The sequence below is a fragment of the Megalops cyprinoides genome, chromosome 22 (assembly GCF_013368585.1).
Source record: "Megalops cyprinoides isolate fMegCyp1 chromosome 22, fMegCyp1.pri, whole genome shotgun sequence".
NCBI lineage: Eukaryota > Metazoa > Chordata > Actinopteri > Elopiformes > Megalopidae > Megalops > Megalops cyprinoides.
The window spans coordinates 20,097,119-20,240,555 of record NC_050604.1 but is presented as its reverse complement, the minus strand read 5'-3'; the positions used below and the strand labels follow the sequence as shown (position 1 = coordinate 20,240,555).

Genomic DNA, 143,437 nt, shown 5'->3' with positions numbered 1-143,437 from the left:
GACAGAAATTCCTAACGCGGTGAATGAGGTGAGGGTTTTTTTTTCCCCAGTTATTATTTCATTGTTACTGTTGGGCAGGTTGTCATCACCGCCCCTTCCCAGAGGGACGTCTCACTGACTGAAGCGCAAAATGAGTGAATGGCATGAGCATTGTGTCACGTTTCAGAGGTTGAACGAAATGACTTGACTCTCTGTTGGCTTGTGCTGTCAGAAAAGATGTAAAATTTAAGAAAGGGAATTTTTCAAGCCCACTCATTTGCCCTCATTTTACCTTATACATTCTCCCAGCAAGGTCGGGATTTAGATGCTATCTATGTACAGGAGCTGTCCAGAAGAGACAAGGCAGTGGTATAATGAAGGAAGGGCGTAATGGTTAGCATGCTTATAAGTTAGAACAGGGTGGTTTGGATGCAGCTGACAGTAGGTTTAGACTATTAAATGTGAAACCTGTAAGAAATGTGAAACTGTGAAATCGGCTTCTAAAACCCTGAAATATCACCGGACACAAAATTTACAACAGCGCTGTTGTGGTTTATAGTGGAATTCCATCATAATTTTTCTTGTCACACACACACACACACACACACACACACACACACACACACACGCACAAAGGGAACATCAATGCATTAAAACGAGGAAAGATTTTCTCATTTTTCTTCCAAGCCCAAAAAACAATCGAGGTCGGCTTGCGGTCTCTGCCATTAGCCTGTGCTCGATTATGGTAGCCGTGTTCATGGCTTTTCTTTAGCAAGACGATTATGCCGGGAGTGAAGAAGACTGCGAGTGTATAGATTACTGTCAACACAGGCTTCAGCGTGCCAAGGAGGCTTTTTCCACGGTCCATAGAATGCTTAATGGGGAACATATGGCCATAAGTGAGTTGCCTTGCTCCTGTCATACTTTCTGCTGCCGTGGCCCCTGCCAGCAAGCCATTTAAAATTTTAAATTGTGGGGAAGAGTTTCTGAAATTGCCATCCCAGTGCCAAAGGATTAATCAAGCTCTGCCAGCCAGATATTTTGCTATTTAAAACCACTCCGTCTGCCAGCATCTTGTCACACTATAGCGTGATGCTGAAGGTGCCTTTCGAGTCATGTGACTTTTGTGCAAGTCCGAGTCTGCCCGCTACAGGAGCGGTGACGGGAATGCTTGGTTCAGCCATGCCTAGCATATCACACGCTGTCCAACAAACAAGAATAATTTAATGTCTTTTTTTAAAGATTTTTAAAGCTAAAAATGTCATTGTTTGAGAGTTCATGTATTCATTATTGGCATATACAATTGCATGCTGTAGTATGTTTGCTTGAGTAAGCTCTTTTTGGGACTGTTTCAGCTCATACTCAGCCCTTAGTCACAGTAAACTTTGTTCTTAATTTTAAGTAGAGACTTAAGCAGTAAGCAATAAGTAAGCAATAAGTTTTTTTTCTAGCAACCATCAGGCTTCTGTAAGTAAAAAAAAGAACCACTTGCTTAAAGTTGTTTCTCAGACTTAAGAGTAGAAGTCCATTCAGGTTACATTGAATCTGAAGTAGAGCGTAACTGTCGGTTGCCTGTTCACCGCCATCACCTAATGCATCTGTTCTGCTTTAAGCCGCCTCATAACACTAATGTTTTTTAAATGGATGGACTTCATCATGGATTCCATACCTCTAGTGCCTGCATCTCTTTTATGAGCAGTATGTCTTCAGTGCCACAGCTAATATGTGTGAATGTGTGATTTTATGAGTATTGAGAAGCTTGAGGTTGATGCACATGTGTTGCTAACAAACGTGAAATTGAATACAGGGCCTCACCCTTACAGATATATCTGTGCTATAAAAGCAATTTGAACAGGTCTGCATATCTCTGCTATAAAAGCAGTTTGAACAGGTCTGCATTTCTTTTTTGTTGGAATGCTCGATGCTTTATCTCCCTTTTCTTCCTGGTCTGGAATGCCCAGTTGTGTCCTTGAACATGGTGTCCCTATTGCTGCAGCCGTTGCTGTCAGTACGGGAGGTTGCGACAAACACGTGCCTTCCTCCGAAAAACATGTGATGCCAACCTCTTTACACACTGCAGCTCCCAGGCCAAGCTGGCGCAGACTTGATTCTGAGGAGGACACTTCATGGGCAGCCTTATGCAGGGAGAACTGCAGGTGCCCGATCGACCAGCAGGGGTCGCTGGTGAGCAGTGGGGCAGACGAAGCCTCTGGCCAACCTACCTTCCCTATATCCCTCAGCGGAACGAAGCCAGTTTGTTCCACTGCTGTGGACTGCCAGTCATCAGGACACAGCTTGTATGACACAGCTGTATTGCTCAAACTTACACTTGCGACAGTAAGGGCTCTTACTGGTTGAGCCACTCGGGAGCCTAGAGCTGCATTTAGAGCCTTAGATTGCTTTTATACCTCATGTGCTTACTAGTCATAACAAATTGATAAAGATTCCAGATGTGAAATACCCCATTGATTTTTCATAAATGATTTTAAGTAAACGCCTGAAGGCAGATTAACATGAGGTAATTGCTGAGTGATTGATAATACATAATCCATTCATATAGAAAATATACTGTACAACATCCAAAGCTGTAACGCATGGTACATACAACAGTGTACTTTCTTAGTTTTACATACTAGTTTTTAGATTGTTTAGATGGGTATATCAAAAATTCAGCATTGTCTTGCGCTTTGTTTTTCCTGCCTCAAAGTGAGCTGGACAAGTGTGCTATTGCTCAGGGATACAAACACCCCCCCCGAAGCAGTGCGCTGTTTACATTTTGATCACTGGGATGTTGTTTTCAGAGGCTGAGGGCTGGGGAGATGCATGCCTGATAAAGGCCCTGCAGCAGCGTCAGCGCTCTCTCCGCTCTTCGGGCCGATGGAGAGCCGGCTGCCGCTCCTGCCCGTTGCCTCCCGGTGCCATTTACACACCCCCCCGCCTCCCCCCAAACCCCCAACCCGGGGGCCCACATCTCCAGAATCCGCGTGGGGGAAGGGCGGCTAATATTCTTTCCACCCGCAGTGCTACACCAGCAGTAGACGTGTTATCATTGGAGGGAGACACGAGGTTTGCCTCTTCAACGACCTCACCCTCCCGGACACATACACACGCACAGATATGTGCGTGCTCACACATACCTGCACGCAAATTAACAGACATGCACACACACACACAAAGCAAGCAATCATATGTTTTAAAATGTAACGACTAAAATTGCAGCAGGGAATTGCAGCACAATCCTGCTCCATGCACGCTCTGTTCTGTGTTTGTGGGCCAGCGCGGCTCAGGGGTCACCTTGCGGCTCAGGGGTCACCTTGCACCCCTGTACAGCCAATGCCAAATATTAAGATTTGCACAGTAAATTATTTCAACAGTGTTCAGTAGTTATCAATGTTCTTTTGCCTTTATTGTGTAGAAAATGCTCCACCGAGCATTAACTGATTGCTAGACAATCCAGCAATTACCTGTTTTGTTCTTCACATCTTAGCAGCAGGTCATTGGTATTGGGGAGATGAGAGCAGACAGTGAAATCGCAGCCTGCTCCTCGAGTGGCCAGACACCTTTTACAGGGGATTTATTGGAGAATCACATCACAACTGCAGCTCGCCAGCAACCATGGAGAACACCGGCTGCAGAACTTCTTGTACAGAATGCTATTGCTAAAGAAACCTTTGCAAGTCCACCTCTTCGGGAGAGGGCAAAAATAGAGTCCCCAGAGTTTTAGAGTAGCCCCAATATATGCTTTCTGAGCACAAGCGGAGGTGCATCTGAATGCTGTGGGTATACCAAATGTGAAAGGTCTTTGGGTGGGAGGCCACCCTACAGAGTTCTCCCCACTATGGATCCAAGTGTTTGATTATTGGTATAGCTGACTGTGACCTCACCAGTGGGTTACCTGGCTCAGTCTTCAAACACTTGCTAATTTGTAATAATAAAAAAAATTCAATGCTTTAATCTTTTCTGTCAGTATTCATGAAAGAGAGCCCAAGAGCCCTGCATAAAGCAAGGTAATCAATTGATATTAGGCTTTTTCCTGTTTAAAGTATGAGTGAATACAAATCTCTGAGAAGCAAGTCATTATTTTCAACAGAAAAAAAAAAAATGCGAGTTTGTTGCAGTGCTTGGAGGAGGAAAAAACAGGGGCTTGATATTCAAACGCTCGATTGCAGGAGCCCTGAGACATTTGAATATCGCACTGTTTGAAATGCGCAGCCTTCCCCTGAACACGCAGTGCTTGTGCTGTGTGTGACGGTGCCGTGCTGACTGGGTGAGGTCCATGCTCCGCTGCATTAGAGGAGTGGGCGTAGCAGCAGCTCGGGATCCTGCAGGGTCCCTCCCTTATCTTTCACTGTTGTGCAGGCCATCTGAAATAAGCTTGACTTTCATACAGCAATGTCATTGCTTACAGTGCTATGTTTTTTTTTCTCTCTGTATGTACATTTATCAGTATATAGGATAGTTCTTGGAAACTGAAATTCTTGGAGGCCTTTTTCTAACCTTCTGCAGATGTCCATGTGATCACATGATTAGGCTGTTCCGTGACACAAGATGTGTGGCACTGGTCCCGACAGCGCGGCCTGTTGTTAACCCTTTTGATGCTGTTCTGGTCCGACGTCGCTCTGGTTTTAAATCCCTGCTGAATTTAAACCCTCCTGGGGTGGACATGGATCTGCAGACTTGGATCTGCAGTTAAAGAGGCATCCAGTACCAGTCAAAAATTTGGACACACTTTTCTTTCTTTATTTTTACCATTTTCCATATTTTACAGTAATATTAAAGACATCAAAACAACACCAATGGAATTATGCAGTAACCAAAAAAGTGTTATATACAAATCAAAACTATCTTATATTTGACATTCTTCAGAATAGCCAAAATATTTTTTAATTAAATTTTGTTTTTGGAAAGAAAGTTATACATATGCATCAACTTGACGATTTATATTTGTCTAAGAAAAAAAAACTCTTTTTCATTTAAGCACAAGTCTTAACATCAATATGTCTTTGAATGCATGTACTATATATGTCTATAAATGGAAGCCAGGCTTAAGGATTCTACCATCTCCTCGGCTCCAGCTTGTGTGTCTTTGTTGTTTTATTGACTGTCTTATACAGGCGAGGTATGTAACTATTCTCTGCCATTCTTTCCTCCAGTCCTTTGTCACGGCAGGCTTCCTCCTTCTGTAGAAGGCCTTTGAGAGATCACAGTGTGAAACAGTCTGTGGTAATCACAGTTATCATAATAATCACAGTTATAATAATCATAAACTGTATAAGAATTCCTCCTCTATTGTCTGTTTGGGGTGGTTTTGCATGGGAAATCCCATTTACATGAACAGAATGACTGAGCTGTGTTTCCACTGCATTAACAGTTCTCTTCAGTGAGGCGCTTATGAAGGCTGGGTTGTATTTTATGTCAATAGGATTTTAATCTCTGAGCAGGCTCGACTAAATCCCCCGCCGGAGAATAAGGTAACTTTATAAAAACCCCTGATAAGAGGCTCTGTTTGTGTCACACACTGCTTTCAGCGGCATATGTTTAAAACATGGCCTGGCTAGGGTTCGTTTTGGAAGCCTTCCTTCTTCTATGGACCTTGATGGTTTTTCGAAATGGGTTTATTGTGGTTTTAATCAAGCTGGGTGTCCAACTCTGGCTCGTCTTTCTTAAGACATAAAATTCTTTGCGCTCGTGCCAAAGCAACAGTAGAACGTCCAGTTCTGGCGTCCCGGTTGCGGAGCGTGGCTTTGGATGCGGGAGAATGGGACTTGGCACACTCGCATGGGAAAGGAAAGGGGCGCATTCTTGCCTGGATCAGCAGACCCTTAAATACGTGTGATTTTCGTGACCTCATGTTGCGAGGGAAAAGAAACGCAATCGCAGACTGCTCCAGCCCATTCCAGCCCATTCGGCTCGTTCGCCACTTACGCTGGGATAAATGGCTAACTCGGATGGCTTACCAGCAATGTGTTCTGTCTAATTACTTCCAGTTAATGGCTGAGATATTAAACTGCACAGGCTCGCCGAATCACCACACACGAGGGCGTCGTACATTGGAAAACACTCGAGGTTTTGGAGGCGGGGCTATCCTGACAAGTTTCTGACAACAATTTAGTGCTACCTAAGTTAATTATACTCCTCCTTCATCCGAGCCAGAATTACTCAGGTGCGGTCATGCGAACCCACAAGCCCCTGCCAACAGAGGGAATTAAACCGCCTGCGGTTCAGAATACTAAAGATAGGCTGTGGTTTGCACACTTCTAGTGCCGTTCCAAAAACAGCTCCCACCCTGCGGAGCCTGGAGCCGTGGGGCCGTGGCTCTCTCAAACCCGTCACCTTGCGGTTGTGTCTCCTTCCCAGACCGGGGCTCGCGAAAAAGCCCTCCGGACTTTGAGCTAGAGCTCACACTTGCGCGGTAGGGACACGGCTGCCACCTTGTACTGGGTGTGGAGATGTTTGATGCAGGAGCGCCTGTGGGGCCTCAGAGAATGCTGAAAGAAGGCTCGGCGCTTCTCTCCCTGCCAAAAAAAAACCCACCCCCGTGTTCTCATCATAAAGCAGACCGCAGAAGCAACTGAGTGAAATGGCCTCGGTTAAGCTGTTTTAATGATTTTTCAAGTTCTTGACCAAAGGCAGACAGACAGTGTCTTTTTGGGTACATCGCCGGCATTCAGAGTGAATTACAAAAGGCCACATTGGGGAAAAACTCTATACCGAGTCGGCGTACCTGTCGTGATGTCACGTCTCGGGTGAACACGGCCTTCTCGGTTGAACATCCAGCACATTGTCTGAGCATCTGTGCACCTGCATTCCTGTTAAATATATGTGTTTTGCTTTTTTTCTTGTCCAACAAGTGTCCTGCTCATGAGAGGGATTTTATTTGAAGCAAATTCCTTTATTTATGAGCGGCGGGGCTGGAAATTGCAGGTTTTGAATAACTCAAATTGCAGGGTTGGAGTTACTAGGACGCAGGCAGAGCCAGCTGATGAGCGGGGAGGCTGTGGCGCTTCCACTTGCTCCTGTGACCACATGAAAGGGGTGGAAGGCCAGTTTCGGGCACCCGTAATTACGGGGCACAGTGGCAGAGCAGGGGGAGGCACTGCTGCCTGGGCCAGGGGGTGCCACTGTGAGCGCTTTCGGTGGGTGCTCTCTCTCCTCGCAGGCCCCGACCTGATCTAAGCCGGGGCAGAATGGTGAGTCAGACTTTGAGCGCTTTGCGGTTTACCTCCTGGCCTTTGTCACAGTGCACCAGGAAGCCCCAAATTAACCTTTTTAATGGGAACCCATTGGCCTGGGGACTGTAGGCTGGGGAATAACTATAATTTGCAGCCTGATGATAAGACACAGCTCCCTTCTTGTTGGATCGGGTTTACTTCTCCCTCTTAGTTCCCTGTTCCTGGCAGGGGTTTAGATGACTCTTGTGGATCATGCTTTTTTTTTGTTCCTCTGCAGAGATTGGGTGCTCCCAGACTGTGGGTTTTTGGTAGACCCATTGCAAAGTGTGGCTTGGCACTCCTGTTTGTGTTCTTGCATTGCTGAATTTTTTCCATTCATCACGTTCTTAGTTTTGTATTCGTGGATGTGCTTTTTTTTTTGTACTGAACGTCAGCCGAGTGGGAATACAATCGAGAATTTGAAAGAAACAAAACAGCCAAACACGGACCGATAGCACAAAGACCCCATTTTGATATTAGCACAAAGACGAGTGGCTTTGATATTCTGCTCAGACGGTCTCCCAGGAGCGCGAGGGTCCGCGGTGAAAAAGGAACATTCAACCTGACTAACTTTCACGAGCGGGATGTCGGGATGATCGCCGTGTCCCACTGTTCGTGAAAGCTTTTTCCTTTGTGTGCGGTTTTAAGTTGCCTTTGACGGCAAGGGTGTCATTAACAATGAGCGACGTGAGCGGGGAAGAACAGCGCCGCTGAGAGAGTCCTCAGCCGCGCCGGCGTGGAGAGAATACCCATCTCTCCTCTCGCCGCTCTGTCGGCCGTACATCAATTTGCGGAGGCTGCGCGCGCGCGGGGAAGGGAGGGCGGCGATAATGTGTTTCTGATATTCCGGCGGGGTGGATATTATAGCGTGACACCGGGGCCAATGAAACGCTCATCGGGGGTGATTTATGGTTTCCGGGACGGCGAGAGTGGGACCCGGGGCTCACACGGGGGCGGGGGGTGGGGGTTGGGGGGGTTGAGCGGGGAGTTAATAAGGTGCGTCCTGATGGCACTGCTCCAGGGCTCCTGCTCCGCTCCTCGGCTCGCCCGCTGGCTTACGCTCTGATTCGGGGGGGGACGTATCCCAGGCTGCGGAGGGTGGCGAGCAGGTGGAGCTGAGGCATAAGCAAGGCTGCTGTGCAGGCCATAGTCACCCAATTTAGCGTGATGTTAGCGTTAGCCCTGAGCCGTGAATACGCATATCCAAGAGCAAAGCCCGAGGAAAGCTGCTCTCTGGTTACCAAAGCCGTTTTCTCATAGTCTGTGGAAGGCTTTGTAATATGAGATCAAACAAAATAAAGACAATGGCCATTCCAGAGCCGCCTTCCGTAATTGAGAACCAGAGCAATCTTCTCCCAGACATTAGCCTGTCTAAAAACTTAACTGATTGTTTTTCCTTTTGTTAACTCAGACACGCAGGTTTTTTTTTTTTGTCCGTCTACAGGTGTAGGTCTAGGTCATACAATATCAGAGTTAATATTAATTTGCATGTAATACTGGTTGATGTTTACGAGTTGTGTGAAACCAAAATAAATACAGATGCCACCCGTATCACCTTTCTCAGAGATGCACCCCTAAAAGGCGGCAGGGTGAGCCTCTCTTTAACGAGCTGTCAGTCACTTGCAGAACCCTTCACTACGGGGGCCCGGCTGACTCGTTTTTTTTTTTTTCCTGGTTTCAGGGAAAATGTCAGACGCCCGGGCGGTGAGGAAGCGGCAACAGTTGAACAACCTGGTTGCCATGGTGACGAGGCTGGCCCGACCTGGAGACAGGGTGGTGGATTTCTGCAGTGGCGGTGTAAGTTGGTCTCGTGAATGCGGGAGCATACCTCAGCGGATGCTGAATACCCCCCCACAGCCCCCCAGCGCAGCCCACTTCAGTCGGCTCTCTTGATATGCGGCGCGCAAACAAGTGCGGGTAGAAAAAAAAAGTCTTTCAAGTGAGAGGTTCTCATCCATAGAGGAGCGTGAGTAATGGGTCAATATTTTGAGAGAAAGCTTGAGTTGGAATCGGAACTGCTTTGATTTCTTCTTTGAAGGCCGTCTTTTGTTTTTTGTATGTGTGTGTGTGTGTGTGTGTGTGCGTGCGTGTGTGTGTATGTGTGTGTTTGTTTTTTCAGGGGCATGTTGGGATTGCTCTCGCTCACACCCTACCTGAGTGCCAGGTGAGGCCTTGGTCGAAACTCCTTCCCTTTGTGGCCTCCACCGGGCTGAGCACACTCATTCACCGCAAGTGACCGGAACCGTGAAAACAAGCCACCGTGTGACCGTTTCTTACCATAGACTCCCAGGCTGGTCTCCAGCAGCCACAGAAGCGGAGAGCTGTCACGCTGCATACCTTTCCAGAACATAACACGCTCCAGCTACATGTTCGCCTGCAGACAAACAACATATTTACACTGTGTCATTATTATACATTACTGCACGATTACACTCATCGTGAATACATTCTGGTGCTACCCGATGGGTTTATCATATTGTTATTTCTGCATTATTTTTCCAAGTATGTCCAACAGAAGCTGACGCTGTCAATGAAAGTTCATGAAAGAGTCTGCAGAGAGTCCCCCAGGTCATAACAGCGGGGCATTAGCTAAGGTCTGCGAGGCGATTACAGAGTTATGGATTGTCTTTTTTCTTGGTATTGATTTGAGGTGGTGCTGATTGAGAATAAAGAGGAGTCGCTGGTGCGGGCTCAGAGCAGAAGCGCGGAGCTGGGCCTCAGAAACGTCGGCTTCATCCAGGCGAATCTGGACAATTTCACTGGGCCCTTTAAAATAGGGGTGAGTAGAGCCGCTGCTGGAATCCCGGCTGCATGCATGTGGTCTGGCATGTGTACATTGCACAGTTTTGTGGAGCGTTTTTACATTCTGGGTTTTGTGTGAGTTTCTTGAATTCAGATTTGCAAGCTTAAGTCCACATACAGAAGCAGCCACCTACAGCACACGTGAAAGGAAGCTTTCAGATGGGATTATACTGTTCCTTTAGGGAGAGGGGGGGAAAAAAAAACGGTTTTGGCATGTGAGAAAACCGCTCCGTGACGAGACGTCGGATGTTATGGTCAATTTTTTCCCCTTATAGAACAGGTTGCTGGTGTCATGAGATGCTGTTGTCATAACTTTGATTGTACTCGGTGATAAAAACAAAACAAAAAAAAAAACGCAGTGATCTGAGGGCTCTCCCCAGCACCCCTGTCACTCTGATGCATGAGGCAGGAACAGAGCTGGCCGCACTCACCTCTGGTCAGGAAGGCAGGCGAACTCCCACACAGTGATACAACGCTCCCTCTCAGGACGTCCTCCAGACGTTCTACGGACGTTCTAGAGACATCAGCCCGTTTCATCGTCCCGGAGGACCTTGCATGAAAAGCCTTTCTGTTTGTGAGAGTGGTTTTACCTTGTGCCACCCTCCCCCAGGGTAGCTTACCTCGTGCTGCACCCCAACAGTGTGCAGGGGGTGTGTGGTGTCTGACCTCAACAGTAACAGCAGAGGACCTCTCCTCCTTGGTTATTGTTTTCTTTGGATATGGTCTCATGCCCGTGCTTCGGGAATTGTTTTTTTTTCCCACTTATTTTCAAAAGTTCAGTGTTTATTTTGAAAATATTTAAGTCCAGGCTGCCGTGCGGTTATTGTTATTCATGACTCCTGCGGCGGCGTCTCCGTTCCCGCTGTTTCTCTGTAGCGAGATGCGCCGCGACAGACGGTAGCTCTTGTTATGTGGATGCGCGGTGCACGCGCAGATCTCACGGGGGTCACTTTCATTTGAAATTGCCGAAAGAGGTGCGCCGGTACGAGAATATCTCTCAGAACGGCGATGGAGTCCCGGCTGCGGGAAACCTCAGCGGCAGACTGCAGACTCCAGCTGCGTCTCTGAAATTCTTCTCAGCCCGAGACTTGAATAGAACTGGCTCAGAAGTGAGGATCCAGACTCACGAAAGTGACGCCTAATTAGTGTGTAAGTGAGCTATATTAGTGACAAATTACATATGTTGTTTTATTACAGTGAATCAGATTTACGGTCGTGCATATGTTCAGAGCCAAAGCCTTAATAGGCTGAGATGAATTGAAATCCTTTTTGGCACGTTCACAGGTAGATTATGAAGTGGGTGTGCTCTTACCTGTGTACACATTTAGTTTCAGGGTAATGGAACCTTCCGTGACTGAACTCTGGGAATCAATGCAGGGAGCTGAGGAAAAAAAAGCTGTAGGTTTGTAGTTTGGTGGCTGAGACAAATAGGCATGTATTTGTACCTCCTTTAATTAGAAGTGCTCATTGTTCCAGTAAACATTCCTTGGAGACCTGCTCCACTTTTATGAAATCACACAACACTGGCTAAACCGAGGAGGTGTGTTTTGCGCATGAATCTTGCTTCCTGCGCTCGGCTATGCAATATGTAGGAAGGTCTTGTGGAATTATTTCCGATATTTCTCATGCATTCTGCGTGATGAGAATTTTTGACTTTAAAGCTTTCTCGTGTGCCTAGAAACACACCAGTATAGACACAGACAGAGGCATGAATGGGTCTTTGAGTCTTTGCTTTTTAAGCACACGGAATCGCTCTGATTGATATAGTTATGTATTATATATGGATTCATTTGTAGAGCCATTAGCTTAATGATGCTAAATATTGCCTCGGCTATATTTAGTGACTCTGTTCTCGTATTTGAATGGAGTGGGGCAGGTGTGCGTGGAATGGCAGGCGGGTGCTGGAGAGCATGTGTTCGTGCGTGGCAACGGCGGATGAGGCATACAGAGGTACAGACCGATGCAAGGTCAGCTTAACAGCCCAGTGCACTCTGGGATAGAAAAAGGCTTCAGTCAAAAGAGGACCGCTAACCCAGGCTCTACAGCTGGTGGAGCCACAGGCCGAACGGGCAAAAATATCTGCCTGACACGCGTGGGGCTGCTCCTTACAGAGGCCGAACTCATCAGTGGCACTTTTGATTACCTGGGAACACCTGATGAGAGCATGTGAATCACACTAATTTCAATCAGGCGTATTTGGAGCAAGGATAGATATGAAGATATGCAGGACAGTGGGCCTCCAGGAGTAGGATTGAGAAACACTGCCTGTATACAGCATGTATGCAAACAACACAAAGCAGTCTCTCTCTACCGCGGCCTGAAGACTTGACGCTGAGTTGATGCGCTAACACCCTTGTCTGCCAGAGCAGATCAGGGCTCGATTCTCATTACGGTCAAACCCCTAGAGGTGTTACGCAGTCTGAATGACCTGCTCGCTTCACAGCTGGGTGACTCTGGCGCCTCGTCGGTGGAAACACCGCCAGCTATCATGTGTTAATGATCGTTATGACAGGTGCATGAGGATTAAGGCCACTTTTATTGGCATGCTTGCTGTAACGCGTAAGACCGAGCTTGCAGCCTGAAATGGAAACAATACCTATATATTGCTTTAGCAGTAGTAAACCCGGGATGGGATGATCATAAGCCAGCGGTGATTTATTACCAAAATTCTATTGTTTGGGCACCAGCCTCTGAGAGGAGCACGTGGGTTCACTGTGTGGTGTTTCAGGGAAATACTGCTCTAACAGGGCAGGAGGAAGTGTGGTGTTTTTCATACGGAGCGGGAAATGAATGGCCATCGCTGCGTTCAGTAGCGCTGAAAAATGAACTCCGGTTTAGTTCCAGGGCTCTTATTCAAGGCCAGCGCTGTGTAGCTGTTCCAGTTAATTATGAGCTGTGAAAGTTTCATACTGGCAAACTTCTTTTTTCTTTTTTCTTTTTTTTCCCCCTTCTTCAGCAGGGGCAGAAAATTGTGTAAAAGACCGATGAGTCTAATAAGGAGAGCTGTTTTTGTAACACCGCTCAGTCCCGTAGAAGCTCTCATCATTCATTACAACCTTGGTAAAAATGAATTAATAAACGTTTCATTTTTCACGTTTCTCTGTGGAACGGCTGCCTTTTCCCTCCCGTGCTCAGACAGCCATATCGCAGCTTCTCAGGGCTCCTACCTCCGCTGTGCTGCTAACTTTCGCAAGAATGCAAACGCAAGGCTTCTTCGCGTGCTTTAAAAGGACAAACGGATCCTTTTTGGCTTTTTAAGGCTTCTGTAGCTTTGCAAAACTAATTCCTCAGACCTTTTGGCATAGTGGACTTCCATCTTTGCCTCATTATCGCAGCCTGCACTTAGTTTCAGAGATGGAAGAGGAATAAAGAATGTTTCAGACTGAGCATACGCAGCCAGTATGTGTGTGGTTTTTCTAATAAGCAAGTCTGAATCACCTCCTCTTTCATGTTTTTTTTTTTTCTTTTTTCATTCTATATGTTTTTTTTAGGTCTTTATTATCAGGACCTACAGGTGCTATGGCACCTGCTATGATTGTTATTATTGATGTGTGTGCTAGTTTATATTATAACACCATGATTTACATACTGTACATTGAAGAATTTGAGTATATTTTACTGGTGTTTAAGTAGGCTAAAAACTGATGAGCTGGAACCTCAGTGAGTTGGGAAAAAACCCATGAGTTGGAGCCAGAGCTATGTGAATGAATGTGAATAAATTAAATAATAAAAACGGTCAACAGTATTTTAAAGTTAGAGAAGCAAGTGATAGAGTAAATGTGAATTTTCATGATTAGCAGAATCAAATTACTTTCTCTGTGTTATCAAGGGGAGATTTTCACAAATCTCTTCATTTTTAATACCAATAAAACCGATGCATACTTTAAGCCCTGTGCCTACGCGCGAAGATTAGAGAGATTGCCGAGATGTCTCAGTTATAATGAACGTCTTCTCCACATTACGGTCCTGTATGATGCTGCAAGACTGGGATATGGGTACTGACTGAACTGGGACAGAAAGCTCTTAAGCATTTCTTTGTCCTGTGCAGGGAGAGCAGAATGAAATGTATAGCAGCTCGTAGATTTGGTGGCTGCTGATGTTTGGAAATGCAAATGTTTTTCTTTTTTCATACTGGGTTTACATGAAAATGATTTTAATTCCTAATACAGAGAATTTCATGATTCTTCCATTTGGGGCGTAAATTCTTCCATGTATTTGACATAATGTCACAACAGACACAATAGAAACATAGGTTTTGCAGATTGCTACAATCTGCAAAACCTACAGAAACCCATTTATTTATTAAACTCATTTACAGCAATAATATATATTTTATTTTTATTATTAAGGAAGGAAGACATAAGTCACTAACAGTGTTCAGTTTTTTTCATCATCTAGTAATTATCGCACTGCCTTTCCAGTGTTTACCCTGTGATGTGCGCTGATGTGCATTTTAAGCCTGTCCAATACACTTATCTCTGAAGGCACAAGAACGCCACAGTAAAAAGCAAACCACTCGGAGGATGTTTCTATTATGATGTAATAATCCGAGGTTCAGTGGGAGTTCTGTGACAGTCCGGCCCGTACTGCAAGGTTTGTGAGGTGAAACGCTGGAGTCCGGCGTCCCGCTGAGAGCGTGTGTGATGTGCGCCCGCAGGTGGCTCTGCACGCGTGCGGCGTGGCCACGGACATGGTGATGGAGCACTGCGTGCGGGCGAGAGCCTCCTTCATCATCAGCCCCTGCTGCTACGGCTTCATCCAGAACACAGTCCGCTTCACCTTCCCCAGGAGGTACGTCACTCCCTCTCACCGCAGCGCATGCAAAAACAAGCTCTCTGTGGGCTCCAAAGGATAACCACCCACCCCCATGTGCTCCTTCAGAGGGAAAACTGAGTTCTCTTGCTGACAGTGTGAACCGCTGAGGCTCGTCGTTAACAGAATAGCGGTAAACACTCTGTTAGAAACCCCCTGTTTACATGCCACTGGTTGTTCTCTGTCTCTTAGGCCTCCAAGCACATGTGATTACTATGAGTGCAGGTCAGAATTGGATGGCCTGATGTGTTTGTGGCAGTGTAGCATAGTGGTTAAGGAGCAAAAGTGACCAAAAGGTTGCTGGTTAGATTCCCCGCTGGGGCACTGCTGTTGTACCCTTGGGGAAGCTACTTAACCCCCAGTTGCCTCTGTAAATATCCAGCTGTATAAATGGGTAACTGTGTAACTGATGTAAGTCGCTCTGGGTAAGAGTGTCTGCTAAATGCCAATAATGTAATAATGTAAAAAAAAGTAATGTTTGGCTATAATGTTCATCTGTGGTCTAGCCATGTGCATCGAAATGTTTGTCCTTTTCAGCAGATGAGGTTCATGTGTTAACAGTAGTTGCGTAGTCTCTAACAGTAGCTTACTGCATGAACAATGTTTAACCAACTGACCGGATTGAAGTGATGCCGTTTGTCTTTTGAACTTCCTCAAGAGACTCCCCAAAATAGAATTTGGAGCTCTTTGGTTATGTTTTTGGGTGCAAAAGCGTAATGGCTGTTCATTGGTATTTGACTGGATTGTCCCTTGTTTATCATGGAAATGCGTTCTCATGAAGACATGCTTTGGTTTCACTTCTGCTGGAGGCCAAGTTAAACATTAGTAGCCAGTTTGGCATTGGCAGACCCCTCTGATCTTTGCCTGGTTCCATGCCATGTTGATCAGCAGTTTGCTCCAAGCCATGGAGTATTCCTGCTCCACTTGTTCGCTTCTTGACATCACGAACAAAGCTGTATTTCCCAGGCCTCACGAAAAGACCTTGCTATAAATGTACTGCACTTTCTGGGAGAGATTGGTAGATAGCAGTAACCTAGGCTTTGGTATGTTTTTTTTTTTTTTTTTTTGCATGCAGTCACTGAGTATATGTATGTGTATTTAGCTGTTTCCAGTCCTGTCACCCTTATTTTTCTGGTGTTCAACGTGACACAAAAATTAGTTTAATCATTTTCATGAAGTTACTGAGTGTGCTTTTTCAAGATATGTTGTAAACATCTAACATGTTCACACCTTCTGATTGCAGCAAGCGGTTCTTGGACACGTTGAGTTACAAGGTATGTTTATAGCAATGGCTGCTTTGGACAGAAGTTACCAGCATGCATTCAGTTTCCGCTATTCAAAACTGTCCTGCCCTAAGTGAAGTCTTACCTCAAACCTATTCATCAAGTTCATCCTGAATTTCTTTTGTCCAACAGCTTTTCTTAGTGTTAATGTTGACCTTGTTTCTAATCTGTCACATTCTCATTGTCACCTGCACTGTCTACTTTTGTTTGCAACTGCAAGGGCAAGTTCATGGTCAATAAAGGTTTCACCAGAAATTGTCAGGTCTCTGCTTAAAAGACCATGTGTATTGAGATTAAGACATTAAAACCATCTTAACAGCTAACTGTGCAGCTATGCTGATTAAGACTCCTGATTGCTGTAAAAAAGGGTACACAAGGTGTTAGCAAAACAAATCATTACTGCTCTATAAGTGTGTAACCATTACTCTTCAGTGTATGACTCACCCACGCTCTCACATTTACCGGACTTATTTTTTATTTGGTTGGGGCACATTCACATCTGATAATTATCTTTTGTGTCATTTCATAATAGGTATTTTTTGTTCTCAGCCTTGTGCCTAGTATATCTGCAGAAAAACTGTCTCACTTCTAAAATAGTGTTCTTCCTGGAAGTTCCTGGGAATCTAGCTTTCCCAGGAATCACAAGCTCACAGATTCGCAAGACTCTCAGGTCTCCTCTTTCCTTCCATTGACACTGCGTTGACCTTTGGGGGGGGAGTAAAAAAATAATCACTATATGCTCGCAGTCATAAAGTTTTCAGTGCAAGAGGTTGTAGAAAAAAAGGTCACATGTGGAATGTTACCATGACAATACTGTGCAAAAAGTTGATGTGGCACAAAGGGTATTTGGAGCTAACAGAAAAATTAATTGGAAAATGCGCAAAATATTTAAACACAAAAGTGCTCCCTGACCTCAATCAGCCTCTGTTAAGCAAATCAATTGCCATGCAATTTTTCCTGCAGAAGAGTACTGATTTTCCATTTTTCACCGATTCTCATTTCAAGGTTAGAGCCTATGTAAAACGCTTTTTTTGTTGTCAGTGATTTTTAAAGTTTCTTCCCAATCTGCTGACCTCAGAGAGGATTCATTGCTGTAACCACAGAAAGAAGTTAAGCTCCGTTTAAATGGAATGTGTCCATCTATTGAAATTATTCGTGTTTTTTTTTAGTCTCGTAGTTAAAGAGACTGACAGCATGCTGACGAATGGTGCAACACTGCAACAGATCATTAAGGGTGAAGTATTGATATTTACCGCCAAATCCAAATGGCTGCACATTACCGAGATGTTGATTCCTGACCTCAGAGTGAGAAATGGAATCCATTACAGACTTAATAGGCCTAAATGGCCGCTGTTCTCATGGGTTTGAGTTGCCGCTGGGAAGAGGAATGCAGTTCTGGAGTGAATCCCTCTGTCCTGCTGAGCTACCTTTAAGTCTGGTGATTTCTCAGCCTCGGTTAGGCCACAGCGCACAGCCGCCCACTCTTTCTGTTACATCGTGCGCTTGGCAAGGATTAGGAGTGACTGACACCACAAGGATCCAACCTCAAGCCGGGACACTGAAAGCACTCGCTTGCATTCTGTGGTACTGAGTGGAGAGCCCACCCTGCATGGCTTGACCGTAATTTGTGCAATGTGAACCCAAGGCTGAGTCGAGTAAAAGTCTCCTCTCCTGCCCCCTGTAGGAACACATGATTCTCTGCCGGTTTGCAGATCAGACGGCCGTCCAGTTGCCTCCGGACCGACGCTTAATAGGTATGAGCTGAACCTCCGCCGCACCTTTTCACCCCAGCGAAATGAGCCCAAGAGGTAAGGAGGTCAAAGGGAGGTATCAAAGGCAGGAATTCACCAAAGAGCTGCAAAGAGGATGCAAGGCTCTCGCTGTGGGTCTTCCTGAAACTGACTCTGGCTCTGATTGTCCGCACCTTGTAGCGGTTTATTCATGTGTCATTGGTGAGGGAAAGGTGATCGTGCACCATGCAAAGCTCAGTAATCCCTCAGATCATGCCTGCGAGCGCATATCCGCTCACCCCGGTAACTCTCACTCAGAATGAAGTTCTCTCAGTACGTTCCCAATTCCCCGCGGTCTCATCAATTTCAACTGCAGTCAAATAAATCCCCTGTCTCTGTCACACGTTTTCCGCTCTGCTCTTGGCGACCAGTGAAACGCCTCCCACAGCTTCCCAGCTGGCACATGCTGACCGGCTTTGATGGTGGCTTTGATGTCCGCCAGACTTGTGTTCTTACTCAAATTCGGTAGCGTCGCGGTTTTCGGGCCTCAAACAGGCCTCCTCAGCAGATGAAACAGATAAACTGTTCAGATTTCTCTAAGGCTCAGGAGGAATCAATTAGGAAAAATGAACTGAGCCGCAGATTTGAAGTGATCCGGTGAGCAGTCTGGTGAAGCGAGTTTCGCTTTCAGCTGCTTTCAGCACCCGTCACTGAAAAGCTCCTCTCGGTCCTGTCGCCCCTCCCAGGTAAGCAGTGCATGGGCCTGGTGGACTTGGATCGATCCTGGACAGCAGAGGCTCATGGGTACTGTGTCGAGGTGATGACCATGGAGCCCGACAGCTGCTCTCCGAAGAACAACATGCTGGTGGGGGTGCCAGAAGGTCTCAGCCTTGCCTAAACCTCATGAAGGTGGCTGGGGTCACATTGGTGACAGTCCCATGTGAAACACTTGTTGGACTTTGGCAAAAGGTTTGTGTTTCTTGAAGCACTGTAAGGTATGGTCTTGAAGATGCGTGTTCAAGGTAACACTGAAACCTCTAACATTTATAGCACATCTCCCAAAGGTACAGAAAATGAAATCAGAATCCAGATATGTGGGCAAAAAAAAAGGTTTTTATTTGGTTTTTTATATGGCTTTGCTGATTTCTCATCAAGCCAATGTCAGTTTATTTCCAACCTTTGTTTTCTCTCCAGCTGAGTATATACAATAATGGAAACCCCAGCATTCCAGCATATAGGTTGCTGTTGGCACTGGCATTGCGGGGTCTCTGGGGCTCGAGTCCCTTGCTAACTCAGGTATTTACTTGAATAAAAATAATTAAACACATAAATTAATACTTTGCCGTACCTGACCCACCTCAGAATGTTGCAGTCTCAGCACCCCTGCTCACAGTAAGTATTTGTCCTTGATTTGGCACCCTGAAACGGTGATTGGTTTAGCTACAGTCTAATTTAACTTTGCAGTATCGCTGACCTCCTGAGTGATTTTAATGGGTTTCTGCTCCTGGCAGTACCATTCTGAAAGCGCAGGCAGGTGCCTCGGACCTTCTTGGTCCAGTGAGCATCTGTAATCCCAGCCCTAGCCCTCCTGTTAATAGCGGGGCCTTTCCTGGGTGTTCTGTCTGGGTCTTCATGCATGGTGTAGCCTTTTGAACAATAACGAATGACAATTACATGGTTTTGCCACCTCTGGAACAGTAGTAGCGGTGGGGTCCCATACAACTATGTGTTCTGTGTACTACAAAAGGGGTCATTTCAAACATGCCATTGCTAATGTAGGCAGCTACATCATTTTTTTTTACAATGTGGGTTTTATCATTCAACAAATGTTGAATTTTGTGAGCAATGTATCTCTCAGTGAGAATGTTTTTGAGGACACAGTGGCCTTATGGACATTTGCATGTGGCCATGCAAAGCACAAAAACGTTGTGGTTTAAATGTAATCTCTACATATTATTAAATGTTGTTTTTGCTAATACTGTGTATTTTAATGTGTGAGAGTTTTTAAGTTCATTACTTAGGTATGAGGTATACGTCCGTAATTGTGTTTCAGTCCCTTGACATCTTATATTATTACAAATGTACAGAATTGTTACCCAGTGTGAAGTGGTATCCCTCGGTGGGAAATGCTAGGTACATTGTGAAATGTTTTTACTTGAGCGATTTAATTCTCGGTAGGTATTCAAGAGGAATGTCACATAACATTTACCCTTGTTCTGTGCTGTCAGCCAGTGAGAGAAGGACTACATGTTGAACAATTAAGGCTATAACCAGGTTTCGCGCACACACGCACACACATATTCTTTCAGTAGACTGTAGCATCAATGAATAATTCATAGACTCAAGGCTGAAGGAAAGGGCAGTATGCCTAATTGAATGCAGCACAGTGTTATGTCCATTTCAACCAAAGCGCATCACCCTCTGTGTACTCACTATGTAATCCACGGCATCACCTGAAAGGAACGGTTAGCTCTCACAAAACAACGAAACATTGTTTTGACTGTATGTAGTGTTGATATGTTCAATAAGGCCTATGTTCTCCATGGAGAATCTGCTTGCAGCCCCATTAGGGCAGAAGACTTGCTGCAGGAGCTGGAGAGTTGCTGTGGAGAAAGAGGCCTCCTTGTTGCACGGGTGGTGAACACTTCTATCACGAGTCTTATCTGAATTCTGCAAGCACAGGCAGTCTGTCAGAAGGTGAGTGGCTAGAGACATGTTTTCCAGCCCTGGAATTATTTCCAATGGCTCCTTTCTCCGTCTTGGTGTTTGGCTTTGCCCATGTCTGCTTGACAAAAGAACTGTATAGGCACGGAGGGAGAGCCCCCTGAAAAGCATCCGTTAAGAGACAATTATGGTGCAACATGGGCTTTAACTTCGTCTCCCATTCTGATGATAGGTGTGCTAGGTGAACTGACATACCCATCTGTGTGTGAATGGAGCCAAGGAAACCAATCCGTCAGTGCTGAAATGAAACGAACCTAGTTGGTTGTTTTTTTTTTTTTGTCCCAAACTTATGTACATATTTATGTATAGACTTATTTATTTCCATCCTACATTATTGTTGTCACATTTTCTACATCCCTCAGAGTGTGAACGCGTTCCCGTAGATGTGCACATCTTGTTGTTAGCATTTTGTTTTTGTCCGTGACAGAGACAGCTTTGTTTATGTATTTCGCTTTTGCTGATTTTCTCACGTCTCCCTTAATTGGATTTTCCTCCAAGTGCTCCTCTGTGTGTTCGGGCTCTCTCTGTCTGAAGAATGCACTGATGCACATCAATAGTAAAGCCCCCCTCTTGAAATGACGATGGTACCAATAATTCATGGTTGTTTAAAACCATAACTTCCTTTTTTCCTGACAGTGCTGAGATGAGTTTGATTTTTTTTTCTCAGATCTACAGATAAGAAAATGCACATAACCGAAAATATCTGTGAAAGACACGTCAAATACAGTTGTGTACTTTTCAGTGGTTGGACTCTTTATGTATTTGTATACTCTAAATATAATGTAGAAAATGTTAAAATGCACTTACATCGTTCTTTTTTTTTTTGAAAGGTTCTCCTTTTCTTAGATGCATTTAATGTGAAAGCGGATTGATGCCAGGGTCCAATATGGTGATGAGTCCATTAAGATGAGAGACTCTTCCCGGGAAAATGGGCAAATATCCCTTTTTTAATTATTTAAATGAAAAGCAAACATTCACACATCCATTACTCTTTACAAGTATGGGGGGGGGGGGGGGGGGGGTGTCTTAACTTGATACAGAGAACCAAAGAAGACTTTTATTGTCAACCCAGTGTCACATTTCATTAATCAGTGGTGTTCATAATAATGATCACCACTGATTATAATAATAATAATCAGTGTTCCATAAATAAATTGTCAAATCGTTAATGTTTAGGTATTCTGTTGTTTTTTTTTTTTCCATGTTCAAAATTTGTTGAGTAGTAAAAATCATTCTCTCAGCTCATTCTAAACCCAATAATAAATGTAAACAAGTAGTAAACATGATTGGCATTCACAGATTTTGATGGCAGTTTCAGATGTAACTTTTTAAGCAGCAATTAAATTTAAGATATTGAGGATCTCTCAATACACACATGTAACACATTTCTATGCTGAGCTTTTTAAATGGAAAAGGTCCCTGCAGTCACTTCTATAAGGTCCAATTCACCACTGAAGATCTGAAGATAAAACTAGAATGTTCCTTTCCCCTGGAAAAATAGGCAAATATTTCTTTTTTAAGGCAGGTTTCAAGATGCATGAACAAATTTATTAAGGCAATAAAAGCTCAGAGTGCTCCGTATTTCAAGAACTAGTTGCAAACATAAATGACGTATAAAGCAGATTGAACTCATCTGTCACTTCGCTCGGGTTTGGTGGCTGAAAGATTTACCACCAGCACACTGGGCTGTTGAAGATGTGGTGAAGTGGTCATGAGAAAGCAGAGCTCATTGGCCCAACACATTTCTGTTAGTGGGAATATGCCACACTGGTGGCATTCCAGCATACTGGTAAGGAGCAGAGCTTTGTAACTGAAAGGTTGCAAGTTTGGGGCACTGCTGCTGTACCCTTGTCCAAGGTACTTGATCCAGAATTGTCTCAGTAAATATCCAGTTGAATAAGTGGATAACTTAACCTGTGTAAGTCGCTCTGGATAAGTGTGTCTGTTGAAAGACAATAATTCAATGTCTCAGACTTTATTTCATCAGCTACCATTCAGCATCTGCTGCATGCATCAGAGTTCAAGGCACATGGCAAGATGCAAGAAACAGGCTTCTTCATAAATAGAAGTAATATGAGTTTGTCAGACTGGCACTTAAAGATACTGACAATCCATGGTTAAATGCAAAAAAAAAAAATCTGACCAGCATGCTCATCAGCAGTAGGGCTGGTGTGAAAAATGCAAAACTATATGAAGAGTGTCATCAGATTTGTCATCGGAGCTGTTTTTTTGCTTTGCTCTTTGTGTCATCTGGTCCAAGAGGATGGTGGATCCGAATTTAGGCTAAAGCAGGGCGTTTTTTGGTTTAACATCTGGTTTGCCATGCTAAGAAGTGTGTGCTTGAAAAGGCTAATTCCAATTATGATGACAATCCAAAGCATGCATCACAGTCCACGAAGAAATCATATACGAATGTTCTGCACTGGCCTCTTGGATCTGTAGATCCCCACCCGTTAGAGCATTCTGGGTTCAATTTAAGCAGCTCAAATGTGAAAAACAAGAAGCCTGAGCTGGTGAAATGAAGCCAGAACTGCTGAAAACCCCCTGCTGAGAAGCACCTGAACCTGCCAGAAACATCTCCTTCACTGAAGTCATAAGATAAAACACACAATATTGATTTCAGGGAGTCAATACGCCGCCAGTTCTATAATATGCAGCTCTTTGTATTGCACGTCTGCTCAGCACAAAGTTGATATTTTTTGTTTCACTTATTCATGCACAAACATTGTTTGCATTCCTGCACTTGCTCCTGTTAAATCGTCTTGTTTTATCCAAAAAGTTAATAAAAATATAACTACACGCAGGTTACCACGCCATGTATAATTTGTAATGACGTAGTGTTTATATGTCGCTAGTCATCTCCTAATTTTCATTGCTTCGCTCATTTGCCTTAGCCCTGTAGATAGACTGAAACAAGCGTTGTGTTGGAAACTCTCAGAGAAACAGTAACCTGTCTAATAGACACATGGGGGAAAAATTGAGTCAATATATTTTAATGCAAATTGGGGCTCAACTAATCCTGACTGAGATTTTTTGATGGAAATGCAGTGTAATTTGCTCAATGGTGGATTAGGCCATTGTTTTCTTGGTTAAGAAACCTCATGCTCTGTGTTGGCAAAGCTTTTCCAGCGAAATTAGTCTATAAAAAGACTTCTTTCATTTACACTGCAGTGTGTTGATTGAGAAGGATCCGTTATCTTCCGTACAAAGGAGTGTGGGTTTTCCAGAAAGCAGTTTAACTTCCTTTACAATGCCTAGATCAATTCACGTTATTACACATTTTCGTGGCTTGATAATAATTAGTAATTTGCCTTTTACTGGTAAAATCTAACTGCATGAAATTGTTAAATGTGTTGTATTATTCGTAATGGTACAATGCACCAGGTGATTCACTTAAGACTTTACTTCATTTAAGCTAATAGAGCTGGCGTGTGGGGTGTCAGACGACTCTGTTTCTTGCGGTCATTAACGGTACTAAGTGATATTCACCCAGAGCGTCAGTGTGCGTTCATCCACATGAACTTTCTGCATCGCAACCTGATGCGCAAGAAAGAAATACATAATATTTGAGGTGCGAGTACGCACGACCGTATTTATTATTTTTCGCAAAATTCTGAAACATTTATTGTCATTTTACTGTAGTTTTTGTGCCAGAGGTGCCATAGCCATCACCGAAATACTGTCTCAGCCGTGTAACTGTCAAAATCCAGAAGATAAACTGCGTGAGGGTTTTTTTTTTTTTTTTTTTTTGCAGCGTACAGAATAGCAGTTTTATTGGGCAGGGATGTTGCTGCGGAGGGGGGAACTGCGGGGACTCGCGAACGCCAGTAGAGTGCACTCCGCTCCTCACACACCGAATCGCTCCCAGAGGCGGCGGACTTTCTTCAGCACCTCAGAAGCGTCGTGGCTTCATGATCTGTTTCAAGGACACCAGCAAATCTTTAATGCAGCGGCGGCTGTAACGTTTCTGCGAAGCTCCGGGGCTCACTTTCGCCCTCGTCTCACTCGTTAAATATCTGAACGCTGTGGACTCCTTTTTGGCCATACTGTTGGATTTGAAGAGAGCCGTCACCGCGCGAAAATATTTATCTAAACATGGATTTATGGATAAAGTTAATGTTGTTGTGCAGTTGCTGTTTCGGAGCAAGTGCGGAGTTTGATGGCAGGTAGGAACACTCGTGTATGACTTGCGGTATCAGGTCCGCTGTAAATCGTGATTATTCTGCATTGACTTTTCTTGTGCTTAAGAGAAGGGTTTGCAACAATCAGCCTTTGTATGTAGACTTAATTAAAACAGATATGTCGTGCGTATGTTACATAAAATACGGGAAAATAAGCAAGTGGTACTTTGTTATCCTACCTTTTTGAAAAAGATGTGGCTGAAATGTGTTGGATATAGCAATTACCAGATATAACCGTTAATGAACTGCGTATTTAGTCTGATTTGCCTTTAGAAAAAACTGCTTCAATGTGAAACGGCTGCGACGAAACCAGGGGTCTCTGCCTAATGCAATAGAAAAAAAAGTGGATGGGGGGAAAAGTAGACCTGTGGTTTCGTTTTTGCCGCACAATAATCACTGCATTTGCTCATTAACGCACCCAATGATATTTACAATCCGAAGTGTCTCATCACAGCACTTTTTAACAAACTTCGCGCGTATAGAAAACGAAGGGCGACAATATTTAGCCACGTTCAACGTGATGTGAGCTTATTTACCGACATAAATATTTATGCAATGCATCCACGCACGCACTTTGGGAAATTTAGCCCAATTCGGAAGGAATTCCAGTTGTTGAAAGGACTTTTTTTTGGCATTTTCCCTATATAAGCTGAAATGGAAGTGACAGCCTTCACGATGCCGGAGTTTCAAGTCCAAACACGAATCAGGTGAAATATTTGAAGAACAAGGGAGAATCGTGCCAAAGCTGAGGAATGCGCTGAACGTTTGCGTCCGTCAAATTATACCGAGTTTAACTTGGTTCAAATTCTTCCTGGCAATTAATAATGTATGACAGAAACGAAAGATAAATATCATTTTGCTGAGTGAATTGTTCCTCACATTTTATGAATTACTTTATTGCTGTTGAACATATAATATACAACTTGCAGGGGTATTATTGCCTGCACTCATTGATGACATACATAGCCTACTCGATAAGAACTTTCTGTGATTGCATCGCGGTTGTATAATTCTTACACTAAAGGTGTTCAACTTTAAAGTCGAGACTTTGTGTGATTCTCTTGATACACGGTGTCGGTCGTCATGCAGGCAGTTAGCATTGAGAGACTGACCACCCAGCGACAGAGAATCTCGCAACTACACACCTCGCGAGGTGCAGATGTAATCAGATTCTTCCCAGTACGCCGACTGTGGATTAGTTGCATCTTTCCCCGCATGACGCCTCTCGTTTAGGATCTGGCCTGGGTGAATTGGATTGGGTACCAGCAAGCAGTGCTCCGGAGAACGTACCCAGAATTTCATACCTTACAAATTGAGTTCGAAATCGTTTACAGCCAGCAAGCGCGCGTGCAAGGCACATACAACAATGGTCTTATTTGTCTGTGTAAGCCCACCCCACATGGCTCTATAAATTTACGCAATAATCAAGTTTTCGCTGCGAAAAAAAGGCGATTAAACTTAAGTAGCGGCAGCGGTTCCACCGGCTGAACACAGAAATGCAGGAGGGCGTATGTGCGCGGTGCTGGAAATCCGGAGGGAACTTTTCCGATGATCCCGTTTGAGTCTACGACGTGTCTGAGTATCTTAAAGACCGCGGCCCACGGTCTGCTGAAGTGTAATGGTATTTCATCAAGTGTAGGGCCAACCGTAATGAGCATTCAGATTAACCCAGCGGCATACGTTATTAATGGCAGAACTGATGGAGCGAGGTTGTCACATGGGCCATTATTTGCCAATTTCCCTGGTTATAAACCTGCTTCACTGCCTCAATCTAAATTCATAGAAAGAATATCCTCTGAGAATACTCTGAGAGAAACCCATTTATTATAAACAGAGATTCAGCATGGCTGTGTGAGGTGAGGTGTTTAATGGGCCAATTTCTTGAGAGAAAGTTGGTCTGGAAAACCCAGTGCTGAAGATTTTTTGACAAGACTGCAATTTTAATGAATACTGAAAGTAATCACAATCGTATTATAATTATTAATCAATAACAATCTTAGCTTCAAATTCAGTTTTATGTCATATTGGATATTTCTGTGATGATTGTCAATGTGAATAACATGAAAAGTGGTAGTAGGCATCTTTGGACATGTAAGCACAGTGTATTGTTTGTGTAAGTCTTTTGACATTTCTCCAAAGAACAATACTCATCTGCAGCCTGAGAGTGGGTTACTAAAAATTAACATACCCCAGATGATGGAAATTACCTAGAGTTTTTAATTTCCTGATGATGTAATTGAATGTGTGACTGATCTCCTATTTCCAGTTGGTTCATGTTTGTCTTTCACATTGTGGATAAAAAAACTCCTGTTGGAAGCATAACTCTTTGACATTACACTCAGTGCTAATGCTGGCTTTCAGTGTCATCTCTAAGGACACAGTGTTTTTTTTTTATAAGTGCAGATCTTACCAAATGAAATCAGAGAGAATAAATCTTTGGCTTCTCTTGCGTTTTTCTTTTTTGCATTGTTCTCAAACATAGTTGAATGAGAGGAGCTTTTTGTCTTGTGTTTATTGAGAGATTAAGGGGGTAATGTCACCGAGATGCAATGCTAAACACCTGCTAGATCTTTCTCTCTCTCTCTCTCTCTCTCTCTCTCTCTCTCACTCACACACACACACACACACACACACACACGCACACACACACCTTAAGTGCAGGGTAGTCACTCTCCACCTGGCAACTGAAGCAATGACTGCTGTTACTGAGGAAATTTGCTCACTTCAGTTTTTTCGTGGTCAAACCAATTTTGCTGCTGTTATTGACAGGCAATGGGGGGCTCATCTTCAGCGTTTCATTGCCGTTCCCCTCATTTGAGCCATTAGGGACTGCAGGGAAGACTCTGTTTGCTGTTCTTCATAAAAGCTTTACAAAAGGCCCTAGAAGGCTGAGAATTTCTCTAGTTTGTACAAAGCCAGAGCCATCAGAGAGAAGGCTATAAATTTAGAAATGCAAATGAAACCCACATTTTATATAACATGCACACATGATGTTTGGTTAATGAATTCGGGCCTACATGTGTATGTGCTGAGCACAAATATTGTACAGCACAACACAGCATAATGGCTGATACATTATAATGAGAGAGTCACAAATTTATACAATATGCAAAGAGAGCATGTCAGAAAGTACGCCTTAGATATTAAACTACCGGTTTAACAGCCCTACAGAAATGATAGTGAAGAGCATAGGTGTTTCTGACAGCCATGTGGGTCCATACTTTGTCATCTGAGTCAGATTTATGAGGCTGCAGTGGAAGTGTGGCTCCCCGACTTCCCCATGGGCTGGTAGTACAACTTGCTGTGACAGTCTTGTTGCTGGATTAAACGAATCGGTCACTTTCACAGCCTGGCATCTGGCTTGTGCATGCACGCGCGAGTGTGCCAAGCGTGCCTCCGTACAGGTACGTGAGCGAGTGTCTCATTCATTGTTTATTTCGGTATCGGCGCGTCAGCGGATGCATTTTTGAGGCAGCAGACCGCTCCATCGGTACGTGATGATTCACTCCTGGCTGTTATAAGATACACTCCTGGCTCATTTGCATTGCCTGTTCCCGATGCCCAACCATCGGATCGTGTTGCAGCTTAGCCCCGAAATCGCTGCGGGTGATTGTATTACCATAAGTTTTCAGCTGGCAAGTTGACATTGTTATTAGACCTGAATGCTCATTCATTTTGTTGGCTCATGAAGAATCACCTCCGATTGCCATCCACACTGTTGTTTAATTATTAATACTGTGATGGAGCGTTTTCCTACATACACTTACTGCCAGGAGTCATACTCAAAGTATCGCTTGCAACAGCATAATTATATTATATTTATATTAACATTGTATTCCTAATGGGGCAGCAGTGTAGTGTAGTGTAGTGGTCAAGGAGCAGGACTCATACCCAAAAGGTTGCCAGTTCAATTCCCCACTGTTGCTGTGTCCTTGGGCAAGGTACCTAACCCACAATTGCCTCAGTAAATATCCAGCTGTATAAATACATACGTAAAAAAGTGTAACCAATGTAAGTCACTCTGGATAAGAGCATCTGCTAAATGCCAAAAATGTAATATTAATTACTATATAGGACCACACCACCGGGTGTACTGTATATTGAGTGTAATGTCATGTGGACAGTGTGTGTGCACAGTGACTGTGAGGTGCAGGCCGGCGTTACACGCTCAGCGTGTTTGCGGGTTGTTTGTCCCCCCCCCACCCCCCCAAGAGGCAGCAGACAAACAGTTTCTCATGGGGTGTCAGTCCCAGTTACAGCTTTCAGTCAGCGTTCCGGGGAATTGAGTGGCAGCAGGGAAGCATTAGCATTTCAGCGGCTGGCGATGGGCGGTGAGCGAGAGTGGAGGGACGCTTGAAGCGTGCGCTGAATGTGTGATGTCGCTCCGCTTCAGTTTCAGGAGTGCGGCGATGAAGTGGGCCTATGGGGTGGCAGTGCGGTTTAGTGGTTAAGGAGCAGGACTTGTAATTGAAAGGTTGCCGGTTCGATTCCCCATGGGGGCACTGCGGCTGTGTTCTTGGGCAAGGTAATTAACCCACAATTGCCTCAGTGAATATCCAGCTGTGTAAATAGATAACATTGTAAAAACCTGCAATTGATGTAAGTTGCTCTGGATAAGAGCATCTGCTAAATGCCAATAATGTAATGTAAGTACACAGGTGGTCACAATTGTGAACTACACTGGAATGTGACCTTGTTGTTCAGTTCAGATCCATTTTCTTTATATCGCTGCTGAATTCAGTGTGGTGTCATCATTGTCAAACTTTTGCCAAATTGTTGTTGTGTGTTTTCCCGTACTCCCTCAAAGCACATAATTTTGTCCCTCTTAATGATACAATAGTAAGACATCGATTGATGGATTAGTGACTGATGTATGGTAGTATACCTGGCTTCCCTTGTCAAGTAAACTTGTGGTAGGGCTTGAATAGTGTTATGCTCATACTCACTGGTCTGGGAGTGTTGTTATCCTATCTGGCAATGCTGCTCATTCAACTTGAATGAATACACTCATGTTCTGTTGTGGTGGCAGTCGCTCTGGATAAGAGCATCTGCTAAATGAATGTAATGTAATATAATGATTGACAGTTTGTAGAATGATGAGCAGTTACTGCTACTAGGCACAGAATTTGTTTGACTGGCATGATGCAATGCAAGGATATGGCTTCTATTTTGATCAGATGCCCCCCCCCCCCTAATTAATTTTGCTGTTGCTCCTTCCACCTTCAGATAAATTCATTTCCCCGTGCGACGGCGTTGCCACCTGGAGCAGCTGCGTGGGAGCTGTGTGAGATTACAGCGCGGCCCGCGCTAACATTCGTTCGGTCTCTATCCCTTTCACTCATCCGTTTCCCTCTGCCAATGACAGGTGCTCCAGGGACCGAGATAAAAGTGACACTGACCCAGCGACGGAGACGGGGACACGGTGTTCCCGTCTGATCGTATCGGCCCGCGGTACCTGCATAGACTCAGATCCTGACATCACAAAGCCATTAGACCGAATCAGCCCTCTGATACCATTTGGGGCGGGCGACATCTGGGGATGTCTGTTTTATCAGCTCGTTCATTACAGAGGAGGAGAGGGCTGCTTCTCCTGACTCAGTGTTTTCACAGGTCGTCCAAAATAACAAAGGAAGGGAGAGGGATTACGCCAGGGTCTCTCAGTTTCCTTGTTTGTTTATATGGCTGTGTTGTTGATTCAGACCTCCAAGTGCAGCCTGCTTTTGAACACCGTCCAGTGTATACATTTCTATTTATTGTGAAAATTAGGGGATTACAGGGAGTATTGGATGCATACTGGCAGCGTGAGAAAGGGCGCAGTGGGGGGAAAAAAAAAACAGCAACAAAAATCCTGCATTTACTGGATATGGCAGGCGAAAAAAAAAAAAAAAAAAACTCTTTTGTGAGTGTATTAAAGCCGGTGCTGATGGAGCTGGCGCGGTTGAGTGTTTTATTGGCTGTGAACCGACGGTGTCTCTGCCCAACAGGTGGCCCCGGCAGATGGCCTCGTCCAATGGACTGTGCCGTTACGGGGCGAGGATCGACTGCTGCTGGGGTTGGACGCGGCGCTCCTGGGGCCACTGCCAGCGTGAGTGCTGCTGCTTTCGGGGGGCGGCGAAAAACAATAAAAAAAAACGGGGCCTAGCTGGGGGGCTTCTACTCTCGACTGCTGCTTTTTTTACCTTACTGGCCTAGTCTAAACATCCACACATCTGTAACTTGGGGGCTTTCGGGTACATATTACACACACACACACGCTCACACAAGCGCACAGAAATGATACTTGGCTACAGTGGTGCGGGATTACCTTTGGGGAGCAATTGACTGGCATAGCACGCTGGTGTGTAAACAGACACAGTTGTGCTGTGATATAGCCTGGTTGTCATTTGAAAAATGAGGCAGAAATGCTTTCTTCTTTAATATCAGGCATAGTTATTAGCTTTGAAGCAATGTTAAGGGTTTCCTTTCATCCAGCCAACCTTCTCTCTGAAATAGTGATGATGTTAGAGGAGAATCTGAACACTTGAGCCATAAGACAGTAGGACTCAGATTACAGATAGACGTAACTCCACTGTAGCAACTAATAGGCATGGTTGTGTATAATAATCTTTGAGCACTGACTGCATTAAGATACTCATTGTTCAAAGGCTGTACAAGAGATCAGATCAAATCCAAAGAACAGTCGGTCATATCATAAGATTTGTGTTGGTTTTATGGTGGACTAGGATACAGAGGACGTGCAAAACTTGCTCAGATTCTTAGACAACAGGCCTTAGGAATATTTATACAATTCCCTTACATTCCCTTATGTCAAAGTTTTAACTTTTGTAGTTCAATGGGGCGTGAGTTGTTGTAACACCACCTATTTCAAAATACCAAGAAAGTGGTCACAGCTTGGCATAAGTATATTTCTTGATGTGTCTTGGCTTAAATGCAGGCCCAACCGGTAGAGCAGTGACTGTGGTGAGGGACTCTGCATGGCTGCCGCACATGATGTTTCAGGGACACTTGCTTGCTAGGGAAGTGTGTCACATTAGCTTATGCACACATTCGGAAAAGAGCCCACACTGCATGCTGCAATAATCGCTTAGGAGCCCTAACTAATCATCAGCGCTTTCTCAGACCATGTGACAGCCTGTGTCATGTGATACGCTCTTAAAGTCACGGTTCTGACGCACAAACTGCCGTGTCACCTGTTACGCGTTCATCTACATTTTCATGTGTTGTTAAATATGCTGCTGTTGATGCTGTGCTTTTCCCCCTGCTTCCTGTACTGCAGAATACGAACAAACGCCAGCACTGATCCCGTCAAAGGTGTTTAATTGTCTGGGAAATAAGTGTTTCTATGTAGCTTCAGACCAAACAATACAGGCCTTGTTCATCAAGTTATGGTTCAGTGTTCCACTGTCTTAGATGAAGGAAGACCATGCATTCCGATGTGTATATACAGTACAATGACCGGGCCCTTTGAGTCACTGGGTCACAAATCTGTCAAATTAGCTTGTAACCCCTTGCCAGCTGACCTCGCCCCCCTCCCTTGGCCGTCTTTCACCATACGCGAAAAACAAGTGGTGGTAATGACATTCCAGCATAAAGCCCGTTTGAGAGATGGATCCAAAGTGGAGCCGGTCACAAGTGGCCCGGGTCTCCATCATGTGACAGAGTACTGCACGCAGGCTGCCTGGCTGTCCCCCATGGCGTTGGCGGGTGCATGTCCACGCTTTTTGGGGTATGGAGTGGATCAGACCTGGTCGCACCTTCCCATGCTATAAATAGAGCTTATGCAGTCTCCATTGCAGAAGCCCACAATTTCACCACCCTGCCTTTTTCTGACTGTATAAAAGCCTTTTTTTTTGTCCAGTATAAAAGTGATTGCCAGTAACAGCTCTTTCTGTGCCTCTTGTATTATCTTGGTAATCCTCAGGAGTGCACTGCATTTTATACTGCACATTGGATACTGTATATAATAGCGTCTGTTATCTGTTTACCACCAGATGCTGTCCATATACACTTGCAGAATAGGCCTATGTACTGTGCTCAGCATAATGGCTGTGGAATTAGAAGATTTGCCCGTACACAAAAAAGAAATAATAAAAACAACAAGTTATTTCCCAGGTAGTGAAGTATTTTTGATGGGATCTGTGCTTTTTAGTGAACATCTGTGTTGGGTTTTGTAAATGATGTGCTGAAATGTTATGTGTTGCATGTTGAATGAGTGCATCTAAAACCACCCCCCCCCCCCATCCCCTCCACCTCTGTCACCCACCACTTGTTTTAAGGTAACAGTATCATTTCCCCTCACACGGAATTATGTGCTGAAAGAAGGCGTAGAGCGCTGTTTGTTTTCGAACCACTCAAAGTGTTCACAACGAAAAAACCTATGCAGATCCCATTGTCGGGACTCAATGGGCTCCCTCCTCGGGTTCCCAGCCCTGATTGGTCAGACCGAGGTCGCCCTGCATTGCGGAGGTCGTTTGCGGCGCAGATTAGATCACCGCTATCCGGTTGTGGCTGTCCTGGCCGTTGAGCTTGGTGATCAGTTTGGGCGGCCGCTCGTAAAGAATGGAGAACCTAATGAATCGTTCACAAGTTTCAAGCCTCAGTAACTGATGTGGTCCAGCTTTGGGGCTGATTACAGAGGGGGTCCATTTGTACCACCTTGACATGCTATATAGCGATCTAAATTGGAGCAGACTTTCTTGTGCCAAACTGAAATAGAAACCATGCCCACAGTTTTGTTTTCTTTGCTGAACAGCCAAGATATTGATACTTTCTTAAAAATCAATGAAAAAAAAGTATTTTTTCCAAATACGTCTTTTCTGCTCAAACTGCAGAGATCTGTTTAGTTACAAAAAGAGGAACTCATTCACATGGGGCTGTAAGTATGGCTGATCACAAGGTGTCAAATGCGACCCATAAAATGACGAAGTGCTGTGGAGAATGAACCGGACAGAATGCAGAACATTGCAGGGCAGAGTCAGAATCTAATCCCATAAGTGCCATAGAGAAGCTGAAGATCTTTCAAACACATCCTATTATGGCTGTCCTGGAGACATGATCTGGGTCTGAACTGGGAGATTAAGCCCCGTATAAACTCTTCCTGTTCTCGGCTTTGATCCCGCACGGAATGCGGAAATCCACCTTGGTTCTGGGACCGTTCACCACTGTGACAATCTAAATGACGCCATGAAGAATACACAAAACATCCCGAGTCAGGATAAAACTGCAGTCTAAATAAGGTAAAAAGTTAAGTTAAAAAAAAAAACAACAACAGATGGATGTAATTGAAGGACAAAAAACCAAAAGTCTGGTAGTTCTGGGGAAAAACGTGAAATGTGACTATAGACATTTTTGGGTCCTCTTCCACCTTTTTCGAAGATAAAATAACAGAAAAAAAGAACAGATACTGTGTCCTTAAAATGTGGTGGTCATAAGTTTTTTTAATTTTTCAGTGGTATAGGAAAATCTGGATATTAGTGAAAGTGCTTTCTTACAACAAAAGCGCATGAAAGAAGAAATCAGTCATTTGTTACCACAAAGCCTTTTAACTGCCAGGAGACAAGGCACTAATATTTCATGTTTAAATCTATACATATGCGCTAGGTAATGCCTTTGAAATGTAAGATGAAAGTAGGCCTGTGTGTGGTTTTTTATGCTGTGTATGTGTGTGCCTATGAGACTGTTGGTGTTTGTAAGGTTTTAGGAATGCTTGCTTGTCAGGAGACCAAGTACAGCCTCATTTCATGTTTTCTTTTTTTTTGTGAAGAAAAAGCCTGGAATTTCTTTTTTTGGACATTTGTTTTGCAGCTCTCTTCGTCTTAAGGCACAGGGTAGTCGGGATAAGGTGCCTGCCCCAAGGTTAGCTCAACATATTTCTTGAAATAATCTTGGCAAGTTGTGCCCTGAAGGCACGTCCTCTGGATCCTGGGTTAACCCATTATATTTAGCTCCCCTCCAGCAGTAAATACTTCTCCCTTCTCAATCCCCTGCAAACACGTTGCACTTTTCCAACACCACTGTTTGCGTCAACACGAATCAGAATGAAATGAATGTGAACCTTTGCAATGAATGTGCTTTTTAGTTGTAGTTTTCCTGCAGTTTTCCTAGCCATTTACTTCCTGCCAAATACGGTGCTCGCAAGAACAAGGCCCTGTTCACACAGTACCTACACTGTGCACATAGTGTGAACATAGAGCAGATGTATGGTGTGTAATGTATGGCACGTAAGAAACACTGAACATAATGCGTGTTTAAATGATGTCATTTCCTGGGCTGAACATTGCTTATTTGTTATGAGTACTAGCTGTACTAGATGTTCTCACTGAAACACTGAGAGAGGCTCAGTTTTTTAAAACTTTTTTTTTTTTTTTTTTTTTTGTGAGTGATGTGATGCAGTCAGTTGAGGATAAACAATTGAAATGCAAGCAGTCCAAAAAGCCCCAGCGGCTGGAGGAGGTTTTCTCAAGGAGGGTAGTGGGGATGCATTTCAAGATTGGGCGTGTCCCGGAGTTACCTAGAGAATATGAGCAATATCAGACACGTGAGCCTGTGTGACCTGGAGGGGACGTTTTTAGGACGAGATGCCTTTCAGTGAGGCAAATGACTACAGGGTATGTCCTGCCATCTTGCCAGGCGCTTTATTAAAAGAAGCGGCCCTTCTGTGAACCGAGCGAGGGGTTGGAGCTCTACCGAGCATGCCCCTTCTCTGCTCCCACCACATAAACGCGTATAAATAAACCCTTACTCATAACCGCACCATATTGCCTGTATTAATAAATGATTCCATTGGATTTACCCGCGAATCATCTGACCAGATAAGGAGTCCACCATGGATAAACTTTCAGCACTGTAAGTTTATAGGTTTCCCTATTTGGCAGAGTTGGCCCCACCACCAAATTAGGGCTTATGATGTCCTTTGTACTTTTACCCTTCTAGTTAATCAACACTTTAATCTTGTGACCGGGGCTTTAACAGTCTGGCTTTCAACGCCCTATCTTAGATCATAGCTTTAAAAGTAGGTTAACAGGGTCTCGATTAGATTAGACAATCCAATAAAGTGGAATGAGGTTCATGATATTATCTTTTTAAAGTAAAAAAGTGTCTGCTAATGCCATTGAATTCACATTGAATAATGGCTCTTAACAGAAAGACGATCTTCAGTCTACATCAACCAAAAAAAGACACAGGCTCAAGCTTGACTGGTTTTTACAACTATGAATGAATGGCCAGTGCAATCAATAACCATTATACGCCTAGGGTTTATTTATGTTTCACACCATTAGAGTGTAACTTTAGAGAGCACTGTATCAACACAAACACAGACAACCACATACCACCCCCCACCCCCCCCCACACACACACACACCTCCACCCACACACACACATACATGCACGCAAGCATAGACACACGCACAGTTACTTGTCTTTGTGGTCCAAAAAGAAAGCAACATTCCTTACAGGGTATCCACTGAAAAGAATGTTCGGCAGAACTCACTGCTGAGGTAGCGATGACATCATCAAACATAACAAGTCAGCACCTGGCCACTTTAAGTTGACAAATGGGACCAATACCTGAACTCAGGCCTTCTCTCCCACTAGTTTAGAAGCCTTAGAACGACAGTAGTGCACTGATTCCAAAATACCCATCAATAGATTTAGCAGCTGAGATCAAAATAAAAGTAAATGCATTTTTTTCCCAGATCTACTTTTCTGTAGCTAACCATGCATGCATTGAGCCATTTAACATATTACAACTATGTACAGTGAACAATGCATGTAAAGTACCATCCACAAAAACCACTGATTTCTGTTTAATTGCCACCACCCCCTTCACAACCTAACCTAACCTTATGTCTGTTCAGAATCTAACGCATATAGGATTTTTCATATCTGTTCATTTGTATTCAGAATTATTAATTGTGTTTGTTTCAGGTACAGGACAACTTTCCATAATATTGATTTATTTACTTTGCAGTGCCGATTGAAATGCACACCAACAATTCATGTTTATTTCACACTGAAGGTGTAGCCTTCTGCTAAGCGTATTATTCTGTATCCAAACGACTGGAATAATTAATTGTTCAGATTGCCCCCGTATTATGACAGACTTAATGATGCTTTTAATGGCAATTAGAAACACTTGGCTGGAACCCTCTCATAAGCCACGCTTAGCATGCGGTCGCGATCACTGGGAACTAGACGAGTCGAGTCTACAGCGTTCGGCTAAGAACGATACCGTTAAGGTGTACAATGCTCGCGTATACCGTTTGCACCATTCAAAGACTCACCTTACAACAGTGTGTTTTCTCCTGTGTTTAGAGAGTTCAGTCACAGTGAGAGTCATTAGCATGTCACTCAGTTGTCATTATCTTCCCAAACGCTTTAAAATCATCTGACGTAATATATTAAATGATAGCGCAAAGGACCGTATGTAACCCATAATGCCTGAAATACGGACCCTGACATTTGCTAATAAACATCTGGATTATAATGAAGACTGTAAGAGTTTCAACTATGGAAATGAATGGCCTGGAACACAGAAACATAGTGTATTTATTGCAGAAAATACAGCATGTGCATTATGCATATGGTAGCTTGTTATTTTGTTGTTTTGAAGGGATGTCTATCACCAAGGAAAGTAAGGCATATTTGGGCTGAGCTGCATATAGCAGCTGTTTGAATTCTCCATAAGTTTGTCTCTTTTTCCACATTATTCATCTCATATCTCCATGCTGTGTATCAGTGGGTCATAAACTGACCCTGGAACCCCCTTAAACATTCATTACCCATCAAAAAATGAAGAAAGAACTTCTGTTTACTGTTGAATAATTGACTATTTGAATACTTCACCTATCTGTGTAGTATGCTATAATAACATAACAGTGCTGTTTGTTTCAGTTTGAATATATGCATAATGCTTAATTACACTGTAAAATATTTATTTATAATAATTATAATAATAATATAATAATTATTTTTTAGTTTATTATATTTTGTATTGAATTTCAGAGCACAATTTGAGCACAAATATATAATGTGCTGTTGCACACTGGCGTTGGGTTTATTGGGGCTTGATTTATTTATTATTTATTAAAATTATCAATCACTTGTGTGTCATTGGACGTCCCTTATCTTCCTCTCTGCCCTACAGCTGTCTGTCAGCATGGCTGTAAACACGGCGAGTGTGTTGGGCCAAACAAGTGCAAGTGCTTCCCTGGCTACACCGGAAAGACCTGTAATCAAGGTAGGCCAACGCTGGGGTGCCCGGGACTCCACGAGCGGTTATGCATTCTGCGGGTCCAAACTGACCGCAGTCTGCAGAGGGAGGGAAAGTGCCGTTCTCACCGCTGATTGTAACAGCAGGAGGGAGCGCTGGTATTACCCGGTGCCTCTTTCTCATCTCACACCGACAACAGCACTGAACTGCACAGGTGGGAAAAAAAGGAGTGTGTTATGCCTGGACACTCTGTCCCACCGTGATTACACTGTTCATGTGTAGGTGGTGTTCAGTGCAATATGCAGTGCAAACACTATAGAATTTACATGTTTGGCTGTGATGTTGTCATGTCATCTGCATGGGTTGCAAGACTAGGGAAACGGATCGGCATATAAGACATAAATGGGATAATAATTTACAATCACCAAATGAACCGTTCGATCAGGCATATGCATAGTGTGACTCTAAACCAGGTCCATGTTCAGATTACTAAAACACCTTTGTTGACATCTATTCAGCATGTACATTAATAGTGATTATTTCTGATTGTAAGAGGAACTTGATAACTTATCTTCAATATTACAATGCCTTAGGAAAAAAGACAAAGGGGAAATGATATTCCCCAAGTGTTTTGTTTAATAAACTATTGAGCTGTACAAGGCCAGCCAGAAGATTAATCATGCCTGATTTATGTATTACTTCTGAGATGACTGATGTAAAATATACGTATTAAAGTGCAAATTCTTGGCAAGCCAAAAAGAATTATCAAATGAATTATTGATACTTCAGATTGATGTGACATTGGTTCTGACTCCCGCAATGAGGGCTTGAAGGCTTGAATCATTGTTCTGTGCCATTGGCAGTCCTATAATTGAAGTTCCCTTGCCATACTTAAGCCAGTACATCCCCCTCCTTTCCAGAGCTGGGTGTAAAACTAGCTACCTTGAGGACTGTCCCATTCCTTAATGCAGTGATTGAAAGAAGCTTCATCAGCTTCATGTAGGTTCTCACTGTTACTCCCTCAGAAAAACTGTACTTCAATAGAAAATTGCTCAGTTCTGTTATCGATTTCAAACCTTTCATTTAACTTCATTTAAATCTTTGCTTAGCGCTCCTTAGCACAAAGGCAAAGAACTGTGCTTTGTACATTTAAGAGCTGTAATTAAATTTGGCATTTTATGCATCAAGTCATCTTTGTTAATTAAAGTCAATGCATGTTTTCAATGTTTATTCTTTGTAAAATGGTAATGATGCAAAAATACAGTATGTCATTTAGCTTACTTACTAGCTACATTATTTCCTTGATATCCTTTGATCCGGTTTAATGCTGAGGGAGAGCACAATTAATACCATTCACTGTCATTACTCATACAACAAATATACATTTTTCATGCACATGAATATTTGTAACTAAGTACATTTTAGGTTTTAACGAATAGTGCACTTAATCAACTGAAGCTTTACTTCACAACTAATTCTTTGATCAAAATTGATTGGGTTTAACCCTTTCATACATACATTCTAAACAACAGTTCTGGTACTTTTGGAAGTGAGCACTTTCCTCTGCATACACTTCAAAGAATGTTCTTCACTGCAGTTGCCTTTTTCCCCAATGATGATTTTAATAGTGGGATGGGATGTGAGATTATTTAGCAGTATTTAGCAGAGAGTATTTAGCAGCTGAATGTGAACTAGTTGGTAATATAGCTAGAGAAAATTACACGTTTAGCTAGCTAACAAGGCTGGTTTATGCGTGACTAGCAAGCTGGAAAGCTGTTTTTGACACGCTGGCTATGGTTGGAAAAGAGTAGATAGGGTAAACTGCAAGTCACTGATGAAATCCACAGAAAAATGATGTTCAGATGAATAGATCATCTAGAGCTGTGAGCCAACAAGACTACTAGTGGTAGAACTGAAATGAAGTTGGAGAAGGTGGAGATTGACACTGTCCAAGAGAAATTGTTTTTTGTTTGTTAAATCCGGCAGTCAGGGAAAGGCAAATGTCAAAATACACAGAAATGCTTTCAAGTGTAACAAACCTACCACAAACATACCCCAAACAACTACAAAGGAGAATTCCAATTAAGCTATCATGTAATTGAATTAACAGGAACAAACAAATCATCTGATTTTTGACCAGATAACTAACAGTATAGCTGTAAAATACTGGGTACTAGAGCTATATTTAAAGCATGGCTGCTAGCACAAAATAATCCCATTCGAACACTCAGACACAAAATAATCCCATCTGAAAGCTCAGACATATCTCCCATCTCAAAGGTCAATGTAAGAGCTACCTAGCAGGCCACCCATCAAACAAATCTTTTTATCTGACAAAATGCTAGGCGATAGCTAGAGGTTTATGGAGTTTTCTGGTTTTAAAATGACAACATACAGGTTATAGACAACCGCTGCAGCCATCTCCATGGTTGTGTGGTAAAGATGTTTCCCTGATCATCCTTACAGATCCTAGTCCATGCTGCCCGTTAAACGTCACTCAGGTACATACTCAAATAAGGGGTTGGATAAATGAAGGCTCAGGTTGTTGGCAAATTGGGGCACATCCATGTCACCTGGGCGTGTTTTCCGATACTACAGTCAACTTTGTCTTTTACACACTCAGTACCATTGTACAGATGATCAGAGCCGGCTAAAGAGCTGGGGATTTCTTCTTATAAACCTCTTGTTAATAAGATATAGCAAACCTTTTTCCTGGGTAATATGGAGGGCAGATTATGCATATATCCAAATATATGGAATCACTCACAGAACTTCTGAAAACCTGTTCTAGTGAGGTCAGACAAGAAAGTATTACCTGAGGTGTCAGGCTGCACTGAAAAGGACAGATAAGCATTGGCTAAAATTATTAAAGGTTCCTTTCAATGGTGTAGCAGTAATTTGGGTGTATGAAATAGCTTTGGAAGGGCTGCCCCAAGACAGCAATTGGATAACATGTAATTAAAAGGCTGGAAAGAAATCCCTGGAGGAATGTGAAAATTAGCTATCTCATCTTTCTCTTTCAAGCAGGTTTATGCCACCTTGGTTAGATGCGGTCTTTGACAGCTTCACTCTACTTGATTGGTTGATGAATAAGCAAAGTGACTTCCACAAAGCACTCACATAGCCATTATCAATTTAATTACATTTACTGAACTAAATATGATTAAAACTGTCAAAGGCTTTCAAGAGCAAATGGTACATTAACTTTTGCATTGAGACATCGTTTGTCAGTTGAGTCTGGGACAGTACATTTGTTTGATTGAAAACTAATTTTGAACTACTGGAAAAGGTTATTTGTCGCAGTATTTCTTTAGAAAATATCCTTGACTGACATTGGGTCTTTGTGCATGGCAGGGCTCTTGCAGGTGTACCTTGGAATAGTTTCTGAATCAAACTTGCTGTTATAGTATTTTTCACACTTATTTTTTCTACAGTCATATGTCACTCATTTGTATTTTTGTTGTTTTGTGAATGATGTGTAATGATTCTCTTGTTTAGATGTATTTCAATTATTATTATTATTATTATACAAAAACAAGGAGAAGTATCCTGCAGTATTCCAGATAGAGTGCATCAACATACAGCAGCATTTAAACCTGCATGTTTCAAAAGCCCATTGGGTTTCTATCCACTACAGGTGCCCCATTAACCACTTGCTTAAAAACACATGCACAGGTGTTATTTGTTAATGTTTTTCTGACATAATCTGATTTGAAAAGCCATTTATATTTGCCACATGTTGAAATTATTTCTCCAATTCCAACAAATACCTTTCTGTATACATTAGAGGAAAATATGTTCATATACTCTCAGGCAAATGTTCTTGAGGAAGTGATCCCTCTATACCCACAAATGGCCAAAAAAAAGTTTTGGTTAACACTAGGTGTAGGTACCTGAGGGAGGGAAAGAGGCTTAAATTACAGCTGGTTAGCAGATGCTCATATCCAAAGCAATCGATATGGTTTACAGTTTTTACGTATCACCTATTTGTACGGCTGTATGTTTTCTGAAGGAGTTGGGGGGTACACCAGCAGTGGCCCACCTGAGAATCAAACCTGTAACCCTCAGGATATGAGCCCCAACGTGGGCTGGAAGACATGGGGCAAGACTACTGATGACTGCATCAGAGAGAGTTCGAATTGGAGCAATGCCAGAACACCCCAAAAAGACAAAAAAGTTCTGGAGACTCAGAGTTATGCAAGAACAGCTTATTTTTTTATCTTCCTTATATCCTCCTCACAGCAAGAACAAGTTCTCTTGCATTTGGGAGTATGAGCAGCACTTTTGTACTGTAACTAGATAATCCTCTAATATTCAGGCTATGCATGACATAAAATGGACAGTGCATTGATTTTTCAGGATAGCTTGCATAATTTTATAAGGGTTTTCATTTGGCTGCCGTCTAAGTATCTAATTATCTGTTTTCATGATCTTTTCTCCATAAAAGATGAAGTGTTAAGGGGTCATAAATGTGTCTGTTGTTAAGGAGCTGTGTTTCTTCACTGTGGACCACTTGAAAAATACTTGCTAGAAGATGTGTTTGAGGCACCCTGCTATCAGGGACTGATGAACTGAACAAATGAGAAAGTGAAATTAAACTGCGGTAAAACTGTTATCTGAGGGGGGAATTGTGATCATACAAAATGTGACTCCAAATTACAGCTTGAAAGAGAAGAATAAAAAAGGAACATCATTAACAGGTTAAAGTTCAACATTTAATGGCTTGCAAACAGTGTCTTTCAAGGCAATTCTGGTACATTTTTGTAATAATCATTGGACCATTTAAAAATATAACTTCACCTTAATTGTAAACGATTGCAGCCAGATGAACACTTCACTCATGGGGGGGGATGTTAGGAAGCAGATGGTCTCCATTTCCCAAAACAAATAAACTCATTAAGAATCTCACCCTGGTCAGAAGTGCTGTGGCGGAGGGAACCGTTTCTCCCTGACCGATCAAATCATTTTAATAAGGTGATTATTTCTGTAAGGCATTAATGAATACTTGCCTACCTACTGTGCTTTAGATCTTCTTTTGTGTTATTAAAGCCCTGCCGGGGGGAAATGACGATATAATGTTTTTATCAAGAGATGTAAGGCCTTAATAGACAGTGTTTGCTGTGCAGAACCCAGAGCTTTTTTTCTGTGTCGCCAAACATCAGCTCTTCAAACACGATTCTCCCTCCAAGCCTAAGTCAAGTATCCTCTCGTGCTGTGATTAGTCATTCTATTCCCTTCCCATTAGCGCAGATCACTGATCTCACCAGCAGCGCGGGCTTCTGGATTTAAACACGCGTAGCGCTCTCTTGAGCCGGCACAGATTTTTTGATTGTTTTGTAACTGATTCGGTGCCAAACAAATCCCCCCCCCCCCCACTGTTTAAACTGCTGCTTTGAGTCTTTTGTTTTTGTTTGTCTGAAGGCCGAGCCCTTGACCCGTTGTAGTTTTGGCGTGGTATTTATAAGTTGAATTTGACACACAGCTGCTAGGATTACAGTGGATCCAGTGCATGTCATCATATAATTAGCCATAACCCAACTGCATTGTCTGATTGCTATGCGTTTGACCTGATTGGTGTGGTGCCTGCCCCCCACTCCTGTCTCAAGGTCACACTATAGGCGCTGTCAGTCTGTTTAGACTTGGATGTTGAGAAGAGTTAGCAAAGGGTGCAGAGGCCAGTCAAAGTTGTCAGTTGACTAACAGGGATCTTTTTTTACAGCAATAATTAAACACTTTAACTGTGTCAACGTTTTGAAAATATCCTTGTCTTGGCTCATCACGTCTTAGGTTTAAAATGGCTGAATTCATGACAGCTACAGGGGGGGAGAGGAAATGCTTGCGGTCCCAAGTCACCGTTTTTAAAAAAAGGGCTCTTTTAGTGCATTGGCTGAAGAGGAAAACTGAGGGTGGGTGATATTCAGAGATGTTGGCCAGACAACCGTACCCTTACTGGATAATGTTACTCTCCCTCTCTGCAGTGTGGTATGGTGAGAGCTGTCTAACCCATGGGTGTTTCCGTTCACTCCTCTACCTGTGTTGCTGTCTTTTTTTCCCTCCCTCTTCCTGGCTCCTCGAGAAGACGAGGAAGAGTATTTAGCCCCAATATGGGACAGTCATCCTCCTATCTTTCTCCCCGCGGACCTCCAGCCAGCAGGTGTCGCTCCAGAGGGTGAGCTATTCCATCGACCGTGAGGCACCCCCTCCCGCTGCATGGCTCACCTCAAGTGAGACTGAATGCCTCCCTTCCTCTAGCGGATCCCAGAGCCTTGCTTGGGCAGCCAGAATGCCATGCCGAAAAGCCGAGCATGACGTGACATCAAGCACTGGCACCTTCCGAGTCCTTTTCAGCCCTTCTCTCTGAATCCATCTCTTCTTTTGACCCCCTTCAGCTCATTCTCATGAAAGCTCGATAAGGCTGCTGTGCTGTTCTTTATCACTTCTCCCTCTTTTATTATAGGGCCATAGTATGCGTATGTGCCTGTGCTCCTTGCTTTTGTCCTCTGATTAATTTGTTTTCTCTTGTTTCATGATAGCAGGTAGCAAAATATAGGTGGAAGGTGGAAAGGTGGAAATTTAGCTTTATGTTTTATGGAATTAAGGGACATATGATCACACTGTGTTTGAAGAAGCAGAGTGTTGGCACATGTGGAGGATGATAACCAGCAGTTGTGTCTGATTTTTTTTCCCTCTTATTTACATTACTGAGGACCTTTAAGCTTTGGAGTGTGTAAGCTGTCTTTACCTTGAAACAATGTTTGTGGAGTTGTAGAGTCTCATGTAGGGCCTAATTTGTAATGTTAACATAACCACAGACTTAAGAGAGGACCTGGTAGAGTCCAACTAGGTTACATTGACACGCTGTTCACCATAGAGCAGAATGAATGGTTTAGAAGTGTAATGACTCTGTGCTAAGGTTTCAAAGTAACTTTACAACTTCATAAACACAAACCTATTGCCAGTCTTAGGGCAGAAGGTACAGGAGGGACCCAGTGACATGGAAATAAATGCAAAAGGTGAATAAAAACCCCAGATGTGTTGTGAAGCTATTGGAGAACAGACCTTTAAGCCAACGATGCCTGTGAATGTCCAATTTGGTTTCCAAAATGGTTACACGGCGGACAAAGGGTCATTTTTGCGCTGACTTTTTCCACTGCAATAAAGCTGTTTAATTGAGTTATCTTCATCTCAACATGGTTCTAATGTTCTATCCCCCCTAGGTCAGAACAATGCGTAGAATTGTATCCAGCACTTATCGCGTATAAAGACCAGCACATTCCTCACCAGCGTCTTAAATTCTCCTCCCTGAGTGATAGCGGAGAGAGGGATGCGTAGCATACCACAGAGCAACCCGGTAATAAATCACTTCTCTTAATGCCTCAGCTAACGCCGTTTCAACAGTTCCTTTCCAGTGAAAATCCAGACAATGCTCCACACATCCCAGAGCGCGGCCCCCTCTGTCTGAGGGTGTAATCTGACTGCTATCTCTTTTGTCTTCATTTCAGAATCTCTTTCCCTCCCCTCTTCACAGAGAGAAAGACCTTGCTATGTGTTCAGCATGTGCTATTGCTCGGAGCTCTCTGCCTCAGTCTGCCCCCCTCCCCCCCCCCCAAGTGCTTTTTCTGTGGTTTTAGTCCAGTCTGGCTCAGGTGAAGCTCCATGCCTTCACAATGCTTATGTGCTGTTGTCTTGCCTCTCTGTCCACAGTCACTCTCGTTGTTGACAGGTGTGCAGCTTTTAGATGTGTGATGGTGAAAACACAATGGAAGTTGCCTTTACCAACAAGCTAATGTTCTTTCCATCTGTATTATTACCATGTTATGGTGAGACATGGCAAACTAGAAATAAGGGATAACCAAAGGCAACTAAGAAAATGAAGACTTGTAATTCATTATGGATAGTCAAGAGGATGTTGGTCATAAAGTGTTAAGGCATGTGAATGTTTGTCTCCTTACAAGACCTTCCATTTCAGCTGTTTCAAGCCTGTATTGTGCCAAAGTGAATAACAACTTAACTTTTTCACCATCTAATAATGATTTTTTTTCTTTCTTAGCTATAAATGAGAAAGTTCCATTATTATTTTATTTTTCTATGTTTTGTTTTACATAAGCAGAAAAAATGTAAACATTTTTTGAAATTGCAGTGTGTCAGATGTGGATGCTGTTTGACAGGTTGAAAGTGCCGAGAATTCTGTCATTTTGCTGCAATCAAAAGAGAAGGATTGTTTAACGGCCTAGATGATAACAACAACAGGACAGACAAACCCAAAGGAGTCCGTCTCTCCCAGTCACAGGACAAATCACTGCGTAATTGGACCTAAACTCGAAATCTCACGGACAAACTGCGAAGCCCACTTTTTCATCTCGTGGAAGATTGTGTCTTGTGGTGGAGGCACAAATTGGCCAGGCATGTGTGATGAATATTTCTGATGCCTCTTTCATTTTTACAGAATTCCAATTACAGTTGGGGTGTGCAATTCATCGAGGGGAAGTAGCAACAAAACAAGATTGGACAAAACGCTGCATTTTATTCTCTGTACCGTCTGTTCTCTGCAGCATTGCATTAGGCTCAGTTACGATGAAGCAGACCAAAGAAAGATCAGGGTCGCTGGAGGCTTCTCTTTGCTGGTCTGAACATCACGGTCCGTCCTGGCATTGTGACATAACCAGTACCCAAACGCATAATTTTCTCCGAGATAGCGTGACGGAGATTAGATGGATTTCCAAGTACTGATGGGTGTGGGACTCAGACAGCTCATTTCATTCGTGGGGTTTCAGGAAAATGGCCTCACCGCGCTGAAAAGTAATAGCTTGAATTGTGATGCCAAGGGACATGCTGTGAAAGAGATAGTGATCAATGTGCTAATCTCAGCCCTGCAGTGGCCCCCATCATGCACTCTCTGCAATGCTACAGACTGTCACAATTGGAGATAATTGCATTAGGGTCAGATTAAATTGAACCTCTAGACTGCTAATCACAAAATATAAACTGCTGGCGATCTCTAATACAATTTGCATCAGAACCAGCAGCCCTGAAACAAGTGGATATTTTTTGTATCATTTCCTGATTCAAGTTTTGATTCAGTTCTGCTCTAAAATCAGATTTAGCTACTTGAAAGTCGTCTTGGATTTCATGAACTGAGGGGCACAGGGACAGACTGCGATTGTTGGTCATTATTTCCACCACTCGGCAATCATGATGTTTCAAGAGTCACAGGGCTCGAACGGGGTTAATTAGCACTGACTCAGTGGGATTGAAAGTGAGGTGGCAGGGGCCATTCATCTATTTAAAACTGTATCGGCGGTCAAATATAGACGGGCATGCCACTCTAAAGAATGCATTCCTGACATTCTCCCGGGGCTAAACACGGCGCCATTTATACCGAAGTGGGCCAAGCCCCCGCCGCACACGTACAGTGACCGAGGATCTATTTCCATGGCGGTGCGATTACACTGCGGAAACACGTGGCGTGCTCGGGCCTTAGAAGCCGGCCCCGTAACTTAAATAGCCGGTACTTTATTCTTAGACTGTGTCACCACTCCCGACCCCCTCTGTCGACCAGCTTTCAGAGCAGGGATGGCACTTTCGGTTATTTGGTTACCATGGGGACCCACAAAGTTCTGCACTTATCAGGAAGGGTGTGGATGTTGTGTTATGGAGGCATGACCCCTGTCACGTACAGAATGAACCATGGCTATAATTTAACAAATAAACCTCAAACTTAGGGAAAGGCTTTGGCTAGACTGTATAAATACATTTATAAACTGTTTATAAATCGCATATACATCTTGTAAAAACCCAGGCCCTCTTCATGTGTGCTTGATATTTCTATTGCAGATATAATTTCCATTCTGTCATAGTGATTGAATTGTTCCAGGGAAGTCTAACAATAATTTCAGTCCCTAACTTTGTATAAATGTAAAATGACAGTAGTAGAATGAAATAACGGTAGATATTCAGACGCATCCAGGGTTCCCTTTAAGGCCTCAGGCATGAATGCTGTATCATTTCAGTGTAAGCGTCTGGGTGAATGCTAAGAATCCGAGTTTAAATCTAGATCGGCATGTGTCAGATGTTGCACACTGATTGCGTTATCCTTCCTCGCAATTTCCCATAAATAACCGTGGGTTAAAAACTATCATTACAGCGTGATCACTTTCTAATAATATTTTCTTGGACTGGCAGTGGGTGTATTCAGACGTTTATGGCCACATAAAGCTGTAAATGAGTCTGGAATAAATTAATTAATAAAATGTCATGTGGGACTGGAGTTAAGGAGGTCGGCTGACGTCATTGGTATGAAAGGTGTAAAGGAAGGCATTCTGTCCTCCGCAGGTAATAACCATGTTCCTCGATCCTCACCTGCCCCATAAAAACAGCAGAGAGAGGAGTGGGCTTGTTGGGACACAGCATCGTCTGACGCCCCTGAGCCTCTCACCTGACGATCCTCCCCCCCACCACCCACCACACACACAGACAGATGGGGTCTGGGGGGGGGATTGACCTGTGACCTGTGACCTCTGCTAATTCCTCTGTGTCCCGAAGCCCTGACCCCCCTTCCCCACCTCCTCTGCCCGTAGATCTCAACGAGTGCGGACTGAAGCCACGGCCCTGCAAACACAGGTGCATGAACACCTTCGGCAGCTACAAATGCTACTGCCTCAATGGCTACATGCTGCTGCCTGACGGGACCTGCGGAAGTGAGTCACCTCTGCCCGTGTGTGCGTGTGTGTGTGGCCTCTTGCATGGGCAGCACTCACCTTTACGCTTTCCTGTGAATTATTTATACTCATTCAGTGGAGTTGTTGTGAGGAGTGCGCTTGGTACGTTTCTCCATCTGTACATTTATCCTGTCCCCAAATGGAATTTTGCGTTATTCCCTTCTATTTGATAAACTGTTCTGATAAAGCGTTGTCCTAAAATACTGACCCATAAATACTGACTGTCTGAAGGCCGAGGATATTCCCGCAGAGTGACTTCAGTTGACTGAAATGAAAAATATGGAAGAGAGATGAACTTCACCCCTCAAGTAATGCGCGGCGCTTATTGCTAGCCTTAAGGTATTCAGATCCTGGGCTGCAGAAGTGTCTAGACTTGCCACGCAGCAACTTTGCAGTTTGAAAGGGTTCAGATTTTTCTTGGAGATAAATCATTTTTTTCCCTTCTCACCTTCACAAACACGGGCCCCATCCACAATCTTATCACGGCAGAGGGTGAAGCTTTGATGAAGCAGCTTAATGATATAGCAGACATGCGAATGTGGGCAGCGCCCTTCCTTTGAATGAAAGTGTTTCTGCAGTCTGATTGGAGTCTGGCATGGCTGGAAGGCCTTACTTTAATTATTCACCAGCTCTCCCCATCAGAAATCCATCAAACACCTTTGAAGGTTTTTTTTTTTTCTTTCTGCAGTACAATTGTATATGCATTACAACCTTTTCCACTGAGGTAATATGGGAGAGCTCAGTTTGAAAAAATACAGAGGAAAACATACACCTGGAATAAAGTTAATAAATAACTGTCTGTTTAGTGGGGAGTAAAGTGATTGCTTTCTCATCTTTCTGGTCAAGGGCTTAATATGTAATTACCTCAGCTTTAGTATTATTTAGTATAGTAATTATGTTTATAATATATATATATATATATATATATGATATATATATATATATATGATATATATATATATATATGATATATAAGTGATTTGCTGTAATTTCTCTCTTCATGCCGGCTGGACCTCTTGATTGCGGTGTGAGTCTCAGTGAGAATGGAAGCGCCGTGCGGTGTTTTCTCCGCCGGCAGGAAGCAGAGGGTGAGAGGGCGGTGACACGGAGGACCGAAACACACAGAAGTAGCATCTAGGAGGGGAGGGGGGGGGGGAATCTAATAATGCTAGGCTGTCCTCTGTTTATTTCTGTCTGGCTTTAATCCTGGGCCATCTTGAGGGATATTAAAAGCGCTCTGCTGAGGCCTGACAGATACTAAAGAGTGATATTGCATTCATGCCGTGGGTCATGTGAGTTGTTTTTTTTTTTTGGACCTGCCACAGAATGCAGAAAATGTGCCGTAGCTTATTCGCAGGTACGCCGCATGCCGCATCGGTTACTCCATCCATGTCTCTGTGTGTTTTGTCCTCTCCCCTGCCCAGACGCCCGCACCTGTGGCATGGCCAACTGCCAGTACGGCTGCGAGGTGATGAAAGGCGAAGTTCGCTGCCAGTGCCCGTCGCCAGGGTTACAGCTGGCCCCCGATGGCCGGACCTGTGTGGGTACGCAAGACACCGAGTGTGTTCCAGCAAAAAAAAAAAATAGGGAAAAGGAAAGGGGAAAAAAAAGCATCTCAGCGCTCTACAAGTGTAACCTTCAGGCTTAGATCTTGCAGAGAGAAAATATGTTTCATCCACATTCTTGAAAACTATGAATACTGAGCAGATGATGAAAGGAATTTGTGCGGCAAAAGAAAGCGTCAGTTTATAAAAGCACGGCTCGGAGATTTCAGCGGGGCCCACCAGTGATGATTAAAAAACAATGTGCAGCTCAAACATGTCTCTGCTCCTGGTGTTTCTAATTGCCTCTGAGCGCAGAGCACCACCTCCTCTCTCTGGTGTTCTAATTAATATTTTAGGATGTGTGTTTGGTACGTTAGTGTTTCTGATAGGAGGGGGACGCGCTGGGATTCATTTGGACCAAACCCTAGGAATTCTCCTTTGGCCGGACAGTAATCATAGTAATCTCACGGATCAATAAATCACAGGCAGAACCGGACAAATTGCAGCAGTTAACCCCAGTCCTGTTTAAGTGCAGCCTTTGCTCATTGGCTGAGCTCAGGTCACAACCACCACAACAGCCAATTATTCGTGTTTGGTCACCTTTGCTTGGGGGCTGCTGTGCTCCAGGTTGGGTCGAGGCTTTTAAAATTGGCCGGCCATAAATCAAAGCCCGGGCAGAAGAGAGTTTGAACCACAGGTGTTTTTTTTTTTTTTTTTTGGAAACGCTTTTGAGACTCGCACCTTCAAAAAGGAGTGAGGACTCTGGGAGGAGGGAGGAATGCCATTGAAAGTGGCATGCAAGGGAAGAGACATCACTTCGGGTACCTGTGATGGTGACTCGGCAGCTTTGAAATGAAAAATGAGGCTTCAGGAAGGCGTGAACATCTGCCACTCAGTGTTACTGACAAAATTGGACCTTTCTGAAAGCAAGCGGTTTATTTATTTTTTTTTTTATTCACGTATAAGCACCAGAGACTGAGATAATAAATCATTTCTCTGTAATAAAACCCTTTGATTTATGATCAGCGTGGATTTTTTTTGTTTATTGCAGATCTTTTTTTAAAAAATAGCATTTCTTCGTAACGGTCTCATTTTTCATTTGTTCACTTTTCTGTGATTTGGCAATTAATCAAAAGCCTCATTTAAAAAATATTTAAGGCCAAGCTCTCAGTGAATGGATGTCAGTGTAGGGTAGAGAGATAGCTGGCACAGTCCTGCTCTCTGTCTCTGGAGCACCCAAACACCTTTCATCAGGCAGTGCTACACACTCTTTAAGGCAAACAGCAATTAGTAACTTAGATCCCCCCGATGAGACCTGTGCAGTAAGCCTTTCAATCTACTACACTTTGTATGCAGCAGTGGGATAGGTACTCCAGCTTGTGAAAGAGTGAGCGCTAACTTTAGGTTAGCTTTAATGTTAGCTTAGTAGAGCATTAGCTCTGGAGAGATCACGTGTGCCGTGCTGTAAGGAGCAGGTAATAAGCAGCACTGTGCTTTTAGATATGGACAAGTGAGCATTAGCTCTAGAGAGATAGCATGTGCCGTGCTGTAAAGAGCAGGTAACCTTTCAGATGCAGGAGAGTTAGCGTTAGCTCTAGAGAGATAGCATGTGCCGTGCTGTAAAGAGCAGGTAACCTTTCAGATGCAGGAGAGTTAGCGTTAGCTCTAGAGAGATAGCATGTGCCGTGCTGTAAGGAGCAGGTAACCAGCAGTGCTGTGCTTTCAGATGTGGACGAGTGTGCGACGGGCAGAGCCGTGTGCCCCAGGTTCCGGAAGTGCATCAATACCTTCGGAAGCTACATCTGCAAGTGCCACGAGGGATTCAAGCTTCAGTACATCAATGGGAAATACCAATGCATAGGTAATGCACGGGCCTTTGATTTCTCCATCACCAGACTTTCCACTGACATTCACTGCCTGCCAAGCTCCTTCTTTTAGCTGTGAAGAAATGAGAATCACTAAAAGCCAAAGAGATCTAATAGTCTGTTAATGTGGGTTGATTATACTGGTGTTATTATTCTGGCAGTGGTGTTTTTTTCTCAACCCTGCCAACAGAAACAGCTCTGCTTCTTTTCTCCCCGGCCCTCCAATTCTGTTTCCAAACGAATGACTACTCTCAGAAGCCTCATACTCCTCTCAGGGCCTTGGAGCCGTTAGCGATGCTAATCGAAAGTTCAGAGCTTGCATTTGAAACGGAAGGCTGTGCAGCGTTGGGGCCTCTCTGAGTCCCCAGCTGAGCAGAAAACACTAAATGATTCTCATTCTTCATCAGCGAAGCTTGAGTTTACAGGGAGAGAGGAAAAAGCGGAATCCTTTCATTGGATGTAGCCGCTGAAGTGAAGTCTCCGCTCTGTATTCTTCCTCTCTCTGCAGTAGAGGGAGAGTGGTGCCTCCCAAGAGGCCAGTTAGACCTAATTAGCAGCGTGTGTTTGTATGTGTGTGTGTTTGTATGTGTCTGTGTTTGCGTGCATGCATGTGTATGAGCGGCATGTGTGAGTGCGTGCGTGTGTGTGCGTGTGTGTGTGTGCGCGCAGTATGTGTCTGTTTGCTTGAGTGCAGTGTGAGAAATACCCGGTGGCAATCGGGGGGTCCCCCCTACCCATACCTGCCAACATTTAGGTTTCAAAATACGGGAGGTTTTTTTCAGCCGGGGTGGGGGGGGGGGGGGGGGGGGAGCTGGTTGTGGATAGTAAATAGATAAGTAAATAAATAATTGCATGTAGTGTGTGGATTGTGTGTATAGATTGTGTTTCATAGACGATCTGGCAACTTGGGTAACGTAAGACAAACATGCAAAACTTATGGATCCGTGTATGACGATTATTCATAAAAAGGTTTGCTGCTATTTTTCTCACCAACACTATTTTGTCTCACCAACTAGCATCATTAGCAATGAATACTTCGTGAGCAATTCAACCAAGAAGAAGGGATGTGAATTTGGACGCAGGCTGCGTCTGTCAGACTTTAAGGGTTAACAGACGTGACAATTGCAAGTGACAAATAATTTTTTTAAGATTTTTCCAGAGACCCCCCCCCCAAAATTTTTCTGTTGAGGCTTTCGGGGGTCTCAAGTGTCAGTCAAGGGGTCTCGGACCCCCAGAGACCCCCTGTATTTCACACCCTGCTTGTGTGTACAGTGTGTGTGTGTGTGTGTGTGTGTGTGTGTGTGTGTGTGTGTGTGCCCGTGTTTGTGTGCGTGTATGCAGGCTTGTTTAATGGGGACCTCTGCAGCTCTCTGTCCTCTCAGAGTAAAGCCTCTCTCTCTCTGCTGTGGGCTCTTTCAGATGTGAATGAGTGCACTTCAGCACAGCACCAGTGCGGCAGCTTCTCGGTCTGCTACAACACGCCAGGCTCCTACAAGTGCAAGTGTAAGGACGGCTTCCGAGGGATGGGCTACGACTGCAAACGTAAGCACCGCGTCGCACTGTGTGTGTGTGTGTGTATGTGTGTGTGTGTGTGTGTATGCGTGTGTATGCGTGTGTATGCGTGTGTATGTGCGTATGTGTGTGTGTGTGTGTGTATGTGTATATGTGTGTATGCTCTTCTCAGACACTTTTTCCTCAGATGTTGTGGGAGGAAGTCAGTGTGTAAGGTAAGAACCATGAAAGGAGTCCTTTTCTTTTTAAAGCCTGCCAGTCTCTATTCAGCATGTAATCAATGGCTGTGAATTCTTCTGCCCCTTATCTCTCCCTGGCTGAATGAGCCATGACTTCAGGAATTTTAGCATCTCATCGTTTTAATCTCAAACAGCCAAAAAAAAAAGAGTCACGTTACCTTCAATGTCAAATGCATTTTTTTTTACCTCGTTTTTTGGATTCCCACGCTTCATACCCCAGTCTGGTCACATGAACAGACCATGGAAACATATGCGAGCGATGTGGAGTTAATGTCTACACTCCAGTAACCATTCAGCTGTTAAAACTGCACACCAACACCCTCAGTGCTTTTGTGGATTCCAAATAGCGCAAACACTTAAACAGCCTTGTCAGCTGTCAGTTCGGTGTGTGGCAGACGCCGTGGGGATTGGCTTACAATATCCTACACGTGTATTATATATCAAAGTCAACCCGTAACCCAAGTAACCACTAGTTGAGAGGCTATTCCCCCAAATGTGAAGTCCCTCCCAGCTTCCTAGAAGGCCTGCCTTGGCTTCCATGTGGACGACCTGTTGGGATTGATGAAAGGGATGTAGAAACATGCCATGTATTTTTAATGCGCTATCACGCTATAGCCAGAAAACAGCCCTCGGCATTTCACCTACAGCATAGCCGGGCAAAAAAAGGACACGCAAACAAACAGCAACAGGCAGCTGAAAGAGAATCGCTAATGCGTACTGTAGGAGGAATATGAAAATACGCAGTTAGATGAGACCATCGGATCTGAATGCTTTGAGACTGCTGTTGTTAACAGATTGACATGTTAGCAGTCTGTTTTGCTGCAATGGGTTATCCATTAAACGTGAACATAAACATCCTAGATTAAAGAGGCACTTTATTAAACGGGTACAGTAACTGAAGTTAGAAGACGTCACGTCACACGGCCTCTTCAGACAGCAAGGTTAGATTGACGTTGAACGCAGTGGATGTCCATTTTCAGGTGTGTTCACTCGTGACCTGGTTTCCTGTGTCGGTGAAAAAGACAGGTGTTATCAGCAGCAGTGAAGTAGTAGGCACGTAGACTGATAGTATCTATTCCAAGGAGCAGGAAGAAATGTTCCCTAAACAAAGACAGTACATAAAAGCAAACAGCTCCAACAGCCCCCGCATCAGACACTCATGACTTCCAGTAATCTTTTACTGTGCAAAAGTGCAGTGAGATCCAAGGTTTCGTTATAGAGCACGCTGCCCCCCCCCCCACCCCCCACCTCACCGCAACCCTGAAACGCAAGCAGCTCTGAAATCAAATCATTCCCTCCATCTCCCCAAGGCAATCATTTCACCAATTTTCATCCAAACCTTCTATTACTTTTTCGGCTGTCATGGCTGCAGACAGAATGACAGACAGGCAGAAGGACGTGGGTCTGATAATGAGGCTGTAGTGAGTGAGGATGTGAGGGCACAGTGTAGGGCTGGACTGAGCTGGAGCAGTACACACAGGCTACAACATATTTGAGTTGTGATGTCCGCACCCGGAAAGGTCAGCGGGCAGCGACGGTCAGCATCTTACTGCTTCTTCTAGACCAGGGGTGGCCAACCCTCTCCTGGAGAGCCACAAGTCGTTATGAACTCCTGAAGCTGCTGAATAACAAAGTGGTCATTTGAATCAGCTGTGTTGGAGCAGGGAGAGATCTAAAACATGCAGGACAAGTGGCTCTCCAGGAAAGGGTTGGCCACCCCTGTTCTAGACCTCCAAAGCACCTGGTAATCAAATGTTAAAACATTATCAAACGTGCCTTCACTTGTTTTTGGGGACAGGGGTCAGTAAATTCTGAGACAGAGGCTGTAAATTCTATCCTATTAAAATGAGTTGAGGAAGCCCAGCCCCTGTCTGAAACCTTGGCCCATGCTGTAGTGGGATCTCTCCCCAGCCGCATGCCTACCATTCATTTAGGTCACTGGGTTGGGTCAGTCGCACTGATAGACTCATACCATACATTTAGATTGTACACATTCTAACATTCTTCACTGCGCTGTGCAGCACCTCTGTGCCAGAACATTTGAAATGAATTATAAAAACATGCTTTTAAAATAATTTTTAAAATGAACTTTTTAATGCATGACACATGCATCTGTGTGATACATGCACAAAGTCACAAGAAAAACCATTGTGAAGAAAATCATAATTGATTGACTGCTGCTTTGAAGAATATTCACTGTTGGACTATTTCCTTTTCAGCCATCCCCAAAGTGATCATCGACCCTCCCAGGCCAGGGAAGGAAACGCCAAACAAAATTCCCGACTCTGACCGCAAGAGGACCACCACCATCCGCCCGCCTGTGACACCAAAGAGGATCATAACCACAACCCCCACCCCCACCACTACGACCACCACCCCTGTGACCCCGCCACCACCCAGGGTCACCCCCACCCCCACCCGCAAACCAGCCGTCCCTACCCGCAAACCGGCTGTCCCCACCCGAAAACCGCCCGTCCCCACCCGCAAACCGCCCGTCCCTACCCGCCGGCCGTTTGTCCCGACCCGACGCCCCCCCACCACCACCCTAGCACCCACACCAAAGATCCCTGTGGCCCCCACTCGGGGGCCTCCCGTCCCTGAAGTCACCACTGAGGACAACAGCATCCAGAAGGAGGTGACGCAGAAGCAGCGGGGAGACGTTCACAGTAAGACCCGCTCAGTTCTGCTCCTACAACAGGGATGGGAGGGGAGCCTACTGCAAACATCATTTGTGGACACCCAGTTTATAGTGACTTACATTACATTATTGTCATTTAGCAGACACTCTTAACCAGAACAATTTACATTGGTTTTTTTTAAATGTTAATCATTTTTACAGCTGGATATTAGCTGAGGCAATTCTGGGTTAAGTACCTTGCCCAAGGGTACAGCAGGTTAAGCACAATGCCCAGTACTGTTTACCTCGGATTTTAACCTTCCACCTTCGGTCACAAGTGAATTTACCGAACCGCTGTGCCCCCCAGCTATGACATACAGCTCTGTGAGGCAGTACATGTCACTTGAGAGGCAGCATTTTACTTTAAACCACTCAAGCTGTTGGCCCCAAGATGTAACGATTACAGAGGTTTGTAGATATCTGCGGTCACGGCGAGTCCAGATGTCCGTACAGATTGGAAAACACTTTCACACTTCAAAAGGCATTGAGAAATTGCTTTTGACAAGTCTCTAAACATTTCTGCAATTTTGAGGCTCATCCGTCACCTCAAAGAAGACGGTGTCCGTGCCATATCTCTCAGGGCTGTTGTGCTTTTAAAGAGTGCCTTCAGGGAGCCGCGGGGAGGACGACGTGGAGCTGAACCTGTGAAAAGCCGACTGGCTGACGGGGTGCCAGCATCGCCGGCATTACAGTGCGCACACGTTTATTTACAGACGCTTGCCAAAGCACACTGTTCAGCCCAATTTAGCTCGGTTACAGCGCGTACAAGCCTTATAAATCACGCCTCTGCCACTCTTCATTACAGGAACCATTATTTGTAAGCCGCTTGAAAGAGAGGTCAGGAGAGGCCTGTGGTGAGGAAACTGGGCAGAGACCAGGGAGGTCATGGTGGGGGAGGAGGGGGGGAGGCGGGGGTCAGAGCGAGAGGGCGTTTCATTTATGGACCATGTGGAGTTATGGTAGCTCCGTGTCTCTCTCTTGCGCACGTACGCCAAACAGAACAGTGATTTTGATGGGCAGAAAGTGTTAAACTTACAAGAGCAAGTTTTAGAAATTTGGAATTATGCTTAAAAGTTATCTGTAGATCCGCACCCAGCCCTAAACTACTTTGAATTGCCAGTTTGCAGGTCCCTCATTTCTGTGCAGTCCTGCACCTCAGAAAATGAGACATAATGGGGGTAGTTTAGTCTTCCCAAATGTCAGCGTTTCTTGTAATTTGCAGAATGTTCTGTCCAGCGTGGTGTCACCTGTTACACAGCCACATCTCGCCTTCAAATATAGATAGCAGACTGCCAGACAATGAGGTAGAAATACATTTTATCCACATTGCTTTTCGTGTTACTCAAGGAAGCTACTGTGAATTCAAGCTTTACTGAATGTGCATGCATTCACTGTGACACATATGCCAAAGTCCGGTGATGGCCACCGACATTCACCTTTCAGTTAAGTTGAACTGGCAAAGATGGAAGTGATTGTGAACACATATTTTTACTTATTTCTGTTCCTAATGTATTTACCTCCCAAGTGAAAAAAAAAAAAACATTTCAGCTTGGTGTTTTGTATTCCTTAATCAAATGTAAAACCTATGGAAATATAAAATGCACGCTAAATTTTGTCAGAGGCGCCGTAATTCACACATAATGGATACAGGTTGTGTAACAGCAAATTTGATTTAGCGGTGTTTTGTCATCTTTGTCTTTTCCGATGATGAATGTTGAAAGCTTTAGCGTGAGTCGAAGAGGTTGTCTTCATTTCCTCTGTTGGAGTGCCATCAGAAACAATTCCTCCGGCATCACACCACTGAAGATAAGGGAAGATACGCAGTTACTTGGCCGGCTACTACAAGCACGGCTGACATTGTGTTGTGGAGCCTATTGATAACCCGATACCCATCTTGGCAGGGAGCAATATCTCACTGATACCTTTAGTGCTTAAATCAGGGACCGAGCTACAGCTGGGCTAATTGACTTGCAGGGAGGTCCTCTTCCTTGGCTGGATGCCTGGCATTGCCAGGGTGCCGGGATCTCACCAAGGCACTTTTGCCAGGCCCGTGCTTCCACATTCCATGCAGCAACGTGCTACATAACTGTCAGGTGCAGCCGAGCATTGTGCTCAATCAAACACAGTGGCACGGTGCATGCAAAGGGTCGTAGGTCATGCATTTTATGCATACCATTTTTTTTTACATACTTTTGAGCTATGCTGCTCTGCATTGGAGACAGACACTCAGTGGTCAGCGCATGGTCTCTTGTGCTGTCCATGACCAGGCAAGCATGTTGCCACTTTATGCGCTGCTCGGTGAATTTTAAACACACACACACACACACACACACCTTTCTTTGACCTTTGACCTTTTAAGTGTCTGCAAGGGAGTATACAATTTGAGGGAATGCGAGCGCGAGTGTTATTTTGGTGTGGGTTCTGTCACCGCTCCAGAGCAGGGGCTTATGGGTAGGAGGTGAGCCTCGTTTACACGGCACTTGCGTCAGAAACAGCTGAGACCCCACTTAAATCCCTGGTAGCAGCTCTCAGCTGCCCTCTCAGTTACTGCCCATTCAGTAATGCGAATCCGATCCTGGAAAGGAGGATAGAAGAGACCTAACCGGGAGGAGAACAATGAGTCCCATGATTTCATGTAGCACTCAGAAAAATACCTCAGAAGAAAGACAGCTTCACCGAGCCTAACTGACTCATTTCCTGCATTCATCTCAATCAGGGTTAAGGAGGAATCCGTCCTTTAATATCCTGATTCAGGGTCTCACGTACGCTGTGTCAGAACATGAATATCAATGATCAAAGAACCCTGTACTTCTCAGAAAGTGTGAGAGTGTCATACTTTTTACCCAGCAATTTATGAAAATGGATCACTTTGATTCTCTGTCCCTCTCCAAATTTCAGGGCGACTGAACAATGTGCCTCAAAATGTTTTGCAAGTGATTATAAAATATATGTTAGGTAGTCAGAGATGTGTAGAATTGAAATAGCGCGTAGCTACTGTGGGTAAAATTTATTTGTCCTCTTGTTACCTCTTGGTAATATTTTCTCTGGACCTGGTTATTAGAAGGCATAAGTGGAGAATTTAACTCGTTATTTCATGTTTGGGAAACAGGAAACGGATTACTTCATGACTGGGTGCTAATGACATTTTTTTTTTTTTTCAGTTCCCCGTAACCACGGACAGAACAACGTGTTCGGAATTGACTTCGATATTGAACTGGGCAACACAGCCGAAGAAGCGAAGGATGACTCAGGTGAACACACGCTTTGTTCTGCTTAGATGTACATCACTGAGACTGTAAAGAGTCCTTGAACTAAGGTATGAAAGTAAAAAGACCTATGAAAGTTCTCACACCTATTCATCTCACACCCAATGCATTTTTTGCACCAGTGTAATTATGAAAAAAATTGAAATGTGTATATATATATATATATATATATATATATATATATATATTTTATATATTGGTAGTGTAGGCCCGGTGAAGCAAAGTTTAATGAGACAGTTTGTAGGTAATTTGCCTTAGAAATACTTCCTTCAGAAACACTGAATACTAGAAGGTCTTGACTTTCACAGTACTGAACAGCACATTCAATATCGACTAAGTGAGCTTGACATAGTGCTTTTGGAAATATTAATCTGCCACTCCATTACATTAAAGTCATGGTAGGAGAGCTATGACTCTATATATTTGATTAGTTGTCATATAAAACTGATAAGGAAAGAAAGACAGGCAGTTTGTACCATCTAACCATGTGAAGGTTATTTGACTTATGCTGCTGACATTTTTTTTCTGATTGGTCAATTGGGGATGTAAAATTTTTAAAATTCCATGGCAAAAATGTCATTCAGACAGAAAAGTGACAAGTAAAGGTACAAAGTACATCATAAAAGTCCCGAATGTTGTCCAGTCAGTTGAGTAGCGGTGACTTATTGCCACGAGCAGGACGTAATTAGTTCTTACTTCATTAAACTGGCTATTTGTTTTGGCTCAGAGTGCAGCTTATTATGTCAGCATGGTTGGCATTAAAAAGAGTTTTCATTGGCTGTAAAATGAGATGTATAAACCCCTTATCAGAAAGCCATTTGGTGGGTGATGGATGATGGATGCGTGATCCAGCCAGAATTCAATTTATACAGTCACATGCAGATTAATATAGATCATGTTTTTTTTGCAAGCGTCTACACGGTGAAATTGCCCGGCGTATCGCACGAGATGCATTACTCAGGTCCAAATTATTATTCAAATCCAATTATTCTCTGTCGCGGCAATAATGGATTTGATTTGGGCCGGTGTTTGTGAACTGCGGGGGCAAGCGACGAGACTGGCGTGTGTGCGCGCGCACGTACGAGCAGTGTTAATTTTGTAAATCAAAGGCTGGGTTTTGTCAGCAGTCCGGGCTCAGTTCATTTCTGCTTTGTTTATCAGCACATTATCACTTTTGACCCAGGGGAAATCAGTGCCGGCTCGGCCGCGGCTTCCCTTACCTTTTATCTGCAATGTCATTTCAGGTGCCGTGTTTCCTCAGGTGAACGACAGGAAAGAGATGCAAACGGATGAAGCTTTTCTTTTTTTTTTTGATCCTGTGTGATTCTTTGTCTTCCAGATGCAGGATTCCTCAGCTGTACCTTTGACAATGGCCTCTGTGGCTGGATCAGGGACAGGGAAGGAGATCTGCATTGGGAAACCACTGCAGACCCATCAGGTAATAACAGCTCCAGAAAATCACCTCGTTCAGGCGGTTGCTTATCCCCCTGAAAGTTGCAGAGAGTGATTTATTTCAGTTCAGAACACTACTGTATGAAGGTCAGAAACTTTAAATGAAACTAACTCTTCTAACTAATTATTTATGAGAAAGCAGATGCATCATTATAGAACACATCAATTATTCAATAATACACATATACCAGTAATCGGTGGGAAAAGTGTGTGTGTGTGTGTGTGTGTGTGTGTGTGTGTGTGTGTGTGTGTATATATATATATATATATATATATATATATATATAAACATATTCTCATCATATATTTCCCTGTACTCTCTAGGAACATGAAAGATCTTGTTTCTGGTTTCACAGGGTCTCTAAAGCAGGATATTATTTTAATTAAATCCCAAGCCTGCCCGAGACCTGGGTTGCCAGGGCTTGCTGCCCTCAATGTTGAGATTACAGCCAGCGTGTTAGTGAGGGGAATAAAGCCATCTTGCCCTGACATTTCCAGCCGGGCTTTAAGGAGAAAACACTGCGGTGTTGTTCCCAGGGTCAGGGCCAATGGGAGTGGGGCGCAGCACCGGAGATCTAGTGATGGCCTTCCGCCGTTGGCAGGGACAGGGTTCACTCTGTGACAGATTCGTGTACTTCTCCTGTGACAGCCTTGTACTGTCTCCACTCTCGGCCAGGAGGGGCCCGACGGTTACATCTTTCATTAGAAAGTCATAAGCTCCAAATGAAAAAAGGGAACACCAGGCAGACATCAAAGGAAGGGAGAGGGGGAAAAAAATGAAAAGTCAAGGGACCCTTCAGACATGGACATTAACATTTAACATCACTCAGCTCAGGTGGTGCTCAGGTCTGAATATTTCATCATGCACTGGCATCAGTGGGCAAGCATACACTATTTTGGTTTTCGTGGAGACATTGAAGACTTGGGCCTATGAAGGGAAGTCTCCACTTTTCAGAATTCATTTCAGTTCTGTTCAACTTCCTGACTTTATACTACAAGCTGAAACAAGGAGCTGATGTGTACATGGGCTGGTTGCAGTCAATGCAATAATTATGAATCCCGGGTAATCAAAAAAAAAACTCTTTATGAATCTGTCTTAATTTTTGATTAATTGTTCTGTAGGTTAATTATGTTAACTAGGAGCAATCTTTTACCAGATACCAATACTCTCGAAGGGTGTGTAGGATTCTTTTGTGTAAAAGTACATGTCAGGAAAAGGTCTGGATCAGCACACTACTTAGAGTATGTATGAATCAGCAAGCCTGACTTGCCCTGACTTGGTGTGTACTTGATACATCCAAAATAATCATTCCCTGGGGATAATTAAAAAAAAAAAAAAACTTGTTGACTTTTCCTAGTAAACTTCAAATTAGGCTCCATATTTCAGGCGTCAAATAGATAGACATGCTACATGACAGTGGTAATGTGAACTACCGATAATTCTTCAGAGACCAGCCCTGGGTGCCTTTAATATTTATGAAAACAAGAAACAGAGAGAGACCCAGGGCAGAGCCTGAGAGCTGAATTAAAGCCATGTGCATTGTGTCGATTAGTCTGTGATGAAACCTTGTCTGTGCTGTGCTCCGTGTTCATTACTGATTACTGCTTGATTACCCCTCCTTCTCTGTCTTTGCTGTGCTCTGTGTTCAGTATTGAATACTGCGTGTTGATTCCAGTGTCTTTGCTGTGCTCTGTGTTCAGTATTGAATACTGCGTGTTGATTCCAGTGTCTTTGCTGTGCTCTGTGTTCAGTATTGAATACTGCGTGCTGATTCCATTGTGTTTGCCCTGCTCTGTGTTCAGTGTTGATTACTGTGCGCTGAGCTCTCTTTCTCTGCCTCTGCTGTGCTCCGTGTTCAGGTGGGAAGTACCTGACCATCCCTGAGGTGGGGGACAAGAGGAGCGGGCGGGGAGCGAGACTGGTCCTCCCGTTGACCGAGCCCTGGAGCGCCGGCAACCTGTGCCTGTCCTTCCGCCACAAGCTGTCGGGCCACCACGTGGGCGTGCTGCAGGTGTTCGTGAAGAAGGGGAAGCAGTACAGCCCGGCGGTGTGGGGCAGGACAGGGGGCCACGGCTGGAGGCACACCCAGATCACGCTGTGGGGGACGGGGCTGGAGAGTGTGAGTATGCCCCCCGCTGGCAGTGGCAGAACCATTGTGACATCATAAGAGTCTGGAAGGACGTGCAGCCCAGGGAAGTTCTGGAAGTACGCATAGGAATTCAGGACAAGAAAGAAAGGCCAGCTGGGCTCCTCCTCAGCTCACCTTAAAACACTTACCTGGAATATAGGGCAGCAGTGTAGCATAGTGGTAAGGAACAGGACTTGTAACCGGAAGGTTTCTGGTTCAATTCACAGCTGGGGTACCCCTGTTGTACCCCTGGGCAAGGTACTTAACAAGTACCTTAATAAGCCTCAATAAATATCCAGCTGTATAAATGGGTAACACTTAAAAAAAATTATAACCTATGTGAGTTGCTCTGGATAAGAACGTCTGCTAAATGGCAGCAAGGTAATGTTTGTTTTAACATGACGGCGGTGCTAATTTTACCCGTGCTGCTGCTTGCAGGTGATCCTGAAGGGTGAGCGCGGGAGAGGCAGGAGCGGAGAGATGGCGGTGGACGACATCAGCCTGAGGAAGGGCGCCTGCTCAGAGGAGCACAACCTGAGGAGACTTTAACGCGGCGGCGGTAAAAACGGGGAAGCGAACCCTGCTCTTACCTCCCTCTTGGCTCCCTCAGGCCGAGCTCCTCCCACGAGAAACGGCCGAGGAGCGAATCCCTGAAGAGGAATGTCGCTTTCAACCCGGTTTTCAAAAACGGTAAAATAAGAACCTTGAACAGGAACGAGGAGTTCCCAAAAGGGCTCCGTTCTTGTGTCCCCTTCCCTGGTCCTTTGCATACTGTATTTAATCCGTGCATGCTTGTATAACACAGACAGCAACATTCTCAGCGTCAAGATGCCCAAGTCATGCTGTTTTTTTTTTGTTTTTTTTTTTTTTAAAGAAAGTGGATTCTGTTTTGTCCTGTATTTCATAACGCGCACCATGGATGGCTTGCTGTCACTGTGCAATGCTCCACCGTTTCTCCCCTCACAGACAGGGAGCCACCCCGTGATTTTCAATGGTACGAAAAACTCGCAAAGTAAACAGGAGCAGATTAAAAAAAAATGACAACGTGCAAATCTTTTGACAAATGGCTCGGCGAGGTTTGATAATGACAATTGCTTTACTAAAAGAGTTACACCCGTGGCCAGCAGCTGTGGAGTCTACTTACTTCAAAAGGGGGGGTAGTTGAATAATGTAGCAATTTTCACCGCAGATAATAAGGAATACAATTACGAAAAACATAATTATCCTTTTCTAATGTTCGCTTGAGGTTTTACACATTTATGACATTGTTGTGAAAATGGCTACCCTTGTACTCTGGTAAAGGATCAGTTGTGTCTATTAAAATGCATATTTATTTAAAAAGAAAGCTGAAAATACGTTATGTATTCAACTAAGTTGTACTTTCCACTTTTATCACATCACTAATGATTATTTCACATGCATTCATGATTATACATTGCCAATATCACTTGCAGTGTATATGTCAAGATTTTATATACTTTAAGGTAAGCGAGTAATGTCATACTTTTGATATTATTGCAAAGATCTTTAATTACACCCATATCTTTCACTTTCATTTTACATGAAAAATCAGCTTATACAATTTAATTAATACACCGGTGCTTGAGCACACTGCAATGTCTGGCTGGCTGTGCTACTATACCATGCTAATTCCCATCACCTGCTAGTACTTCAACTCAACCTACAAAGTATTGTTTTTGTTGATATAGTATTACAAATGAATGTCTGATTCAGCCAGGAACAGTACTGTACCATTGCTGCCATTTCGGCGTTGACAGTAACTTGCTATGTACTTTGTTATGTTTAGTACCGTTTATTATATTGATATTGGTCTTGAATTATTTTCAAGTTACACAAATTGTATTATAGTAAATGTAGCAATATGTGTACATATATTTCATGTTGCTTCAGTAATAAAAGGTGAGGGATGACAACTGAACTGATGACATGTGAAGTCATACTTAAATTTTGGTTGGAAAAAAACTGAGTATCCCTGAAATTAAATATCAAGGTGTAAAAAGAAAACAGTATAGTTATATGGACTGCAATCATGAGCTGTTTTTTTTAGTATATGCTGGTTAAGTAATAGACTTTGCATCTTGTATTACTTCTTAACATCTTTTTGTGCGAAATGGCATCTAAATGTCATTTTAGTCATCTGAGCCCATACAGTCAGACCTGTCTGACCAACACTCAGTCCGGTAAACCTCAGTTCATATAATGCCATTTCTGTGCAATGCCAACTACTATACAAGCAAGGTCAGTCTGTCAAAACTGACACACAGGAGCCAGCTGGACATGTTTCAATGCTCCATCTAAGGGTATTATCATTGGTAATAAGTATATGGTTTAAATATATGTTCACTTTCCACATCTCATTAGTTTAATACCACTCGTCTCTCTGTCTGTAAAACTGTAACTTGCCTTCATTTGGCTGCATCAGCCACTGTGTCTCTGCATAGATATGCCAGCACCCATTCCTCGTCCCATTCAAGAGAACTGTCCCAACAGGTACTGTACAGTGTATTAATGACTTTTTTTCCCTTGAAAAAGGTGTCAATTAAAGTGTAATTGTCCACCTGCTCTTTGGGTCTCTCTCTCTCTCTCTCTCTGTGCGTGTAGGTGTGTTTTGCATGTTCAGCATTCAAGCCATTTACATTGACTTATTGTCAAGTATGTTTTTCCCAGAAGCTTATTTAATCAAGCACGATTTACAATCTGCTTTCAATTAGCTCAGTCACAAAGTGATTTTAAAAGATTCATACCCCGCATCACTGCTGCAGTATATTTTCCTCTTAGCATATTAAATATTGCACCCACACTAGCTCTCCGTTTCAGACATGACAGCAGGTCAAGAGCGATTATGAGCAGAATTTGGGTTGCCACCGTCTCCACACTGGATGCCTGGGACTCCTCCTTCTGTGTTTTAGAGACGGTCGCGATTTTATTTCCCTGACATCTCTGACTGAAGACATTCCAGAAACATTATTTTTACACGAACTTCTTTGTATGTACAATATTAGCGGGGACCTGAACAAAAAGACTAGAGGCCCAGAACAATAACAAGAGGTAATTTTAGTGGCGTTCAGCTAGTGTGTCAACTCCTCTCCATCAAACAAACTACAATATTTACTTTGCCCAAAGCAGTCACTGAAACAAGGATCTATGCGTGGCACAGAACACCACACTGGCACAAATCCACAGGGTGATTCATCCATTTTCACAATGCCCTTGTGTGAGGTACAAGACCAGTACAACAGCAAGGGATTTATTGGTCTCACTAGGAGAACTGGCAACGGCCCAACATTCCTGTAATGAACCGTAATGGATAACTGTATAAAACATCGGCCGATGATGCCAATCAACATTGTACGAGTTAAGGCTCTCCATCAAATGTGCTAAGATTAAACTTCCATTTACAGCCCGCGGTGCTGACCCGGTTCAAAGCTCTCCATTTTTGGAAGTATTTTCGGAGGTGCTGTGAGTGTTGGAGATATTTGTCTAAACATCAGATCAGGTTATGTGTAGTGTGCCCTGTATTAACATTGCCAAGCGGGTCAGCTCTCACAATGGCAGTAACTTCCCCCTCCCTTAAATGGCCGTGGCTGGATTCGACTGTCTAACTGGATCTGTTTTCAGGTGAACCTGGCAGACATTGCGAACTGGAATCTCACTGATAGTAAAACAGTGTCACATTATCTCACTGATGAGGTCTCATTATAAAGGGGACAAAAACTGGGATCCCCATTTAATTTTTTTACATAGAAGAATAATTCTCTTTTTTACTTGTCATATTTTCAGATATATTTTGCTGGAGGAAGGACGGTAAAACAACCATGACTGTATCCATTTAACAAAACATTTACTCCGGTTACTTTGATCAGCTACAGCAGCACATGAACTCAGGATCAATTCAATAACGGCGTTGTGTATTTAATCCAACACATACTGCGTATGTACAATAACAACAAAAAAAAATTAAGAGGGTTATAAGCTCGACTGCAGTAATACCAGCATCTAATTATATTTTACATCATTTACATGATGGTAAGTAGAACTGTGGTTTTGCTTCATTAAAACTGGTATTATTAGAAAGGATGTCAGCATATGAAACCCTTCTTAGAGGGTCACAATGTCTCCTCCATACGCAGCTCAGTGAATGGAGTTTCTTGTTTGGTATTTGTTTCTTTGATTGTCTCACTGATTGGCCTCTACTCTGCTTGCTGGTCCCACATCAACCTGCAGTAGGTGCTTTCACTGAAGCACTAATCAAGCCAATCTCCAAGAGAGTCTTGGCGACAGAGCAAATAAGGGAAGGGGTGAGGCCAGGGAGCCACTAGTACACTACAAATCATGACATCTCATCATAGAAAATCATTACGGATGTAAATTAGATCAGTGGCCATTATAAATGATGCAAATGACTGAAAGGGCAGTAAAATGTTAAGCACACAATGTTCCATTCAGTCTTAAATGAGCAGTAAAAACCCTCAGCAATAACTGCATTATTATGTACATTTCCCACTGAAAGCAAGGTTGAAATCAGTGTAACAGTGCTTATTGCATTGTCAATTTTGTATGCTATCGAAAGACTCGCAACACTGTGCCTCAATCAACGCCTTGAATTGTGATGTTCACACCAGAGTGGTAACGAAGGACAGTGCTTCTGTTAGTGCTCCCTATAGTGGTAGGGGGAGGACACTGCAAGTATAGATAGGTGTTTGACATCCATCCGCCAACTGCCTTTTTTCCCTTTGCTGTGTTCACCTATGCTACATTGCAATTACATTTTCTTAAGGTACATTTAGCTTCTGAGGGACTCCTTTCCCATGTTGTTTCTCTCTTGCTGGTAAGCAACTCCCTGGCAATGCTACTGCTAGCTTACAGACTACTTCCTCCTCTATCAGCTCCATGACACATGCTTATTTTGCCGAATGTAGTGTAACTACCTCAGGCCACATCTAGCCCAATTCTGGCTATAGGTGAAATGGCCACCGACCATGAAAAGTTGGGCTTCAAAGTGATCAAGATCACAAAGATCACCATAGCACTGAAACACTGACATGTTTCTACAAAAAATAGATAAAAGAAAGATAAAAAATCACCATTTTTACAGCAAATCAACAACAGAAGTGCCTCCACCTTTTAATTACCAGATACGTGCAAATTGTTATGTGCAGTTCTTCACCGTGATGAAAGACTTCAGAAGTCCTGGAGGCACATGTGAATGGCAGGGCTTGCAATTTGTATGCAGTTTCACTTACATAGGTGTGAGGTCGCAATATCTCACCTGCACTGTTGCTTACAACCTACCAGCTCCTCTCACCTGGGGGAAGTGGAAAAATGGGCATCGGTTGTTAAAATCCCTCTGAGCTGACAAAGGGAAGGACAAAAAAAACAAAAAAAAACAGGATTATGGCTTCTGTGATTAGCAGTCTGAACAGAATGAAATGGGAATAACAAGTCAGAAAATTAAAAACAAAAATCCGGTTCATGTACAATGCGATTTATTTAGTTGTATTTATTTATTATTTAGTTCAATATAACTGCTATGGTGTCTCCTCAGCTTTGAACGTAAGCAAGTATAACATACTTGCTAATTTTACACAGTAACATTGACCGACAAATGTATGATACGCGAAAGCGCTGGAAACAATTTAATACCCGCCTAAATTCATTACCCAAACCAGTTAGACTGAATGCTCCTCTTATCATCAGTATTATAACAATGGCACATCCAACCTGGCGTTAATACATTCAATACAATTCTGGTAATGAATATGCATTGTGTCAGAGTGTGACCGCATCGTATCGGGTAAGTTAAGGTATCGCACTGCACTTCCATTAATTCAGTGACCTTGCAAAATGCCAAGCCAGAGCACCAGTGCTGGAGTGACACGTTTGTGGTTTGAAAAGGACTGAGACGTGCCGGGATTTAATTAGAGCACGCTATCACTACTGACAGACTCAACACTGACATACGCACTCTTATGAAAAATTAATATATGTCAAAATACAAAATAAATGCAGGGAGCATGTTTTAAACATATGCAAATAGAACTAGATATAAATACGTAAATTATTTGGCACCCATCTATGAAAGGTTATGCATATCATGGCACAGTTCATAATATATGTCCACAAATCTTGCTACAATGATTGCACAGAACTAAAAATAATTATTGCTCACATTTTAAGTTGCATATTTTATTGACAAACATAACTCGCAAGGCTCTCTGCTTCCAGCAGAGCACAAGCTTTAAAGCAGCAACAGCAGTATGCAATAAGGTAATGCGATGTTGCCTAGCAACCCGAGTTATGCTCAAAGCTGTCATTCACTCAGTGTGTGGCTGTACTAGCATAAGTGATGCCTGAAGTTGATACACTTCACAATACACAGCGCTATTATACAGACCTGGGCCCTCACTGCATGCAAGCACCTCTCGGTATGACACCGGGGAGAGCCACAAAGAAGGGAGTGCCCCCTCTGGCACAAGCCCAGAGCCATTCATCTTTGGAGCAAAATGGGCCTCCTTAGCCAATTGTATCTGAACAAGACATCCCGGGAAGCCGGTTAAAGACACATTGTCCTCTGTGCACCTGTCTCCATAGAAGCATAGGGACCGCCCAAGTGAGGCTCTATGTCAGAAACAAAGTAACTCATATTCCCAACACACTGAAAGTAAGCACGCTGACATCTTTTTGTCTTGTAAATTGCCTTAAAGAAGACTTATTTTCCCATTCCTTATAAAACTGTGACACCATTCGTTGACTGAACCCCGAGATGAGGTCCCAGAAGACTTTACAGAGCTGTAGCTATGAGCTTGTCCTCCCTCTCAGTACCAGCCAGCTTTTGAGGCTGTTATTTGTGTTGGCATGTATCATACTTCCCCTAGTCATTTTCTTTTTTCTCACTATTCCACCGCAGTGACTCTGTAACAGAAAAGACTCCAGATTCTTTATTATGTGAGTGAATATGACAGCCATGCTAACCATTGCTACCTAAAGGTTTTTTCAGCATGCTCTGATTAATTATGACCTATTAAACTCAACCAAAGAGAGATGAGTTTGAGGGTCAGACAGCGGCGTGATGATGATGACCTACATTTGATCTGGTGATTGGTAGTCTGCCAGCTTCTACTGACACTGCAGTTCCAGCTCCAGCATTTGGGGGGGGGGGAGCTTGACTGAGACCCATGCTGGCTTGCCAGTTTCCCAGCATTCCTCTCTGAGGCATGCCGTAGCTCAGGCTGAATCTGATGTGGAAACTCAGCCACGGCCTGCAAACGAAGGGGGCCGTTTCACTTCGTACGCACCTTCAGAGCAGTGCATGCTGGGACCCCGGCTGACTTCACTCTTCTCACTTCTGTGGAGTTATTCTGGCAGCAACTAGCCTGGCTTACACCTAGAGTTATTTAATTATGTATAAGTTCACAATACGTAATAATTGGGCTTCAGGATGGTTTTCACCTACAGATGCTTCCAGGTTTGAGTCCTCACCAGATTTATTTGGTGTACTGACTGGTCTACAGCATTTGATCATTTTCCGGAAACACTTCTGAGACCCTCTGCACAACATTACACACCATTACGAATACAAAGTGCATGCAGCAGACACACATACAGAGACGTATGCAATTATGCATGCTGCTGCCCATTTATATTTATGTCGGTGCTATGTAAAATAAAACGGAATAATGTATGCTTTCAGAGAGAAGTAAAGCAACCTTGGCATTCTGCAGCCCTCCAGCCAAACACATAAAGCTAAGTGGGGCTGGGCCTCGTTTGCGCTGGAATGGGAGCGCTCTCTGGAAAATAAAATTACCTGGGAGTGGTGTTAACGGGAACCCCTTTCAGCCAGGTAACAAACGAAACACGTTTAAAAACTAACGCACTGACTGGGACACTGCACAATATGAGAGACCGTCATTTTGACACGTTAAGCCGAGGTCTTACAACACTGTAGTCATTAAAGATCCCCCCGGTATTTTATCACAAAGAGCGGGGTTGGGGGGGACAATCTAGTCGTCTAATGATACCCCAGTTTAACTGCCTCACTAAATCCCTCCCTCGCCCCATCACTGGACGTACGGGGAACACTCTGGCATAAAATAACCGCTCAGCTCCACGCAGCTGGGCACAACACAATGTTAAAGGCTAAGGTGAGTCACTCTCCCTTAACCATAAGGTGCTTTGAGAAAGGTGCAAAAGGTGAGTATAAAGTCAACTCAGCGCAACAACAAACAACATTGCTAAAAGTTCTGATTGGCAGTGAGGTCAAAAGGCAGCTGGCAACACTCAGCAGATTTGTGAGGGGGGGCAGTTCCCTTGCTAAGAGGGCAGTTTACTTGCCAAATCAGTCAATGGAGGTCTGTGTGCTCCTGTCAGCTAGAATCGGTATTCAGTGGTTCTGTAATTTGTGGGGGTATTGCAAAAGCTGGTACTGCGAACGTCCTCTCACACATTCTTTGGGATGAAGGCAAATTCCTTAGAATGAGGAAAACCATGGGTAACTCAATGACAGGAGAAGCCAGGATGTCCAGAATCCCTGAATCCCAGAACCCATGAAAAGAGTGTTCTGGAATTCAGGGGCTGCTGTAGTATGCTAAGGCCTACTGGAAAAAAGTACCTGCACTTTGCAAGCATGAAAGGTACTTTATAAATTGAAACTTATTATAATTACTACATACTAAACATTAGGATCGTTGCTTGGTGCTCCAGTGCTCTGTAACCAGACATCTACAAATCATTAAAACAAACATAACATCAAAACAAACATTAACAAACAACATTTTTGTGGACTTCTCTGCTTTTATTCTGGAAAACCAGTAACTGGCCATAGCTGTCCTTAGCAAAGTTAGTCTTCAGATGTAAGTGCACTCTTGTGAATGCTGGGATCTTGCAAAACAGCAAAGGAAAAAGTCAACACAGCAAAAAAAACAGCCACAGTAATTGAAGTTCACAGAGTAAAAATGCCCGATGTAAAACAGCCGTGAGTGTAACATTTTTCTATGGAGAGAAGTGCCATGTACATTGTAGTCATTACCATTTATACTTCCTACCTGCTCTGCTATCTACAATAAATGCCAGATGTACACATTACAGAGATTACGTGGCTCCTTAACGTACACACATTTGTCAAGTAACAGGAGCTTTGAACATGATTTATTCAACAACACGCATTAAATTTGTCCTGTGTGAACATTTCGGTCAACAAAAAAGGAGCGAGGTCAGTGAAGGTCACCCAATCAGCAGATATCCCTATCTGTGAAAAGGTACTGAAAAGCAAAGGTATTCATCTCTTGCCAAACAGGATAAACATTGGAAATTTGCCTTAAATGATAAAAAAAAAATCACAGAAAATCTCTTTCTGTACATAGAAGACAAAATAAAAATATAAGATACTGCTGCAGTACATTGTGAAATCAAGTTTTAAAATTAAAAATAAGATTTAAAAAAATAAGAGTAAGACAAGTCATTATATTTTCCCCTGACAGCTGGTCTTCAGGAAAGCCAGAGTGGCTGTTGGACTTAATGTATGTTCCTGTTATTCCCATTGAGAAATGAATAAGAAATGAGCTGGGCCTGACTGGTCTCAGATCAGATCTGTGGGGAGGGAACAGTCAGCAATCCCACTGGCCTTATCCTGTGGCTCTGCACTCAGATCTGTGGGGAGGGGACAGTCAGCAGGCCCGTGGGCTTCATCTTGTTGATACCACCATCCAGGATGCATACTCGTGGGTAGTTGGCTTTCACTAGGTGGGCTGTAAACTGCAGAAAGACAAAGATGGCATTGATTATTAATTAGCACTACCTCCCAACTGAAGTAGTCCATGGTTCACAAAAGACACACAGTGTATGATGAAGTTAGAATATTTATGATTTTGTGGTGGATATCCTTCAAAATAGGCAATGTTCATACCGGACGTTACATTACATTACATTGTTGTCATTTAGCAGACGGTAGGTTGCAATTTTACACATTATCCATTTATCCAGCTAGATATTTACTGAGGCTATTAAGCATCTTGCCCAAAGGTACAATGGCAGTGGCCCAGTGGGGAATCAAACCAACAACATTTCGGTTGTCAGCCCTGCTCCTTACCACTACGCCACACTGCTGTCCATGTAACTACCTTGCCTTTTTGCCTCCTACTGGTAAATGTTGCTATTGTGAGAATCACTCATGCTGGGGGTCTAGGCTGGGAGTACCCTGGATATGATAAAGCCACAATGAATAACTGACATTCCATCACGTACCATGAAGTTACACAGCACACACGTTTTTCTCAGAAGGGATAGTGTTCTATCTATCAATAAACGTCAGGAATAGTAATGCTCTATTGACCCCATGTTGTGATGGGTTGTGGTCTGCTTTGATTAATGCGAGGGGCCTGCCTCTCTTCCAGCTGGGACAGGATTCCAAACACTGGCTGCTCAACAAGAGACATTTGATCGAACATGAAGACAAAAAAAAAAAAAATCACAGCTCCATGGAATGGTTTCTTAGGAGAACGAGAATGAATGAGCCGAAGCGACCATGCTTTAAAGTCAGCTATCCTCCGTGCATTATGGGACATGTTCCCTTGAACGCGGAAGCTGAGCCAGGTTTTTTTCCCACTCTGTGTCTGATGCTCTTGCTTCATCACTCACTCGGCAGCAGTGCACCACCAATTAATCCCTTACAAAAGAGGCGTCGGGGGACAAGTCCCTTGCATGCGGTGCTGGCGATGACCTTCAGGAGTAAATGAGAGCAGGAAAGGGGGACACCACTATGCACAGAGATGCTGCCTCCCGTCGCAGCAAAACACAACAAAACCAAGAGGAAAAACCCATTCATGCGAATTCTTATCGAGATTTGACACACCCTGAGAGAGAGAATGCATGATATATTCCATGTATGTGCCCTCCACTACTGTCGTTGTTTGTTGTATCACTTCTGGTGTTTGGTATTTGTTGTCACCTTGACGTTGTATTAAAGCACCTCAAGAGACACTGTGTAAAAGCATGCTTGGATGCAATAAAGTCTGATTCTGATTCTGATACGCACACATTTCTACAGAACTCAGTGTTGAGACACTGTACAAAAAATGAGTTATATCAAAGCAGCGTTGGTGCTGTTGGTAAATAAGCCATCCATTCCCGCAGTATGCCCGTGCTACACTCTAAACTGAGCTCTCTCCTCCGTCTCCTTGTCTCCCACACAGGTATGTCTGCGCGAGTCATCCACAGGCTTTTACCTGATGAACACGGAACAATGGTGGCTTCCACATTCCAGAGCCGGGCCCGTGTTTTGACTGGGGCCGTGCAACAGGATCTACGTGCTGAAAGGCAACATCTCCCGCGCCCCTCCTGTGATTTTAAGGAAACGTCTGACAGACAGGAGCTGGAAACTGCACCTTTTCTGCAAGCGAAACAATGGGCGAAAGCTCACAGGGGCACATCTGCCCTCAGCACTCTACAAGGTCAGCCTCGAGAACATTCAGATGGATTTTTCCCTGCTCTCGCTCAATTCGACAATAATCTGGTTCGAGGAGCTATGATGAGTCTTAAATTAAGGTCAGAACGATCTGTTCCGGCAAGTTCAACATGGTGTACCCAGATCAGCCCTGATGGAACATTAAAAAAATCATTATCAAGATAAACCCTGGTCAACGATAATCATGTTAATTTTTTCCACAAGTATAATTACTCTCATGAGCGTAATCATTATGCTTTTAGATACTTTTTTAAAGATACTGACAGAATATAATGTCCAACCCCATCTCTGCCTCCACATCCCTTTATAGCAAATGTAGATGGCCTTAGCTCAAAAGCTATAATTCAGAGCCAGGACAGTTTCAGAAACTTTTCATTCTTTATTCTCCACTCCAGGGCTATACCATGACTAAACCATAATAAGACTGAAACTTTCAGAAGAATGTCCCAATGTGTACACATTTTTACCGAGTCCCCCTGGGGGCCGACAGAAAGGCTGCATTTTCAGCTTTAGACATTGTGGCGTGAAGCATGTGTACTTCTTCACCATCTCATGACTGCGTGCTGCAGGTGCATTCACATTTACATTTATTCATTTATTCATTTATTCATTGTATCCAAAGCGGCTTACAAGTGAGGCAGAGTACAACACAAGCAAAAAGCCATATACGGAGTCAACAATATTAGAAGCTGCATACTGCATTACCAAGTTTCAATAGCTGGCCAGACAAGGTGTAGGAACCATGCAACCACACACTGACTGCATTCTGCATATGGAACCGTGCAGCCACACACTGACTGCATTCTGCATATGGAACCACGCAACCACACACTGACTGCATTCTGCATATGGAACCACGCAGCCACACACTGACAGCATTCTGCATATGGAACCACGCAGCCACACACTGACAGCATTCTGCATATGGAACCACGCAGCCACACACTGACTGCATTCTGCATATGGAACCGTGCAGCCACACACTGACTGCATTCTGCATATGGAACCACGCAACCACACACTGACTGCATTCTGCATATGGAACCGTGCAGCCACACACTGACAGCATTCTGCATATGGAACCAATACATAAAGTAGAACAACTGCAAGAGAATTAGAGCAAATGTGCTGACAGGCTTCAAGAGTGGGTTCACAGAGAGGCTGTGCCGTTAAAATGACACCTACATTATTCCTTCTGACATAATTGCCCAAGGTATTCAATAACCTTTCAAACTTATTAACGCAAGACACAATTGCATTTTTTACACTGGCCTTCTGCAAGTCTCAGACCTGACTGTAGTCAATCCAGACAAATAACAGCAGCCAAATATGACATTTTCAAGCTAACACATTTTCATATTAAATGCAAGAAGGAAACAGGAATGTTGTTTTAATGACTTGTAGAGCAAACAATATTGCAAAGCAAACTGCATCAATTTAACAATGATTTCATCTCTCATTTGGGATGTATTTTTCTGGACATGAAACATAATCACTTTAGATGAAGAAAAATAACCTGGCAGTGAGCCGAGACATCTCTGTTGACCATGTTCTTATTACATATCAGACCACTCAATAAAACAAGCGTCCTTAACAAGGTGGCCCAGAAAAGCATTTCATTGAGATGCACTCAGGCTTTAAAAAGAGTGGTGAGCTTCTCTGATCAATACCTGACAGCTTTATAAGAATTAATAAAAGGTAATAATGAAGAAAACACACAGGCCTCTCAACCATATTTTTATTTCACACTTCATCTACTGCACATCTGAGCCTGAGAATCCAGCAGGATTAGTGGTTACTGGTTACTGGTCACACAATGCAGATGATTTCAGGTACACTGCACAGCAACTGGCATGCATTTAAAGGTCAACCAAAAAGCACGGCTTTGCCAGTTTTTAGCCATCTCTCTGCACGGGGAGATCTGACAAAGTGGTCTGTGCAAACATTCATAACTAATGCATTAGTGTGTGCAACCTTGCAGTGGTTCTTCAAACAGCATTTCACACAGACACCCAAACCCTGTTTGCAAGTCACCTCAAAAGGCAGTTCCTCGTTACTGGATTTGTCATACCCCAATGGAGAGACAGAGCAGCATGGCCTTTAAACCCAGCGACACCCTAAGTCCCTCACATCCCAAGCGCTTCAAAAATGTATGATCCTCATACAGAAATCTTATGTATCCGTTGTTTGGTCAGCTGGGATTGCTTTTTAATATTTCATACAGATATCGACTAATGCCGCCACCGGGTGAGCCTCAAATGTCAAAATGCAAAAAGGGCATTGCAGTCTGGTGTAGGATCGCGTTTATTTAAGGGGAAATGGGGCAGAACAAGCCGCTCACTGGTGGAAATGAAATGCTAGAGGAGCCAGAAAAACAGTGCAGAGAGTGTGGAGTGCAGGTGAAAAGCAGCAGGCAGCGGCGAGACCAGCCGGGTGGCCGGAAATGATTGACGGAGACTGACTGCCTGTCTCGTCAGGCCTGCTGCTGGCGGTGCCATCAGCTCACTGCTGAGCCACCAGCACGGCTCTGCCAGACCTGCTCTCCAAAGCCGCTCCTCTGGACCGCCAGCGCCGTGCCGTTCTGCCAGGAAAACCGCCAGCTGCCTCTCTCAGCCAGCAGCCGGCGTAACAGACGATCAGCCACAGCTGCTCCTCCAAACCCGTGCCTGAAGCTTCATTTCACCAGTGATAAAAGCCAGAAAACTCCAGGAGAGCATAGCTCTGAATATGTGTCATCAGAAAGCCTTAAAATAAAGCCAGTGTACAAGCAGGACTTGTAACTGAAAGGTTGCCGGTTCGATTCTCCACTGGGGCACTGCTGTTGTACCCTGCACTTAAGTGCACTTAACCCAGAATTGCGTCATTAAAAAAAAAAAAAAACTGTAACCTATGTAAGTCACTCTGTCCAATAATGTACTTTTACAGTTCATACACATGGTAAAGGGCTCGTAACCTGAGACCTTTTTCTGGGCACGGCAGTGTAAACTGATAAATTTGCTAACATTGTTTTTTTATGTATCTTACGGTTATGCGCATTGGTGGTGCAGCGATGATTCTCTGTATCAACTGTAGTTTCCAGGTTCATAAAGTACTCAAAGTACCCTATACGCTGTAATTGTACAAATCTGATAGTACTGTGTCCTCAAACAGACCTTGCTCTCAGCTGAGAACTGTCTCATTGTGGAACTGTACACATCCTGTCCCCGTACTGTCGCTATACTTACTGTATGCACTTTTGTACGTCGCTTTGGATAAAAGCGTCTGCTAAATAAATAAATGTAAATGTAAATGTAAAGTATTCTTTCAAGGTGTGTGGCTGAAAGGGCCCTGCCTCAGCGTCGGCGGGTGAAACACAACATCCCATAATTATATTTAACTGTGCGCAGCAGGAGTGGGAGTCAGAGAGCCGAGCTCCTTAGCATGCAGGCCTCCACGCTCATCTCTGCACGTCACTGCAGGGGTCTGCTTTGCCTGCCTTGACCTGACAGAGAAATTCTCTGATGCCTTTTTGCACATGATGACAGCGATGAGGCTCTCCCATTTCATTTTAACAATACACAAAACTCATATATATTCATGCGCTATAGTCCTTGCCTTGTCAGAATCAAATCCACCCCCCCCCCCCCCCATTGAATACCAAAAAAATATATAAAAAAACAACACGATCTATGCATTACAATGCAGCAACAAAAGGATCTGGCATACATATTCTATTTGCCGAACGGATACTGAGCTTGGTGTGCGTAACACTGATAATTGTCTCTGTCATTGCAGAAAGGAAACACGTACTGATATGCTCAAGCGTCATCATTATTTGTGAAGGGACAGTATAATCATATAAGTAGCACACAAGTGCCGACAACCCCAGAGACCGCCTATGGCCAACCAGATCTTCCTTAGACACAGTGGAACAGAGGACAAATAGCACATATAGCTGAGCCTTCTCCTTCAGAAGTCCCCTCCCAGTAGGTATTAGAAACACTGAGGAAAGGATTAGCTAGGAGGAAAATGTCAAAGGCTCACATATGCCTCATCATGTTTCTCTGATTGGAACAAGCCACAGAGTGGCCCGCACTCGCTGGCATAACAATAGCCTTCTGTTGTCGGGGGGCTGCCACAGTAGCTCAGCTCCCTGTAGGGTGTGCAGAGTAGGAGGACTCTGGTGAAGATGTCCCCTGTCTCCCAAAAACCATACGCTGACAGCTACAGTCAGCACCAGCCTGCTCCTGGCTCCGCAATGCCTAACAGCTGGTGTCTCCGCATGGACTCTCGCACACCTTGATTAGCTCTTCAGAGAGCTAACTTTTACTACAAGTGACAGCTGGAATCGCGCCCGAGACTTACAGTGCACGTCTGTCATAAGTGCTGTTGGAACAACAGGACAATGGCTTTCTCTGTGAAAAGAAAAAAAAAAAAAATCAAAGTTCTCTCTGACACTGCTCAGTAAATGGAGTTCCACAAAGCCTTTTGTTGGGTGCCTTGGTTAATGGCACAAACATGCCGATTCTGGGACTCCATCTGTTTAATTGCCTAAGCACAGATATCAGTGAAGGGATAACACTAAGAAAAGCTAATCTCAATAACAAAAAGACACCGTCTACATTTCCTTGCATTTCACACATTGTGTGAAGGAGCATCTATCCGGGAAATTACAGCAAGACATCCAAATAACAGGCAACACAACAAGCTTTTGGCTTAATTGCTTTGCTTCAAAAGGTCAAATCCTACTGTGAAACGCTTTTAATTACTCTAAGAAATTGATGAAACCAATGGAACCAGGAAAAAAACTTGCCACAAGTAAGGAGGAACTGACGTTAATACTATTGCTATCATTAATTGCATTAGCATGTAGTTCCTTGGAGGAAATGCCAGGTGAACAGCCGTGTCATGCCTTGTTATAGTCAGATCATAGTTGTTACTATTGATATACTCTGTACACATGTGATAGACAAGGTGATGCTCTGTATTTCTAATAAACTTTTCTAATAGCTTTTAACATTTGCCAAGTTTTTTTTTCTATGGCCACAGCCTCGGACATAAAGTATCTGCTATAAGGTAATACTTAATTTACTTAAGCTACATATCTGAAGGAGTGCTGGCAATACTACTCAACTAAAAGGTCAGTGGAGATTAAGATTATTTCAAAGAGTTAAGAAAACTGGTAAATAAACTAGTGTTTACTGCATCACAGGTTTTCAACAACTCAACTTGTGACAAAATATTGACTGGATCATGACAATAATGTAGCCATTAGAGTAAAATTTCATTTTTAATTGAGTCAAGAATTAACCAATGATGAACAAATAAGACCAAGAATGTGTTTTAAAGTCATCGGCTGACCCATCACTCATTGGCTCTCATAATTCCCAGAATGCAGAGGCACTGACGTGTTTATTTGCTCCGAGCGGCGGCCGGGGGAGTTGATGGACACAGAGGGCAGTGGAACAGAGGAAGAGTCAGGGGCCTGTCTGTGAGTTCGGCTGTGGAGATCCATCTCTGGCCCTCACCCCTGTGTCCCCATCCCTCACGCGGTGACCGGGCTGTCAGGTCCGTCCCTGCACTCTCGCCCTTGTCTGATCGCTGCATTTATATCTAATCCAGAGAGCGTGGCGCAAGTATGGATTTTATCTGAGGAACGCGAGATCTTCTATTCGGCACACCGCACGCTGAATCTTATTTTCTGACGACATGGATGGTACATTAATCAATTTCAACTGTTATTTTTTAGCACTTTTCGGTTCATGTTTTAAAACTTTTAAATGAAAACCATTTCAGTCACAATACATCTAAAACATAATTCACCCCATTCATGTGTGTGAATAAACCATGTGCTGGCTTCATCATCAGCTGTGGGCTGAGGCCTCAACAGAATGCAAATAAGGAAGCAAACTGAAAATGAGCTTTACTGACCAGAGGCATTTTAATTTCCATTTTTTTTTTCAGTCAAAAGGTCCAAGTCAGCCTAGACCAAGCCATGACTCAGTAAAAAAAAATAACAGAATAGCATGATTAATTCAGAAGTAACATTTACCTTCTCTGAGCACAGTTAAGACTCCAGCTTGGCTTTCCCCCACACTGCCTGCTGAACACAAGCTCCCTTTAGCAAGTGACACAGCCCCCGCAGCACTAAAATGAATACCCTCGCACACCTACAGGTGTGACCAGTTTCACGAGTCAGGGCTAATTCGATGCAAACGAATTGAACAGTCTCTAACGCGAGTGAGTGACAGACCTGCTGACTGCCACTGGTACATGATTCCCCACAGAGTTGCAGAGAGTCTCCGCTCAGACTAACACACAGCTGCACGCCAGCTTGTGGCAAAACTGTCAAAGATTCTCCATTCTGAAAGAGCGTTCTGCCGGTGTGAATGATAGCTCCGGTTATATTATTTGACAGCCCATTACCATACTTCCTTGTGTTTAAAAAGAAAAGACAGACCCCTAATAGGGACCCTTTGGCTGAAAAAAAAAACTTGGTAGGTTACAAGGAATTGACTCAGATTTTAGTTTGTGAAGCCTAGAGAGAAAAACATCCTTTTGTTCCTTTTTGAAACGTACATTATTCATTACACTTAAGCATAAATGGTTAGATATTCAGACAGGCAGAGTATCGAATTTAAATTTTTTATAGAGAATCAGCTCTAATCCTTCCGCTATAATGTGGCAGAAGTGAGGGGACTCCTTTAAAGGGGGCTGTAGATAAGATGACATGTTTGAGATCAGTATTCTTCCTGATCAGAGAGTACTGCAATTCTCCACTATTTCTACCACTTCCCAGAAGGCCATCTGAATACCAAGAGCCCACATCCATGGTGAACAGCACAGTCAGAGGGAGCTTGAGCAGGCAGTCACACCTTGGAAGAAGTCTTGGACAAGATTCTGAAGAAACCGTTCAAAATCTTGATAGGATCCTTTGTAACTTTCTACAGAACAATTCCTATTGATCAAAAATCCTCCCTGTACCACTGCACATGGCCTTTACACTTTCCTACAAGATATTTTAAGATCTTACAAAAGGTTCTACAGATATTGTAAAATCTTTAAAATGCAAGGTGGTCTTCGGCACACTGAATATGTAAGACATTTTAAGTTTTGCATTATAATGGTGATTCAAAAACGAAAAACAGAGGCTTGGGAAAAAAAAAAAAAAAAAAACAACAACCAATGTTTATCTGTGTCCCTGAGGGAAGGTTTATATGTGGGCAAGTCCATTCGCTAATTAAAATGAGGCTCAGTGAATGCAAAAGTTCTACCCAAAGAGAACTCATAAAATTCCCCTGTTGCCAGGCATTTTGTTTTAACAGGATAATCGAATTCTGGATTTACAGTGTATTGGAACTGATATAGTGGCCAATAACCCAAGAGGTGAGGGGATATTAATAATAAATGGCTAAAAGGAGAAACCAATTGGATCCACACTTCTGTCACACTTCCACTGCGAGAGGACGTAATGAAAAATTGGATTTTGTTCCATTTCTCTAATTTTGAAAAACGTTGCTGGTTTAAATTAAAATTAATTACCATTCCCACAGGGACCTTGTCCATGCTGCTTACAATGTGCCTCCGTTCTGATGGTATACAAATAAGGCCGACACAAAATAAACTGGAACAAAAAATTCATCCAGTTGAAACTGGCAGCTGGCTGTCATGTAAACTTATGCAAACTTGGATTCTCTCCAGTCGGGAAAATGAGGACCTAGGCCTGTCACATGAAAGTTAAATATTTAGGCAAACTTGTTAAATGAAAACAGGCTCCCTTTTGAATTTAAGGGGGTGTCATTTTCAACTGTTAATGACTTGAATACTTGTAAAAAAAGTGTTATTTCATACACCTGGGTAGCATCCTTGACTCATGGGATTCTACTCTGACCACAGTTATGTTCACATTTCCTTTGCTTTTTGCAAACAACAACAAAAAAAAAGATATTCTAAGCATTTCTGTCTGGGAGTATGGATCTCATTTGTCTTTAATTTAGTGGCACAGGGACAATGTCACTGAACAAACTAGCATTAGAGCAAGCAGCACAGTGGCTTCTCCCCAGGCTTATTATTACGGCTGATGAACACTTGGACTTCTATTCCTCCTACTCTTGCTCCCGCTAATAAATCATATATCATAAATAATAAACCATACAGACTGTAACTGTTCAAGCACCAGTACTGCACAAAAACTACAGCAACCTGAAAGTTATCTTAAGGTTAAAAATCCTACTGCTGCCACAGCACATAAAAATGCTTCTGTGCTCATTTTATGGAACAACTAACACTGCATGGACTCAAGTCATAGGGGGCTGGAAACAGGTTTGGAGTTTGGGCGTATTGCACTCCAACAATTAATCGTTACATTATTGGTAGCTAGCTAAAGGCAATGCACCGTGTCAAGGAAACTGTATTCAACTGAATGTTGAACTTCTCATAACAGCACTCTCAGCAATATTTTATGTCATACAAGCATATTCAAGTCTTACTGAAAGACTCTCTCTCTCGTGAGTCATTCCTCAACACTCAATAAAGTAATCTTTTTACATTCTCAAAGGCCAGCGCATGGGCTCAGATAAAGTAACATTATAATAAGTCTAACGCGAGTTCTTCACTATCAATGCTGTCCCTGAGAGTTATCACACATCACAGGCAGACGTTTGTGCTCTGCCTTTCAGAGGCCAAGTAAGACAGCTCTAAATATACTACATGGAAACTATCACACACCCGACTAAAACTTTGGAAAGGGATCCACCATTTAAAGTTCACGGGATTAAGGCCCAGAGGACATGCCACACCACACACTTTCAAGGTCAAGGCACAAGATATGAATTTATCCTCATACTGGTTGAACACTCTAGATTTCATGACCTTTGGTGTTGAAAACAGTAACAGTAACACTAACAGAACTGATAAAATCTTTACCAACTAAGTCTATAGGCAACACTTTGACACCAAAGTAAATGCCAAGTTTGAGGCTGTGTATTACCAGGACACACAGAACAACCGTATGCATTTCTATGCTCTTTACAGAGAACACAAGGTAGTTTTCTTTTCCTTAGGTAACCATTTGAAAAGATCAAAAGTAATAGCATAGGACATATTTGACAAAGAACATCTGTATCATTGCTGTATGCTCCCAATGCCCAGGGTTTGACCTGTGGGAAATGTTGCAGGCAATGCTGACTCAGAAACACTACACAGAAGCACAAATGTCTTCAGTTCACAGTGCAGGTTATTTTTCACCACTTTTACTGATCTATGAAGCAAAGCATGCAGTTACTACAGCAGAAAATTTGGTTTTCAAGTGCCCTAATCAAGGAATTAATCAGCAATATTTTTTAATCCCCTGTGCCAAACTAAAACTATGTTATTAATGTCAGAATTATGGAATATTTAAACCAACTAAAAACCACTTTGAAAAGAAACCTTAAGAACTGAGGGAAGCCTTTAAGGATGATGCTAGAAAGAAAAGGGTAAATAAAAATTCATGCACTAAAATCAAGTGTAAGAATGAAAAGAATGTAAAAGGAACAGCAAACCTTTAATCATGTTATGAAGATTTATAAAGCCTGTTTAGTTTCCCACACCTAGAGAAAATGGTAACTTAATCAAGGATTTTGCTTTTCCTCATAGAGCAATGAAACTGTAAAAAAGGCGTTTTTATGGGCTCAAGAGTGCATTAGCAATAATGGAATGATTGATGATTAGGGGCTAAAAAATATTAGTTTTGTTCCAGCATCTACAAAGCAGAACTTTTTTGGCATTACTTTTACAATGAAAGGTGCACTCGTATTACTGTTGTATTTACTTGTTAGAAGTCTTTTGTGCTAAGTAATACTTTCATCTGAGTTCATGCCATAGTCCTTAAGAAGGCCATTTTCATGGCACAGGTAGGCCACAGTGATTACACACTCTCCTGTGGATGTAAGAACCTGCTAAGCAGCATCTTTCTTTGCAGTATTTTGGTGAGTAGGAATGCAGCCAGAGGTCACGTGATCAGTGAGCTCCGGCCAATGGCTCCATATCTGACACCACATCCTTTAGTATTTAACAGCTCTGATTCTGAGCCATCCTGCTGTAATGAGCCTCTACCTTTTTTTTTTTGCTTCTAACTGCTGCTCAGTCTTGGGCTTTCTGTGTGTTTCTACCAGCATCAGTGCCTCTTTGTACTCTCAACTGCTGCTGTGAGGCCTCCCTTTACTCTCCATTCCTGCTTTCCTGCTTTCTCTGTCAGATACGCTCTACATTCACATCAATGTGCAGCATCTTACTGCCTCTTTGACTTACTTTTGTTCATGCAAGTAGACAGCCTGTCATTTTTCTTCTTGAAGGTGCAGACGGAGCTCCACGGTTGCTTTAGATGACTTTTCAATATGCATCTCCCTTGCTCCCTAGTGATTTAAGGTCTGTGTACGTCAGCTATGGGGTAGTACACATGGTAGGTTTCTGAGTTCTTGTTCTTGAGTAGCGAACGCTGTGATCTTGTTTACAGCACAGAGTTCACTCCCAGGAACAAGCTTCACCTGCACTATGCCTTTCTTAACATTCCTTTCATGGTTCCATGCCTGGTGGTTGTAGGCAGACAGGTGGTAGGGCATTTCTTTTCTTGCTTGGTGTGCGTTTTTGCTTTGTTTTTCTTGTACACTGCTTTTGGGAGTCCTTGAGAGCATCCATCTTGCCACGTGAACCGGTGTTAACATGTGAATTTAATTATATACTACTACTGCTACCACCATCACCACCACCACTACCACCCCTACTACTATTGCTACTGATAATAATAATAATAATAATAATAGTAGATGTAACCTTTTATCGTCAAGGAATCCCTATGTAAGAGGGATCCTACCCAAGCTTGTACTACTTTAACTCAATCATGATCAGGATACTGCTGGATCCTGGGCAAGACATGAAGAAGACTGCAGGAGACAGATAGTTCTGTGCACTACATTTTTTCCACACTGCAAATATTTGCTCCTACTGGATATGAATTAATGATTGAGCTCTCAGTTCCAGTGGAAATGTTCTGAAAACTAACTTTTTGCTTTACTGCAATGTATGTTGGTCTTAAAAATCATATAGACACGGCCTAAAAACAAGTTTGACTTTGTAGGCAAAGGGAGGCCTGTTAAAAATACAACTTCTGGCCACAGTCCACTTACACATGCTAGTATGTTGTTTTAATTTGTTTTTCTGGTTGGTAAGCAGGGAAGTAATTTTGCTGCCAAAAGCCAAATCTTTATTTTCTAAGTCATTATGACAGGTTTTAGGGAAATCAAACCTTCCAAACCTTCTCTTGGGAAAACAATCATGAAATGGTCTAAAGAGATTGAAGTGTTCCGTAGAACAGCTTGACTGGAATTACAATCCCAAGTAGGCGACAAACAGTAACTATTATAATTACGTAATATTAAATTTCTCCGGTGTGGCAATGAAGTTAGAAAACATGTGCCTCCACCAAATATATTACAAATACATTACAAAGAAAAACTTGAAATGTTTTTCACGGAATGGAAATGAAAACTGAAAACAAGAGAAGAGTAAAAGAAAATGTAACAGATTAATCTCCAATGTTCCGGAACAATAACATTATTTTTACAGTTCCAAGGAATTTTCACATTTCAGGAGTGAACAAAGAGATACTTATCCACTGGCACTTCCCCGTCATCAATGGGAATTCCTCTATAATTCTGACATACAAACACCTGTTAAACTGCTTTAATCAGGCAAAGCTGGGTCCTCTGTGCCCTGTTCTTTTGGTCTCCTAGCATGTTATTCTGGTGACATAGCAGAAACTCTCCTGTGCCACTTTATACGGTAATTACAGTACAGCGTTAAAGGTGTCTCGTTTGTTTCGTGTCTGCTTTGTTTTGAGGTAGCTACAGTAATATGGCTTGCAGCTTCCAACATGACTATCTGGATCCAGGATGATATGTGTTTGTTTAAGTGTCAAAGTCACTATAACGCACCTCATCCTCCTCACTTGAAATATATTACCATGGAAATATTTAGGAGATCTCTTTTACTCAACTGACATAAATATAAACTAAAATACACATTATTTTACACACTGTATACACATTATATACACACTACACACAATTATTTGCATTAGGGAGGCATTAAGTTGTAAAATGGAGTGTTCAGAAAATGTTCACATGACCAACACGTACAGGGTAATAGTGTAATCACACCAGAATTCCACTTGCTGTAGTGTCATTTCTTGCCTCTTGGGACAAACCAGCAGCTTTGATTAGAGCGTGGAGGAGCAGAGAAAATGCACCTATGAGTGAGACAGCTGTTGCTTGCTGTCTGGATGCGGCAAATGGATTTAGTGAAGCACCAGAAACAGGACTTGGTTATGTGAAAGTTAATCCATGAATTTCATATGACCTGCTGCATAATGGAGGATATAAGCTGTCACCATACAGCGTGAGCTGTCCAGCTAACGTTTTAAAAACGTTTTAAAAAATTAATTACTAACTGTCTGTGTTAGGAACCTTAAAACCCTTGATGAGGAATGCGATATCCATGTTATTTACATTAGTAATGAATAATAAACATAAAGGGATATCTCTGACACGATACTCATTTTTTGAAGTTGCAGAGAAACGCATGCTGTATACAACAGAACTTCAATATTAAATAGCATTAACAAGCTGTAAACAAAATATGACAGCCACCCAACCAACCAAGTAGCTACTACATTTGTGTTTGTGACACATGCAATGAGCTCACCATGGCGGCACTCTTCATGGGGGGTGGGTGTGTGAGTGTGTGCATGACTGTGTGCATATATGTGTGTGTGTGCGCACAGTCAGACAGATTGAGGGGCCTTGGCAGTCTTCATTACGTGTGTGCATGTGAGTGTGCATGCATGTGTGTGTATTCAGACAGAGTGAGCTCACCATGGTGGCACTCTTTATGGCGAGTGTGAGTGTGTGTGTGTGTGTGTGCGTGTGCGTGTGTGCGAGTGCGTGTGCGTGTGTGCGAGTGCGTGTGCGTGTGTGTGTGTGTGTGAGTGTGTGAGCGTGTGTGTGTGCGTGTGTGTGTGTGTGTGTGTGTGTGTGTGTGAGTGCGTGTACGCGTGTGCGTGCGTGTGCGTGCGTGTGAGTGAGTGTGTGAGCGTGTGTGTGTGAGTGTGTGAGCGTGTGAGTGTGTGTGCGTGTGAGTGTGTGTGCGTGTGTACATGTGTGTGCGTGTGTGTGTACAGACAGACGGAGTGAGCTCACCATGGCGGCAGTCTTCACGGCGTGGCTGATGACCACTATGACTCTTCCTTTGAAACTCTGCAGGGTGCTGGTGGCGGCACACGGGACCAGCTCTCCGTCCGGACCGAACGCTGTGCTGTACGGGATGTTGACACTCCCCGATATGTGACCGCGATTAAAACTGGAAAGAATTAGTCAAGGCAAACACAGAGCTCCCCCCAATGGTGCACCCATGGCTGTCAACAATGACCCGATACTGAATCGCATGGATCGTTTTTTTTCCCCATTTTCTTGCAATGCAGTTGTCCTTGCCCGTGAATTGTTTTGAAGATGTATCTATTTACTGATGACATTAAACCGTGACATCAGCGTGGGCAGCTTGGCATGCATCACACCTCACTGCCATACATTAGTGCTGTCCACATATTTACTCCCTGTTGCATGAAGAAAATCTTTCTCTCTTCTCCCCTAACAGGATTAAACCCTGGTGGTTATACAATGAAAGGCAGACTTTACCAGTCCTAAGGTAACACTCATACAGTTGACCTGCTGTTTAACCGTTAATCATGTGCAGGAGAAGAAGAATGAGAAGAGGAAGAAGAAATAATGAGAAGAAGAGCACCAACAAAGAATGAGAAACAACTTACATTTTGTGAAATATGTGAAACTACTCACACAAGCCCACTGCTGATTTCTCACTTGCATAAATGTTGGATAAAATTAAAATACTGTGTGATCATTGCAACAAAAGGAAAATGTGTCCAAGTATGTGAAACAAAACCAGTTACAGCGGCACTTCACTCAGTTTTCTACCTGTGTCTTAAAAGGAGTCAACAGGAGTCTCCGCTAACCAACAAGCTGCCCTCATAAAAACCTCCCATCAAGCTGTGAAGAAATGTCACTGGCTTAACCTTTACAGTCCAGGAATAGAGCTCTTGATCATGATTTGAGCCTCGGCGCTGTGGGGATGAGTCTTAGCCTCCAGGTGTATTGGCTTCAATTTACAGTGCAATACATCCTGTCCTGTCTCGAAACAGCCGGGGTGTTATATTCTCCATGAAGCTGGGCTCTCCGGCATGTCTCCTGGCCTGCCTGGGCACAGCCGCGTACACCGGCAGACAGAACCAACAGACACAAACGATAGGCTCACCTGTTTGGTGTGCGGATTACTGGAACAAAACTCAGAGAGCGCCTGCAGTATGTGGTATCTGTCTTTGAATGTTTTTAAAAAAAAAAAAAAACCTAAATTTACCACCCCCCCCGGTCATGAAAGCAATATCACACTGTTCTTTCAATACTGGGAACTCTTCATTTCTCTAATTTAACGTTTTAAAAAGGATACACTTAATACCCTCATCTATTAGGAATGACAGCACTTATGACTAATATTCTCCGCGCCCACATATGCCGGGTTATGTAATTTAATGGCTGCGCTTGCCACATTCCCGAAGTGACAGACGCCACGAGAAACGGGGCCGCGTGACAGATACGGTGGCGGAAAACACTTCCAGCCGAGTCAGTCAATCCCCCGGCGAAGTTTGTGTGTGTGTGTGTGCATGTGTGTGTGTGTGTGTGCGTGTGTGCGAGCTGCGGAGGAGATAACGGCGAGAAAGGTGTAACAAGCTGCTCTCGGGGGGACGGTGAGGGGAAACCATTAGCGAAGCGCCGTAACAAGGCAGGCAGCACAGACAGGAGATGCTCTATACTGCTGGCTTCAGCTCGCACAGCGACATACATACCATACAGACACTCGCAGAAGTGAATAATCACCTCCTATAACTGCCTCCTTCGCTATCGGCTCCTGCACTAATCTGGCCAATGTGTCATTACAGCCAATTTTTTCCATGACTTTTCTGACGAACTGCGTAGAGCTCTAATCGTTGTGCTATAATAGGACATAGTATTTTAGGGAAGGGTACAATTAAGTCTAATTTGTTAATAATGCATAGTGTATTATTATTAATATGCAGAGGCTCTTCACAGGCTAGCATTACCTCTTCTTACCTCCCTTCCTCAGCATGACAGCTTTAGCAAACTGCAACAGCGCGACTTGGTAATTAAAATGATTACTGCTCGGTGCTGCCTGCTGTATGATGCTTGCATGTGCTTATTTGCTCATGTGTAGCCTGCGCTTTGCACTGTCTAAAGTTCCCTGAGTAAATGAGGTGATGAGGCTGCCTGGTGAATAAACAGGTTATAAAAAAAAATATGTACTTTCAGAATTCCATTCAGCAACTATTCATACCCTGATCAAAATGTGAGGAGTTAGGTTTTCAGAAATAAATTTGTTTCTGTGACAATTCCGACCCATAACTGTGGCTTAACCACTCCTCACAATACCAGGCCAGCAGCGAGCGCTTAAATCTCTGCGCCTGTCGGTTTCCTGAGGAGCCCATTGAATCTGGAGGATTTAATCGCAAAGGCAGGCCTGTGCAAGGCCGCCCCGCTAATCCACAGTGATTAACAAAGCTACGGCTCTATTTAAACAATTAACATTTCCCTGACCTCACCAAAAAAAAAGCAGGCTTTGTTTCCAAACTTTTAAGCAGGCTTTAATTAAAACACAAACATATTAACTCTTCCCGGCACGAAAAGGGTGGCCGTTAAGAGATGAAGTGCTGATTATGCGGAAAAAAATGCATTAAACTTCCCTTCTTCGCAGGGTAGCTGAAGTGGATTTGGGGAGCTTTTTTTATCAGGGAGCTTATCAAACCGCATCCACGGGAGAGCTTGTTCTCGACACAGCTAGTCTGTGTGGCCCTCCTTCACTTCGACTTGAATTAATCAGAAACCGGCTTCCCCACTGAGCACAAATTACACACCCCTACCGGGTGTCTCTTCTTTTCATACCTTAGAGAGCGAGAGAGGGAAAAAAAAATGGACTGTTGCCATGAATAGAGGTTGAGTTTTAATCAAATATGCCCTGCTTGCACTGTATTACTTACTTGCTAGGAAGGCATTCTCATGCAGAAAGACTCACAGTGCTGACACATTCAGGGGCTCCTCTATACAGCCTGGTTGGACTTCTACTGAAGCAACCGAGGTTTACTGCCCAGCAAAGAGCACTTCACAAGCCTCCACTTATGGCAGTCTCTCTAACACAGTACAAGCCTTGGAAAAACTACCCTTCATCGGGTGGTCCAACAATGCTTCTTAATGCGCTTTCAGAAACACTTCTGAATATTCATGACTCGCATATTTCCCCGTAAGCAAAAAACAAAAGCCGAAGCACTGAACTACATAGGCTTTATATTTAGATTCAGCGATGGGTGTTTCGCCCCCTAACTATTAATTGGGGAGCTAATACAGAAGCAATGGAGAACTGCACACGCATTAACGCTCACTGTGAAAATAAGAAATGAAGAAACAGAAGCCGAGGGAGAGGGATTACCCTGGGGTCCGGAACAACAGCGCTGCGAATAAGCTCATACGTTCCCTCTGCAGGACACAGCTCTTAGGCAGGGCACACCTCCGAACCCCTGTGGCCGTTTACACACCTTCCATCGTGTCACAGGCGTATACTGAGCTACAGAGCAGGCTCCCCGCACCGCTTTAATCGGCTGCTGCACCTTTTCTCGGGCAAAAGTTCAAGACGGCCACTCCCTTTGCATGCGGTGCCACGCTCTGGGAACTGAATGCGGATATAGGGGGTTTCAGGGCCAGCTAAAACCCTAATTTCGGTGCTCAGGGCGCATTTGGAGATGGGCCTACAGTACCCCCCGAACCCCCCCCCCCCCCCCCCAGTGCTCCACAGCACCTGAACGAGGGGAGGACATTGCACTGCTGGGAAAAAACACCAAGAAAGCGTTCGTTACCCAAGCCAGCGGAAATCAGCTTGCACCACTCAGAACAGCTCTCCAAGGACACAGCAAAGCCCTTCAATTGCGATGAAGCAATTATTCTATAATGGGACAATGTTTACAGAACATGAAATATATCTCCCATAGTAGAAGCCACACTGTGCAGATGGGAACCAATTGCGTCCAAATGAATACGTTATATAAGACTTTTGTGACATTCTTTGCTTAATGATAAACATGAATACTGCCATTTCAACAACTTTAATCAGCCTGCACCAAGCCAAGTAGGTCCCTTCGCATCTACTGCTACTCAGAGGCTGGGAACTGTGCAATGAACTGAAACGGGTAATGAAAAGTCTGAAATCTATATCATCCATCATCATCACCAATGATAATCATGAGTAGCTCTTATATTATGCAGACACTATGCCAATTAATCAATGAAGCTTTAAATAATCCATGTCACATGCAGAGTGTGTAGCTAATGCGTTTTTGCAAAACTGTAGTGCTTTTCAAACAACCGCTTAAATAATCAGTCAGTGATGTTAATTCCATTTTGAATATATTCATCCAATCTAGTTTACTTTACATTGTTAATGTAGTTAATCACATTAATTTATAATATAACAACACAGCCTCAAGGAATGGGTGGACATGTATTCCATGAAAACTCCAAACCCCATTTGTTTACATTAAACAAAATCCCCCCAACAAGAGGCAGTCCCAACAAAGTTGAACGTGTGCACTACTCTTTTTCTAAGTGAAGGTTGACGAAGGTCAGAAAATGAACAAATCAATGTCCAATATCAGTGCCAGGTAAAACCAACGGAGGGTTATTTTATTGGTGTTGTGTAGCGAAGAGATTTCTGGAAATTCCTGGAATAGTGCCATTTTCACATGTGTTCAGACTATGAGGCGTACACATAAAATTCAGTGTTAACTAGCTGCCCAAGTGGTTACAGTCTTTCACTTTTAAAATGTGTAAAAATAACTCTGTGGTCAATAAGACATTACATAATATTTTACCTCTTTGAACCAACATTTCATTCTTTTACCTTCCTGAAGTGGATGTTGTTTTATGCATAACTTAAATGCCAGAGCTATGGTCGTTTTGGTCGATGTTGATGTATCTCACAGCCACTTCCAAAGCAGATGGAAAAACTCCCTGTATATGCTCTTATGTGATGCTATACAAAAGTGTTTTAATCGAATTTAGCATGATGAAACTTATGTATACACCCTAAATATGTGAATTTACCTCATGTTTAACAGTATGGAAAAATGTATGCACGCACACCAACAAGCACAACAATTCCAAAGCAAACCCTGCTATCAAAATACTTGGCTGAGCACATTGAACCCGTTTTATCTAAGGCTGTTTATGAGGGACGTAACTGCACCCCTGAAAGGTTGGGAGGGTTAATACTGGCTTAAAATACCACATTCCAAGCAAATAGCAAGTCTTATGTTTTTTTTAAATGTTTGTAACAAGTTTTCCACTCAGAACTGTCCGTTTCGATATGCTTCTAATGCCACTCATCTGTCACTCATAAGATCTTTCTCATTGATTTATTAACGCACCCATCCATTCATCCATTCACCCAAAAATACTCATCCAGGTACGACAAACCAAGTGCTCCCCCAGGACAAAGGATACTCCTCGCTACTGCGGATGTCCAGGGCCAGGATCTTGGGCTTGCTGGACTTGGTCCTCTTGGTGGGGGTTTTGAAGTGGCCGGAGCAGGTGAGCTCGCACAGGTCGATGAGGTCCTCAGCCGAGATGCGTGGCGACACCTCGGCCTTCAGCTCACTCAGCTTCAGGGGCTCCCGGGACTGCAGGGCAGAACAGCCAATCACGTTCAACAGACTTGTGATGTCATAATCAGACCCCACAGTACAGACAGGACAATGAGGCTTCATGATACCTGTGATGTGGAATCTACCACACTCTTACATCTTACATACTTTTATATATGAGCTAACGAAAAGACCTTGCTCTTCATATCAAAACACTTCATTGGTTCAGATCAAAGAGTGACCAATAACGTGACTGCTACACCTATTTTAGGGATCATGAACCCTTGCTCCCCATCTCTCCCTCACACTAACAGCCCCTAGACACTAATGCAAGAAGAGTGAGACATAGGACGTGAGCTTCCACTGGGAGTCTGTGACATTCCATTTTTAAGATCTGTAGGTGGCTGTTGGAAGTCCTCAGTTGCTTCTGACTCTAACATGGACCTTCACATCAGCATTGGTTTACTCATTTTTAATTGGCACACGGATTAGACTCTGGATTTAATTCGGTCTTGACCCGATACACTTTCTTGCCTCGAAGATGCCCCGTGTTTTGGATTAAGGAATCGACCACCTCATACCAAGTGTTTGGAGACAGCGCCCTAGCCCTCACCTTTAATCCAAAGCTCATTTCCAACAGCAAACAACAACTATTTATCTAATAAATATTCTGCACAGAGTTTTTGACTTTAGCTTCTGGAAACTATTCAAAGCTTTTGCTAATCTCTCTGAGCACGCTGAGCCCTACGCAAAGCTAAAACGGAGGCGGCTATGTACGGTGCAGACTCGACAAACTGTAATCGCCCTGCACTTGGACAGAGAGCAACATTGTGGCACAGCGCTTCTGAACGAGTCCCGGTTTGTGTCGGGGCCCGTTCGTACCAGCGGAAAACTAATGTACCGCTGTCCCGGCACATTACAATGTAGATTAAATTTACGAAACCCATCGAACCTCCACGATGCCCCCCTCCCCCCTCCCCCAATGAAAGATTTACAGAGCAGGGCTCCTGTGTGAGAAATCAGCACAATACCGAAGCTCTTTCATCCATGAAATAAAACAGCTGAGCTTACGCTCCAAGGGTCACGCCACGCTGGTTTCGAGCACCTGTCCCGCACCTCTACTGTCAGTGTGCAGTCCTGCTCCTCTCTCTCCCCAACACCCCCCACCCCCACCCTTTACCATCACCTAACGCTCTTCACGGCCTTCATAAGGAGGAGCCATCATGGCTGTCCACATCTTACCCTAACCCTCACCCTAACCCCAGACACTGTTAGAAAGCGCTCTTCAAAAAGCCAGACACACACCCCATTGTGTGGCCTTCATAAGGAGCCACAGGCGTCGTTGCTGATGCTGCTGGCAGGTGAGGTGGAACCGCCCTCCCCGAATGTGAGGCCTGGTTGCGGCCCGTACCGTCAGGGAGCCCTGTGGCTCTGACACGCAGCGGAGTCAGAGCCACCATCTGCTCCTCCTTCCATTTGTAATCAGCGCTGACATTTCATGCCTCCCTCGCTTAAACAATGTTCTGGTGAAGCTGCGGCCAGGCGTTCCCACACCCCTGGGCTCCTCTTGCATACGAGCCGTTGTCGTCCCAGACGGTACGTGAAAGCGGGGCCACAACAGCTCAGACCTGGGCGTTCGTCACAGGACATGCCACACGTTTGAAATGGAATGCTGGCATTCCCATACGTGTAAGCACAGTGCTCTGATCCTCATTGTCTCACACATATACAAGCATATGAGCACATATGTCCACAAGTGAACACACAAGCTCACCGACTCACATTAAAGCTAGCAATACTATTCAAGGTAGCATGGTAGCAAGATACATACACACACACACACACACACACATCTGTTTGATTATATGAAAAGATTAACTGATCTTACATTTATGCAATCCTGCATAATTTAGAGTTCAACATTAAAAAAGAGAGCAGGTACAGAAAAAAGCATAATCACTTGGCTCAGCATCTGCTTCTGATCTTAAGTGAATCAGTCTCTGTACAGAGCTGGGTCTTGAAGGATCTCACAGTCCGACTCCGCTACAAATTCCAGCAAGATATTCCTTGCATTTAACTTTGTGTGAAGAAGAAAACTTCAAATGCCAGTGTGAAAATGACTCCTGAACTATCTCCACATGTGTCCTCTGGTGCTGTTCACGGACCTTAACGCAATAATTGATAGCCTCCACGGCCTATGCTGTTAGTCCCAATTAAATTTTTAAATCATCTCATCTGAAGCTTCCATCTGCACAAAGGCCACTCGGCTCTGGTTAAGGGGGGGCTGCAAGCTTTACACCACTGATGCTGTGAGCTGAATTGGTATCATAAAGAAAGTTATCTGAATCAGGTGATTAACTGCCTGGCTGGACTGAAAGATTGAAAGTCACCAGGGACTTTTTCCACAGTCTGAGCTGGAACCACGATGTTGAGTGAGTTCCTGCTCTAATGTTTTTCCACCATCTTTTCTTGGGGGCTGAAGAGGATCTGTGTGATGAGGCACTGTGTTACCATCCAACACCCTGGCAACCAACTCTCAGGAATCAGAGCCACGGCAGGGCCCTCATGCCCGAAGCAAGGCACCGCCAATCAGGTGAAGGTGAGAGATGTCATGTGAAGATTAAAAAAAGAAAAAAAAAACTACCGCTCCAAAGAGAAAGGCAATTAACACCAGCTGTGTTCAGAAAAAATATGTTTCTGGGAAAACATCTCCTCTTAGATTGATAAAAACATTGAGTGGTGACCTTTGATTCACTATACAGCTAAAAAAAAAATGCTCACGATTTGTTACAACTGTAAAACAGTCATTTGCTTGAATGTTTGCTAGTGGTTGCTACAGATGGTAACACTGACAGGCTCACGCTGTGAGTGTTCAAGCAGTCTCAGCTTTCCCCAAAGGTAAAAACCTGATTCCGCCGTTTCTGGCAAAACTCAGTGAACGCTGGCATAAAATGCACACACTTACACGCCATTTAGTTTATCCAGAGCAGCCAAGGCACTTCTTGCACAGCTTGTGAAAGCAGAAAGGTGGGGCACCAAACGGGTTAGTAAACAGCGCAACAGTGAACTTTTGAGTCAGCAGCCTTCTTCATGATTCTAAGCAAGCTTTGAGCACTTATTTCAGCTGGCTAGTCTCAGGTCACATCAAAGATAAATACTTTACACTATCAGTAACCTTAGATGTTTATTTCACCAAGAAGAACTTTTTCTTTCTGCATTCTGTACTAGTAGACTGTTTTCCAACTTGTGCAAGAAATTTGATACTTTTAAATCTCCTGTGATTGGCTGAGCCTGGCAGTGGGCAGGAATTGGCCGGCCAGTTATTGGTCTATGGGTCCAATTCCTCCTGGCTCAGGTTCCAATAGCGGCAAAGCAGCTACTGTGTCACTCTAGGTCCATGATTGAGTGCTGTGGCTAACTTCGAAGTTTTAAGAGACACGGTAAAAGTTTGGACATCTTCAATCCACCGTGAGCCCTCTGACAGATAACCTCCATGTTAGAATTTGAATGTAACTGAAAGTCGCTCTGAGGAACCTGCTCCGTTCGAGTGCGAACGCCTTTCACAAGCGCCAGTAAACCTGTGGCCGCGGCGAGAGGAGCCGACGTTCCGCAGTATGATTGATATTGGTAAATACATCAGAGAGCCCAACGAGTTGGGACAGATTGCAATTTTACAGGCCTGTCACACATGGTTGGCAAGCACAGGACCAGAAGTACAGGAGGGGTGAGAAGGGAACTCTGAGGAAGCAATGAAAGAGCAAGTTACTTAGTGTTATTAAGGGTACCAGATCTGTTTCCATCACTTATTCATGCAACAGCTGATGTGAGGACACAACTGCAAGACCCAATCACAGACCCAGAGCACTGTCGGCTGCAGTACGCCAAAGCGGCAGCACCGACATCTAACAGAGAGGCCTCTCGCACGCGAGCAAAGAAAGCAGATGTCTGCTCTGTGGCAAAGAATGCTTTTAAAGGATTACTCGCATCTGAGGAAGACGGCAGCACATTAAGTCTCCGAAGTCCCACCGCCGCGCGCTCTGGCTGACAGACTCTCCGCAGTTGGGCTGCCTTCCGCGACGGGAAGACGCGGCAGCCCATCTGTCGCCAAACGCGGTGGCGGCCGCGCCACGTTCTCCCGCGACGCGCTTTCTCCGGGACGCGCTCCTCCTCGCCACGCGGTGACACCGGCAGGACCGCGAGAAAGAGAGAGAGAGAGAGAGAGAGAGCGCACTCGGAAATCACCCACAGCCACAGTACCCAAGTTCAAAGGCAGCAGAAAGGGCCCGGGCTCGTTCTCAGGGAACGTTCCTCCCCTCCTCCCCTGCTCCGCAGACGCGGGACGCTTGCCAAAAGCAAACGAGAGGCTTAAAAGACCGTTTATGGGGGAACTTCTACTGAGAGCAGCGTCGGGAGTTGACGCAGCCCGAGGTAGAGTATCTAACAGTTTGTTTAGATTTTAAAAGCAGAACAAAACCCCCTGAAGAACAAATATGCACACAGTTTTTGAAGAGAAGAAAACAACAAGAAGTCAGGGCTGCGTGGGCTTCCCAAGCACATACTTGTCAAATGCACTAATTAACAATTAATCGCATGAACTTTATCAATAATAAATATGCATGACAGAGGGGGAGGGTTTTAAATCAGACAAACTGCATCAGCTAGCTGGCACAGTTTACTGTTAAGCCGACTGCAATTAAATATTGCCTTTAACTGTGAATGACTCCAAATAATCTGCAGTGTTTGGATCTCTTTTTACTCCCACTGTTTGCCTGCTACATGCTATGTAATGAACGTACCTACATCACTAACAAGTTTGGTATTATGTAATTAATCAGGTTTCAGAAAATTACCTTTTCAGCCTGTCAGTAACTTTGTGGGATGAATACAAAGTTAGTTACTATACAAACTGAAGAAAAATCTGTTGATCAGCACTCAGGCTCAGAATGACAATCACTTTTCCTGCCACTAACATTAACATTTAGTCACTTGGCAGACACTCTTATCCAGAGCGACTTACAAAATAAGGGCACAAAAGAGCATCTAATGAAGTCACAGCAGCAATGAGACTACATTAAGAACACGGGGCACCACAGCTGAAGGTGTGCCAACTGATCGCTTTCTGCCATGACAACTACGGCCATCTCAAATAAGTGCTTCAAAATGATAAGAAATGGGAATGTACCTCTGTCAAGTTCAGAGATACAGAACTCAAAAAAATTTTTTGCTGCCAACTGCAGAATGCCTTAAATAAGAGTGCAGTCCACTTCTGTTGAAGTGTAAATGTTAAAAAAAATACAGAGCTGTTTAAATCAAAAGAATTTTATGAAAGATCCGTACTCAATGGTCTCTTATAAAACTTTTAATGAAATGATTCATTCTGATTTCATCAATTAAATGATGTTATTCTGTCTATTGTACTTCATTAGATTGAAAATGCCAGACCTTGCAAGCCAAATGATTGAATTTGGAATATGAATAACAAAAATATTCTGCAAACCTAACTGTGAAAACCCAATTACTCGCTTTAATTATGAGGAAAAAAATGATAATTTTTAGACCAAATGTATTCGTAAGAAAGTGTCTATATAAATACTTAACTTTGACAATAATAAAAAAAAAAAACTGCATGAAAGCTCCTCACTTATGCACAAAGCTCGTTTTTAGCCCGTGTTCCAACTTGTACTCTCTGCTGACGAGCACTGCTATCACAGTGACGGCTTTTAGATGACAGCAGAGACTCACACAGAGGAGCGATGTAAGCAGGCATCAGCTGACAAACTGCCACAGGCATTTGCACAAAGCTTTTTCCTAACTGTGCTACATGAACAGGCAAAAAAAAAAAAAAAAGCTGCACCGCATAACATGTTGGCATAAGTGCAACCCATTCCAAAATGTTACACTGATGGATACAGAAGCACAATCTGACGGTACCGAGCAACTTCTATCGCATGTTTACAATATATGTCCTTGTTTGTGGATGAATAAAACAGTACGTTATTATGGAATCTCCAGAGATAAATATTAACACTAAACGTGGGTGCTTCATTCCAAGATTCAGAGCAAAGCCTTACAGGCATCTCCATTTTTTTTTGCTTCTCTCAAGTATTTTCACGCTTTTTTTTTTTTTTTTCTTTCCAGCAGGTTAACATCAATTTCCTATCTTCAGAGACACCATTCAAAGTTACAGTCGTGCCAGTGAGATTAAGTGAATTCGGTTTGTATGTGGGAATAACTGGCTGGATAGCTTGAAGCCATATGAATCCATTATGAGAGATCACGGTCCAAATGAACAAAGACATTCCGCAGTCTGACTTCCGTTTAGGGTCCTCATTCCTTCTCTCTGTTCTATTTATGGAGCCTTTGTGGTTGCAGGCATTCCTGTAAAGTAAATCACTTCTTGGCTGAACTGCAAAGCTTTCCGTGTGTTTCTTTTCTTTTTTTTTCCCACTCAAATGAAATCACTTTCAGTTTCTGGAGAGCAGGGTCAAGTGGTCCAAGAATGGCGGTAATTAAACTGGAACTAGATAGAGTTTTACATTTGGATGTGGAGTAACTGTGTATATGTGTTAGCCAGTGAAACGTCTTGCTTTCCTGCCATGCCCTCATTCTTTTTTCATGTGCAATCATTTCATTTCATCATCCCTCTTTCAAGGTGAAACAACTTATTCGTCACAGGTGGGTGGTAAATTAGTAGACTGGCTACCTGCATGTGGCCAAGTCTCACAACATAATGTATAAAGTTCATGTGCAAATTGTTTTTCTTAGCACAAGAGCAGGCAATCCTGAGGAATCAAAGAGATACACAGATCAGTCTGTTGGCTATGTGTAAGAGAGTGACTGAGTGAGTGAGAGAGTGAGGGAGTGGGCGAGAGAGTGTGAGTGAGAAAGTGAGAGAGTGGGTGAGAGAGTATGTGTGTGTGTGCTTGCTTGCTTCCAGGTTCCAGGCCTTTCTCATGCTACATTAACAAAGTCTTCATCGTGTGTTTACCAAGACATGTGAAGATGGATGCGAACACAGATCAAGGCTTGTGTGCACAGCTAATCCCTTTCTGTCCACAGAATGAAAGAGCAAGATTATTCCAATCACTTTGGTAAACAGTGATGAGCTGACAGGAATGTTTGTGAGATCTGTGAAAGTCAAACAGGACTGCATTTGTAATACGGAAAAAGACAGACGTCCCCTGAAACGCTCATCTGAAAAGAGAACACAGAAGAACAAGGGATTTAGCTGCATTCATTTGGAGCCATTTATATCTAGGCATCTGACCCAACTCTAGATCTGTTCATTTATACACTAAAGGAGATCTATGAATGAACCGTATAAGCTAGGTGTTACCAAAGTATGGCCCACGGGCCAATGCTGGCCCCCAAGAAAGCTGCATGGAGTGCCACAAAGCCCATGCTCTAAAGCGCGTATTTAATTAAAAGTGAATCACACTCCCTTCAAAACACTGCTCCTTTAAGGTCCTTTAAAGAAAATGTGTGGTGCTTAGAAACCAGTGCATGTCATCTGCTGTGCTGTTCAAACAGACACAGGTAGCTAGTTAGCGAATGAACCTCTGCTGTCTATTTTAATTTAGCTGGCTAGATTTCCAGTGTTGAAACAGATCTAGTGGAACTTGTGAATTTGTGCAAAGGCCATTAAATACTGAAAGTCCTTCATATGGATGAAACTGAAATCTTTGCAGAAATGTATTCTAAACACGTGATCTTTCATGTTCCAAAGTTTCATGTTCTTAACTTGTAAATATAAATAAAAAAAAAGTTCAATAGCAAAGGCAGTTGGTTTCAAGTTGGTTTCAAGGTAGCATGTAGTGTAATTTCTATTGCTTTCTTAACAGCCCCAGGGGTATGCCTAAACTCACGATTGGTATCTGTATATACTGACAGGAATTCACCAGCTAAGTGCAGAATAACATCAAACAATCATTTTTGAGAGATACAGCTTTCAAGAGTGAAAACAAATCAAGCCCTGTTGCTACGAAAATCACCATGGGGACATTTCTTTTGCAACCCTCTGTCCAATGCAGGCTCCCTAACTTGGCCCTTCATTATCAAATCTTTTCAGAAGCCAAAGAAACACAAAAACCGCAGACTTTCCCTGGCGAGAAGTGAAGATGAAATCTGACAAGGAGATAGCTTAGGACCCAAGCAGTCTGTTTGAGACCCCAGAAAAGCCGTTTCAGACATCAGCAATCGTTTCAAACTTGCTGCACGGTGCACTTTCTCAGAGTCAGGTTCATTCTGTGCCACCGTGAGCCTGGGAGTGGTGAGGCTCACTGGAACGGATGCACACTCGAGATGTTATCGGGAGACAAGTGGAATGTCTCGGGTTCAGGAGCTCTCAGGGACCAAGTGGTGGGGCACCGGGGGAGAGGGGTGTAACATTAGACACCTGGTGTGGGCCAGTGGGGGGGGGGGGGGAGACAGAGTGACGGCTGCCGTCCCGATAAAACCCAAGAACAGAAGAAGAGGGGGGCAGGAGGGCTGCGGTTAGGATCTGTGCCCGTTCTGAAGAGGCTGCGGGCGCCAAGTGGCTGGACATGCTTTACAATGCTGAGGGAATCTCTGCGCTCACGCCAACAAGCCCAGAAACAGGACTTACTCCATTCTAATTAATCTAACTATCCATCAACTTCTTCGGCTGAATAATACATAACATTCGCAGGGCAACGGATTACAAGCCATTATAATGAAACTACAATTGCTCAAGAGAGGGATCCACAGCAAACAGTATTGCACTGCAGCTACCCACTGTTATAACAATCCAGCAAATTCTGAACTATAATGACAAAAGTTTATTTGAATTAAGCGATGTCTGTCTACCGCTGGTGTCTGGTGAGAATTCTGGATCAAAATGGCTGCCACGTATCACCCAGGTGGGAGTCACACACAGAGGGCGGAGGAGATGAGTCACCGTCCCTTCCCTTTCAGCGTTTTCAGATCCTGTAAAGGTGCTGTATAAATGCTCATCAATATTATAAGCATCAAATTCACACCACCCTGTCTAAGGAAATTATGCGTACAGGATATCCGGCGGCTTTCAGTACTACTTCAGTGGGTTCTTACAAAATGAATTCGCTGTTAGGTTGATCAGGGTGTGATGCCTTTATGTGTACTGTAATGAACCAGAGGTTTTATTCATCTGCCTGCCTCTTCAAATCAGGACCCACAGACGATATCCTATTTTCACCGAGCACAGGATTTCTTTCAAAATGGAAAAAAAGGAATCTGCACTAATAAAACATTTCTTGGGAGCTGCGAAGAGCACATGTAAAATACACATCCGAGGCTGGCACAGTTCTTCTCACTTGCTGCTCCTCTGCCTCGCAGTCCAGGTGGCCATCTGCTTTACCCAGCAATCACAGCGATCACTTAAGTCTCAGCTGCTTCTCATTTCAGCCTCCTTTCCAGCAGAGCTCAGGTACTTCATGGCGCAGTCAAGCAAAAAACCATTTCCGGGATGATCACAGAGAAAATACCGCAGCAGTGTCCACATCGGCTGCTGACTGACCTCAGACCAGCACTGGAGGGGCCTAAAGCAGCCAGAGAGCCAGGACGTACTGATGCGGGAACAGTGTGTGACTATAGGTAGGGGCAGAGTGGCCCACACCTGAAGTAGTGTCTCTTTGAACAAGACACAAGACCACAGAAGGAACATCAATTAGATGCTGTGCATGCAATCTCTGTTTGGAACCACTCACCAGGTCGGTCTTGGGCAGGTCCTGGTAGTCTGAGGAGAAGTAGGAGGATGTCTTGCTGAAGCCGTTGTTGTCCCCGGGAGCCCTCGGCGGCTGAGCATGCTGCCTGTATGTAGCACTCTTGGGCGTCCAGCAAAAGAGGTTTATGGACTCTCGAACGCACCGTTCAATGTCAATCTCTAAAAACAGTAACGAAAACCGAGTCAATGAAACAGCTTCTGTTTATAACAAGCAATAAGGCAATTTAATGAAGTGCGTAAGAAATACATGCCCTCACCAAGTACTGCATACATTTGCAATAAAAAAAACTAACAGCTAAAAGTCTTCCATAAAGGTTTTCCATTTCTTTCTCAACAGCAACAAAAGGCAGAGGCGCTTATGCAAATACTGTGCGATTATGTGTAGATTCACAGCTCTACCAAACCTTAGACTGCTCTCCCTCTGCCAATTACATCCATTTGGCCTTGAATCTGGGCTGCTGTATATTATATTTCAAGATCAACTCCTTGGATTAATGCCAGGGGTCTCACTGGCCAGAAAAATAACACTGCTCCTTGCATGAAGTTCCATTCATGCTCTCGCCCAACTAAGAAGAATTTTGAATGTCGCTTCCCCCTAATGTCACGATCGTCTACTGTACGATACACTGTGGGCTCTGGATTAGAAAGGGATTTACAGGATTAAGGGAGGATTTTGAAATTTAGTGATTCTTCCACCCTTTTCCTGCTAATGACGAACATGTCATGAACGAGACTCTTGCCGTGACGGGTGTGGACTCGAATGAAATCAAATATGAGATGTTTCTGGGACCATCTGAGTTCCTGCAGGGCTGCCCGATATGGGTAGAATTACAGTGTCATTCCAAAGGAACAGTGATGGTCTGGGATTCCATTCCGCAACAGGCTGAGGAGGGAAATCTATAGGGCCAAGAACAGTACCGTGCAGCTCAGCTCTCTCCTACAGCAGTTTAAGTGCACCCACGATTGACACACACAGAAAAACATGGGCCAGCTGCAAATTCCAAGCAGGCTATTGCTCTTTACTGCAACAGTTTGTTAAATCTGATTATCCGACTAATAACCTGAGGTGCCAGACTGGACCTCGTCAACGTAACTCAAGAACCGAAGAAACAACTGGTCTTGCTGCATGCATAATCACTTCTTACACATAAACATTAAATGTCACTGTCTGCCACAGAGATTGCCAAAGATACAGAAATAATAGCTGTCACACACCAGACAGAGCTCTTTTTTTAATAATCAGACCTAAATTAAACCATTCAAAATCACAAACAAGTTACCATACATTTTTTCATTTATTGTAAATATTTATATATATTCAAATGCTTAATTATTATACAATTAGATAATTATAATTGTAATTTAATTGTTTCATGGAAATGAGAAAAAAACACTTTATTAGCAAACAGGATCTTCCAAGTGTACTTCCTTAGGCCTGTGTCATCATGGCTACCTCTGCACTGGCAGAGGAGAGAGCTGTGTGATGAGGGGAACCTGGCCAACCTACCCATCTGTCCCCACTTCTATCCCCACTTTATCCCCAGCGGAATGGAGCCAATTTGTTCTGCCTTTGTGGATTCCCATCATTGGCTGCGGTTTCCAAGCCAGGCGGTAAGGCTCAGCCTGCACTCAAGACGAGCACCTTGCCAAATGAGCCATCCGGGAACCTCCCCAGGGACAGCGGTTTTACTGACTGCAAACAAGCAGAAGTCTAGAGCTACTTGGGGCACAATTAAAAGCAAACTTGGGAGAATCACTGGCACAAATAAAAGCAGTAGATAAACCCGGACTTCCACAAATGTAGGGAAGGAGCACGCCGGGACTTTAAAATGACCATAAAGGCAAGTGCTTCCACCACACACGGCGCTCAGTGGGGCGTTCAGGACGCTAATATGTGCGGTGACAGGGCAGAGTTTATGGGAGAAAATGAAGGTGGGTCCTGCCCGCTCCACTTTGGCCCCCATCATTCAGCAGCCAGGTAGACCCGCAGCGCAGAATGGACATCTTTAAGGCAGTTTCACTGCTTCAGGCTTGGAGAAATGCCCTTCCTGCCTTTACTGTAATAGCCCTGTCAATGAAAATTAATGTCACAAGTGCTACACAGTGTCTAGAGATTTGAGAGTGCCTGGATCATTTAAGACCCCCTTGCTTGTGTCTTCATCTACACCATTAACTTTTTTTCTTCCTCCCCCCCGTGTGTTTTAAGAGCTGAAACGGAGAGGAGTAACAGCTTCGGACAGCAAGGCATCAACAAAGTGTCCAGTGTGCATTTTTTTTTTGCCTCCTTTAAGAAATCAAGTCCAAATAATAAGGATTGAGTGAGGAGTGTGATGGGAGACATGCACAGAGGCAGGGAGGGGGGAGGAGCGAAAATGTTCCTGACGACACTACTCTGATCAGAGGGATGCAGTCTGTTAAAATCGAAGCTGCCTTAGCAACACTGATCAAATCCAGTTAGACTATCTTCCCACAGAGGTATGACAGAGAGAGTTCCAATAACTCACTTCTGTGTGTGGGCAATGGGTAATACATTTACATTACATTTAAATTACATTACATTTGTTTACCACACACTCTCATCCAGCAGGACCTATATAGCCGAAATATCATCAATTAACAAAGCTGGATATTTACTGAGGCAATATGGGTTAATTACATAGCTCAAGGATACAGCAGCAGTGCCACACCAGGGAATCAAGCCTGCAAGCCCTGGGTTATAAGCCCTGCTCCTTCCCACTACGCAACACAAGATGAAATGTAAATATATTTTTCTGGAACACCCGCAAGAAAAAAAAAAAATCAACTCACAACTTCTACCCCCAGAGAAAGGATCTCATTGGATTAACTTCTGACTAACTGTCAGAAGGTGACACTGTGCCAGACGGCAACAGGTGAAAGTGTAGGTGCGAGACATGACTGCATGCAAGTATGAGTGTGTATGTGTGTGTATGCTACCGAGGAGGGAGTCAGCTCTGTGCGTCCAGCGTGCTGGCTCCGGCTTTTTCAAAAACATACACATGGATATCATGTAGCTACAAGTGGACAAAACAGTAAGGATCAGACAAAGGAATCCCTGCTACAGGAACGGGGACATCAATCTTCCCTCAGAACGCGAAGTGTTTCCTCTGAGGGCAGAAGCAGGTGTGCACTACAAATCACCTGATAGCCAGCTGTCTCCAGCTCTCCCCCTCCCTCTTTCACTCACCTGGCAGAACAGCCGCTGATCCCAGACCTATACCTGCTCAGTGATTATCCCTGTCAAACCAGGGCACTTCATGCTGTCACGGCACATACTAGCATCTCAGACCAAGGCAACTAAATTAGCCTCACAGACTGTGCGGAGAATGCATTTATTTACATGCTAACATTGTTCTCATTAATCATAGTCTGATCACCATTTCCTTTTCACCAACTGCCAACTGCTGTAACAATTGTAACTGCCAAATATTCATTAGGCTCGTCTTACTGTAAAAATCTCTGCTCTCATACACGAGTGCAGGCAGTAGCAAATGAGATCCTCCAATACACACCCATGCTAGCTGCAATGATTTTTTTTACACTACAAGTCCCACAATGCACCTGGAGAGTAAACAGTGAACAGGTGCATCTCCACAACTGCATTCGAGTGCCCCAATGAGTCACAGGGTCCAAGAGCTGTGAGACAAGGACCCCTGACCGACATACCCACTCCAACCAGCCCGGTCACTGCTGGTAGATGGCATGGCTGGGCTCGAACCCAGGCCACAGGGCTCAGCCAACGCTCTGAATAAGCAAACAAACTGAGCCACACAGGAGCCACAAGGTACTGTTAATTCATAGAGCAGTTAGGCTCTGCATTCACCACAGTTGCTATGTTTTGACTGTTACTTGTTTTCTAATGAAGTGTTGATTTTAACCTTGTCTGCTCCTGTTACTGTGAGCCTTGTTGCTCCTGCCACACGAAGTGAATGCATCACCACACATTAGCCAGGTAAGCTGCTCTGAATGAAAGCACCTGCCAAACAGGTAAATAATCAGCCCTGCTCTGCCTTCCAAGTGCTGTGTCAACTCCGCAGCGGAGGAACCTCACCAGATACATCAAGCTGAATGAGAATAACGAGAAGAGGGCGTGCGCTGTCTCTCAGAGCCCCTGAGCCAATCCGAGAGCTGCTTTTTTTTCTCCACGGTGTTAGGGCTCACAGTGGGAAACGATGGACGCGCGGCACAAGATTGTTTTCAATAGCTTTCAGTCGCCCGGGCGCTCGATAGAAAGCAGGCAGGTAGCCTGTGTTTAAGTGAGGCAATACCCGAACTCACACGCCGCTGGCTGTGCGCCGGAGGGGCTTGCGGGTTTAAATCGGGGGGTGGCTGAGTCGGTGGCGTCGGCCGTGGGGACAGTCCTGCTGCGGTGTGCTCTGGCGGCTGCTCTCTTCATCCTCCCCAGACCCACCAGGGAGTACCCCACGACAACAACCCCCCCCCCACACACACACACACACACACACACACACACACACACACACACACACACACACACTCCTCCTTCCTGCACTCAGCCATCCTCTCGAACGTTATGTCTGCAGCAAACAGATCTATGTGCACGTGCACATTGTGTTTGCTCTCTTCTCTCTGTCGAACCCGGAGCTGCTCGACGTGGAGGAGCTGCGCGTGCTGAAAGCGACGCTGTTCCCGGCGTAAACGCCAACAGCGATGATCACTACAGAGCGGGAAAGCTATGTTTTTACACCGGCGGCGGCGAGACAGCTACTTCAGACCACTCACAGTCCTCTCCCTCTCCGGCAGTGTGTATGAAGAGACAACAGAACATCTACAAGCAGCAGCAGCAGCAGCTGAAGGCAGATATTACTGCTTTCAGCAAACATTTTAGATGCTGTCTTAGCTGGTGGGTTCTGTGATGTTAATTAAACACTGACAGAATAATCACAGACTTTTAGCAACATGTCAGCTGCCAATCATTTAAATGATGTGCAAACTTTGTAATTTGAGATCTTTTAATTGATTGACAGGCATTAGCTGATAAGATTATTAGCACTACAGGTAGGGTACTTTGTCAATTGAACCTTCACAGTTAGTCTCATTTTTGTGCGTGTCCTTAACACTTTGCACACATGTATACTACCCGGTCTCATAACCAAACACACACACACACACACACACACACACACACACAATCAGGTACAAACACTGTATACAGCGAACAGTGGCCATGAAGAATCCAGCATTATGTTACATAAACCCTGTATTACGTGTGCCCTAAAATTACTTGACAATACAAACATATCCATGCAAAACTATAAATGGAAAAGAGAGACCGAATGATTAACCATAAGCAGATATCTTAGGCACTAAAACTTGCAATAAATCACAGGTTGAAGTAAGGACATCGATCTGTTGTGCTATAAATCAAAGCTAAAGGGGGATTAGAGCACGTCAGTGTTCATTCCAGCAACCACACACACACCTCAGCAACAGGCACATTGTAAAGGACTCATGAAGAATATCGCGCTTAAGTATCACAGCTACACGCTCCAGGCACTTCTCTACCCTCCAGTGCCATGGCAACTGGAGCGTTCCCCCCCGCCCCCCCCCCCCCCACACACACACCCCCACCCCCTTCCCCACACCCTTGTTTTGGAGAGTAATCCTACCTTTGTGTCTCTGTGTACACAGAATTAGAAGACACATACTGTTTAGAATGCGCGCGGTAATACCACTGCATTTGTCTCAATCATCGGGCATCACTTTAACCGGCTCCGACTTGCAGGAGCGGCAGAACCCCCCCCCCCCCCTTGTCGGCAGGGGATCTGCGTGATTCACGCCAGTCAGCACGCCTCGAGGATTTGTACCGAGCATGTTCTCTCGGGCCGGCGGTTACCTGCCCCCCCCCCCCCCCCCCTCTCACCCGCACCTTTAATTCTTAGTGACCGCCAGCGGCCTCACAATGAGGGGAGGGCACAGTGCCACGCTTCAGATGGCCGCTCTGCATGTCCCGGACCCACATCATTCACGGCGCAAAGCGGGCTGCACTCACTCCGCGGAGGCCACACAAACCGCCAGCACGGCCCGCTTTCATCTTATTCTCAACCTTCCCCCGGCTCTTATTTCTCCTTGAGGAGGAAGGAGGGAGGGGAGAGTGTTTTCCCCTCCCAAAAAAAAAAACCGCCATCACTCTTCAGCCTACACACTGTGTACATTTTAACATGTCTCATTACGGTGCTGAAGCCCAGAGGTTTGTTCTGGAGTTTATCTGAACAACCCCGCTGAAAGACGCCGCCCCAGCCGCCTAAATCCAGCGGGTGTCTGAGTTCCCCACGAGCCCCTGGCATTCTCGCAGCTCGGGTAGGGGAACTAAATTGGTTCAATCAAGGCCGTGATTGGTTCAATCGGGTGCCTAAGTGCCTGGCTGAAAGGAAATCGTGCAGATGCCGCAGCACTTCAGCGCCGGGGTACAGCGGAACAGCGGTTTGCCACAAGAAAAGGAGAAGAGCACTTTTTATATCAGAGAGAAAGTTTTACTCTTATCCACATCAGAACTTTTTCAAAGATGAAAAAGAAAAAGAAATACTACGGCAACCCATGTGTGACAGAGTAAATGCAGGCATGGCTTTTACCCACACAACAGCAATTCATTTCAACCAGTACTGGCCTTCCTCAGCCAGCAATGATTAATCCATTATGTATAAAAACATATTTGCATAACAATATTATAAAGTTATTTCTGTGACATGTCTACCTGTTTGTAATACCCTACATGCAGGCTAGCATTTATTATGTTCTATTATTATTATTTATTTATTTTTTTTAAAGATGACCCCCCCCGTATTCTGTATTTATCACACTGTGTCAGGCATTGGTGCATACAAACTTCCAATGGAACTTCATAAGTGGTGGGGGTGAAGGTACAATGAAGACGTGAAATCAGTACCTGTACAATGTTATAACCACAGAGGTGTGTGCCTGGCCCAGCCTCTATACTAAAGGCCTTGTTTCTGTGCGTTTGACCACAATGTGAACGAATGCGGACCAGACAGCAGAGTCTCCCCTTTACCCGGCAGGTCTGAGAAGAGCAGGATGCACTCGTTGAAGCCGTTGGCCAGCAGCCGGTCGCGTAGCTGCTGGAGGATGGCCACGCCGATGCAGAAGGGGAAGGACGAGTTCCCCAGGAGGAGCGTGTCCCACAGGTGGAAGATCTTGTGGAGAGGGAACACGTCTGGAGCGCAAGGGAGAGAGGGAGCAGCATTTCAGTCATGCTTATCTGCATACACCCGAACCGGCATACAGTCCTGCGCCAGTTCTACACAGCTCTACAGCTACCCCCTGCCACGCCACCGAACGAGAACTTTAACCTGAGGCACTACAAGCACTGTGTCCGTCTCCTGGATTCAGGCCTGGGGTACAGTCTGAAAAACTCTGATGCGTCCGAGTTTTATCCCAGCCAAGATGTAACCAAATGCTGCTGCACAGGAAGTGCCAACAAACCACAAAAGCTGCTCTAGTGTTGCTGAGCCTTTGCATATATTAGCGCAATCGATTGATTTCATTAATACGAAGCTGTGTGTCCCATCAATACACCGTGTTTGTGTACTTTTTTCCAGTCGAGAGGAAAAAATACATTTCTGTATTTTCTGCCTAAATAAAAAGGTTGCTGTCTGAATCGGAGCAGCCAGGCAAAGTCACTTCTAACATGGTGGTAAGCTTTGAGCACTGGGCTCTGTGTAGCGTGCATTGGTGGGGTGTGGGAATGTGCGGGCAGAATTTGGGACGGCTCAGTGACGCTCCTCAGGGAAGGGCATTAGCAGTCGGGTGGGATTCCCCCAGGCGGAGCCAGGCACAGCATGGCCCACTGGACCCGTGAAAACCACCGCAAGGAAGGACAGCACGGGGGAGGGTCAAAGGTCAGGGCTCCAGCTGCTCACATTCACCACTCCGGGGAGCGGTGAAGACTTCCAGAACTTTCATTCAGGGGAGTGGAGTGAACGTAGGGGTGTGCCGCTATTCAAAGGCACTGAAGAGTAGCGTGGCAGAAAGCACTTTGAGCAGTGATTAAAAGGTACAGTGCCGTTTCTACAGCACTGCCGATGTCAGCCAGTTGTAACAGCTGGACACTGGTTCACTGAAAACAAACTGGAATACATTACCGTGTTTGTTTTCCTGGCCTCCAGATTCTTTGATGCAGGGTATCAACTGAACTGGCTGCTCTCCCATGGCACCACAAAAGGGCAAGTTAAACGAAAGAAGGCGCTCGATATTTTGGCTTTCTGGGATTTCGTTTTTATCGGTAATCCTTAATAAAAGCTGCTTTGACTCCAACCCCAACAGACTGATGGAAAAGATTTTTGTGTGATAAAAAAAAAAAACAACAATGGAAAAAAATTAAAAACCTGTTGCCGTTTCACTGGTGTTTGCTTTGAAGTTAGCTACAAAAAAAGTGAAATTCCCTGCAGGCACATAACCGGGCCAACTCACACAAACAGAGGTCCTCTACCTAGAAGCAACAGGATGAACAGCTGAAAGCGACTTCTCAAAGAATGAGTTAAGGAGCCATGGCATTTACAGATATTAGACACATGAATGGAGTTATGTAAACTTGAAATGTAATACCAGAATAGAAGTGATTTATATGAGGATTCAAATGTGTGTCATTCTTCTCAATTTTGGCAAAAAAAGTGAACACTGAAAGCAAATTAGCTGCGTGAATGACAATTGCTGTATGCTGTGAATGGAGATTATTTAAATGAGTACAGTTAGCTTGGTCAACAAAAGTCAATCAAGCATCAATTCGTGTTCTAACTTCTCTGTAAACAAAAGTAATTAATTATTTGATGTTTGCAGATTTAATCAGCTAGCCCATTTCTAAAGAAAACTTGTGATTTCTTATTTGGTGTCCTTTTATAGCCAACATACCCTACCTAAATCCAACACACACAACCTGAACACCCATTTTGAACAAGCTAGCCAGGCTGCCTCCTAGACACAGCTGCTGCCTATATCAGACCCCTGTAGTTGCATAAAATGACACACCATAAGACATGCCTTCTTTCTGCCAGGAAACTAAGCAGAATTTTATTCAAGGCCAGTGTTCATTAATAAGCATGTGTCCAAGGGTAGCATTTAGTAGAGAGCAGCGATTACTTCAAGTTTCAGTGAATACCCTCTATCGATGAATACTTTCCACAGTGCATTATTTTAACTGCAGACTGGTACAACAACCTTAAAGTGTCACAGTCAGTGTCCTTCAGGGCTTCAGAAATGTACGTCTGGTTCACAACTCACAGCTCTACCGAAATGGTTTGCTTGATGAGCTCTGACTATCTGAATATATAAAACAACACACCACAAAATTTCAGCCGCAGCAAAGCTTGTTTTAGATTGGCTGGGGCAACAGTCATTTTTTTGTTCATAACAGAAACGGCCACTTTTAGTACAGACACTAAAACTTTACGTCTTCTGTGACTCACGAGAGAAATAACCCACTTCTCCCCAGCCTTCACTTACATGCAATTTATAGAGCAATCATATTCACAGGGAAGTAATAAATGTGGACTTACGTGTGAACATTGTTAGGAACCATGGAATAGCATAGAGCTGCAGATAAAAGGGGGAAAAAGAAGCCAAATTACACAAGAGAAAATGCCAAATAAACACAGCCATCAAGTTGAATCGCGCCCAATTGCCAGATTAATTGCACAAAAGCATTCCCATCTATGCTTGTGACTTTATTCACTTGAAGAACACAGACTGACCTCAATTACAGTACAGTGAGAGCATGCCGTGTAAATACTGCAGAGGGCGGGGCTTCATTACTCTGTATTTATTAACTTGGACATTTGCCCTAAAAAAGCAGTTTATTAACTGCGTTCCAATGTGTGAGTGCACAAAGGTTTGAGGATTACCAGGGATTTGCTGTCAAGAGGGGTAACAGGGACGAGAAACAACCCGGTGTTGCCGGCGCTGAACACAGTGAGAGCTTGTTATGACAGCTAGCTGCCCAGCTTTACTGTGTCATCAGAAGAGACAAAGCAGAAGTGCGTAAAAGGACCTTAGAAGCCCACTGAGGCGTGGCCCCTCACCAGACACCTTCCCCCGACGCTGCCCAGTCTCCCTGGAGCTGCCTCATGCTAAGGATTATGGGATTCCGCTCAGCAGCTGATTGACAGGTGGAAATGCCTGGCCTCTCAGAGAGTCCCAAAAAGGGCTCCTCCCCATTGCTGAAAGAGGTGTGGCACTCAAACTCTGCTTCTATCCTTGCCTCAAGGCTGACAGACAAAAGTGGGTTCACCCTTAAAGCATGAATATACGCTGGAAAAATGTAAATGGAAAAACCAAATTGAGGTCTCCAAGTAAAGAATCCTTTCTACTGTTGAGCTAATAGCTTTTTTTTGTAAAAACCTGTCGGACGCTCAGCCAACAGTCAATAAATATGTTTACCGTATTAAAAATGCAATTCTTTCCTTGTAAGTTATTACAGTTACATAATGCAAAGTCGCATCCTGATGCCTGGAGTGATATTCTGTTTCAATCCGAGCACAAAGAAATATTCAAGGAAGTAGTTCAGGCGGCACCGGAGAGTGAGAAGTGTTATTTTGGTAAAGTAATACTTGCATAATTTTATGATGTTCTCTAACACTTCAAGAATTATTTATGGTTTGGAAAGTCTACTTCCTGGATTTACTTCAAACATGAAAGCTGTATCACTGAGCCACGCTCAAACATTATCCCCGCTACGCTGCCAAAACAAGTTTCTGCCCCAGCAAAATGCGAACGGCAAGCTGTGTACATTGGGTCATAGTCAAAAACTATTCAGACTTTGGCATTCAAGAAACTGCAATTTTCCCCATAAATATCAGCATGCAGGTCCTTCTTTGATTAAAGCAATCAAGAAATCACTTGACAAAAGACCAAGAATTAGCGCTGAAAAACACTTGCCCTTTTTACAACACTGGGGGTAATCACTTTCAGCTCCGATCCTGAAAGTTGTGCTATTTAGTCGCAATGGGTAAGAAGGAATCCACGGGAAGGTCCACATTTTGAGGCAAAGAGAACAGCCAAAATTAACACAGCGCAGGAAATCAAAGAAGAAAACTTCAACTGAAATTCTTCTGTCTGTATTTTCAGCAGGCAGTAATAGCTGATCTCTGATCGGTATGGACTAATCTCTTGGAGGCTTGTCTTTGCGCAGATCAGCAAAAATCCCACAATTCATTAATAAGGGCTTTAAATCCCGTCTCCCATCCCTTTTCATAAATTTGTATGACAAATTTTCTTTCAAACACCACTGTAAGACACAGAGGCCAATCAGCTGAGCCTGTACTGTGGCACATATTCATCAGCTCTGTCGTTTCTAAATGTGAAGAGTCTTTAACCTTGTGTTAATTCAGGTGAGAGGGAGAGAGGGACAGGCGCTGTGGGAAGTGAACCCTGGCTACCCCTGTCATTAGGACCTCATGATAATTCAGCAGAGGAGCTGGGCAGGGACTTGGCCGAGGCCCAAGTGGAGGACTCCATGCTCTCAATGACAAGGACTGTGGAGAACGTGATTGAGGCCATTTTTCTGGGGCCCGAGCCAAACCTCCACCCCCCCCTTCATTGTTCCCCTGGCAGAGCCCCCTAGGGTGAAATGGGGGTTGGGGGGGTGTTAACGGAGCCCTTGTGCGCGCTGGGCCCCTGGTTGGGTACTTACGTCTGGGATGAACCCAATCTCATTGAGGTGGTTGCTGAGCTCAGGGTCATGGAAGGCTATCATCTGGGAAAACACAGTCAGGTACTCTGGCGGAGACACAAAATGACGTGGAGAACACAGAGAGAGAGAGGAAGAGAGAGTTTTTTTTATCAGTACCACATAGAGCTGCAATGTGCTACACTAATAATACACGTCTGAACTACTCAGCCACTTATTCTTTATCTACAGATTTCAATAAACAGTGAATCAATACTATGTGTATTAATCATCTGAAGTGAACCACATGCATGCACACACACACATATACACATAAACAACCATGTGCACAAATACACACACACTCACACACACACACACACACACACACTGCCGATCTGTTTGTGCAGGCAAAGTTGTGAGATTTCTGGCACGAGAAAATGAGGAGGATGAAAGCTAAAGTCCCCGGAAAGTTCAGTATGAGCGAGTGTGTGTCTGTGTGTGCATCAATGTATATCAGCCACGCACAAACAAGCTTGTGATAGATCACTGTGGGTGTGCAGTTTCATTCGCACCCATACGGTATTCCGAATACGAAGCTATCACCAGCTTGCTCCAGTGAGGCACGTTCAAATTAGTCATCCAATTTCAAAAGAACAATACGGTGGAAAAAATAAGTCAAACATAGCAGGCAGCATGCGCACCTCGGTCGGAAACAAGCCGCTGCGTGACGTCAGCAGAGGCAGCTCAAACACTGAAAGAATGCAGCGGCTCGAGGCAGTCGCCTCAGCCAGGATGTGGACAGGCTACGCCAGAGACCGATTAATTAAAGACTGACGTTTGCAGCGGGCGGGGGGACAAACGTGTTTGCCGAAGCTCTCGTTTCCCTGGCTCACCTTGAATGACGTGAGAGTTGTCCTTCAGGAAGAAGTTGTACAGGTATTTGGGGATGAAGGCGGACATGCAGGCGTAGGCCAGGGCTGAGAGAGACGGGGGTCAAAGGAGCGGTGTGAGCACAAATGAGAACTGTGAACACACATACAGCTCACATTCTGCTGGCTGTGGAGCCCCTTTATAACTACGGAGTATGAACACATATGAATAACTTCAATTGTTTAGAAAGGTCAGTGCCTTGCCCTTACCTTCGTTATTGAAATTCAGGTACAGGAAAGGTGCACAAAGGGAGTCCAGACCTGAAAGCGTACAGCGCATGTATTCGTACACATCGATACGTATGTGGAGATAAAGTTCATTTTAAATTACGCAGAAGTATTGCTCACTTCGGCAATTAAGTCCCTTCACTGTGAAACGCTGAAAGTGAACAGTGAGCCACAATCGCCACCTAGTGGTCAAAAGCTTGTCACGGGTTTCCAGCTCCGCTGCAGCTCGGGCTAACTGGCTACTTTCCCAAAACATGGATAGACGCCGCTCGCTTCACAGACACTGACCCTGCCAGTAGACCAGGTCGGGGTGGGACACCACCCAAGCCTTCAGCACCCGGCGGAATTTGACGTGTCCTTGTGGGGAGGACAGCAGCTCGTCATACTGGTGACACCTGGGGATGTCCACCTCAATCTAGGGGGACAAGCGCAAGGCGACAAAACTATTGGCGCTTCTGACACAGTGTACAGTAGGCTTCCCAGTCACGGTGACTGCTTGGATTGCTTTGGTAAGTATTTTTTCTTACCTGACAATGTTATCGAAAGAATTTTAAAATGACAAAAATGAATCTTTAATGTGATGGACCAATTTATCACGATGGTCTTTAAGAATAGTAATGAATCGAATAAAAACAAACGAACAGCTTCAAAAGACAGCTTCAAAAAGCAGGCACCATCAGCATGGTACAGAGTGTATGCGATGTAAACAAAGCATGCTATTGTCAGTTAACCTGGAACTGACCCACAATTTAAAAAAAAAGTATCACAGCGAACAACGGAATACATTGCCTTATGTGGTTGCCAGCAAATGTGGAAAAGCTAAAAGGAAAGTTTTCTACCTGTCTGTCCGTAGGGATTGGCGTGTCCTTGTCTATGGCATCATACTTAGCTTGGATGTCTCCCTGAATGAATGAAGTTTACATTTTTATTAATATTTCCACAGCATTTCCTTAATTATGTCTGAGGTCTATTACACGCACACACAGCCGTTCCCCACCTCTACTCCCAGCAAGGCTGCCCACGCCAGGCCTCTCAGCAGTGGGGGAATGTCCACTCGGGCCTCCCTCCAAACCTGGTTCTTTTTGTACGGGTACGCCTACAGACGGAGCACAGCACAAAGGACTCTGTTACAACCACATACAATGTAACACTTCTGTCCATTCACAGTGTGGACTTTACATTAACTGAGGCCTGGAGAACTGTCAGTGTATGGGAGGAAACAGCAGTAGTAGTATCTTGGCCTACGCTCAGACTGACAAGCCCAAACACTGACAGATAAAATAACAACATGTGGCAGGGAGTGGGAGGTGATACTCAGATACAGTTCTCCTTCAATCGGAAACCTTGGCAGGATTACTGTTTTTCCAGCTTTCTCGGATTAAAAAGCATCTAGATCTTTATCTGTGTTATTTTCAGAATAACGTCACAGAACCCAAAACCAAGAACCTACAGCGCACCCATCAATCATTTTGCATTACAGCAATATACAATCATTTTAACCACAGATGCGTATGTAAAGTCTGTAAAGCTCAACTATCACTAATTACCTTCATTCAAGGAGAAGTTCAAACAGTACTAAGAAGTGACTTTCTCTAAACAATAATTGTTATGTACATAACTTCCCTTCTCTAAGTAAGAGTTATCCACACAACGTTTAAATTATCTCACACCTTTATAAGATAAATGTATTTTCTTATACCATCATTTCTGTTTTCATATAAAACTGCTTCTTGACCTGCAGCTGTCTAGCTAACATTAGCTCAGATTACACCTCATTTGCCACAAAACAAGCACTAATGGAACATTGGCGAGCTTTAAGCATAACTGAACAACTGTCAGCATACCAGTTCCAGTTACAGTTCCTTTTTAACCTGTAGTGATTGTTTTCCTCAGTCTGACGGGGTTTGTGGAATCGATCGTAGTTGACGTTGTAAAATCCTGGAAGGAGGTGCGTTTAGGGGCTGGGGCGTGCGTACCTGCAGGAGCCTGTCGAACAGGACGATACGCAGGAGCTGGTACTCCGTGTCCCTCTCCCTGATGATGAGGGGCAGTGTGACAGCTGCAGAGAGCTCGTTGCTGCTGTTGGAGTGGGGCAGACTGGACTGCCTACGGGGGGGGGGGGGAATCGTCACACGGTTACTGGACAAAGTGGCCCATGCTAAAAGTCTACAGAGTCAGCATCTGAGACATGGAAGTAAGTGCATACTCGTCCTCCAGTAGTGGGTAGTACACTTCTCCCGCAACGTCCTTCAGCCTCTGGAACAGACAGGGCAGCATTACTAAAACATGCAGAGCTTTTTCTGGTTGATTTCAGATTCAGCAAATACTAGACTATTGTAAAGCAAGAGAAAAGCACATTACAGAGCCACCTCCAACTGTCATGAGATTGTCATTTTTAAGAAACTTTAAAGTGGGAACGGGCACTTCCAGCCCTGTCCGTGGCTCACTCAGGCACCGTTTGGACAGCGGGTCTTGCTCACTTGAGCTTGGACTGCCGATATAAACCCCCAGGACCTGAACCGCCTGCCCCTGCTTTCCTGAAAAGCACAGTCACAACTCACATTTTTGAGCTGGCACAGAGACAATGTGACAGTCGTGTCGTCCAGAAGGAAGCTCCTGTCCCGGCCTTGTCCGAACGACTCGCCGTCCTCCAAGAGAAAACTGCAGCAGAGATACAGAGAGGTGATCCACATCTGAAAACAGCTCTTCCTGAATGCAGTCATGACATGAGAGATCAATGGTCCTGGAGGCATACAGGTGACCTTCAACCTGCATTTAATTACTATCCAGACAGAGGCTCCAATTAAGCTTTTAAGACCTGATCTGAGACAAAAATCAGCATGGACCTCTGGCAATCAACAACTACATGTTGACTTGACAGAATTCAGTTTTTATTTTTGATCTTTTTTTAAGGAAGAGTTGCAAAGAATTATTACTCGATTCAAAATCAATAAACCAGCTAACCTAAAGGGCTGAACTCATTTTATTTTAAAATGAGAGTTTTTGACACTCCAGAAGGGTCTAACCTCCCTTGAAGTGTGTGAACTCTGAATATGAATCAAACTGGATCTCTCAGATCACATCGGCTGTCGGGTTTCCTTCTACTTCTGAATCTTCATGCAGAACCCTTTGACAGTACCTGGCTTCCCCTCGTCAGCCTAACTAAAGGTAATCTAAAAGGCTTATCTGCAGCTGAACACCGCGGTAGATGTCTCCTCTGGAATAGTAACAAGGTCCGATAATGCAGAACACTTCAGGTCAGGGGTGTATAAAACATCAAGACAGAACTGAAAAGTGCTTTGTGATTTGAATCCTATTGCACCTTGAACGTAAAACTGTCGATGATGAAAGAAAATGTCAAATTTCGAAAGCCCTAATTTTAAGAACATGGACACAAAGTTGTTTGTTTTTTGTGGTCTGTAAAAGGTACAGAAATGGTTAAAGGCATTAATTTGCACTTAACTTAACTGTACCCCCAAAGACTATGAAAAATACAAAAAAGCAAACTTTTCCCCAGAGCAACACTGAAAGCTCAGAGGGAAAACGGGCTTTACTTGGGAAGAGTGCAGACCGGAGGCTTGGACTGGATAATCCCCTTATTGGTGAGCTCTTTCTCCAGGTCTCCCCCAGCCAGACACCACAGGTAATACACCTCATCGATCGACCTCTCCGACAGGTAGTCATCTCCGTCAGCTGGACATGGAAATCATGAGCACATTAAACAGAATGTTCTGGACAAACGCACGTCAGACTGAGCTGGTATTACGCATAACGGTCCATCCACATGGGCATAAAGAAGATTTAGCAGGCATGTTTTAAATTAAAATCTCTACAAAAAGTTTCTAATTATTTGAAAAAAAAATCGGAGGAATGCTGGATGTAGCATGTACTGGGCTGTTCAATGAATGCTTGGTATTTCCCCCCAAAACACTTTCCCATCCTCTTGTATAACCACCCCTTAAAGCCAGTTCTACACGTGTTACCTTGTTTGTCTTTTGGGAATTCCAGCAGCTGTAAAACTCAATGGGTGTAATTAACAAAGAAACTGCCAGCATGAGACAATGTGAGACAGAGTAAGACAGCATGAGCAGAGATAGACAGTATGGGACAGAATGGGACAGTATGAGGCAGCCTGATACTATCTGAGCCTGGCTGCTGAGAGCCATATCCCCCCCCCCCCACACCCTGCAGTATTTTGGGGGCAGACCTTTGCAGAGCTCGCTGATGTCATCGGGCAACTCCAGCTGAGCGCAGCGCAGCGAGGAGGAGAACAGCCCCACGGGCTTCTGGTAGGGTGTGTAGAGGCAGGAGACCCCCTCGAACACAGGGTCCCGCAGAAGCTCTGCTGGGGTGGGCCTGTAAGCAGAGAGCAGCCAACACGAATACAGCCCCAGTGCTCACAGTCAGCAGTGCATATGTATCAAAAGATTAAGGTATATATGAATGTGAAGACAGTTAAACAGATGAAATATCTCCCTCACACCCAAACAGTATGAAATACAGTATCGCATACTTTTGTTAGTTTCAGGTTTTTTTTTTTTTGTTTTTGTTAAACTTTTGTTCTGACAATTGCAGCTTTTGACAGAATGACATTCTCTCAGCTCAGAATCATACTGGTGACAGGGACAGTATAAATACTTTGCAAAATGTTTGTAGTGTTCCTCTTACTGACATTCCAAGTGTCAATCACTTTTCACGTTTGCCAACCAACACACGTTTTTACATAGTATAAAGACACAATCTTGTAGAGGACAGAGGTCATTGAACAAAACAAAAGCCACTGCCTTACCTTTTAGATGGATGAAATGTCAGGCATTTCCTTAATAAAGCTAAAACATTTTCAGGCAGCTCCTGCAAAGCACATGAACAATTGCATTAGCTATGCTGAAATGTGGTCATGGTTCATATTCGCCGTTTATTACTTTCAACATTGCAAAACAAATTCAGAACAAATGCAATCACAGAATAAAAAATGGTAAATTGCTTCAGTGGAAATATTGGGGCTTGCCTACAAAGGACATTTATATTAATCCAACATCTGCGTTAACATCTGTGTAAAAAGATTACAAAAGATTTGTATCTTTCAATAACTCTAAGAGTATCAGCTTATTCTAACACATGATTAACCATGAATTTATTTACAACAATATTATAATACTGATGACTTTGTGGTGCAAAATACTATTACCAAGAAGCATATGACCTCAAATCAGGTCAATATGCCATATATTTGATAGTGCAAAATACACTGTAAATACAGGCGTGTCTAAAGATCAAGAGCATTTGACATCAGTTGCTGGTCTGATGCTCTAACCCATGTGGCTCTGGGACATCTGAGAACAGAGAGGATGAGCACACTGCTGAGGAAAACCCACCTTTACCCTCTCTAAACACCCATGCTCCTCTGCAAGGACTGTGATGATGTCATCCATGCACCCTGGAAACCACAGAGGGCCACGAGTGAGCACTAGCAAGGGGCATTTACCACGCATCTGTCATGGTAGTACTTACAACAGATTAGCACACAATGCCTGACCTCTGTAAATTTGCCATTACTTTAAACATAAACTGTTATGAAACGGTGGCCAGCTTAGTAAAAAGTGGGAACCAGCTAGACTCCGCATGTAGCACAGTACACTGTGACAATTCAGAGACCATTCTCTCTCAAGTGCTGCTAGGCAGAGTTACAACAGTTCAGCTCAGGTACCAACAAAGTGTTGAAAAAGACATCGCTCGTCCCACTGATACGTCAGGATCCTGAAAATTGTACTTTCTCTGAAAAATGTGAAAATATTCTATTATACATGTTAAGAATGAACTTACCTAAAGTCAATATGAACTTTAGTCGCTCACTTATATCAATACTCTGAAGTAGGCGTCTCCCCTGTAAAATAATAATCGGGTGAAAAGAGTAGACAACAGCTCAGTGTGGAGATGCATCGACATTCTGTAACTTGCCACCTTTGGTGTTTTTCAACACTGCGTGTTTTCGCTTCAAATGGCTAGGCTCCCTTTTCCAGATGACGTATGGGACAATCACAAATGTAGCTTACAAACGACAATGAGGAGTGCGGTCTACAAGAATCCTTGCCCAAAATGCTTTTGCTACACAGTTCACTTGCAAATCAGTCTCTTTGAGGGAGTGCTAGCATTGAAATGGTGCAAATTGTCTAGGATATTTTAGGTCTTTTTGTCTAGGATGCACTTTTTTACGTCGCTTTGGATAAAAGCATCTGCTAAATAAATAAATGTAAATGTAAAATTTCACATTCATCAGAGAATTGCACACTGGGCACAAATGCAAGGATGTTTGAATGCTCAAATGCATTACATTACTGGAATTTAGCAGACCAGATCCAGAGCAACTTACATCTGTTATAGTTTTTAAACAATGTTATCCTTTTTTACAGCTGGATATGTACTGTGGCAATTGCGGGTTAAGTACCTTGCTCAAGGGTACAGCGGCAGTACCAGCAGAGAATTGAACCAGCAACCTTGCCGTTACAAGTCCTGCTCCTTAACCACTATGCTACACTGCCAGAAGTATGTGTGAAAGGGCTATAAAACATGATTTCTTCAGCTACCCCAGCAATGTCAAAGTACCTACCACACAGAGCTCGAAAAGTAGGAGCCCTAGGGACCACACATCTGTCTTCGGGCCTGAAGGCAGAGGGGTCACCCTGTGCGAGGGATCGGTGGGGTGGAAGGAGCCCTGGGCGATGACCTCTGGGGCCAGATAGGAGGGGTACCTGGAAATGACCAAACATTTGCTTAAACGCACTCAAAGCTCAGGCACAGAACTCTAAGTCACACCAGTAAGCGGACTTCTTAAAAACAAAGCTACCGTTTATCTGCCCCAGTAACATCTTAATATTATACTTTCAAATTCACATCAATAAACACCATGATTTACAACATACTGAAATACGAAACAACTTTATACTGTTTTCCCCTGGCTAATATTGTGCAGCACATGTGAAAGTATCATTACAACGATAAGAAACAGGCATCATGATTACATCCTACAACAAGCTGCTTCTACTTGAAAAGCAGATGGCACCAGAGTTCACGGCAAAGTGTATGCTGCCAGTTATCTCAAATTCCCCCTTTCAACAGGACATTATGGACATGCAGTCTGAAGCAGCTGAGGGCCTCTGGGTTTGGATCTGATTCTAGTTCTTTACTGCCTGAAATAATGTTGTTACTTTGATTTCTATCCACTGGTTTTAATAAAAGCATGAACCAAACACATACATTTTTTCATCATCTCTTTGTTCACTATGAAAACCAGGCTTATGAAATTTACCATTTTATGATTAATTACTGATGATGTTTTTGTACAAAAAAAATCCATGCAAGGATACATTTCTTGGTTTTTTGGTCATGGTTATGAATTATGTTGACTTGATTTCTTTGATCCAGGACAAGAAGTGCATACCGGTGCCTTGATTTCATACAAATAAATCAATCAATAAACCATAAAATTTATTGCCATAGTATTGCCAAGGCACCAGAAATTTGCCTCGGTACTTGTGGACATACCAGAAGCAACAATGACTATACTTTGTCATTATCCTAACAGCATAAAACATTAAATGCTATAACTTTTCCATTCACATTAAATACAAAACAATTGTTAAATAAAACACATTATCTCTTCGGTAATGTTCAATCTATCAGCCATCCCTATATGAAAAAGGCACTTAATCTCCACAATCACCAGTGACCTCAGTAGAGAAGAAATGTAAGAGGACTCACCCAATAGGGAAGTCCACGTCTGCTCCATGGTCAGTCATGTGATACAGGCCAAACTTGGCCAGTTTCACCTTTCCCTGGGTGGAAACAAGGGTTTTGACACATGAGGAAAAACCACAAAAAGCTTGAATACTACTGGCCTGCAGTTCATGTGTATTCTGCACAGCGCATGCCCTAGTAGTGTACCTTACAGTCCATGAGGATATTATGAGGGGCAAGAGCTCTGTGCACCATCCCATGTTTGTTCATGAACTCCAGTCCTTCCAGTGTCTCATATGCAATCTGCAGCACCTTCTCCAGGCTTCAGAACAGGTGACACACACGCATGTAGTTTGAAAGAAAGAAAGATTGAGGAAATTAAGATAGATCACCTTAATGCTTGACCTTGGAAAAATAATAGAACAGAAGCCATTCTGGACTTAAATTCAGAAATATGTGGTTTTGTAAGCAACATATAAAGTTCACCCTTCGATTTAAATACCAATGAAACAGAGTCTGACCAAACCGTTTCTGCAAACTGCCATTCTTCTCTTTTTTACGCTGTACATTTAATTAAAGTAAGTATGCTTCAGTAAATGTAGGGTGCAATTTGAGAGTAATGTACCTGCTATCAAACCTAGGATATGATTTACTAAATTGAGGACATGTTTTGTTTTTTTTTTTTTTTTAACTTGGGGTGCACAGCGCTCTTCACTTATGTGAGTTTACAATTTATTATTTCAACAGGTGGAATTTAATTTAAAAATATCACATGATGGGCACAGGGACAACATAGTTTTCCTCAGAAAAGCAACCTCACTAAAAAGAACATAATACAAATACAGTGCTTTGGCAACATAAATGTCTTCAGAGAAAAAGATCTGCTGTAATCCGCTTTAACCAGCAGATGGCAAGAAAAGAATGTTCTGAGTGGAGCTCCCTCTCCATGGTGACTGGAGACTGCTAGTGAAACTGCATTTCACTAGCAGGTATATGCAGATCAAAAAGAATGTCCTCATTCATTCAATAATATACATATATTATTTATTATTATTATTATTTTTTTTTTTTACAAAAATTTAAAATTCTATTATATTAGTTTGAGATGATTTTACCTGACTGGATTGCCTTCTTTCAGAAAGTCTTGCAAGCTTCTTTCATAATGTTCAGCAACAACCACAAGCCTTTCTACATTAAATAAAAGGAGCAAAGTTGGTACAACAGTGACACTGGCAAGCAGTGTTTTATAAATGGTCCCTAAAATTTTAAACTAGGCAAAAAGACAAACACTATTACAAAGAAACCGACACAAAGCCAAGAACGGGAAACCATAAAAAAGTCTGGAAGTGAAATGAAGGAGGAAACATAAAATTGAAACAACTTTGGAATAACTGTGAAAGTCAATAAATAGTCAAAACAAATGTGTCACGTATGGTTCTGTGAAAACTTTGGCTCTGTAAGAGCCATTCAGTTCATTCAGTTCAGTTATAAAATTCAATATTTTCAGGAGATTTCAGGACTTTGTTCACTTGAAAACATGACGAAAGTGTCACTTACATAATCTCCCACTTAAATACGTTAACTTTTCCCCCTGTAAATAGCCTAGCCCATAACAAGCCGAGCAACAAATGACCGAGCCTCCCACCCTCCATTTTTCTGATGTTACAAAGGACACTACACATCACCCGCAAACTGTGAAAAGAAACCTAGTAATCTGGCAACCTGCGTGAAACAGACTAGGGATGCACATGATGTAAAATCAGACCCGTCTATGCCCGTTAAGAGGAACACACCCACTGACACAGCCTACATGAACTCAACGTACCATGCTTTCCTCTAGAGATGTCCACATACTGGCAGAGTCTAGGATGCGTGATTGTCTTCAGTATTTGAAAGCGTCCCAGGATCTTTATGGAATTAGGGGTCAGAGGGAGCCCGTTGCTTCCGCACACATCATGTGGAAGAGCCGATGCGAAAAAGGTGAAGGCTCCCAGCTGGGCGTCTCTCAAGGGGTGCATGATAGCTGCACTGTCCTGCTCAGACAACACAATGACTCTCTTCAAACCTGGGTGCTGAAAGTGTCTTGACACACTGTGTTACCTAATAAGCCAGCATCCTGCTGTCTTTATCGAGGGGCGACATATATATTAATTCAGGCCCCTCTCCCGCCGTGTGAGCTGATAGCTAGCTAGTTAGCTAGCTAGCTAAACTAGCGTGTGGCTAAATTACAAGATAGGACAATGCAATGGTACGCTACCACATCTGGGTTGTAATTTTACCAAACACGTTATTCACGGAAAAGGCAGTGGAGCCAGCTAACCAGCAAGCCCAATTACTGCAAACATGGGGTTAGCTAAATTGCTAGCTAGACAGATAGAAATATGTCAATGAAATGATGCCAATGATACACGACACACAACTCATGATGGATGGCCCTTTCTATCGGGTGTTTTACTTACGGTTAAAGATAACAATTCCTCATTACCCCCAATATGAGAGTTACACAGACTGTCCTGTCTGTGTTACCACTGGTTGCGCCCCTTGTTTTTCTCTTCTGAAACCTTTTAGTCTGCTAAGGAAGGGGATCTTGCAGCAGCTCAGCAGAATTTAAATTTTACGTCATCTCTCCGCGCCGAGTCTGCGGTCTTATGTGGAGTAGTTAGCAGGAAGTGTTTTCTCCTACAAGAAACTTAACGTGAACGAAGCGTTATATTAAAAAACGCTGGCTAATGTTTGCCTGCAGGTGTACTCTGTGGTCAGCTAACTCACCACGATTTGTTGTCGTCACGATATTTAGCTCGCTGGCAAATTAAATACCGAGCTAGAGGGATATGCCGGTCATTAGAGCTAGCTAACAGCCATGATTAGCTAATATAGTGTCATTCGCCAATATAGGTACCTAGAGCAGTTTCATCAATTGAATTGTACTGTGGTAACGTATATATAAGTATAAGTAAAAAAGTTTGATATTTTCGACTGTGTGTGCATGTTAATTTCACACTGTGGGGGGATGACAAATACGGCCGCTCGACTTTGAACTAGGCAATTATGTCTGAGCCTGAACAAAAATGTAATGGTCTGTATTTTCTTCCGAGCCGGAATTCACGATGTATTTTATAAAATTTCGTGTATTGTATTTTTTCTTTCTTTAATTATTTCAGATCTACCCAATCTGATTGTATTTATTTAAACTCGTAAACTGTTATTCGGGCGTTTTAGGGACAGCTGTTTGACTTTTGCATGTGGGGCTTTCGCGTAGACAGACATCTGTGAACGTGCGTGCTGATCGGCAGCACTGGTGCCCTTTAATGTGAGTAGTAAAACTGCAAAAAAATTGTCTGTTCACTTTATATTGATATCTTGTGTGTCGACATTGGTTTTGCACATTTTTCCATTGTCAAATGCTGTTTTAAGAAGACAATTTAATACACACGATGACTGAGATTTCGAGAAAGATGACTTTTTTCCCAGAGAAAGAGAAAGAGAAAGAGAAAGATCGCTGTTTTCTGTTTGCTTACTACCATGGCAGTTGTGCTTGATCTTTCGTTAAGAGATTTGGGGCCGTGATCTGTTGAAAAACGGCGATAACTCAGCCAGAAAATGCCAGTATGCTAGTATGGTAGTAGTTTGATAGTAAGACGTACCACCATTTTGCAAGCTAGCTAATCTAATCTACCTTCTACTGCATACTTTCCCCAGTATTGCATAAACGTTGCATCATCGTAAATGTCTTTGTATTTAAATTCGGTGGCTGGACAGCTTGCCTATTAGATGACGTTAGCGAAACTGGTACAGATAGCTAATTGACGTTATCAGTGTTGGGGAGCCAATTAACATCATCTTCAGGTGTCTGAGGAGCTGAGGTTTGACTGTCAGCCACTGAGAAATCATGTCAAAGCACAGGCAGTTCGAAATGTGGCAGTGCATTCATTGCAGTGAGTCATGCTTCAAGTTGGTTCAAGGTTTCTAATTTGCGTTTGTTGCTGAATTAAGACCGTATTGATCACCAAGAATGGCGACTCTCCTCATGAATTTAAGTGGGCGATTACTCAGGATTGTGGAAGATGTTGCAAAAGAATTATTCGTTGCGCTTTGATGAAAAATCACCCAGCCTGTCCAAGGCAGGTTTTCAGCCAAATCAGCAACTATTTGTAGGAAGCCATTATGTCTGGATAAACATTGACGTCATGGCATAAGATAAACCACCAAGAAGCAATATTTCATGTGTTACTGGTTCCATCGTAACAGCCAAACTATAATTTTCCGTTGTATTAATTTGGAAGGAAGCATAATCTGTTGTCATTCTAAAGATGATACTACATGATCAGCTTCTCTTGCGTCAAGGGAGGTCAAAGCTAGATTTCTGAAAGTGTTTCTTTAATATTCAAATCCTTCAGTCCAGCTGTGTTCTAAAACACATTTGTATTGACTCTGTAGCCTGTTTCGTGGTTATGACGCCAGTGGCGTCAACAGCAGTGGAGGCTGGCAAATAACTACCCAATGAAAGCTTACACGATGCCGCAAATTGGTAAAACTCGGTGGTGAAAGAAGACACTTGCATGCTTCTGAAAGCCTAAACTCTGACGCAGTTTGCAGACTCGTGTCTTTGGCTTGCCTCATCTCCAGCGTGAGACAAATTTAATAACTTGCCGTTAAGAACAGCGCATCCAGGAGAGTTTTCGCTTCTCCGCACTGTCTTTATAGGAGAAGGCTGTTGATTTCCCTTTTATTCCTCGAGTCTCTTGGTCATTATCAGTATGGAATCTGTGCTAATACTTCATGGCCAGGCAGTTTGTTTTGGCAACGTAAGGACAATGTGTTTCGTGAGATTCGTCAATTAATATGAGCTAAATCAATATCACAAATTTAAAATATTTTGCTACATATTGCAGTATGTGGCTTTGAAATTATTGTGACACCCTGCAAATAAATTCCCAGTGGATGATTTGTAAAGTATTTCGTTATCTTCTAATAATAACGGGCTAGATTAAAAACACACGGGAATTTGATATTTGATGTTTTATCCTGTTAGTCTATGATAAAATTAAAAAATGGCAGAGAGAGCACGGTCTGATTTTGTTATAGTGTTTACTTATATACATGCATAGGCAGTGGGGAAAGTGATATCCATTGGTTCTTAGGTTTCCTCTCAGTCAGAATAGTGCAGTGGGTAGTGGTGGTGGAAGGCATGTGTCTGTGTGCACATGTGTCTGTGGACTTAGGCTAAAGGCATGCCGGCCATGTTAGAATAAAAGAGAGTGCTCAGGACTCCAGGGACTTCACAGCTTTCTCTCAGGGCATGTCCTCCTCAGCAGAGCTTGACTGACTGCTTATTTATCTGAGTGCCTGTTTCTGGTCAGGTATGTGTCCTGCCACCAGTTCTCTGATAAATACGCCTAATATTTTGAGATGGTCTCTTGTGCCTGCCTACATAGCGTGTATTTCTTTTTTTGGTTGTTGTTGTTAAAAAGACGATCAAACTGGTTGTCTTGTGATTGTTACATTTCAGGCAGTAGCTCCATGGACGTTAGGCTCAAAATCCAAAAGCCTTTTATTTTTAGGCCAGCACTGTGGTCACTGGGGACACGGAATAAGATTCAGAGCAGCTGCTGTCTGTCAGTTTAGCACCATCGTGTCCTTGACTGTCCATCTCACTTGCACGCTTTCTGGGTCTCACATGCGACTGCCACCATTTGACAACGCGGTCTACTCGGCTCATTCATTTTCACTGTAGCATATCAAGTGTGTGCGAATATGCAAAATTGAACTAATTTCCCTCTCAGTTGATTGCTGATCTGCAAATCCATCCATTTGAGTTGTATCCGTTCTTACATATTTGCATTCTGAAAAGGGTTTTTTTTTTCTGTCTGCGAGGGGTATTTTTGCAAGTGTAAACACAGCAGATTCCCATGTGCTGTGCTTTAGGATATGCATAACAATAACTGAATAAAGGTCCACATTTAAGCTGGCAGACCTCTTGCTGTATAGTATCATAATTACCTTTGTTGAGACGTTCAATACAAACAAATCTCATGTATATATATATATGCATGTTGTTGACCCTGGAGCACTGTGTCTGAGTGTGGGACCCACAGCATTGTGCTGGCATCAGCTGCCCTCCCTCCATCTAAATGGAAACAGCGCTGCCCTGCGCTCGTAAACGCTTCCGCCGCCGGCCCCTTATAATTCATGTAGAGATTCAGAAATGGGGGGGCTTTTGATCGGCAGTATTATCAACTCCAGCATTGTCATGTTTCTAATTTCCTCATCTGAACTTGGGGGGGGGTTTAATCGAGAGCCAGTTTTCCAGTACCATCCCCCTGCGACGTGTCAGTCATTTCCTGCCACTTTCCTCAACCTTGTAAAAAAAAAAAAAAAAAATCCTTTTCTTCCTCTGTTCGGGGGGGGGGGGGGGGGGGGGGATTTGCCAAGCTCAACATGTCCAAGTCACTCATGGGCAGAGAGCTGGGAGCCAGCTGGTTCTGGGTTGAGTGGGACAGGCCTGTCGTCTGATACCTTTGAGAAAAAGGGACGAGTGAAAACATCAGTCTTGGTGGGCAGGGTAGAGAGAGGATCCAATGGGATGTCAGGAGGGGCCCGCGTTTAAAAGGGGAAAAAAAAAATCTGAGGAAAGATCAAAACATCTTGTTTTGTTTATGGTTATTGATCGCTATTTTTCTGTGTCAGTTCAGAATTTGGCTCAACCGTTTTGACCTAGAGCTTGTCAGAGCATTTATGTCTGATTCTATGCAGCTGTGCAAAGACACTGCTCTCTCTTCCTCTTTCCTCTTTCAGTTTGTGGAATAGTTGTGAATTGTTGATTAACAGTATGTTTTCCATACCTACGGTACCAGTCAAAAGTTTGGCCGCAGCTGATTAAGATAATGGGACACATGCATTCAAAGACATTTCGTTCTAAAGACTTATGCTTAAATGCTTTAAATTTGTTTCTTAGGCATCAACTTCACTATTTATATTTGTGTATGTATTCCTTCCAAAAAAATTTTTTTGACCACTTTGAAGAATATAATATGTAAGTTTTGATTTGCTTAACGCTTTTGTGGTCACGGCATAATTCCATTTGCATGATTTCATAGTTTTCCTTTTGTATTATTCAAAACTTTGGAAAAATAGTAAAAATAACAAAAAATCCTCCTATGAGTATGTGTGTCAAAAGTTTTGACTGGTACTGTATGAAATTATTTTTGGAGCCATTTTAAAATATGAATAGTGTTGCTTACTTGACTAGTATCCATGAGTAAATCCATGTACATACCAACATGTAAGCATAGCATGTCAAAAAAAAGTATTGAAAAAAATGTCTGAAGCGTTTATGGGAGGGCTAGGTAGATGACATGGTCAGAATGTAAGTTAATGTGTGTGAGACTGCTGTCAATCACTGGGTGTTAATGTGCCATTTTGTTGTGTCTTTTGCGGTGTGTCCCAGGTTCTTGGCACGTTCCCTCATCAAGATGTCGGGTCACAGTCCTTCCCTGGTCAGACTGGAGCAGAGGGCCGCTGAGGCAGACCAGATCATCGAGTACCTCAAGCAGCAGGTCCAGCTGCTCAAGGAGAAAGCCAGTAAGAGCCCGGCCCTGACAGGGAGCACAGACCTGCCAGTGAATCCGCTGCTTCACAGGGCTAACGGCAGTGACTTTAATATACCGCAAACAGTAACACCTTCAATCATGTGGTGTGTTAGGTGCTTACAAGCAACAATAATTGCTCATACAGAGACACATGAACAAGATGTTTTTAGCTGATGTTTATCATTGCTGTGAAAACAGTTTCAGGGTAAGAGTTGTTTGAATGTTACCTTGTTGCGTAGGTACTTTTAATTGCCTGTTGTCAGTCCTCAAAAGCTTGGCTCATGAGACCTGATGCTCACTGTGATTTTCAGACTTGCCAGAAATCACGGTTGCATTGCAGTGCATATTTGCTTGCAAGTGTAGGATGACTGATCTTCCCTTTCTAAAAAAAGGCTCATTTTCTTTTTCACTTTTTCATTAAAAGTTCAATGTCTGTTTCTGTGTATTTTTACCATATCTTAACATTAAAATATTACTTGATAATTGAACATTTTAAAACCTCCTCACAGACTCATTTTCTGTTATAAATGCAAAATGAATTGAAGATGATAACAGGTTCAGATGACTTATTTCAGTGATCTCAGTGAACGCACCTGCCAGTTTAACTCAGAAAGCACTGATGTAACACCCCATAGAGACAGTGTGTAATCAACCCTGACCCTTATAAAGGGTGAAAAAGGGAGATGGTCTTTTCAGGGGAATACAGGCCGACTATGGTGGTGTTATTAGAAACCATGGAATTGACTGGAGCCTGTCCAACACAGTTGTGCAGGCCACAGTGCGAGAGGAGAAGAAGCTCCTTGTGGAAAATGCCAAGCTGAAGAGGGACATCGAGGAACTGAAAAAACAGCTGCTGGAAAAGGAAAAGAGGAGAGGAGGTGAGTCCCAGTCGCATCGCAGACTCGCACAATGAGGTCACGCAAGCGCATGTCCCATGCTGTTACATCCAAAGAGTAGCGGGCAAGAGGCTGGCTCCCCTTGACAGTGCCTTGGAGAACAACCAGAAAACGGCATTACTGTTCAACTGCACTAACAGCCAGTGAAACAGTCACACTTTAACATTTAGGTGTAAATGGGCAGCTGGCGCTCCATGGTCTACCACAGAAGTACCATTGTGGCCAGCTGAGGTTAATTTTGTTCATTATGTAAATTTTAACATTGGAACCACTGTTGGAACTGGGTTTTTTTTTGTGCTTCCTATTATGTTGTTAAATGCTATTAAAGAATGAATTTGCGGGGCCCCATAAAATTCAACCATTTGTGCTTTTTAAAGCATGCAGCTGAAATGGCAAGTGTGCCTGTTAGGTGTGTGGGAAGGGGAAATTTGAATTAAATGCTTATTATGTGATTGTCCCGTGAGTGGTGCTGTCATATTCTGTCTCTGTTTTGCATTTCCTCACAGGGAAAAAACAGACCCTCTGATCATTAATACTGTAGTAATGATTACCAGAGGGTAAAGGTGGTGAAAGTTGTGGGTTAACAAACAGGCAATAACAGGCAATTTAGGCTTAATTTTCCTGTATTATTTTTTAACAAGCTGTAAAATGTATTCAGATATGTTGTGTAGTTCTTTACTTTTTGCACAGTGTATTCAGATATAGAATGTTTTTTTTTTCTTCTTTACACATTTCTTCTTGGGTGTGTACACATGATGAAACCCTTCAGAGGTGAACAGTGTTTAAGACAAAGGTTGATTGTGGATAAAAGTAGGATTTGTGTGGACAGGGTTCTTTTTCAAAAGAAAACACGGTTCTAAAATGTTGGCTCTTGAGCTGTAGTTTACAAAGCGGATTTGCACAATTGTTTTGAAGTTCAGGACTGTGTCCTTCTTTTCTGCTTTTTGCGCAGACATGATGTGATTTTCTCATCAAATTGTTTGCATCTCAAGGCCTTCCCTCCCATTGGGTCTATAAATAATCTTGTTCTGTATCATTTGGCTGAATTATGTTGCTGAAACCAATTAAGCGCACAAGAGAGACCTGACCATGTTCTCTCGCTATCATCTTCAGTTAAAATGATGGCACTCAAATGTGTTTATGTGCTTAGAAGTAAAGAATAAGTGTTTAGAAGTTACAGACTCTTGTCACTTCAGTTATTTTTGTCGTCTTTTCCCAAATTCTTGGTCCTTGTGCAATAGCAATGAAAAAGGATGTTAGTAATACATATAAGTTTCTATATTTTAGAGTTTTATCACACTTTTTTTATGTTTTTATTTATTTTGGGATACATGGTAGTGGCCTTGTTTGTCTTTGCTTGTATCACTATCACCTAACCAGCTTTTCTGGAGAAAGCATCTGCTCGTAATCCTCTTTCCACCCCAAGTACTGCAAGGCTCAGTTCTATTTAAAAAAGAGTCCATTTAAAAAAGAAAGAAATGTCCTTTTTGCTCTCTGAGTCCCCTCATTCTTTCCGCTGTTGGTTTTTTCAACGATGTATATGATGAACAGTAATTTCTCATTCGCCTTTTTAAATCCTCCTGCTCATTTTTGGATTTGAGTGTCAGGCATCTCTTCCTGGATCCACTGCCCCCGTCTTGAATTGAAAATTTCTTAACCTATCTTCTTACCTTCCTGTTCTTTTATCCTCTGTTGACTGTTCTACCTCTCATCAGCCTATCACTCTTTACCCTCACTGGTATATTCAGAATATTTCTCCATGTCCTTTCTCTCACTTTCTCTCTCACTTCTCTAACCCCCTTCCTTATAAAATATTTTACATGGTCTCTCATCCAGGCTTTTGTCTTTTCTTTCCATTATTAAGTAATTCCCTCAGTTCGCTTGCCTTTGTCTCTCCATTCTGCTCACATACATAATTCTGCTGCTCAGCATCTCACCTTTCCTGCTTCTCTCTCTTGGCCTGCTCTGTTGCAGAGGGGCTCTCTACTGATCTCCCATTACTCCCGTAAGGTTAAAAACATTTGTTCTCACTTACACTGTTAACTGTCCTGCCCCTTGGACCACATCCCTTCATTTCCTCTGCACATCTACCGCTGTATAACCGCTTTCTTTCATTTAGGTTTCTATATATTTTCCCTTTACAAAGGCTGTTCAGCTTTTAAAAATATGAAGCGTGTTGTGTGATGTGATCTTTATATGTTTTCATTTGTTTTTTAGTTGTGATATAATGCACCATAATTGTTTTGCAGAGTGCAAAGCAGCTTTGATCAGGGCGTCTGCCAAATGGAATAATTGAATACAGGAGTTTTAAAAAAAAAAAAAAAAAAAAAAGAACAAACTGTGATCTTGTTCATAAGCCAACTGTACATTTAAAAAGCTGGAACGGCATATTTGCATGGCATTTCAAAGTTCTGCCCAAGACATTGAGGGGGTTCCAGAGGGCTGTGACGGGGGTAATTTCCATCTGTACGGGTGTCTGTTGTGAAGCGATGAGCGCTCACTGCCCCTTCTCCATGTCCCTGTGTTGTCCCTGCAGTGAGGGAGGTGGCCATGCCCTCCGGAGAGCCCTCTGTCCAGTGCACCCCCAAATCAGCTGCTCCAGAACCAGTCGCCCCTGCTGCCCCTGCCGCTCCTGCCGCTGCCAACAAAGACACGCCCCCCAAAGACAACGAGGGGAAGAAGAAGAAGCCAGAAAAGAAGGGTAAGGCACCGCGAAAACAAAGACGGCAGTTGTGTTGAAATAGCAGGCCTTTGGCTTCCCTCCTTCTTCTGCAGTACCAGTGTACCTTGTGGCTTTTTTTTGAGACTCCCTGGTCTTAAACTAAGGGCCAAAGACTTTTGAGAGGCTTTCACATGTCATATTTTATTTTAGATTCCAGGGGAAAATGCCCTGTTTCAGCACCATTAGAGCCGGATTTAAACTGCGTGGTGGTTTTCGCAGTTGAATACATTTACAGCTTCTTGAGAAATCGCCTTCATTTAAGGACACGGCAGCTTGTCATTATTCCAGCTTTTCCATTAGTGTTTGGCTCGCGTCATTCGATACTTTCCCTTGACTTTTCAGTTGATACGTTTTGTATCATTATTCCGGCCTCGGGTTTTTAAGCCGGCTATTTTTGCAAAGGTAGATTGGGTGATGACACCAGCCTGCGTCTCTTTCCTGAGCGATGGATGGTACGATTGACTGGAACACACAGGGTGGGGGTGATGTCAAGGGAAAAAATGACTTCTGAGGGAACGAGAACAGTTTCAGGGGGGTTACAGTGCATAGCTATGGGTTGGATTCACCTTTGCATAAAGTGTAACATAGTGTATCATCACATGCAGAGCAGCAATAGACAGATATGTACAGTGAAAAGCACTTTTTGTAATTGTGTTAAAATTTGTGAAGCAGAAGGAGAAAAATATCAAAACATGCATTTATAGATGTAAGAGGTGTGCAGTGCTGCTGTTGTAGAAGCTAGGTAATTGAACATATAGGAAAGCGTTAATAGAGAAAGTGAGTAATGGTTTGGGACTCGAAGACTGAAAGTAGAAGAGGGAACATGCACTTTTCAGTTTGCCTGAAAAGAAACGGCAGATTGAAGTCTTTGCTAGAAGGCCTATCCATGGTAAAAGACTGGTGAAATGAGCCAGCTGTCATTCTGGCGCACTCTGTCTATCTACCATCTGTGAAACACACTTACATTGCATGAATTTTAATAAATTCAGTTTCCCAGACATGCAATGTGTATATCAACACTCACAGAAACAACACAGAAATGTGTAATTTTTCAGAGGATAACAATTTGATCGCAAAATGTTTTTTTTTAATATTCAAACGGCACAAAAGTGGGAATCTTAAAATAAACCTAGAAAGAGTTCATCGTAAAATAATAAAGGTTTAAGTTTAATTAAAAAGCAATCGTAGCCAAGAAAGAGAGTTCATGCATAGAGAGCTGAAATTCAATTTGAAAACTTTAGTTTGTCAGTAAGTCTTTGACATGATTCAAGCTGCATCTGAATTAGCTGAATGACCTGATGTGAAACTTGCATTGCTTTGAAATCGCGTGTAAAATACAGTGTGCTTACAGGGATTCCTTTCAGCTTGAAGTTGATTTTTATGTGTTGCTTTTGACATTGTTCAGTTCAGTGTGCAGTGTCTTTGAACGGCTGAGTGGCATACATGTAGAATATACAAGACGAGTGTATATTTTACACACTTGTAGAAGTGTGTATGAGTAAAGTACTTGGAATAGTACTTTACTCACACACACTTCTACAAGTGTGTAAAATATACACACAAAAGTAACCATGGAGTGCAACTGCGTTAGAGATGATATTTGGTCATTCCTACTGTGTGTCAGTTGGTCTGCAAGGTTCAAGGCGTGATGCGTACAACTTCTCTCTAACAGCAGAAGAACCGAATAAAGTGTGGTAAATTAAGAATTTGCGCAATTTTGCTTAAGGGTGTTCTCATTTATCCTAGATGAATGGTATTGAGAACATGTGCAGGCCAGTTATAACGCACTTGGCCAGCTGAGAGGTGGTTCTCAGCAAGTTCAGTTGAATGATGAAATTGTCTTTTAATTTGACTTGTTTTTAAATGCAAATTCATTAATATTTTCCATCTTATTAAATGTGCTCTGTCCTCACCATAGATGTCACAAATCATCTCACAAATGTGTTTTTCAGATATTGTATAAAGACGTGCTTTTTTTTTCTTATTAAAAACTGTGTTTAGCGTCTCTGTGTTCCAGATGTCAAACTGCTGGTGATAAGTGGTGTATGTGGCATGTTCTTTTTCCCACAAGCACTGTTAATGAAAGGTGGGATTTAGGGGTGTGTGAAAGGATACCAGTTTCTCATACCTGGTGTTATCCATGTCCATGTCTGTCATCCAGTTGGCTTGCATTTGGACGAAATTATAGATGACCGTCCACGGCCACAAATCCAGGCACTTAAGAAGGGAAAATGTGCCCCATGTTAAATGTGCTCCAATTATATAGAAAATAGTCATTGGACTTGCAAGCAGTTGCAAAACTGTTATCAATATTGATATTCCATTTTCAGCTTTTCAGAATCCCCTATGGTCACATTGCTGTTGAATGCCTTTGGAGATTGGAAAATCACATGGAGTTTTTTTTTTTTTTTTTCCCTCTCAGATTTGTTTTCAAATTTTAAAAGTTGGACGAGGCAGATGTGGCTGCTAAGCGTAGTTTCCAAACGCCCATAAAAATGCGTTTGAATAAGACCTAAGGGAGCTGTATCGAAACGCCAAAACAGCCATAAGGACCTACATTAATGCCATTGAAAATTAACTACCGGTAGACTCGTAGACAGACTGTAGCCATTACACGCCACACCAGCCCTGCAAATCTGCGGTGAACTCCAGTAATGTGCAGCCCTGGTTTATGAACCGTGCTTTATACTGAAAGGGGCCGTAATGGTGCGTTAAAGCGGAGAATAACGGAGGCCTTCTGGGTAACGCAGGCGACAAGAAGGAGAAGGACAAGAAGCAGGCCGTGGGGGCAGAGGAGGAGGCCCGGGTGGACGTGTCCCGCCTGGACATGCGCGTGGGCAGGATCGTCACGGCCGAGAAGCACCCCGACGCCGACTCCCTGTACGTGGAGCAGGTGGACGTGGGAGAGGCCGTGCCCAGGACGGTGGTCAGCGGATTAGTCAAGCACGTGCCCCTGGACCAGGTACTGTTCAGATGTGTAGCAGGCAGTGTGCTCAGGTTGTGTGTGTCTGTGTGTGCCCCTCTGACATGCATGCATGTGCAGTATCCATATATGCAATGATCATATACGCGTTGTTTTTCTCGCTCCTTCAGGATTGATGTGAGATGAGACCTCCCAGCAGTCAGCTCATAAGATGATTTAATGAGCTTCATTATCATTGCAGCAAGTCAGAAAGATGTGGAGGCTTCGGCAAAGGGCATCAGTACTGAATTTGTAAAATGTGTGTTATGGAAAGGCTGTGAAAGCTTTCCGTTCCAATGAGAAGATCTGCGGACCAAGCGCGCCCATCATTAGCATTCTGAATTTGACACACAAATCCTTTAATGTTTCAGGCCTCTCCTTCCCTTGTGCAGTTTGTTACTGGTGGTGGGGGTTATGGATCAGACATATGGTGGAAATCACTTTGACCTTTTCATGTGCTCATTAAGCTCAAATGCAGAGAAATGAAAGATGAGTATCTTGATTTATAAAACAAAGCATATTATAAACCATATGGTTCTGAGACACGCTCATTATAGTATTCTCAATTATAAAACATTGTAGCTACCGGCGGTAGTGATTAACTTATTTTATGAAAAGCAGCTCAACCATTTAGATTCTGAGAGCATATTTTTTAAAGGATTTAAATTAAGCAGCTGTAGGTATGTGGTTGGTTTAGCAATGTAGTTTAAAGCTTATCCTTTGATTTCTTCTAGCACAGAAGTTGGGCCCAACTTCTTTGTCCATTATTTGAGTGTAGGTTCCTGAGATTGACCCCAGGATTGATTTGCTAACGGTTGTTATTAGCTTAAGCTGTGCAATAAGAAAAAGGCAGTTTGTTCTGTCTGAGCAGGGGCCTATAGGACCCCATTGCTCCATGGTGAAGAGTTTGCTTCTCATGTTCAGTAGATGAAAACCAGGTGCAAAATGAATTGTCTGCCACTGCAATTCACAGTCACTGTATTGGCTGGTACCGGCCATCGCTGCAGCGGAATGAGATGGTGTCAGCAACACCTAATACGGAACAGCTAACAATGCAGACGACTCTTTTGTGATGAGCGCAGGTCACATGTGCTGGTTGTTAGACCTCCAGCCATTAGCACCAGTCACAAGCCAGCCTCCAGCATACCAACAGCACAAAGGCATTCTCTTGATCTCTTAGTTTTGACAATCACAATCTTCAGGGCAGAGTCTTCAAACCCTTCATGGTAAAACCGCTGTGTGCTGTTTTTCAAGGTCGAAAATCTTGGATGACCAACACAACATCAACAGAAGATCAGAGAGAACAAGCTAGAGGGCCCAAGGCTATCAATGTGACGGATCAGAATCCTCATTTATTATGAAAATAAAACAAACTGTTGAACAGCTTTGGGCCTGGCATGGCCCTTTTACCATTCATCTTAATTTGGAGTATAGCATTTATATATATTTTTTTTTTTCCTTAATGTGAGATTATATTTCTAGATGTCTGTGAATGGTATGTTAGAATGATCTGCTTCCTGGATGGTCTCTTGTATAAGTCCCCTGTTAAAGATTATAGATGTTCCCACTCAGAACTCCCCAGAAGTCTTGCCAGCATACCCCCCTGGAATACCAGGAACACCAGTCACCTCGGGCACATTGAATCCATCATTGATGGGTGTGAGCCATTCTCTGCCTAGCATACAGATGGCATCATTTGACCTTTTCTTCCTGTAATAAACTCATTATTCTTTAATTAATGGAAGTCTCCATTGAATGTGCTCCCACTGGCACATGCAATGTGGATATTTCTTCCACATGTGTTTTTAACAGGGGATGAATGGGTGGGGACTTTATGCACTGCAAAATCTTGAGCGTTCTGTTTTCTATACGTCTGAGATTGGACGCAACACTTTTGCTTTGGAATGTGTCAATACCTGTACAGTTCCAACAAGAACCTATCCGTGTCAGAAGTCTAATTCCTAACTTTACCTAAGACTTTGAGGGTATTCACTTTTGCTCAGATGGGGTATAGGCATATATTGATTGAATGCATAGCTGTATTGTGGGACACTGTTTCTCTTTTAATCGCAATAGATGCAAAACCGGATGGCGGTGCTGCTGTGTAACTTGAAGCCGGCCAAGATGAGGGGCGTGGTTTCCCAGGCCATGGTGATGTGTGCCAGTTCCCCAGACAAGGTGGAGATCCTGGACCCGCCCAGTGGAGCCGTCCCTGGGGACAGGGTCACCTTCCAGGGCTTCCCAGGTAACTATCCTCCTCCTCTCTGTCTCTCACCTGCTCCACAACCACATAAACTGTATGCGCGTGAGGCGGCGTGCAAATGTAGACATACCCCTTTGCTGTTGAACGTCAGCTGCATGAATTTGGTGTTGGAACAAATTTGGTGATCATGGCTGCAAGGAAAATGACTTTTCAGGAATTAGGACAAAGAAAATCGTACAGATTTTCCAGATTATGTCCTTATAGCCCGACGGACCATGTAATATGGCCAGATGAGGTGAGTTGAGAAGAAGCCCCAATGAATTATGGAGGAGGGCATGTTTTGCTTTGGTGTTGACTGACATCTTCTGGTCCTGGTGCCTTCGGTAGAACTGAGGGAAAGACTGAGGCATATCTATATCAGGACATGTAGGCTCCAAAAGCCTTCCCTCTGCTAAAATGATTAAGAATGGTTGACAATGAACATTCCAGCATGGTAACGATCCAAAGCAGTTCACCAAGAAACGTGAAGGATCTGGAGGAAGTAAGCCAGGAGGTGTCAAACGCTCCTCCAGAGAAGCTACAGCAGGTTGCAAGGAACATTTTTACAGTGGGATCAAACTCAGTGGGATGAGGGATGCACAAATGGTTGATCACAGGGGTGTTAAGAAATTTGATCATTGTGCAAGTTTTTCTAACGTATACTGCTGTTCTGTGCTGTGTTGGATTTATTAGAATATTCTCATTTATTCATGTTAAAATACTTCCTGTACTAAAGCCATTTCATTGAACAAAAGTATTAATAATTTTGGAGGCCATTATACGCAAACCACTGGAAGCTGATTGGGAATAGTCCCAGGAGTCGTAGAATTCAGGTATTCTCCCATGTGACTACTTACTATCATGAGTTTAACCTCTGCATGGGATAGTAACTGTACTTCACACACAGCGTATTTATAATGAATTTGTTTTTCAACATAGAACCTGTAGAATGTGCTAGCAGAATGTAAAACAGGACGATTAATTGGGAACAAACCGCCTTAACAAAAATGTACCTTTTCGCCGTACATCGGGATATGTGAAATGTGGGCTTTCACTATTTTAAATGGTCTTTTCTTTTTGCCAGAAACTGAGTTCTCAGTGTTTTCTGCTTTGAAGTGCATGTTTGTGAAGCTGCACTGAAGATCAAAAGAAACTATCATAAATTGATTGTCCATGACACAGTGATATGCTCAATTGACTTTGCATGTTGTGAAAATCAAGAAAGCAAAACACAGATGGGAACTATGTAAGCAACAGGTTAAATTGCCTCATCACTGTCTAATGAAGTGAAGTAGCTCTTACACAGCAGTCATTCATGTGAGTGTCCCACAGCCATTCATGAATGTTTAAGAACACGCATGCAGAAATGGTGAGAAATTATTATTCATGCTCAGTACATGTCAGACCCTTAAATGAATTTTGACTATAAACTGAGCAGAACTTTATCAAAGAAATCACAGAAAAATGTCCATGGGTGTGTCCATATAGACAGTGCTGACTGCAGGGTTTTGTAGTGTTTTTTCCCTTTCAAACAATGGTCTTGTGTATGTACATTTGCCAAATTGCCATGATATTGTGGCAATTCCAAAACTGCAAATGCTAAACCGCATGTCTTTCAAATGTTAATGTGAAGTGAACATAAATGTGATAGTGATTAAGCTCCAAGTCTTTGAGGCTCTAAAATATGGTGGGATTAGCAGAACAAAAAGATTGGGAGTGCATGGTTGCTTGAGAACAATAACAAGTGTGGAGTTTCCTGTGGAGCCTGATTTGGGAGTGTCCGTCAGAGAACGTTACTGTGACATCACCCCCACTTTCATCTCCGCAGTGTTCGGCTTGTGATTCTTCCTCGAGCTGTTTGTTTTATGAGAGATTCCTCTGCCAAAGACCGTTTTTTTTTTTTTTTTTAAAGACTTCTCATGCATGGGAGCCCGTTTTTTGGTGGCCCACGCGCAACATGTGTTGGGGGGGAATTTCCCGTTCTCGTTTCCATCTGTTCCATACACAACCATAGCGTTAAACCGGGCAGAGGTGGCGAGCACTCTCAACAGGATGTTTCCAGCTAAGACCATGTGCCATGACTCAAATCCGTTATTACTGGAATCTCTCTGTGTGTAGGTGAGCCGGACAAAGAGCTGAACCCCAAGAAGAAAGTTTGGGAACAGGTCCAGCCTGACCTGCGCACCAATGACCAGTGCGTAGCCACCTACAAGGGGGCGGCTTTCGAGGTTGCTGGGAAGGGGATCTGCAAGGCCCAGACCATGAGTAATAGCGGGATCAAATAATTGAGCCGGCCACACCTTGCAAAACAAACAAGTTCAAATGTGACCTCGTCAGTGATGATGAAGGAATGTACCGGATCCTTAATAAAGATTTTGCAAATTACAATAATTTGCTTGAGGCTTTTTCTGTTCAGAAATTTTTCTGTTTTTTTTTCTTTTTTTTTTTTTGGTTGAGAATGAATATTATGGTGTTTTTGCCAAGATAAGTCAGACTGCTATCAGTGCCTGTTCCATGAACATGCCTTCACCATTTTAACTTGTCATGAACATGCCATGAACACACCTTAAGCAGTTTAACTTGTCAGTTAAACTGTTATTTGTAAAAGTATTGTGTTAGAGCTGTAAAGGATTGTATTTAGTGTCCCAAAACAATTGTTGGATAGTACGTCATAACTCACAGTCATGACACATGCTTGGCTTACTGTCCCATTGTCTAGTGCTTTATTTTACCCTCTCAAAAGACACAAATTGCATTCAGACGTGTCAGTTGAACACAGTGCAGACAGCTCTTGCCTCCAGTTCAATTCCACAGTGGAGCCTGATTTACATGTCATTTATGCTTTCTTCAGATCAATAGTAATTAAACAAATGAAGATGACTTAAACATGTGTCGAGCTGGGATGGAGCTGTGTTGTAGATGGATGGTGTGTTGTGGATGTAATTGTGTGTCCTGGCTGAATCATGAGTTCCATTTGTGCATTATACCACTTGCATTTGTGTCTTCTGACATTTGTTTTTCAATGCAATTTGATGATGTGCCGACACCTAAAAGTGGCCTTTTTTTGGCTCTGTTGTTGAAATTTAATTTAATTATTTATTCATTTATTTTAATTTATCCATTTAAAATCCTATTCACCCCTCTGAACT

General features: G+C 43.5%; 4 protein-coding genes across 6 annotated transcripts in view; 3 read left to right on the top strand and 1 right to left on the bottom strand.

Annotated features, from left to right (window-relative positions):
- Positions 1–19,683, top strand: part of gstcd (glutathione S-transferase, C-terminal domain containing) — a 37,900-nt gene extending 18,217 nt beyond the window's left edge. The window contains exons 6-12 of the mRNA XM_036516890.1: positions 8,872–8,987; positions 9,310–9,354; positions 9,841–9,969; positions 14,650–14,783; positions 16,048–16,078; positions 17,772–17,841; positions 18,564–19,683. Of these exons, the coding sequence (XP_036372783.1) occupies positions 8,872–8,987; positions 9,310–9,354; positions 9,841–9,969; positions 14,650–14,783; positions 16,048–16,078; positions 17,772–17,841; positions 18,564–18,715 (677 nt within the window). The 3' untranslated portion in view covers positions 18,716–19,683. The remainder of the gene's footprint in view (positions 1–8,871; positions 8,988–9,309; positions 9,355–9,840; positions 9,970–14,649; positions 14,784–16,047; positions 16,079–17,771; positions 17,842–18,563) is intronic.
- Positions 19,684–24,404: 4,721 nt separating this feature from the next.
- On the top strand, positions 24,405–64,014 carry npnta (nephronectin a). 2 transcript variants are annotated; one of them, XM_036517070.1, is made up of 13 exons: positions 24,405–24,707; positions 30,707–30,807; positions 34,527–34,577; positions 37,870–37,962; positions 48,513–48,632; positions 50,078–50,197; positions 51,924–52,058; positions 53,482–53,604; positions 56,033–56,479; positions 59,652–59,741; positions 61,096–61,194; positions 63,069–63,328; positions 63,776–64,014. In XM_036517070.1, the coding sequence occupies exons 1-13, from the start codon at positions 24,637–24,639 to the stop codon at positions 63,884–63,886; spliced, it is 1,821 nt and encodes a 606-aa protein (XP_036372963.1). In that variant the 5' UTR covers positions 24,405–24,636; the 3' UTR covers positions 63,887–64,014. The 2 variants fall into 2 exon arrangements, with proteins under 2 accessions (XP_036372963.1, XP_036372965.1); XM_036517072.1 differs by lacking the exon at positions 34,527–34,577.
- An 8,129-nt stretch (positions 64,015–72,143) lies between these two features.
- tbck (TBC1 domain containing kinase) lies at positions 72,144–126,913 on the bottom strand. Of its 2 annotated transcripts, none has more exons than XM_036516790.1 (26): positions 126,337–126,913; positions 125,703–125,910; positions 124,993–125,065; positions 124,085–124,199; positions 123,902–123,975; positions 122,751–122,892; positions 121,967–122,027; positions 121,519–121,580; positions 120,933–120,994; positions 120,351–120,499; positions 119,698–119,836; positions 118,705–118,804; positions 118,350–118,399; positions 118,120–118,249; positions 117,141–117,239; positions 116,983–117,045; positions 116,432–116,558; positions 116,126–116,176; positions 115,880–115,963; positions 115,008–115,093; positions 112,876–112,912; positions 110,376–110,537; positions 103,311–103,486; positions 93,467–93,642; positions 88,031–88,190; positions 72,144–73,108 (listed from the first exon to the last, which is right to left on the bottom strand). In XM_036516790.1, exons 2-26 carry the CDS (start codon positions 125,893–125,895, stop codon positions 72,998–73,000), a joined length of 2,682 nt encoding a protein of 893 aa, XP_036372683.1. In that variant the 5' UTR covers positions 125,896–125,910; positions 126,337–126,913; the 3' UTR covers positions 72,144–72,997. The 2 variants fall into 2 exon arrangements, with proteins under 2 accessions (XP_036372683.1, XP_036372685.1); XM_036516792.1 differs by having other exon boundaries at positions 126,363–126,913.
- A 183-nt stretch (positions 126,914–127,096) lies between these two features.
- aimp1a (aminoacyl tRNA synthetase complex interacting multifunctional protein 1a) lies at positions 127,097–142,676 on the top strand. Its single transcript, XM_036516793.1, has 7 exons — positions 127,097–127,187; positions 131,325–131,458; positions 132,231–132,344; positions 134,899–135,063; positions 137,835–138,046; positions 140,123–140,291; positions 142,407–142,676. Coding segments are annotated over exons 1-7 (963 nt in total). The 5' UTR covers positions 127,097–127,185; the 3' UTR covers positions 142,574–142,676.
- The last annotated feature ends 761 nt before the right edge of the window (positions 142,677–143,437 follow it).

Coding starts and splice junctions, on each gene's coding strand:
- aimp1a (XM_036516793.1), top strand. Junction 132,345..134,898: donor AAAGGAAAAGAGGAGAGGAG/GTGAGTCCCAGT, acceptor TTGTCCCTGCAG/TGAGGGAGGTGGCCATGCCC. Junction 135,064..137,834: donor GAAGAAGCCAGAAAAGAAGG/GTAAGGCACCGC, acceptor TGGGTAACGCAG/GCGACAAGAAGGAGAAGGAC.
- npnta (XM_036517070.1), top strand. CDS start 24,637: ATGGATTTATGGATAAAGTTAATGTTGTTGTGCAGTTGCTGTTTCGGA. Junction 53,605..56,032: donor GATGGGCTACGACTGCAAAC/GTAAGCACCGCG, acceptor TTTCCTTTTCAG/CCATCCCCAAAGTGATCATC. Junction 63,329..63,775: donor GGGGGACGGGGCTGGAGAGT/GTGAGTATGCCC, acceptor TGCTGCTTGCAG/GTGATCCTGAAGGGTGAGCG.
- tbck (XM_036516790.1), bottom strand. CDS start 125,895: ATGCACCCCTTGAGAGACGCCCAGCTGGGAGCCTTCACCTTTTTCGCA. Junction 119,837..120,350: donor CATCAGCGAGCTCTGCAAAG/GTCTGCCCCCAA, acceptor TTCCATGTCCAG/CTGACGGAGATGACTACCTG. Junction 118,805..119,697: donor CCGGTCTGCACTCTTCCCAA/GTAAAGCCCGTT, acceptor TCTCTGCTGCAG/TTTTCTCTTGGAGGACGGCG.